Source organism: Micrasema longulum, unplaced genomic scaffold, assembly GCF_059751315.1.
Source record: "Micrasema longulum isolate JH-2025_06_02 unplaced genomic scaffold, ASM5975131v1 h1tg000055l, whole genome shotgun sequence".
Classification (NCBI taxonomy): Eukaryota; Metazoa; Arthropoda; class Insecta; order Trichoptera; family Brachycentridae; genus Micrasema; species Micrasema longulum.
In genome coordinates this window covers 219,796-333,440 of record NW_028277262.1, presented here as the reverse complement: position 1 = coordinate 333,440, position 113,645 = coordinate 219,796, and the positions used below count along the sequence as shown (strand labels likewise).

The 113,645-nt window shown below is 31.4% G+C and overlaps 1 pseudogene across 1 annotated transcript; it reads right to left on the bottom strand.

Moving 5' to 3' along the window:
• Window positions 1–16,151: 16,151 nt before the first annotated feature.
• On the bottom strand, window positions 16,152–112,715 carry LOC148285142 (protein singed pseudogene; annotated as a pseudogene). Its single transcript, XR_015822826.1, has 3 exons — window positions 112,603–112,715; window positions 27,060–27,298; window positions 16,152–16,260 (listed from the first exon to the last, which is right to left on the bottom strand). The product of XR_015822826.1 is annotated as a protein singed pseudogene (transcript).
• Between the last annotated feature and the right edge of the window lie 930 nt (window positions 112,716–113,645).

Genomic DNA, 113,645 nt, shown 5'->3' with positions numbered 1-113,645 from the left:
TATCGTCTTCCTTGGTCGTCCTCGTCCCACGTTACCGTTCATTCTCGCCATACATACCAGTTTTACAATTCATTCGTCATCCATTCGTTCTACACGACCAAAAAATTTTAGAGACCCTTTCTCAATCTCATTAAATGTTCCTGGTTCAGTACCATTCATCATTCGTAACCCTGTCATACATTGATTTTCCGCACATTTGTCTAAAAAATCGCATTTCAACCGCATATTTACTCTGCTTTACCTTTACTTTGTTTAACCATAACTATTAACTATGCTTTTATTTTACTATATCTTTTGCAGAGATTGGTTAGGCCTGTAAATAAATAAATAAATTTGTTTTTAATTAAAGTTCACTCATGTCTATTTTTAAAGATCGTACCCATCTCACATTCGGTTCCCATCTCTACAAGAAAAAGACTTGATTTATAAGCTCCATATGTAATATTTAGTAGTCATCTACAAAATAAATTAGGATATAATTAATTAGTTAATTTTACCTTGATATAGAAGCTTGTGTACCTTTGAAACCAGTCGGTAGAAAAAATAAATAATAAGTGGTTAAAAACAAAGTTGTTATTCATTATTTTTTGTTTAAAAATCTTCTCTATATCGAGGATATATATTTTGTTTTTAAAATTCATTTCAATGTACAAAAGACTGCAAATAAAGTACGGGTTATTATTTGCGAATGTTTTATCAAAGAATACAAATATACATAAAATTCTACAAAAAACATTACCGTTACGCATGGCGAACTGCTTTGGAACAATGAAAGGTATTATTCAGATATTGTATAAAATCCATTAATTTTCGGTTCGCGTTACAGTTTGGGCGTCAGGTGAAATGGAATATGCAAAACGTAATCCCACCCACAATAGAGGACAATCCTCATAAAATCTACCCCTTTTTAGGGTTTTCGAAACAACCCTAGCAATCTGCATTTATAATAAAACTCGTCAATCTGGACATAAATACATCACGGTAATCAATTAACCACAAAAAAGATAAAAGTAAAATATCTCAATAATATACTATTTTTTTATCGTGCCTCTCCACGGGCATGGCAATCATGGCAATTTTGTCTGCAGCTGCTCTAAATAAGGATTTGAAGCTACAGCTTGCCCGCCACATACCGCGAACCACATTTGAGGACATAAGTCTCCTTGGCGGTGCCCACATGCATGGAAAATTGTACGTTGCTCAACGAGAAAAGCTGCACGAAGAAGTTCTCTCTAATCTGGTAGTCTTTGCATCTTTAAACTGAAAGAAGGTAATCAAGAAGTACATAGTATGCACTTCATTGCATTATGGAAAAAAGAGGAACTTATTCTTTACTGAATCGGGTTAAATATTGATTGGACATGATCAATTCGCCGAAATGATTACAAAACTTTCTAAGAGCCTTGAATTTTTTTTGGAAGTCACCAGATCTGTATATCCGACTGGACCAATATGGGCAGAATGGTGAATGTTACACAGTGTGTAAAGTGGCCACTTAAACTTGCCAATAACAGGTCATGAGCCCTGTAGATGCCTAGACTTTTATATTACCTTCTCTAAAATGTTTTTCATCTCGGTTATAATATGTTATTGTTACATCAACAACATTTTTAATAAATATCTGGACAACAACGTTAATAATACTGTAGAAATGGACTATGGCCTCCACAGTACTACATACTCGTATATATAAATCAATGCTATGTCCCGAAGCAGTATCCTGCAATGGTCTCTTCCGTTAGACAAAATCCTAACTTGGATTTTCTCCTAAAAATGGCTTTCGTTTTGGAAAAATTAATATGTTCATCCAGGACATTGAACACTCGTGGGGCCACAAAAGACAAATGTAATACATGAAGGTATATAAAACAATAAAAAAAACAGAACCAGCAATGCCCTTGGCGATTGCTGTATCAGCTACTAGTACTTTGAGCCCATATTAAAATGGCTTTCCAGGAAGCTCAAAAGAGTTATCTTTGATTGTCTATAAAGTAAAATATATTTTTTTAATGAAAATGTAAATAATTATATAAAAAATCAATATAAAACAACTTTGTTATTGACCACTTTTTTTTCTAGCGACCGCTTTCAAAGCTACGCAAGCTTCTTTATCAAGGTATACTTAACTAATGAATTCTAATCTATTTTATTTTTTACTCTGATTTTTTACAAGGAATAACCCGCTTAACCTCTAATTAGAGGCTTGTCAGCAGGTAGGAAAGAGAGGATTTGGAAGGAGGTAATGAAATATACACTACAACACCCAGAGCAATAAGAAAAAATCTTTTTTAGATTTTTTTTTTTTTTGCAACTGGCGGGAATCGAACCCGTGACGCCTGTTTCACAGTTGGTCGTCTAACTAACTGCTCCACGCTACCTGTCTATTATATTTCTAAATATTAAATCGATACAGCTTTGAAAATGGTCGGTAGAAAAAAAAGTGTTAAAAACAAAGTTGTTTTATATTTATTTCATTATAATGAATAACCACAAAATTAGTTCGTCAAATATAAATTGTATCAAACTTTAAAGTATCTTTATCGGTAATTTGTAAGTGAACATGTTTTAAATAATAATAAAAAAAAGATAAAAATACACATTTTCGTACAGCAAATTCTATTTTCTTTTATAGACAATTGAAGAAAACCTTGTTAACTTCCCATTGTAATCGGGGACTTGATAAAAAAACAAAGTATCTTCTAGTAAATACACAATAGGATGGAACAAAAAAGGTTAAAATAAATAATTTTAACATTTTCACAAGAGGCTGGCTAATTTACGCAAATTGGTTGGCAGTAATAGCAAATTTTGGGTTAAAATTGTAATCTCTCCTTCGTCCAAGGTGTAGAAAATAATCGATGGAAAGGGTCCTTTTGATTTGCATGTTTTCAAGGGGGACATTCTGCTACAGTAGAAAACCGGAAATAGATCGAGAAACCATGTGCGTCGAAAGGGGAGAAATATGTAATTAGCCAGGAGCAAAACTTTAACAAATGAATTATAGTGAATATCTCTGGGGATGTGTAGCAGCTTAATAATTGATAAGTTCTGCTATAATGCATATTTAGAAATGTACTACTTTTTTATTATCTACATATATCTAGATAAGAGGTGTACGTAAACTAATTGGTGATCTACAAATAGGTGAATTAAACTGACGTAAGAAGTATAATACATAAAAAGACTTTTCCTAGTAGGCTAAATAATTCCGTATCGAAAAGGATTCAGCTCTTTTGCATCACAAAAATCAAGAGACGGAAGAATTGAAAAAAAAAATCAATCCAGTACTTGTCTACAAAGATTTGGATACATATACTGGAAATATTTTTTAACTTTCCGATCTTCACAAAACGATAGCACTGTAACTGACTATAGCCACATGCAGCCTAGCTATATCGCTATCACCTCAAGGAGGAGTCATGTACCTGAACACTGCACGAAATATAAGACCGGCCAACAGAGGGCGCTGTCGAAATTTTGTAAACCAAAGAATCCAAGATAGATCGCTTTCTTTTCCAAGTCAACAACCTCCCAACAAATACGTGACGTTTTAATATCTAAAGCTCTCAATTACAAATTATTACATTTTTTTTTTTTTTTTTTAAATCTTGAAATAGGGCCGGGCCACACATAAACATATTTTTATATGTGCTCTAATAATAACAATAGACATATATTTCATTTATAAGTTCATAAACATTTATTTCTTAACCTTAAGTTGAATTTAGATTCTCTTTCATTTAATAATATTTTTTTATTGCCTTATATGAAACGAAATTTTGTGATTTCGCCGTTTTTTTTTTTTTAATAGGAGTCTAATTTTGACCTTTTTTCTGGTATTGTAATATATGATTTTCTCTGATATATGTTTATGTTGGCTTTAATATTTTTTTTTCAGAATTCTGGGGTTTTTTTAGAATTCATAATATTATTCACTAATATTTTTTTTTCAATGTTTTAAATGTTTATTTATAAATCATATAACACAAAGTAATTTACAAGTAGATTACGTTGAATTACATTCCCAGGAGTTACAACAACTCAATTCAAGATATAAATAATATTAACATTTAAAAAATAACACATATTGAGAACAACAAAAAACAACATATCATCGTATTGTAAAATATTATTTTCTTATATGTGAGTAATTTTAGTTCATTAAACATCGAATCGGGCTGTGGTCCCGTGGCTAGTGTCTCTGACTCATGGCTCAAAGGTCCGTGGTTCGAATACCACTCTACCCCAACTTGATTCCCGTTTTCTAATAGTCAGTTATTTACAACTCGTTGAAAACGGCCCTCAAAATTTAATATATGGGTAAATTATTAGAACGCAAATATTTATTTCCATTAAAATAAAAATTTACACTCGTGTATCGGTTTTTTTTTCAAAATAATTCTTAAGCCTTAATTTTGTAATATGGTAAGTTTGTTTACATTTCCTCGGTTTGATAAAAAATAATATGCCGCTACAGTAGTCAATGTGAGGTTCAATAATTGTGTTGAAAATGATTTTGCATGAATCCTTATTAACAAATCTTCTAATTCTTCCCAAAACTGTTTTTTTTTTGCAATATTTTCACTATCACTTTAAACGCAGTGAACAATAAATCTCAGTCGCGTATGATTAATAATCATGACCTATGTAATTAAAAATAACTGGAATTAAATAACATCAAATCGGGATAATCTTCCAACGGATTTTATTGCTACAGCACGATATGTTATGCACTTGATTTTATTATTAAGGTTCGTTTTCGGCCCCTTACCTTTTTTCCGAATAAAAACTTTTATGTCTAACACCCAGATATTAAAAATATCATATTTTATTCTTATAATCATATAAAAAATTGAACCATTGGGTATCAAGCAACCATCTTAGCTATTTCTCAAATTTCCATTTTATATTTCTTTGAAATAGTCCATAAAATGTACCCTCGTTACGAAAATGGTGTTATATGTTATTCACAGTCTACAGTAATAATTTCTAGTAATTATTAGACAAGAATAAAACGTACCCTAGCTTTAGAAAACTTAACGCAAACATCAATAATTAATATTACAGCGCACGCGCACAGGTACTATAGTAAAAAATCCAGAATTTGAAGTGGGGGAGAGAAATTCGAAGGGTCACCCTCGAATTTCGGGATATACGGAAATAGTCGGTCCCCGGTATATTTTGTACTCTGTATAGGAGGGTAGTGCAAGGGGGTTACCATAACGCAAAGTGGTAAAACATACAAGGGAATGCACTGGACCATAGTACAGGTAAATCTTAGACAGGTGGTAGATGTACGAATAGCAAATCAATCAAAATAACAAATGAGTTATTTATATATATATTTTTATTTTATTTATTTACAATTTTAAAAAACCCGTTAGGGTTACATTAGAAATTTAATATTGTCTAGTCATTTTATGTCTCGTCTAGTCTAGTTAGTTCAGTCATCATGTGCTTTTTCAGATTGATTTTAAATTTGTCTCCATTAAAAGTTTTCAAGTAGTAAGGTAGGTCGTTGTAGTGTTTAAGTCCATTATGTAGTATTTTTGACTGTCCTGTGTTTGTCTTTGCTTTTTCAATATGATAGTGTTTTTGTTGTCTGGTGTTATATTTATGTATGTCAGCATTTTTGACTAATATTATGTCGTCGTCTTGTATGTTTCCCAGTGTTATTTTGTGCACAATAAAGTACTTTGATTTATTATTACGTTTAATTGAAAGCGGAAACTAGTAAAAAGATTGTGACGGTTAAACAGATATTCTGATGAAATTATAATGACAGCCAAAAAGGTGAATCTGAATCGGATTACTTTTGTGTGGTTTAATTGCCAAATAAGTCTGCATAAGATACAAGACTTGATATATCCCTTCTTATTTTTCATTAATAATGAAGTCGTATTTTGCTATAACAGGCATAAATTATATTTGAATTGTTATGTATCATGGAAAACAAATTTTTAAACAGTATATATATCGCTCATCTTAAAAGTACTACAGAAAAAAATCATTAAAATAATACTTTATAAACCATCCTTGTTCTCAACTACCGAACGGTTCAAAGAATTTAATGTTTTAAGAGTGGAGGATATCTACGGAAAGTGCTGTATGCTCCAGGTGCATAAGGAGAGCCTCCCATCGGACCGTATTACGGGAAGGTTAAGAACAGGATGCCTCGCTCTAGAGAATTAAATATACCACGGCCAAACATCATTATACTTACATAGGACGGAAGCTTTTCAATAATTTACCACAAAATCTACGTCAAGAAATAAATTACGGTAAATTTAAGGATAAATTAAAGAAAAGCTTTTTGACATAATTAACATTAACTGTATTTTGAAAAAGAGATGTAGGTTCAATATGTGCCTGTGTTTATAAATTTTGTGTTTTTATTTAATATTTTTTATGGTTATATTTTCTCAATTTTTAAAATTGTTTAATTTTTTATTTATTTTATTATTTTGTTTTGCATTTTATGTTTCTTATTTATGTTATTTTGTAAACTTGCCAAACACAAGAGCTACTCTTTTTTGGCAAGTTCAACCTTAAGTGTTCCATTTTTTTAATGAATATATTGTTTATTTATGTTAATAAAGGTTTTTATTTAAAAAAATATACATATGCATTGTCGCCATTCACGATAGTCACTAACCCAAAAAACATTATTGTGAGAATTCGAAATTTGAAAGTTTAGAGACTAAGAATCCATTCGGATTTATGTGTTATGGAGGTTTTCGTGTCTTTTTAATAAATTCGATTGGTAAATTTTTCTTTCTGCTACATTAAAAAAATCAAATGTGGCTAAAACTTGGTGAAGTGACTTTTGCGCGTTTATAAAATGGACCATACGGGAAGGAAGTTTTACAAATGATTTTTATAATGTGTGGTTATTTATTCATTTAAAATTACATTCGTTTAAATATTAATTAACTTATTCAGGCTTTTTAGGCTGTGTCCGTGTCAAGCCATAATAATTAACAATAAACATAGTAAGAAATTAATTTTTACTTATTATTATATAATATTTTTAAACGTCTTTTTTTTGGTTTTAATATACATTAGTATAAAGTCATACAGTAAAATACAATTAATTCGGATTAACGCAATTTTTTTCTAACCAAGTTACCTTGGTGACGTTTGCATCTTAAAGAACATAATTTTAAGCTTGTAATGACATATTTAATTAAAAACTGTCATTATTAGTGTTAGTGACTTTTGCTTGAACGGGGACAATACATGTCTTAAATTTTTGTTTTTGAATACCCTTATTAAAAAGTATCTCTCTTTTTGCTTTATGAGGATATGTAACACAACGTAACAGTACCGTTTGAGAAGGGATTTTTTAGCACAGTCTTTTAACAGTTAAATCTACAGAGTATATACATGAGATTTTTTAATTTGATTTTTAATGTTTGTTTATTCAGAAAAACAACAGCAATACAAAAAAATATACACAACATTATAAAAAAAAAACATAAAATAAAGCCAAATCAGTTTTCCACATAAATAAAATTATAAAAATTCAGTTCAGTTAGATATTAATTCATAGAAGTGCATGTGTGCGAGTTTTTTTTGTGTGAGGATGCGTGTGTAAAAAAGTGGAGTGTGGTTTTGGTAGGTATGTGAATATGTGTGTGATTGTATATGGGTGTGAGGGTAGGTTTATGGACAGGGTGAGTGTATTTGATATGAGTGAATAGAAACAACGTAAATTTATAATGTAAAAATATTATTTTTTTTATAAAGAAACATAATTTTTTTCATATAATAGTTTTTTTTTAATTTTGGTTTTAAAAGTGAGTTTACTGCAGTTAAATATGTATATGTTATTGAAAAATACATTATAATTATGCGTCAAGCGAATCAGAGGAGAGTTCTGTGCATAGTTGGTGCGAACTTTAGGTACATGGAAAAGAGATAGATTCGTGTGACGGGTGCTGTAGCCAGGTACATAAAGGGCCAACTCAGAAACCAGAACAGGACTATCAAGACGTCCATTAAGAATATTAAAATCCCAAGATGTATATACGAGTACTCTAAGGTTAAATCTCAAGATGGTTGTGACAAACCAATACGTTACAATCAGAATTTATTGTATAGTTGTGTCGGAAAACTAGAGTTTAATTAAATAAAGACAGTATAAACATGGTGGAAAGCGCAATCCAAGTGAAAAGTGGTTTCCTCACATAGCACGGTTTTAAGCTGGATATAATAAACATTGATCATAAATCGTACAGCAAAATTATAGTGGCGGTGGGCAGGACACTTGATGACAGGTGGACACCCATAATAATAAAGTGAAGACCACGGGAAAATAAAAGAGGTGTTTCAAAAAAGATAGGCCGACGCCGTTGCCTTGATAGCAGGTAAAGCTTGGTTGAAACAGGCGGGGGACAGAAACAGTGGAAACAATTCGGAAGAGGCTTATATCCAGCAGTGAGTACGAGGCTGAAGAAAAGGCAATGAAATTGTCGTGACGGGCAGTCAAAACTAGCATTCATTTTAAATGTACTCCAGTTTGAATATCGCCAAGGACAGCATTACCACCCCAAAATGAGTAAAGCAAACACGAAGGGTCGCGGTGTTAAGGTGCGTTTACACTTCCGCGGTTCCCTCGAATGGAGGCGCCTTTCTCCGCCGGCCCCGGGGGGCGCCCGGGGGAACAATTCTGCAGCGAATTCGTTAGGGGGCGGAGGCGGGTGACCTCTCAAACCTTCACCCCAAATGCCACATTAGCGGCAGGGCCAGAGTAGGAATAAGTACCTTATCGATACAAATCATAAATAGGAAAATACAATACGAAATATGACAAGCTGTTCTTTTTAGTCGCAAAGCACAAATTATGCCTTGTATCCTTCATGCAGCAATACCAATATTTTAATTGTATCGAATATGGAAATATCACATTTTTTTCTCTCATATTTTTAAAGTAATAAAGGTCTATGAAATACTGCCTAGTAAAATCATTTTTTTTTTGCTTGTTTTGTAGCATAAAAAATATTTTCAAATTTCTAATTTTGAATTCCCGCACAAACAATAATTACATTGGCCGCGCCCATAATACGTCACGATTCATGTTTATTTGTTCCTGGCCATTGAAATTTGTATAGAACATTATCACGAATTATGACGTCACGACAACCAAGGCCGCGTTTTTCTAGCGACGTATTTTTATAAAATTTCTTTTTTACATTTATGAATGAAACATTTCTCCACAATATCCATACTGATTTTGAAAATACAATTAATTATTCTTAATCCATTTCATATATTTTTATCGGTATTCGTAGTATGTGATATTTCCCTATTGTATAAAGAATACGGAGTCCAGAAGTTTGATCCGCAAAGCACTAACAACTATGCTTTATATCTTGTTCGTATTCATTTCATGATGTAGATTGTGTCGTATTGTACCTAAACAGTGACAGACAGAATCTGGACTCTTCGGTGTAAATGTATAATGTTTCGAAAATTCATTCACTGAATTATGCCAGATCTTGCCAAGAGAACATTGAATTTTGGTCGTCTTTGTCATGTTGCATGTTTTATGACCGTAAATAAATAGGTACTTAAAATTCAAGCATCACGAGAAATTACTGAATTTGACCTCGTGCAGGAGACTGCAAGCGAGAATGGAGAATCTGGAATATCATTAATCACTATTGGCTTCCAGTTTCTGAATAACATTGTTGACTGCCTATGTTATATCTCTTGCAGGGGCGAATCGTCCAAACAAGCGATTATGCACAGCTTACCGTTATATTTGATTTTCGATAATAATGTTTTATAGTAACTAGGTATGTTTATAGGAAAATAATTGTCATTTATTATAAATCACTATCATCGTTTATAAATTTCTAAAAAAAAAGTATTTATGAAGTGCGCCCAGCGACCAGCCAGTTCTCAGTTAACGATGAAACTAGCCGATTACCTCAGCTTATTTTTCCATACAAAAAAGAACACTATATTTTTACATATTTAACCGTCAGGGTTTCTAGTACTAAAACAAGCTTGCTGACTACAAATATTATATGAAGATTCTCCATTTGGAAACTAGTATTTCGAACATTATTTCCGAAGCAATATTTTTCTTTGATAGGATACCGTTGACGTATTATGTATCACATAGGACATGTGGCGCATTTATAATTATATTGCTTATTTATTATGTACTTATATGTAGGTAGAAATGAATGAACATTTTTTGTAGATTACCTATAAAATAATTCACTGCTCGCCACTGATCTCTTGGTGTGATGGGTGACACGGCTTCGCGTTCTGCTAAGAATTTCTAAAAAGTAAGGCAATTTGTTTGCCAAATCAGTGTCCCACGCGATATTAGGTACAGATAAGATTAAAAAGAAGAATAAACAGATGTAAGGAGATAGCCAAAAAGAAAACGTATTTATTATGAAGCATAAACCAGCCCTGGGTAATTTGTGAATAAACGCATAGGGGGTACACGAAAGTCGGAGCCAAACTCGTCCAGACAGAATGGAGGGGAGCTTTATATACGACTGTGGTGCACTGACTGCAAGGGGAGGGGGTAACCTTGAAACTAGCGTACGTAGTACCGTGTCAAATCCACCCGTTTGCGTCTACTGGATTTTCGGAATCCAAACCATATGTTTATTTGAATAATCCGTTCGGTTGTTAAACTGCATTAGATTCACACTAGCATTCATCCCGCACAGTTTAAAATATGGTAATTGATAATTCAAATGCTTAAATTAAAAAAACATGTGTCTTTATCATTCCCCTTTCCGTACCCAGTGGTGGATAGGGCACTGCATTTGTAAACCAATCGCGGCGTATTTAGATTATCTGACATGTAGGTAAGGTGATCAGTCTTACGCTTTACGTGCTAGTGTAAAAACACCTTTGTAAATAAATATTTCATGTCAACCATGTCGGGAATCAAACCCGAGGTCTTTTGCATGGTAAGCAAGCACGCTAACCATTTGACTCAAAATATTCAAATTTCCAAAAAAAATATTTTTAAATGATCGAAAAGTCATCAGCAATATGGAATTTTAAGGCATGTTTATTTTACCACGATTGCTGACGTACAATAAGAAATAAGAGCGTACAGACAATTATAATTAGATTTGTTTAATTTGAAATAGCGCCAAAAACACACCATTAAAAAAAATTACATGCGTTAAATATATGTAAATATAAAACCGAGGAATATTATATTTGTTTCAATAAAATAAAAAGAAACAGAGATGAAAAATATTTTATAGGAAAAAATATAGAAGTCTGTTCATTTACAGGGCTTCTGACTTGTCATTGGTTGGTTCAAGTGGCCAATGTCAATTCTTCCATTCATTTGTTTATTTTCGGAAAGTAAAAGAGCTCAAACCTTAATTATTATTGAAGCGGGTGATATTCAAACCGAAATCAATACTAGGGAACGGCTGAAAATATATTTCAATTTTTATACTTCTTACGCCAGCTGGTTTTATCAACAATATTTTCAGTCAATCCAAATTTTTGTAGACAAGAACTGTACTCAACACCCCTGGGACTAATATGAAAGTTTTCAGCTCTTTAACTTCATAAAGATCAACAGAGGCAGATGGTTTCACAGTGTGTAAGTCGCCACTTAAACCTGCCAATGACACTCATTAGCTCTGTAAATGCCTAGACTTCTATATTCCTTTTTTTTAAATAATATTCTTCATCTCTCTTATATATATATATATATAAATATTAATAACTCCCAAGTTTCAATAGTTTGGAGAAAAGAAGAAATGCATACTTGCTTAAGTATTTTTCCGATTGATCCGTGGTATTAGGATCAACATAGGTGTAACAGAGAGTATTTTTTTTATGTTCCTAATGACTACCTTAAACATAGACAGCTTAAGCTGTTTTATCTTCCTGCTTGCAGAACCAACCTGCCGATGGTAATGCCAGTAGGAAGAGCAATGTCTTTACTCAACCGAACATATCTCTTCGGATATTGACATCTTTCATATTAGTGGATGGTACTTTCATAAAGGATAGCATTCTTTCTCTATAATTATTATTGGGTATTTTTATTTTACCGTTTTTGTATATTTAAATTTTAGTATGAATTTTTTCGTGTTATGTATACATAGAAATATTTTGTAATGTACATAAACGTTTACAAAACAAAGAAATTAAAATACTGTTAATATTAGTATCAATAATAAACAAAAAAATATAAACACTTTAAAAATACCTGCTTATGTAATCATACCTTATCATGTAATACACCTTACTATAATGTAAGTATTAATAGACTAGAAAGGGTCCAACAAAAAAAAATTAAGCAGGTCGACTACCGGTTAAACATTAACTTTTCTAATCATGCTTAAAGTATGCAGTACCATGGAATATACTCTCTTAAAAATCGAAGAATAATGTTAGACCAGTTATTTTTATTCAAATTAATAAATAATAAATTTGATTCTCCAAACCTACTTGAAAGACTTTCATTCAGTGTGCCATCTAGACCGACAAGACAAAATCTTCTGTTTTAAACTGAAAACGCGTCAACAAACTATTTTAAACAATCTACAATACCTAGAATATGCGACCAATATAACAATATATTTACCGAGGCTGATATTTTTTGTGACAATGTATGTAAATTTAGGTCAAAAATTATAGAAATTTTGAGAGAAGCAGACCTTTAACTTTATTATTATTATTATATACATATTTTTTTCATTTCGTTTCTTTTACATTTATTATATTGAACATAATTTGAATAATTGTATTAAGTGTAGAAATTTTTTTTGGTGTGTGCATGAGATTCTTACACTAATATACAAAGAAATTGGCAATATATGTGTACATACTGTTTGTTTACCTAATAAAATAAATAAATAAATATGTTTTATAGTTTTGGTCGTATGACATTTGTCATAATTGTATTAAAATAAAAAGCGATATCTTAATAACGTTAAAATCACGTAATTACACGTAAATTACAATAGGATACCAATCAAAACTTAATAAGGCTAAGAACCGGTGATATTACAATTCTTGATAATGATTACCTTACTATTATCGCAATATACGCTACACATTATCTGAACATTTTGTGGCTTCTTTGTTACAAATATTATCTTCCTTACCTATAGATAACTTTTACTTATTCATAAGCCCCGATTACAATGGGAAGTTAACATTTATCTTCAATTTTATAAACAAAGTAAAATTCAGTTTTCTGTATGAAAAGCAGAATACGCATACATTTTTTTCTTCTAAACATGTTGAATTATAGGTTACCGACGAATGTACTTTAAATGTTCATGCAAATAAACTCATTTTCGTACACGAATATCGGTTTATCTTTATAGACAGTCGAAGATAACTCTGTTAACTTCCTATTGTAATACAGGCCCATACCCGTATTACAATAGGACGGTAAAAGTTATCTTTGTAATCGAGTTTTCCATGTACAAAAAACAAATATATACTTATAGAAAATATGTTTTGAAACATATTCAATTACATTTTACCGACGAAGATACTTCATGTTTTTGTACAAATGAATAATATACAGTAAAGTTTATTAAAATTTAACTTCCCATAAAACATTTAAAAATTATGTTTAAAATTAATAGTGATATTAAATTTTTTTAAATTGATATATTTTGAATATCAGTTTTGTTTTAAATTATCATTGATATTTATTGTTTTTTTCAACGTGACAATTTGTTTGTACTTTTGGTCTATTAATTGTTTATTTTTAATAACAATTCATTTAAATAACGAATTTATTTTGCATTGAAAGCAGTACTTTTTTTCTTATTGAGTAATGGTATTGATTTAAGAAATTTTTTTATAAAAACATTTTTTTCTATTTTATATACGTATCTTTAGCTTCTTTTCTGTTAAATATGTTTTGTAACTTGAATTAAAAATATATATATATTTGGTTGGTTGTAAGAAACTGCCGTTTGGCAATAAGCCTCAGGAAAGTTAAAAAAACTCCTGAGAGTATAATATCTGGTTCATGTATTATTATTAATAAAAATAAAAAAACAAAAAAATAAATTAAGAAAAAATGTAAAAACGAGAATCTGATTCCATAAATTAACCAATAATAATAAATTGACCACATTAGATTGATTGAAATGGTCTGATACAGATTAGAACTTTGTTTTCTTATATCTTTCCTAATATCTACATGCTTATATTACAGGGGAGAGGGATACATAAAATAGGGGAGTCTACCATAGTTCGTAAAGGAAAGTTCAAGGGCAAGATACGACAATAATTTCACTCTCAGGACTAATTTTAATGGGTCCTGCGGGAATAGGCATGTTCCTGAATGAATGTAATTCAAGGAATGAAAGCAGAATTCAAAAGGGGTCCTTGAAAATACACGAAGGTAGTTTTTTATGCAGTTATAAGCGCATGCCCCATTTGGATAGAATTGTAATTGGTTTGAAGAACCCTATATGTATTTTTTTTCGTAGAATTAGGGTAGTTTGATTTGCACTAATTAATTTGAGTAAGATGTTAAAATATTTCGTTCGAATACCACGGGGTAGAATTGTATGGATTTTATTATTTTGTTTTGGAATATTAGTAAAATAAACACAATGCTACCCACTTTGCCCATTTTGAAGAAACGCAGTAAAACGTATGTTTTGTATTAATTAAGTATTTGTCACGCAACACGTTACAACTGTAGCTCAATCACAAATAACTACCGACGTGCTTAAAAACATGCTAAGCATTTCAGCGATTACAATGAACAATAATGAACTGCTTAAGTTATCGCAGTTATAAGTCTTCGCGTGTGTAATCTCTAAGTCAACGCTCGTGTAGGTTTGTTTTTGTTTTCCTCGTAAATAAATTCAGTTCACTGGCGAAAGTTCGGCGTTTACTATAAAAAAATAATACAATACATTGCATTTGCAAAATAGTAAGGAGTATCTAATACAAAAAAGGGAAAATTAAATTACAATTACTATGGCGACTGCTTTTCTTGACATTTGGCTTGCCAACCGCCGGCTAAATGTAATAAATAGCATGATAAATAATAAATAAAAATACCAGTTTTGGAATATTTTCCATATTTACACCGGTGAAATTCAAATATGTTATTGCGCAGCAGGATTATGCATCGTAAATATTTTGACATTTAACATTATTGTATGTAACAACCATGGTGAGAAATTGTTATCACGTCGCTTATTAGCACGTCGACAGTTATTTGTGATTGAGCTACTAGAGCTGCTAGAGTCATTATTTACAGAAACTGAATTTACACTTTTTACTTAGTATAATAGCAAAGCATTCTAACGTACAGTTTTGATAAGAATTTTTTTAAAATTTAATTTTTTAACATAAAAAAAGAGTTTTTTTTTAAGAGCAATTGAAGATAAGTTTGTTAACTTTACAATGTAATCGAGGAACAGATACATGACTGATAAAGATAAGGAAAAACGACTTTTTCTTTAGAGCATGTCATTATTATAATACTGTTCTCTCCGGTCACGCAGACATTTTTTATCTCTCCTTTATGAAATATAGAAGATTCCTTATAGACAGTACTTATTTATTTATTATGGATAACTTATATAGCGCCATATTCGTAATAAAATACCTCAAGGGCGCTTTACATGGTGATTCTATTGTTAAGTTAATTTAATTGAAGCTTTTAAATTTGTAATTTAATTCAAATAATTTATTTTGTTGTCACGTGTCAGTACACCCGTTTAGTTATACGATCTCAGTAATTATGCATGTACTCGTATGTTCATTATTATACTTTGCACCTTTTACATTATTTATGTATAACTTTTTTCTTTTCTTATTCTTTTAATTTAAATTTATCTTGTTTCTATTTACTTTATTTTTATTACTGGCTACAAATATTTTTATTTTTATTTTATTTGCAACTTCTAAGTGCCTAACATTTCTTAATTGTTAAATTGCTTTTATTTTGATACCGACAATGTACTTAATCAATAGCTTACACCACTGTGGAAAATTTATGTTGACTGTTTTCACAATTTTCGTTTATACATATTCTTATTTTATGTATACAATATATGCAAAAAGAGTTGTTTTTTTCCCAAATAAAAATAAATAAATAACATATTTTATTATGTTAAGGAAAAACTTAATTTAAAAAAAATATATTTATGTCTTACCTGATCTGGAATTTACTGCCGGGATCCTTTTCTTCGCTTTCACATGTCACATTTCCGAAGGAATCCACTGCGAGGTACTTGTCCAGATGAGAACGGAGATAGATTATACCTGCAAAAATATACATATATCAATGAATAACATTCAATTTAATGTACATTATTAATAATATGAGAATGCGTCGGCAAGTTATGTTCTGGCGGTCGCGATTGCAGACTGTGAAAACTACAATAATTTTAGAGAGAAGTCTATCTATTAATGACCGACTGAAGTTTCGGTTGAGGTTTCGTAAAAAAATGGCCGAAACATTGGCTTAGCCGAAACCTGTGGTTAGGATGTATGGGATTAAGTTCGGCTGTACTCGGGTGAAAAATTAGCGCAATTAGAGCGTCGGATTGTTGTCCATTTAAAAAATTAGTTATTTTATTGCCATTGTCTAATAAAAATAAAAAAACCAGACTGATTTTGTGATTCGTCGACAATAGTAAGAGTTATAAATTTGTTCAAATTATTTTATATATATATTTTTTTAATGTGTTCATGAAACCCTAACACATCCGAAACCACGATGATCAGTATGAGCAAGAAGACATATTGGCACGTGAAAAGAAATTTTTAGAACAAATAAAATGTAAAAAAATATAATATCAGTAAAAGCTAATGGTTTCTGACTTCTGCAAAGGAGAAACAAGAAGGGGGGGAAGTCTGATACGCCAAAAATGCGCGGCCGCGCTTCCCTCGCTTCTCCTCTGCTGAAGTAAGCAACCATTTGTTTTAGCATTTTACAACAGAGATGAAGAACATTTAAGAGAAGGTAATATGGAAGTCTAGGCATCTACAGGGCTTATGACCTGTCAATGGCTGGTTAAAGTGGCTACTTTACACACTGTGTAACATTCACCATTCTGCCCATATTTAAACATCTATATTCCTTCAATTCTTTCATCTGTTGGAATCCAGTTCTTGTCTACAAAAAATTGGACAAACTCAAAATATTGTTGAACCATCTGTTTTGTTTAATATTTTATTTTTTTAAATTTTCTTTGTTCTAAATATTTTAATATGTCTTCTTGCCCATACTGATCATCGTGGTTTTGGATGACAGGGTTTAAAGAACACCCTGTATTTACTTAATTTAAAAATCTTACATTATTTTATAGTTTGACTCTTAAACTATTTAAAAAATACATTGAAATGTGTCAGTAGCAACATTGGTAAAAAACACTTATGAAATATATATATATGTATATTTTATAAAAAGAAATATTTAGGTTCTTATGATTAACCCAAATATTTCATTTTGAGGGCCATTTTCAGCGAGTTGTAAATAACTCACTATTAGGAAATGGAATCAAGTTGCGGTAGAGTGGGATTCGAACCACGGACCTTTGGTCTGTGAGTCCGAGACACTAGCCACGGGACAATAACCCGATTATGCCGTTGTTCTACCATATTCCATAGTGCGGCGGTTTGGGCTCTGCGCGGCAATAAACTCCCGTGTCGAGTCGGTGCGAATGGTGTGAGCAGAGAGTCAGAAATACCGATAACTCTCATGAACTCGTGCTAAATTATTGTGTGCATTATTTGCGAATCATTCATGTTTGGTAAAACAATTATTTCGAACGAAACTAATGGCGCATAAGCTGAAACCGTTTTCCGCATAATAATATTCGTAGGAGTTACGAATGTGTGAGTGTTTGGATAACGTAGGTAATATAACACGTCACCTTTCCGTGAATCTCAATGGATCAATATATTTATGTGCGTTGCACAATGTGTATCTGTATGTTTATTAAATGCAAAAATTATCTATGTCATTAACATCTACAGTTAAAATACAATCGCCATTTTGTTACTTTGATGCCGTACTGCGTTTATATAATCAATTTACAATGAGTGGTTTTAAAATATATATATATATATTCATATGTTCAGTTGTTCATATAAACAACTCCCTAGAAAGAAAGTACAGCCAGTCTGCAAGCATTTGGACATACTCAAAACATTATTGAATTAACTACCTGGTAAAAGAAGAAGTATGAAAAATTGTAAAATTGTTTTCAGGTGTTGCCTAGTAGGTGAATTGGTTCAGCCGGATGAATCTCACCCACATGATAAAGGTTTCAGCTGTTTTACTTCACAAAAGTCAACAGATGGAAGAGTTGAGGGAATGTGGATGTTCAAATATAGGCAGAATGGTGAATGTTACACAGTGTGTAAAGTGGCCACTTAAAAAAAGGAAGGTGTTGACTGCATTTTTAATCCTTATTGGTCGGAGGGAGTCAGAGAAATTGTTGTCTGATGTAGAAGGACGTAAGCTGATTTCTTATTTTTCTAGTATTTACTTAATGAGGATATAGAGATTTTGGTATTATTTATGTTTTCTCTGGATATTTATTGTTTACTTTTAAGACTGAAAAAGCACACATAATGATAAAACTGTAATTACTTTTTAATATTATTATAAAATACAATTTTTACTGCCCTGGAACGGGGAAGCTATCCCTAGTTGGGTAGTTTAGATGAACCAACAGAAAAAAAATAATATTTGAAAACAAAAAAACAAAAAAAAACGGCCAATGACAGGTCATAAGCCATATAAATGCCTAGACTACCATATTTCCTTCTCAAAAATGTTTTCCCTCTCTGTTACAACAAGTTTAAATAACTAAGGCCTTCTGTAGCACAATACGCCTCATTATTAAAAAAAATAAGAGACATATAAGTCTCATTTGACATTACCACACAGAGTTAAATTATTATTTTGATCTACATAAAGATGTTGACATTAACTACAATTTATAAAAAATATTTGCGTTTTAATGATTTATCCAAATGAGTAAATTTTGCGAGAATTTTCAGGTATTTTTTATTTTTTTTTAATTTTTATTCCAGTAAAATGGCTATAAAGTGAAGAGCCAATTCTACCATATAAACATGAACGTAATTATAAATATAAACAAAAATATAACAAAAAACATAAATATAACAATAATTATAAATATAAACATAAAATAAAATTTTATATTGCAGCACTTATGGTGGTCTTAACATATCGCGCCATCGCTCGAACAACGGTGAATGGATCCACCCTGCAGTGGCTTAGAGAATTTCGTTATTAGAGTTTTTTAGGCGTTCCCATAGGCTCCAGGCTCTTTGGCGAAGCAGGGCAGCGAAGGTGTTTATTTGTCCAGCTGTAAACATTTCAGAGGCACTGCAGTACCTAGGCAATCCGAATAATTGTCTGTATGAGTTGTTAAACGTGATCCTTAATTTATTCCACGCTCCTTGCGTATAGTTGTTCCAAAGTTCCGCTGTATACATGGACGTCAAATACGAAGTAAATATGATTTTCTTCACTTCGTTACTGCATTGAAAGAAGCGTCTCGCTAGCATAGAGGCCCTGACATTGATGGCTCTTCTCTGTCTCTCTATGTCCTGATCGTCTTTACAATTATCAGTCAGTATGTGCCCTAGATTTTAAAATAAACTATTAGAAAATGAAGTAGAATAAGGTGTTTCCGTACCTCCTTATCCTAAATTACTACAATCGTACCACAAGACCAAACTGTGTCTATACCATATCTCTGTCATATTCGTTTTTTATTTTTAAGTACAATAATTTATACTGACCCATTTATCTTTAGATAGTGATGATACCGCAAATAAAATGGCGTTCGCTAGCGGAAAAAATAGTTATAAGTATGATATTTTGTAGTATTGTCAATTACGTTTTATCTTACACAATATAATATGCAGTTCTTGCACTTTCTGTTGTGCTTCAATTCTTTTGTGGGTTTATTTTAATTATCTGTCATTATATCAATTAGTCATTATAATTATTTTACAAGGTAGCGTCATCTAAGACAGATCGCTGTGAAGATTTACGGAGCTGATAGAAAAACAAGTCATGCTCTCTTTAATGCGCAAGTAAATTACAATCATGAATTTTATTTATTTTGGTAGTTAATTTTATAATACACACATCATCTACTGACTTAACCTGCTGTGCTATTCCGAGCCGCTTTCACGAGCGTAGAAAACACTTTTATCTCGTGTGTTTACATACAAAATACGCGAGGTAAAAGTGTTATTACGGCTGCGAGAGCGTTTGGAATATCACCTCTGTAACTCAATCACAAATTACTATTGACGTGCTTAAAAACATGCTCTAATATACAGCCTTTTTTATATCTTTTGTATGCTGACTTACATATACAGGGTGTTCTTTAAACCCCGTCACGTCTGAAACCACGATGATCAGTATGAGCAAGAAGACATATTGGCACATAAAAATAAATGTTTAGAACGAATACAATTTACAAAAATAATATATTAAAAAAAACAAACGGTTGCTTACTTTTGCAGGGGAGAAACAAGGAAGGGGGAGGGGGGAGTCTAATATACCGTCGACAACCATTTGTTTTCTTAAATATTTTCTTTTAAAAAAATTTCATCGTTCTAAATATTTTTTTAATATGCTAATATGTCTTCTTGCCCATACTGATCATCGTGGTTTCGGATGTGACAGGGTTTAAAGAACACCCTGTATATATATATATTTTCATTTTTGTATATCCATGTTTTTATATTGATTGTCATTTTTGTATAACTGAACCCGTTATGTTGTATTTTATAATGTAAAAGGTACTTGTGCCGTATAGTGAATAAATAAAAAAATGCTCTAATTTTTAACGCGTGAAAAAAAACATTTTTTATATCCTGTTTCCCGTAGCACTAAACTTCCTTATTGCATTTGTTCCTGCTCCTTAGAATCACGCGAATAAGAAAGACGCTTTAGCGAAAACAGTGCTGTTTGTAAAATTGACGATTTCACACATGCCAAAAGCATTATTTTACTGAATAATTTATTGCGACCTTTCGGCGTAAACATCGCGTTGACTCCCGTCCACTTCTGACTCACATAGTCTGTCCTATGTCCCTTGTAGATTCTTACAGGGGGGTTTGACTAATCTGCCACCCAAAGATCGCGTCGCGCGTCGTCACGTGTGAGCTGCGCGCCTCCCACAAGCGCCAAGTTAAATGTCGAGTCAAAGGTCACTTTAAATAATACAATCAAATATAAAAACCGCAAACTAATATCAATTGTTTCATTTCAACCGAAGTTGTATTTCAATTAGGCCAGATAAGACATTCATTTTTTTTATAATGAAAGTTAAACACGCCGCGTATTTAAAGATTTTAAATCTCTGTAGTTTAAAATAGTTTTTTTTTACAATTGAAGACATGAGTAGATAAAGGTGTCATGTGACAATAACAAAAAGCAGAGATATCTCAGGTAAAGTTATAAATACCAGTATAATTACTGATAATATAACACCTTCGTTCGCTCTCGAAATAAAAGCCGTTTATTAAATTTTCATTTGCGACATAACGCCTTCATCCACTCATGTCTTCAATTTAGCTTTTTTTACATATTTATTGGCAATATCAACAGTAATTAATACATGTAAAAAAAATATGAAAAATAAAATATACAGAGAATAAAACCAATGACAGATATCCACAGAAATACATTAAATACACGTACAATACATACTAGTGTGTTTGTGTAAGTGTAAGTGTGTGAGAGGGTGGGTGAGTGGGTGTTATATTGGAATGAGGGTAGACATGTGTGTAAATATTATTGCAAAAGTGACGAAAATATAAATAAATAGATAATATTAAGAATTAGAGATAAAATAAAATTAAATAAGATAAAATAAGACTTTATTATTGAAACTAAGTATAAGACAAAAAAGTATGTTTTAAGACGCGCATTTTAAATGTTATTTTTTTACAAGCAAATGGATCAATAAAGGGAAAGTTCAAACTATATTCACGAGCAAAACGTATAAGTGGAGAGTTCTGGGCATAGTTCGTACGAACTGCTGGCACATGAAATAGAGAGCTCGACGTGTGACGAGTGCGGTAGCCAGGGACATTTAATAATAACTCCGACATAAGAGCCGGACTATCAAGGCGTCCACTAAGTATGTCATGAAGCACCCTCATGTCTAATAGTAGACGGCGATCTTCTAAACTAAGCAAGTGGTGCTTTTTGCAGGAAGACATATAATTGAGATCGGTATTCCTGCATCTCCAGTTAAGATGTCTAATTTTCTTTTACAGAAATGTGATAGTGGAGTAAGAAATATACAAATTAATGAAAGTTTTGGGACCTCACATTATTAAGTTATATTTTGTTAAATCACTTAAAATAAATTGTCTGATTTCTTTAAAGACAAAGTATTGCTGTTCAGGAATTGGCATGTTAATTATATTTTTAATTTTTATTTCAATTTGAACAAAACGGAATAAATTTAATACGAGTATGTCCGCTAAAATTATTATTCAATAAAATATTTAATTTATTAAACTTTAAGTACAAAAATACATTTTTATCTGATAATCTTTAATTGCACCTATCTCAGAATGAGTTTGCTAACTCATAAGAACACAATTATGTTTTGTAGATTTTAGTATTTTAAAATATAAAAAAATAAAAAAATATGCGCACTTTTAGGGGGCTTATAACTGAAATCAATATTTTCCATCGAACCAAAAATATATATTATATTACAAAAACACTTTTGTTTTATACATTATATGATGAGTAAGTGGGATTTATTTCTCCAAATCGCTCTCTATAGCTAAGTTAGTATTAATTATTATTATACAAAGTGTAATCATATGTTTTAATGTAAAGTATCTTTATCGAAAAGCCATATAAATTGGCATGGTAAGTCCTGTACTAAAAAAATAAGTATATGTATATATGTTTTTAAAAAATAAGAAAGGATATATATAACATGCGCGGTCCGTCCATATATTGAATGGAACAAATGCTTCCCTAAAAATTGGACCTCTAAAAAATCAGTATCTATTTTATTTTTATTTAATGATATCAGCTATCAACTAATCCTTTAAATAACTACAAGAACGCTTTTATTATTGGTTTGATGTTTTAATCAGAACCATCTGACAAGGGTTCGATGTTCATTCATCAATAACGTCAAAAAAATTGCATCAACCCCCCCACACACACCCTTTGACCACGCAGTTATGCCGTTAAGCGCGAACTGGTATAAAATACACCGCGCTTTGTCTGATTCTGGATTATGAAACTACGCAAGTACTTTAGTACCTTTATGGCGGGACGTCAGTATTTTCATAAGTCCGCGCATGCGCTAATAGACATCTAGAATATTTTTGGAACCAATCCTAACAAACACATCCAGGTTCATTTTCTATGTATTGTGACGGTTTTATAAAAAAATAGCACTTTAATCGGTTGACACGATGGCATTATAATATTAAACTATGATATTTAACTTTTTATGCTAAAATTATGGCGTAAAATTGTTTTTTATTTCAAAGCACTTAATTTGAATTTCTGTGTTAGTAGTAGGCACAAATTACGTATGTACTTAGTACTAAATGACTGCTTCCCTAATCGAAAACTTTACCGCACGCTTCTGATATATAACGTTTCAGGCGTTTCTTAAAAGTGGCCAATTGATACTTATAGGCAGAAAGTTTAATGTTGCAGTGCGTAAAGATTTACATAACCGTTTATAGGACACATATTTTGTGTTGATTTACGTCTCGCAAATCTAAAAAAAAAAAATTTCAAATATCTTTTGTCAAAAAAAAACAAAGATAATACACCCATTGCATTTAAAACAGCTGAGTGGAAGAATGATCTACCAGTGTATGTTATTACGATACTCTGTATTATAAGACTTTTTTAGAAATATTAGAAAATAAATGCCTGAATTCTGGTGGAATATTCGAGTACTATTTTGTTCTGTGTGTTCATAAAGAGTTAAACCAGTTTTAAGCCCTGAGAATCATAAATCTAGTTCTGTTTGCTGTGTGATGCGTTTGGATGCATTGTTTTTTAAAATTCGTATTCTGTTGATGGAAATCTGTTGTGCGGGCCTTTTTAGGCTCCAAATCTTAGGGTCGGGTACCTTGTACATACTTAATATATCGTGGGTATTCTGCGAAAAAGCACTAAGTCAACATTTTGCTGTTTTGACTTAATGGTGGGGTTATATTGTTGAAAAAATACTCTACAATCTGCAAAAACCCACTAAGTTCTATTTACACTACAAGTCGAGATATTTTCTGCAATAAGTCAATATAACATAAATCCGTTCAGGGAAAAAGTATCAAAGGACAAGGGAGGCCGTACTGGTGGGCCATCAATAACAATATTTCGGATGTATTCAGCGGAGCTTATGGAGCAGTACTGACTTTAGAAAATGTAAGATTGTTGGTCGGCGACATGATATTCTGGAGATGTCTAGTAAGTGATGTCTACGTTCTTTGCTCGGGGGCAAACGTGGCAATTATTATTTACTTTCTTTTCTCTTTTTACTAATCGATTATTATTTTACCTAATGTAATCGGTACTGTACATTTGATAAAATGATTACATAATTGTTATATGATCTAACTAACTAACTAACCATCACGCCATTTCCCCAGAGGGGTAGGCAGAGAGGATAGAACGCCACACCACTCTGTCCTGGCACACTTCCTTTGCTTCCTTCACATTCATACATCTTCTCATGCACGCACGTCGATTATTCCGACTTTTCACATGACCACTTTCAAGAATTTGTTGTACTTGATCATGCCATGTCTTTCTCGGCCTTCCTCGACTTCTACAACCAGACACATTCGCATCATAAATCTTTTAAGCCGTTCTTTCATCATTCATTCGCTCCACATGACCGAACCATCGCAAATCTATCTAAATGATCTAATTTATTTATATATTATGTAGGTGCATATAATCATAATCTTATTTATTTATTATGTAGGTGCATATAATATGCATTTGTGTGTTCGTTTTGAATCAACGTTCGCGTATTGTATAACCTTATTTTATTGTTGTCATTATTTCGTATTTACTGCATTTTGTGGTTACCTACCGTATTGTATACGACTCGTCGCACATTATTCATTCGATGTGTATCAGTTAAATTTTAAAATAAAATGCCTTTTTTTTCAGAATACGGTTTTGAAATTTAACATACTTAAAAAAAAAAAAACAAACAATTTATATCATTTCTTGATTTGAATTTTAACAAAAAGGTTTCTAACTTTTTACTAAGCTCTTTATTGTACCATTTTTAATACAATTACAAGTTTAAACATTTTTTTTTTATATACTTACGCACCCACAAACACGCACCCTCTCCCTCATTCATTCCCACACGCACATGTATCCTCTCCCTCATTCATTCACGCATACACACATTCACATACACATGAATACAAACGTCACACAAATACAATTACTAAACTTCTTTTCTTATATATTGTGTGTCATTATATTTACAGTGGATTTTTTTAATTGGCTTTAGCATTGTTAAGATTTTTCTACTTATTTTGTTTATGTAATAGCTGTAAAAATCCCAAATAAAATTTTAAAAAAATAATTTAAATTTAAAAAAAAAAAACTGTTTTAATTAAAGAAAAAAACATTTCTCCCAAAGTGACTATAGTAGGTACAATGTTACTTCATTTTGAATTCCTTACTGTGGTATTATATATCAGCGGAAACGCACTAAGTCATGTCAATCCACTATTATTTTGAAAAAAAAATGTGCCGAAAGTTCAGTTATTATTTGTTGAATAATAAATAATATGTAGTAAATATGTACATAAATTTATCATTTTTTCAAGTTGGCTTAGTAATGAATAAAAAAAGTTATTTCGTTACAAACTTTGAACTTCGATTATTTCAGAAGTAGTAATTTTGACTTAGTGCTTTTTCGCAGAAACCCCACGATATTTGAATTCCGTAGGCACCCATTAAATTTATTTAAACAAAAAATTGTTCAATTAAGTAACAGTAACAATACGCGGTATTTGTGTTGCATCTGTGCACACTTAAACTATATATTTAATCTATACATTATGTACGATGATATGATCCGAAATATTATCATGTTGGCTCTTAACACTTTTGGTACACACGGCACATATGATACTTACTATTACGATCCACAGATAACTGTAAGAGAAAGAAGCTAATATTGACATAAAATATATACAATTTCAATATCCACTGATTCCGCGTGACTTAAAATTAGTGTATAAATGAAACCAACACGTCGAAAAAGAAGCAAAGATTTCAAGTGCTTCCTAGTATAAAAAAAAATAGAACTTATTTTTTTTGCCGTGGCGTAGTTAGTTAGATGGCTAACTGCGAAACTGGCGCCGCGGGTTTGATTCCGCCAGTTGCAAGAAGGAAATAAAAAAAATCTCAATTTGTCTGGGCGTTGCGGTATATGTTTTCGCCCACAACAATAAGAGTTTGAATTCTATACTAAAAACTTCACAAAAATTTACAGTGAATGAACTTCGAACGAAGGTCTTCGTTCATACTTAAAACATATTTTTTGTCAATTTGAAAATTCTTATATTATCATACGACTTTTGCTCGGAGACATCTCTCATTTATCGCACGGAGAGAGTTCAATATTTTGGAAGAACGTTTGCTTTGAACGAAGCTTTGAAGGATAAAAATTATTTTCAAGAAAGGATTTAAGGACTGGATTTTCCTTAGTGGGAGGAATTTGAGTAGGAAACTCCTTGATGATTTTCCAAATGATTAAGTTTACTGTTTACCATATTGATGTGCCATATATATGTTTTTTAAATATTTTTTATAATTATTTTTTATGTTTCTAATCCTATATTTGTGGTGATATATACTCATGTTTCTGTGTCATATAATTGCTCGTCCCATCTCAACACAGGACTTTTAGTCCCACGGAGTTGGGACTTATTGTCTCAAATAATGTACAATAACCTTATGTATGTAAATAAATAAATAAATATACTCACGCTTATTTACTAATTTTTTTTTCCATAATGGAAGTACTTACTGTCTCCAGCGTTCGATGCTGGTTCCAAGGTCCAGATCTGTTTCTTTTTGAGGCTGGTACCGTTGGCATTAATCTTGAAGCCGAAGGTCTCCGCTGTGAGGTAGCGGTAGCGAGCATTGATCAGGCCTATGGTCCACCACCCTCTCTGTTGGTTCTGGGTGATGATGTCGCCTGCCGAGGCTGAGCCGTTCGTTCCCTCCTGATGGTGCCCGTTCATGCCGTTCGTAGCCATCGTGGAACTAGAAAAACGAAAATAAATCTGATAAGGCGGTGATTTAAAAAAAAATTAGACAATCCATCGTAATTAAATGATTCACGCCACTAAATATAAAGATAAAGCGAAATATTCCGAGAACACGAATGGCTGAAAAGGAAGTATAAATAACTCTGGTCAACGTGTTTTTGTCGCACGAGTACCACTAGCACCTAATTTGGATTTTCATCCTATTTTTAAATATGTATTCGGAATTTCTCCATCACACACAGAATTTCGTCAAAGCCATGGGCAATACTCCTGGTTTCATGTACCTCAAATAGAAGTTTCCTAAACTTATTTATCTTATTTTTTGTTTTGTACACCATCTTGTAAAAATGATTAAAATTATGTTGTGATGATATTTGCCACAATCAATTTCGTGTAAATTTTCCGCAAAACAAATTTTGTAAAATTTCCATCAAAAATAAACGTAAAAATAGCATTTTTCAATAAAAAATTATAAAAGCGCCATCTATGAATAATTAGTTTCATATTTTCGTTTAGAATCACCTTAAGGAGTACTATCTGATTCCTGACATATTTTGACCAAAATCCGGGCCTCGATTATGATGGGAAGATAAAATTTATCTACAAAGTAAAATTAAGTTTTCCGTATGAAAAATAGAATATGTTTACATTTTTTTTCTAAACATATTCAATTACCGGTAACCGACGAAGATACTTTGAAGTTGCATACTAATATACACACTTTCGTACATAAATATCGATATTCGTTTATACCGTCTCAGTATATACCGATGAAGATAGTAGTTCATAATCACGGCCCTGACGTCGGAACTTCAAGAATGAACTCCTAGATTAACATGTTCACAAGACTACAATCTAACCGTTCCGAAACGCCTACAATTTAAAAGTCATTTTATTTAATGGATTCGTTATGTACACGTGGATTATGTATATTAATTTATGTATAGCATTGGATTTCAACCTGTGGGTCGCGACCCCTAGGGGCATCGCAAGCAAGGTAAAAATAAAATAAAAAAGCAAGGATTTTAATTCATAAACTACAATAAAAATACAATCATCTCAGCCATGCCTGTTTATTTTTTAACAATTCGTAGAATGGTGGTTCTATTTTTGAGACAAAAAATACCAAGTAATTTTTTAATCAAAGTCGTCAATTTCACTTTTTTGTTTTTATGTCCACCTTTAAACAGAACTTTAGTTCCTATAGGTGGGATATGGCAAATGGCTCCAATAATTTCACAACTTCCCTTGCCAACTCTAGACATTCTAATTTTTTAATCTTCGTCTCTAGTCTTTTGATGCCATTCTTATGCGAATATTTCAGTTTAAGCATACCACCAGCAAGATCTATACGACGTATAAACCTTGTTGGTCATAGCCCGCTGCGTCCTCTCCTACTTTGCACTTAGTTTTTTAAATCCGGGTTGTGGTCCCGTGGCTAGTGATGCGGACTTACCGATCAGAGGTCTGAGGTTCGAACCCCCCTCTATCTCAACTTGATTTCCACTTTATAATAGTGAGTTATTTACAACGCGTTGAAAATAGACATATTTGAGTAAATTTTAAGAACGCTACAATTTATTTTTAAGAAAAACAAATATATGTAATATGATCTCAACAGAAATCAAACTAAATACGATGTCTTTAAAATTAAAATATAATAAAATTAAGGTCCCGGGGGTCAAGAGATTTTGTCAAGCTCGTGGGGTCGCGTATTCAAAAAGGTTGAAAATCACTGACGTATGGTGTTAATGAATTGTTGTTTTCTCCACACACGATACAAAGTTGAAAATACAAAATGGTGATTAAGACTTTTTGCCTTCCGAGAAATGTTTTCAAAAACCATATTGTTACATGTTTGAAGAGATGCTGTGTACGGGAAAATACGTCGTAGAAAAGGCCGCACACAACGGTGAGAAATTTATGCACAGACAGTACTTTTTTTGCAGCTGCATCATCTAGAAACTTCTCTAAACACAATGGAGGAGTTTGCACGAAAGCGGGTCAGCTATCCGAAGCTGGTTTAAACTGTCGATAAAATAATGCGTTTCTAAATAAATCTAAAATCGATTAATCAAAACAAATTTGGTAGTTTCAATGCCAACATAAATTCGTTTTACGATCGGAGATAACTGATTTAAACCGAATAAAGTTGGATGTAATCAATTCATATCTAGTTAGAAAAAGAAAGTTTTAAAGAAATCAATGTAACAACCTACATAATAAGAATAATTAGAATCGAGATTTTGAACAATTTTAAACTTTATTGATTTATTTAATTATTTTACAAACAAAAATTAAAGATGACACAATTAATCATTATCCGTGTAATATAAATTCGTTTTATGTCGGGGCTATAAACAAAATAATTCAAGCAATAAAGACATATGCATTTATGTAATATTTAACATTTCACTGATACACACACGCGATACAACAAATTAAAACAAAATTTCAAATAAAAATACAGATGAGCAATTCAACAAACACAATAGTTTAGCAATTTGAATTTTGTTTTAAACATATACTCGTATTGTTAAAACTGGTTGAAACGGAATAATAAGTTACCTATTATTTTGAATATTTTAAAATTTCTTTCAAATGATTTATTGCTTCATTTGAAGAAATACAATACATAATATTGCACAGGAAAACACCCTGTACAGCAAAATAAAAGAATTCCTTCTGTCACATAGTTTCAGTATGAAAAGAACAGATGCACCCCATATTTTAAGATAGCCATTTTAAAAGAAGCCCTAGAGAGATATATAATTTTGGCATATGAAAAAGCATAAGATTTTAGCATGTTTTATGCAAAAATGTACTTTGAAAAAAAGACTGGTATAGCTACCCTTTTGCCATCATACAACCGAAATAATAAAAATTTCGCATGGAAAACTCAAGCTCACTATATTGACAACTCTCTTTTACATATTATTATCTTTAAATTTAAAAATACAAGAAAAACTGCTACAAAAATACATTGTATTTACTATCCCCACTAACTATGCATAGGGCATTACATTGGTACACTAAACTAGTATTAATCAGATTTTCTTTTCAGGTGCTAGTCTAGGGACAACGAAATATTCTAGTGTAAAAACAAAGTTTTAAAGAAATATTCTATAGCAACCATATCAGGAATCGAACTAGAGACCTCTTGCGTGGTAGGCAAACGCGCTGACCATTAGACCACGAGGCGGACTGCAATAATATTAGTGGACGTAACGTAGGGGGTCATCGGTCACTAGATGACGTAAGTCTATCACCTAAATATATGTAAAATATTAATCATTTTGCAGAATCCATAATTATACAAGTGTAGATTAAACAATTGTATAAACAGTTTTTGCTACTGCTTGCGTAATTGCATTTTAGTCATGAGAAAAAATGACAATATCCGACGTAAGCTCTCCATATAATTAGTCAAACTCAGTAAACAGCGCACTGAAAGCCGCAGAAGGACACCTAGAACAAAATGGTACTAAAAAAATATACCACCAGAATTGAGGTATTTATTTTCTGAAATTTCGTATAAATAATAAGTTTTATGTCACAAGAGTATCGTAATAACGTACACTGATAGATCAGTTTTCACTCAGCTTTTTAAAATGCAATAGCTTTTTTTTATCTCAAAGACATACATCAACATAAAATATTTGTCCTAAAAAGGGTTAAAGTCGCGGTTTAAAAAATTGAAACTGAAATTAAAAGTTGTACGACAGTAAAAAAGTCGAATGATATAAAGAACCTTGGTATTATCCTAGATAATAATATGAAATGGAAATTATAAATAAATGCTGTAGTAAAAAAAATAACAAAACTTAGGTATATACATGTTTGTAAAATTAAGAAATATTCTCTCTCCAAAAATATACAAACTGTTTACTACGCAATCATACATAATATTCTGCAGTGTAGAATCATAGGCTGGGAAGGAGTTTACAATACTAATTCTCGTCTACTTTTGATTGCCCAAAAAGCCATCGCTAAAATTATATTAAAAAGGCCTAGAACTAATCCATCAAATTTATTTTTAAAGAACTAGACCCTCAATTGATGATATCTTTATTTTTTAAAGATCTACAGTACAAACATTCAAAGGGAAAAAAACCCACTAAATTACAAAATTCTCGTAACGCTAGATTTCCAAATAATTTAACTTTACACAGATGCAATACAACTGCAGCTTTAAATCATTATTTATTTGTTGGGAAAAAAAGCTTTGATAATCTTCCAGAAATCATAAAATCAATAGCAACTATTAAAATATTTAAATATAAATTGAAAAAACACTTGAAACCCACCGTACTCGATGCATAACAAAATTGTGTATCTTTTAGAATATAATATCAACATTTAAGGAATCTGTTTTAGACAGTAAAAATGAAATGTAAATAAAATACATATATGAGGGTACTACTTGCGAACTCGGCAAAATCCAAAATTTAAAAAAAGTAAGATATTAATTTAAACTTATTCCGAAAATATTTTTTAAAAATAATTTTAACATTGTAAGTTAAAAATATGGCTTAATTTGTAATACTTGACTTTTAAATTATCGGGATTGTTGCAAACATGGCAACCTCTATTTGAGTATGACAAAGTTGGTAATGTATAAAATTAAATTTATTATTTTTCTACTGTTTCTTGACCTAATCATGCTTATGTCATCACTGCCTATGTATAAAAGATTGACTGATTATAATAAAAAAATATGCATTACATAAGTGCCTCGACTCAACACGGATTTTCCAGCGAGTCGGGGCAAGTTCACAGGCATGGGTCGTTCCTGATTGTGTCGCTATAAACTGCGTCTTAGTCCCTAATAAATGTATGTACAATGTTATTGATAAATAAATTTTTTTTTAAAATAAATGCAGTGCTCATGGCAGCAAGAATTATGAGAATCCACCATCAATGTACGGTCAATAGAAACACCGGTAAGATGTTCTAGTGACACATGGCATAACAACCCAGAAAAAAATATTCAATTCATATACAATTTAATAAATCATAATCAAACAAATTAAATCATAATAAAGAACTAAATACATCCGTTAAACTGTGCAAAAACTACAAAGTGAAATTTATTGATGGAAACGCGGCCAACTGGTGTGGAAATGTATCGATGAAGCTCGAACGGGTTTGACATACAGATAAACGACCTCACAGCAGGTTCTAGTCAACGTGGGATCCTCTCGGGTCGATCAGAGAATGATCTGAATAAAGTAGGATGGCCCTTTCGGCGAGGAGCAGGGACTGGAGAAATTCCGAAAGAACTTGATGTTTACTAGAATAATTCTATGCAGATTCCATAGAAGGTTTCAAGGCTTCGTTAGATCCCATGAGTAATACGTTGCTAGTTGCTACTGGTATCCCTAGGAACTTAACTGTAATAAAGGACATTTCGTGGTCTATCGATGCAAACATGTTACAATGAGGAATATAAGCGGTTTTAAAAAATGTTAATTAACTCTCAAACTAACCCAACGTACCGTTTTCTTATCGCTATGAATTTTTTACGTTTTGTAATTTTGAAATGACTTCGCCCGTGACGTCACTAGTTTTTATCGATGAGTTGTTGAGACATTTAAAAGTAGAGCCTCGTAGCTATCAAAATATACTTAACGTTACAAAAAAAGGCTTCCCGTAAACCGGAAACCTATCATAATACTATCAATCACTATAATCGGTTGATTCGGAAGAACTCGTCGTTCAAAAATAGTTTTCTTTTTTTTTTTAAATATATTTTTTATAAAAAAGAAATATTTGCGTTCTTATGATTTACTTAAATATTTCATTTTGAGGGCCATTTTCAACGAGTTGTAAATAACTCACTATTAGAAAATGGAAATCAAGTTGGGGTAGAGTGAGATTCGAACCACAGACCTTTAGTCCGTGAGTCCGAGACACTAGCCACAGGACCGCAACCCGATTCAAATGATTTTTTTCAAACGTTTTCGAGAAACTTCGCAGGCCAATTAAATGCTCTAATTTTCACCGTGTGTAAGAAAACATTTTTATTTCCAATTTCCCATAGCACTGAACTTCCTCTTTGCACGATTAATTTTTCAATATAATTATATTTAAAGAAAAAACTACCAATGAGGAAAAAAACTCAAAATCTAGTCCTTGTCTACTAAATTTGGACAAATTAAAAATATTGTTTCAAAATTTATTGTTTATCTTATGTAATTTATTGAATGCCATAAAGTATTGCGAAACATGTTCGGTAATAAACTGCAAATCATGTTCTCAATAAATTTGACTTGTGCTGTAAATATTTTTTTTACTAATTATTAAAATCTTATTAACTAATTAACTTAATAAAGCATAATAATTGTTTGGTAAGTGTTTTTTAACCTAATAATTTTTGATAATGTCCAAATGCTTACTGACTGCAGAATGTTTTTTAACCTAGCTATTTTTCTATTTGTAAGGGGGTCGCGTATTCAAAAAGGTTGAAAAATACCGATTTTTTTCAAACGAATATTTGTTTTTTTATGTTGTTTGTATCACAAAATTCATATAATGATTAATAAATATATATTAATATAAATAAACAATAAGCCACATTCCGCTTCAGTTAAATGCACAGTAATAAAATTAACATTTGAAGTACTAACTTTCCATGTTGAAACGACGTATTGATTTTGCGTAAAACCACTACAGTAAAAATATGCCGACCGGTTTCTGAACAGGACTAACAACAGGACTGAGATCACAACATTCAGCACTGTAAATTTAAATTTATACAAGTAAAAATTGAATTGAAATACTCGTCATTCAAAGATGAATGGCGAGCGTTTAATGCGAAGAAAGTTTGACAGCTCAAGATACGATGTCTCGTTCGATTGTCAATATCGACTAAATGCTTTGGGGCACTCGAGAGAATTCGACTGGTTTTTGATCGACTTCATTCGCATTGGTGGTTTAAGAATACTGTCACTCGTCAATTTACATAAGTTGCATGCGATTCTTAAGACGAACGAGTCTAGCATAAGGCCCTTGCAAGCTTTTTATGTTACAATAAATCCGCCGTTATAAGGAAATATTAGGTTTTTTTTACATTTTTAAAGTAATAAAGGTCTATGAAGTACTGTCCAGTAAAATGGAAAAAATATGCTAATTATTAGTAGCATAAAAAATAGTTTTTAATTTGTAATTTTGAATTCTCTCAAAACGGTCATTCTATTGGCCACGCCCCTAATACGTCACAATTCATGTTAATTTGTTCCTGACCATTCAAGTTTGTTTAAAACATTTTCACGAATCTTGACGTCACAACTGTCAAGGCCAAACATGTTGCGTTTTTCTAGCGACGTTTTTTTTAAAGTTCTTTTTTAAATTCATGTAAAGAAAGTTTTCTCCACAATACCCCATATTGATTTTAAAAATACAATTAATAATTCTAAATACATTTCAAATATTTTCATCGGTATTCGTAGTATGCGATATTTCCCTATTGTGCAAACTAAGACGTCACTTCCGCCATCAACCAAGAGACGATTCCAAGTCACACACCGGTAACTTTTACTGGACTAAACAATTAGTAATTCAATTTAGATGAATTTTCATGATGATATCTGTCACGTAGTGAAGTGGTTAATACTTTACCCACAAAGCACGAGGCACTGTATTAATGTCCCATCTTTAAAATGATTTAATAGTGTTTTTACTGCACATCCCTATGTACTGGAATTTAAAGCACAAGAGTGATCATCTTGCCCTTGTGTATTCGCTCCCATACATGAGGGTGGGGACCAGGACTCCATTGTGAACTGCTAATTTTGCCTCTTGCAACAAACATTTATCTGCCAAGGTTGATTTAAGTGCACCATTCACTCTGTTCTGGGCACTCACCCTCCTTTCAATATCTTTCTCAGTCATACCATCCCTAGTAAACATTCTTCTCAGGTACACAAATTCCTTTACCTGTTTTAATATAACCCCATTCACAGTGATTTCACATTTAGTCATACTTTCATTTCTTTCAAAAACCATTGCATTCGATTTATCGACATCAGAAAATCGCTTCCACTGTAGACTTTTGTTACCAAAAATTACAGGTCCTCTTTGTTGTACAAGTAATAGAGATATACAATATAAATATTGGTTTATTGAATCGAGTTTCATTCTTCACGGGTATATTATGATAACCGTTCCTAATGCCAAATGTATGAGAGACTTGTAAGGTAAGATAAAGTGCAACGAACGGGGAAGCGGCTGAGTGTAAAAACATCTCAAAATGGCGGATAGAGAACCAAGACGCGAGACGATACTGTTCGGTGTTCATCTGATCTGCTCCCCAGACCGTGAGAGTACTGCCCCAATATAAATTATACCACCTTAATTAACTAACACAAATTGCGCTCGGATAAATAACAAAACCGATGATAAATTGCGACTGAAAAGGCAAAAAATATTAAACAACACGGTATCAATATATATTATAATAATTATAGTTTGCCGGTTTGTACCCAGTTTTGCATATATTTTTATCATATTATGGCCAATGGAAAAAAGCCTTTTGTTTTAATGACAGTTTTAAATTTTTAATAATATTATGTAATGTAATGTTTTTCAAATAAAATTATAATAAAACCGATATTTCAAGTCCACCCTGCCAGGAATCAAATCCAGGATCTCAAGCACGGTGGACGAACGCACCGACCACTACACTACGAGGCGGACTTTTCTCGACCCGATTTCCTTTTCCACGATTTTTACGCGAGAGCACCCGTAGAGTCGAAAGCATTTGTCTATAAATATAATACGAAAATATAAGTGTTTAATATAATTCTGAACTAAAAATTGAAGATAAATTTGGTGTCTGCACAAATAAATATTTTCCATGGAGGGTTGAAAATGTTTCGCAAAGATTTGTTAAAAATGACAAGAGTCCACCTGCCATTTGTGAGTTGTGCAATAATTTCAGTTTACTTTGATAAGTAAATTACATTAAATTTAGATTCAATAGTATTATTTTTATCTAATGTAGAATGCAGATTTTATTAAAGTGTCTTTTCGTAGCAGAATTTATTAAATATTTTAATCAAATAATTCCTTTCCCTATACATAATTAATGAGTGTAATGAGGGTTACAATCTTTAAGAAGTCAAATCTAAAAATTTAAAATGTGAATATTTTTTTATGTTATTTGAATAAACAGTTAACAAAAAAAAACAAATAATTAATCGAATTTAATGCTGATAAAACCATCATCTAGAGATTGCAAATAAACATAAAATCGAGTATGTAGCAATTAAGTAGGAACAAAAACATAAATACGCACAAAACCGATGGGTAGGTAGGAAGAAATTGCCTTAAGGCAATTTGACCGCCCGTATGCATATGAATGTAAACTGTATATGTAGGTATGTAAAATGTTTAAATAAAAAAAATAAAACGGAAACCCTAATCCTCACCGATCATCATTTTTTTTAAAACAGCTATTTCTCAATCAAATATTTTTTTTATTCTAAGATTTAAGGAATATTTTATTTCTACAAAAGTGTTCATAATAAAGTTACTTTGGGCAAAAGTAATTGCATAAAATAAAAAAGTCACCTGAAATGATAACAAAATAACATATTCCCCAATAAGAAAGTTCAGTGGTATAAAATAATAATATTTGCTAAATGACTATCAAACTAAGCAAAAATATAAAATTAAATAAGTTTTGTATCGTATTAGCGCTATGATTTTTTTTAAAGTTTTGTAATTTTGAAATTACTCCGCCCGTGACGTCACGAGTTGTCGTCGGTGAGTTGTGCCACCATTTAAAAGTACAACCCCGTAGCGGTCAAAATACACTAAACGTTGAAAAAATGGATGCCCGGGCACCGGAAATCTCTCACAACACGCAACGACGCTATAATTGATTGGTTATTGTTCACATGAACTTGTGACAATTCAAAGTACATAGTTCATTTTGAATATTTTTTTCATACAGTTTCGAGAAACTTCTCAGTACAATTAAATGCTCTAAATTTTACAATGCGTAAGAAAATATTTTTTATCTATAATTTCCCGTAGCACTAAACGTCCTCATTAAATTGCAGTACTTGATCTGTGGTTCAAATTAATATCTTTGAAAAAAAATGCTTTAAGATCATGTGTTTTGATATTCAAATTAATTAAAGACATGCATCAAATATGAAGTATCCACAAGCTATTAATTGTGAGGCAGTGCGCGATAAACATTTTAATTATGCATGAGAATATTCAAATAATGTAAGTCAGCACTTAAAAAATGTTTTATTAATTTGCAAACTAAAATGACAACTGGATACATAAACTTGGTGATTTAGGCCTAATAATGTTAAGGTCGGATATGCGACGCCCGACAATTTTGATGAATAGATATTTGAAAATTATTTTTCTGCCACTCTCTCGCAAATGCCTCCTCGATATTGCACGAAAGAGACAACTGCACGTTGGACCAATTTTACATGACTTAAATCGACGTTTCATTGTCCCGTTTTCAGCACCCAAAAACTGAACCGATTTGGTTGTTTTTTTAAAGAAAGAGTATCAGAATGAAATTTTCTGTGTCGGTACCTTTTCCGTTTTTCAAAATGATTTATCATATTTGTATATCGTACGTCCGAAGATGGCAGATAAAACTGGGCGCTTTTTTGGGTTTTCGGGTGGTCCTATACTTGTTTTCAGCAAATCGAGAAATGCCATTTTTGTGATCGACACCATTTTCAGAAGGTAATTATTTCAGTTTCTTTTGTATGAAAGCGGTCTGGCTGTTTTTGGCAGAACATAGAGTTGACCTTACTGCACCCGATAACACAAATATCTCGTTTTTTCGAAATTGTGGACTGGCTGCTTTCTGCATATCTACGTTCAAGTGGCGGATGTGACTTTGACTTGAAACGAACTTCTTTCCGTTAAGAAACCAATGTTTTATAAAAAAATACTGGTATATAATAAACAAATACAATATAAGCTACAGTTTTATTTCAGTTATAATAGATATAAACATTTGATTCAATATTTTCTAAATAAACTATTTTTCTTAAAAAAAGTTTATCTGACTAACTAATGTTATGTCAACTCTTTTGAAATATGGAATATATATCGTCATCCTAAATTGTAAAACTCGTAAGTCCCAAACATACTTTTCGCACTCTGAGAGTAAAATCAAAGTATATGGAATGGAATGACTTTAATTTAGAGATATGGGCGTTTGATGATTTAACTTTGATTGAAAAACTGGGTTTTTTAATTGTTTCTTTGATTTTTTTATGCCTTAATATTTTTATTTAAAATAACCTCTGATTCGCTTATTGAAGATTGTGACAAATGTGTTTGTTTTGCATTAAAACCCCAAAAATGAGAAATTATCACTTTGGTTTAACACTCAGGGTACGTTTTGTTTAGGGGAGAGTCAAAACAGATTTTATGGTAGCAGCAGCGAATGGTAGCGAATTTTTTTTTCGATATATGAGAATATTGGAAGCAAAGATAGCAACCTGCAAAAAAATTTTTTTTTTGGTTATGACGTCATTCTGTAGTTAATCAACTTAATTTTTATAAAAATCATGAATTGAGTTGCTGATGTAGTTTAAAATCATACTTCAGATGGTTTGAAAATGGTGTTTGGAAGCAAACAGCAATATCCATCAGCCATTTTATTCGGCCAATGACAGTCTTGAGATTTAAATTTGGAAATGGCCATGCCATCCAAATATTAAGAAAGTTTGTTGAATTCGTGTTTCTATTAAAGCTAATTTATTAGTATCTTAAAGTTTAAGTTCAGTGAAAATAACATTTCTAACATAAAGACTCTCTTTGGCATTAGTGTAGCAGTTTTTGTAATTTTTTTCTAAAACATTAAAACGGGAGTTTGCTATCTTTGCTTCCAATGCCCTCATATATTTTTTCAACAATGGAACGCTGTACGAATATACAGGGTGTTCATTAAACCCTGTCACATCCGAAACCACGATGATCAGTATTAGCAAGAAGGCATATTGGCATATTAAAATATTTTTTAGAACGAATAAATTTAAAAAAAAAATAAAATCAAAAAGAGGTTGCTTACTTCTGCAGGGGAGAAACGAGTAGGGGGAGGGAGGAGTCTGATACTGCGCTGCGCTCCCTTCACTTCTCCTCTGCAGAATTAAGCAACCATTTGTTTTTTTAAATATTTTATTTTTGAAAATTTTCTTTGTTCTAAATATTTTTTTTAATATGCTAATATGTCTTCTTGCCCATACTGATCATTGTGGTTTCAGATGTGACAGGGTCTAAAGAATACCCTGTATGTTCAAGTTTTACACACATATGCCCAAACTTGCATTTTACGTTATCAGAAATGTTCTTCATTCTTGTTAAAACATAAAAAAGTCTATCACATAATATAATCTCTCCTTCTTTCCTCTTTTTTCCTTTTTCCATTGAGTAATAGTATTGATTTGAGGTAATTTATAAACAAATACGTTTATTTATATTTTTATATATCTTTAGCTTTTTTATCTTTATTTTCTATTGAATATGTTCTGTAACTGAATCGGGTTGTGGTCCTGTGGCTAGTGTCTCGGACTCACGGACCAAAGGTCTGTGGTTCGAATCCCACTTTACCCCAACTTGATTCCCATTTTCTAATAGTGAGTTATTTACAACTCGTTGAAAATGGCCCTCAAAATTAAATATTTGGGTAAATCATAAGAACGCAAATATTTCTTTTTTCTTTTAAAAAAAAAAAAAAAAACTTGAATTATAAAAATAAAACTATTATTTCATTGGTTGGTTGGAAGAAATTGCCATTTGGCAATAAGCCCGCCAATGTACAAATAACATTCTGTACAAAAAGTTTAATAAATAAATAAATAAAAATTATAGATTCTTTGAAGTCCTAATAGAAAACGCCAAAATATCATTTTCGTCCATTTGTGACTTACGAATTTTACAAATAAGGGTGACATGACGATATCTATATTGTTAATATTTGAGCGAGTTCGTCCAGGTGCTATTATTCGCTGTCAAGTGGCCGCGAAATGGTCGGCGGAGTTGCGTAATATCCTTCCGCGTTACAGTTGATTGCACCGCAGATGACGCGCTAATGATACTGGGTGCGGATGCGGGTGCGGATGCGGGTGCGGGAGCGGGAACGGCCGATACAGAACGCACTCGGTCGGAACGAATATACCTAAATGGATTACATCACATGAGACGCACTCGAGTATGCAAAGGAAACTTGTAACGAACGGTAAACTAAGAAGCGAGTCGTTAAAAACGTAATATTCATTTATAAAGTAGATATTCCATACGAAATGGATTAACTTAAATCCCAAGGAAATTTCAATAATATTATATCAAAATTTAAAAAAAAAAAAGAAATACTATCAAAGTAATATACTACGTATATCATGAATCCTAGAGACCCTTTAAGATATTTCAAAAACATCAACACATTGACGGTCACGTTTCAATATACTATTTATGAAATTTGAACAAACAAACCATTATGCCGTTTCCCCGTAAGGGTAGGCAGAGAGGATAGAACGCCGCAACACTATATTTGAATACATATCTCGCTTTCTCTACATTCATACATCCTTTCATGCACGCGCGCCGATTATTCCGACTTTTGACATGTCCATCTTAGTATCTGTTGGATTTGGTCATGCCATGTCTTTCTTGGTCTTCCTCTATTTCTGCATACATCAACATTCGCATTGTAAATATTCTTATTTAATTTTTATTTGATTGACATTTGCAAGAGAATCTATGAATTCCATGAAAAATAAATAAAAATTTAAAAACATAATTTCAATTTTATAGAAAATTTGTTGGATATTAATTACTAGATAGCGAGAAGCGCCTAAATTTGATTTTTTGCAGATGCCATAAGAACATTTTTGATGCATAAATTGAACATAGTAAGGGCCAACTAACTAATTCGATTAGGAGTCTATTAAAAAAAACATAATTTGCCATTTTATTCGAATTTATCACAGTTACGATAATTGTCGTTTCATATTGAAACTAGCTTATCTTTTTCTTCGTATTACCTATGAACTATACCACCAGGGGCGAATCGTTCAAACAAGCGATTATGCACAGCTTACCGTTATATTTGACTTTCGATAATAATGTTCTATGGTAACTAGGTATGTTTATGAGAAAATAAATAAAATAATTGTAATTTTTTAAAAATCACCATCACCGTTTATATCTTTAAAAAAAGTATCTATGAAGTGCGCCCAGCCCGTTCTCAGTTAACGATGAAACTAGCCGATTACCTCAGCTTATTTCTCCATACAAAAAAGGACACTATATTTTTACATATTTAACCGTCAGGTTATTTAGTACTAAAACAAGCTTGCTGACTACAAATATTATTTGAAGATTGACGTCGGTTGAAAATCGACGGGCTGAAATTGAACTCAACATGGTTCCCGGCACTAAACACTACAAAAATGACAAGGAATGCGCCTACTGCCGACTGCAACACGGTACAAATTACTAGTAAATAAACACATATTCTTTTTTATAAAAACATACAGTTTACCCAGAGGATGGCTCCTGCAATGGTAGTCGAAACGTCAGAACGTATCTAACTTACACGGGATCGCCCAAAAAGATATATATTAATAACGTAACCCTCTATTCAATAGATCAAAAATTTTCGCCAATTTACATGTGGTTATCCAAATCGTAAAATGACAAGTTTTGACAATTACAAGTAGCCCTTTTACAATACGCAGCTGTTTGTAATGTAACGCTAGACAATATGTATTTCGGCTAATATGACAATCCGGCTGTGACATATGTATACATATATTATGTACGTAAAAGTTCCATGAACTTTGTCAATAAATTTTGTTCATTATTACAAAAATACAATAATTGAACGTAGTTATGCAGAAAGCAAGGCCAGCACAAGTGAAAAGATTAATAATCAAATCTACACAACGCAACAGTTGGATGTTTTGACTTTGACAAATGATAAACAATTAATACATTTTTTTTTATATTTCAAATTAGTATCTTATTTCGTATTTGACCAGTTTAGTAGTAGTTTTAAAGTACCATAACACCCACAGCTCTAGAAAAATCTTATGGTACTTTAAAACTACTACTAAACTGGTCAAATACGAAATAAGATACTAATTTGAAATATAAAAAAAAAAATGTATTAATTGTTTATCATTTGTCAAAGTCAAAAACATTCCAACTGTTGCGTTGTGTAGATTTGATTATTCACTCTTTTCACTTATCTATGCTTTCAGCATAACTACGTTAAATTTATTAAGCTTTAAATTGAACCTTTTTCGGTGAAAATGTCCGTAAGTTACCGCCAATAACCGTACTGGTTCAGTCATGACTTTTACGGAATAAATATTGACCATTTTGTAGCTTTATAATTTTGTATATATTTTGTATAATATTTATAGTTTTGTAATGAACTCACGCAGTGGGTTTTAGTGTCAATAATAAAATTAATTGAGGTAAATGATTCACGAAGCGATATAGAAGAAAGTGTATATTTTGAACATAATTTACATCACGAAAAAATATCAACATACTTTCAATACTCGTTTTAACTGTACACAATATTGTTTATCGAAGTCCAGTTATTTTAGTCGAATTATATCCAGAAATGCGCTTTGTAATTATTTTTATGAGTTCACGTTTTATCATTTATCATGTTTTGTCCGAGCCCGAGAGGGTGAAGAATACAGTTTAAAAAAAAATGATGATGCAATAACTTATATTTACTTATAAGTCATTAATTTTTAAATACTTGGTACACTACCACTTATTTATTTATATCACTGCATTGGTACAGCAAACGCAGCGTATATTGATCATTTTTGTTACATAAAGGTAAAATGGCCACTGTAACCAGCCAATGACAGGTCATAAGTCTTGTTAATGCCTAGACTTCCATATAACCTTCTCAAAAATGTTTTCCCCCTGTTGCAACAAATTTAGAACTTACAACAACACTTATTTGAACGCGACAATTCAACGGAGTCATATTTTAATTTATCATCATTATTAATCGAGATTTTCTTTAAAAAATGTAGTAGCATTTTGGAGACAATTCTAAATGCGTATATGTAGGTTTTTCACGTCAGAATTGCTTTGAAGGATGAAAAAAGAACAAGAAAACTGAACAAAAAACATGATTTCAAAACATGATAAAAAAAAAATCTCATAAAGTAGATGCTTACATAAATAATGAACGAATAACTAAAATTGAACATGTGAAATACTTAGGACTAACAATAGACAGACAATTGACATGGAAAATTCATATCAACAATTTAATTAGTAAAGTGGCGACATTATCGAGTCTTTTTTTTTAAATCAAAAACTTTGTTCCAAAAACGGAAAAAAAATATATGCGAAGCCTATGTAAAACTACTACTATGGGGAACAGGAAATCAAAATAATATAAACAAACTACAAAGACAGCAAAATAAAATATTAAAGTTAGTATATGACTTACCCTATCTAACAGCAACTAAAGAACTTTTGAACAAACTAAACAATTAAATGTAACTGAACTCTTTAAACTAGAATACTTCAATTTTATTCATAAATAAGCCGCTGATGTAATTGTAGACGAAGAATTAAAACTTGAAATAAACTGTAGGAAACATGAACACAATACGAGAATATCAGAAAAATATCATATACAACCTTCTAAAACGAGACAAGGACAATCGAGACTAATAAACCATGGACTGAAATTATACAATAAACTACCAGACAAAACTAAAAAAAAGACTCAGACAACCTTTACAAAAGATGTAAAAATATTATTATTAACAGTAGAATGTGAATTTTAAAAGTATGTAAAATATTTTGTTAAATGTATGTAACCCGTAAGGGTTTATCAATGAAAAATTTAAATAAAATTTTTTTTTTAAGGCTGTCCTGGAAAGTTTGCTTTATTGAGTTTTGACCAGGGCTTACAGTCTAGACACTCATTTAAATATCCAGACTGAGACGAAACTCGGAGACCACGTCTCGAAATTTCGAGTCTATTCAAAACTAACAATAATTCATGATTTTTATAAAATTATCAATGAAACTTATTGGTTTAGTTTCACTTTTATTTCATTTGAACAACAAGCATCTTAAGAAGGCATCTTCAGGACTGGTAAATTGTTTACAACATTTCGAACTTTTATAATATTTCTTAAAAGGTTTGGATGTAAAAATATCTCATGAGTATTTTATTAGGGGCCGACAACATAAATATAATTACAAGTTTCCGAAACAGTTCATTTTTAGGAAAATGGGATTAAGTCGAAGTATTTTTTTATTTCTTATTATTTAAAAGAGCGGTTTTCAACCTTTTTCATGACACGACCCCCCTAGTATCAAAAAATATTTCGCGAGCCCCCAACCCTTTTTTCCGTGTATGTTAAAAATATATAATACTTACAAAAATTTTAGGCGTTTGCGTTTTTTGCAATCTGATATAAATATATAATTAAGTATTAAGTACGTAAAACATATAATCTTAAATTGAATACGTGGCCAATTGATAACTAACAAACAAATACAAACATATTAATTGTATATAAATAAATAAAATATATCATTTTCTATTTAAACACATTTTTAATATTTATTTTCTTTGTAATAACATGTTTTGAACTAGCATTTTTCTGACTTGTATGATTGATTATAGGGAAATTTTGTTAACTATAATAATTTTAACTCTTATCGACTTTTTATTTAAGTCTCACAAATTTTATGTTGTATAAAAAAACTGAAGTTTTTTCGACCTCTCGCGACCCCCCTACAGAGGCTCCGCGACCCCCCAGGGGGTCGCGACCCACAGGTTGAAAAACAATGATTTAAAAGGTATGGAAAGAACGTATGGAAGAATGCGATAAAGTAACGCGCTCGCAGGTTAATTAAATTAAAATGAATCTAACCCAAGAAGTTATATTGATAATTTTATCTAAATCATTAACTACGGAGTTTTATCAAAAAATATCTACAAAAAACATCAATATAAAAATAATTCGTAAAAAAAAATAGTGCATACTTTTAATGAAACTTTGTATTAAAATAAGTGCAAAACATACCAACCGTGTCCCTATATCACTAAACACAGATCACAATAGCCTAACTAAAAACAAAACAGAAAAATCTTCTTAAATTAACAACAAGGGCGAAGTTAAAGTCTGTTTATTATTACAATAATTTCCAAATAAACAAACCAGCCGCGTGATATCCGACAGAGAATAGCCTTATTTACACATATCATATTGATTTGAACAACAATGTAAAATTAGGGTGGATTGACATTTATTAGATTCGTTTGTACCTATTTGAATTTGATAATATTTATATTTTTCTTTATTTTTATAAAACTCCACAGTTGATGATTTTGATAAAAATATCAATAAAAACGCCTCAGTTAACATATTAAAATGATTTGGTTAAGCTTAATCAAGGAGATTTCAATGAAAAATTGATCAAAATCATTATTTAAATTCAGCAAAAACTCTCAGGTAAAAATCCTGCAGAAGAAAATCGATTGGAGATTAGTCGGTCTCATGGTGTACTAGTTATTGCGTTTGCCTTGCATTAAATAAATAAATAATCGTAAAACAATAAATGTCGATCCACCCTATTGTATTTTATCATGCCGTGTGGATTTTCGCCGTGGTGTAAAATGGGCCAATCATGCGATATCACAAAGTAGACTCGTGGTTTGCACGTGTACATCGGTCCAGTCTCCGTGAATGTACTTTAGCTAGTAACCAGCAGCCACCACGCTCCAGACAGAGCTAAGCGAAAACGTGTGCAGCTGTAGTATACATTCAAACAGTGCCGCACTGATATAGCCTCAGTCTAAAATGGCAGTTTTGACCCGGAGAGTGTGTGTTTTGCTTTGGATTCTTAGTGATGCCTGCTAAGATTGTAAAATTATACTTTTATTATTTTCATTATAATATTATGTATGATATTACCATGATTATATTTTTAAATAAGTATGTAAATTGCGTGTTGGCAGCGCGTTCTCTGCCCCCTAGAGAGCGTACAGAGTCGCACTGCTTGTCTCGAAATTTCGATACTAGCATCTTGAGAGCCTAGCTATTGAAAATATCTCGAGACTCTCGAAATTTCGAGTTTCAAGTCAAGTTATGACTTTATTTTATTGGACGTGCGATGTAAAGACTTCCTGCGCGAGTATAAAAAGTTAAGAGATAAAAACAATGAGCAATATTGACAATGACAAGGTTCATAACCTTTGGTGATTAGAAAATAATAATGGTCTTTTGTTTCGAAAAGTTAATGACTTATTTATTATAAAACCGACATAATTTCCAGCTTATTAAGCTGGAATAAGAAATCAAATTACAGATGTTGTTACTAAGTAAGTAGATAAAAAAAGACGACAGTAGGACTCAAACATAAAATAATTATATATTTTATTTATTTATTCATTTTTTAATTATGTAAAATACGAAACATAACGGGTTTCCAATTTAATAAACTCTTCTATGTTAATGTATCTACAACAAACTTCAGTGCACACTCGCCAATAAGGATGCAAATGATATAGATACAGGGTGTTCTTTAAACCCTGTCACATCCGAAACCACGATGATCAGTTCATACTTGCTCATGCAAGAAGACATATTGACACATTAAAAAATATTTTTAGAGCAAATCAAATTTTAAAAAATAAAATATTTAAAAAAACAAATGTTTGCTAACTTCTGCAGGAGAGAAACGAGGAGAGGGGAGAGTCTGACACACCGTTAACCACGCGGCCGGGCCCCCCTCGCTTCTCCCCTGCAGAAGTAAGCAACCATTTGTTCTTTTTAATATTTTATTTTTACAAATTTTCTTCGTTCTAAATATTTTTTTAAATATGCCAATATGTCTTCTTGCCTATACTGATCATCGTAGTTTCGGATGTGACAGGGTTTAAAGAACACCCTGCATGTATGTTAAACATGTAAAAGCCTACAATGCGTTAAATAAATACCGTCTCTATGTATATATATTAGCATATTTAAAACAATATTTAGAACTTAGAATTAAAAATAAAAAAAACATTAAAAAAAACAAATGGTTGCTTACTTCTGCAGGGGAGAAGTGAGGTGAGCGCGGCGCAGTATCAGGCTCCCCCCACCCCCCTTCTGCTTTTTTTGATTTTTTTTGTTCTAAAAAAATCCCATTGAAATCGGGCCCTGTCAGATTATAATAAGTATAACTTTAATAATCTACAATCTAAGACCACTAAACGTAAATAATTTAATAACGAAGCATCCACAACTTGGTTACTTAAATGTTTTCCCAAGAAAATCAATTAAATCCGATGTTATTTCCACTTGAGGGGGGCGTGGTTGGCGTAGGTGATTAAAGCGTCTACTTCGCAACGTAGCATCATCACTTTGGATAATTATTCAAAATTCTCCCCCGAGACAGTCGAGCTTCAGATAAAAGCGAGTGACAATTAAGGGTTGAAAAGTAGACAAAACATTTTTACGAACTAAGGTTTTGGAATACATAAAACCCATTAAAGCTTGTACTTCTATGTTACAATGTTTGTAGTAGAGATCCCACAAATGGTGACAAAAGATGTGAGCATTTCACGCGTGACAGTTTACGACCTGTCTCATTGCGGTGCGTGCGGGGGTAACGGGGCGGGCGTATTTGTTTAATTTGCGAGTAGATCATGTCGCGACACGCGTTATTTGTTAATTATTACATCACATTGTGTTACTAATAGTCCTTATTAATAATAATTATCAATTATTTGTTTATTGTTCATAATTTTACTATTTTATAAAAAATAGCCTATTTAGGATTATTGTGAGATTTGTAGTGAAGATGAAGGCTGAGTGTTTTCTGTTCAACAACAAGACTTCGCGAGGCGCGATGATTCATTATGAGGAAAAGCGCAATCGATTGCTACCAACAAATTTATTTATTTAACAAATTTACGGACAATGTTCAAATTAAACTAATTATACAACGAAAAACAATAATTATAATAATATAGAAAAGCAAAGACATGTCAATACATTAGACAGGCATTATGCAATCCAGGTTAATTCTATAAATATACAGTCAATTTATTGGGAATATTTCTTCAGCATATTTGTAAAAAAACTCAATTTACAACCAAAATAATTTAGATCTTGATTTTTATTTACAAATCTAATCATTTTGAGTAGAGGCGCATGGAAACCATAATTAGTCTTATGATGACCGAGGAACCGAATTAGATTATTTCTGAGTCTAAACAAATACTGAAAATAATGTTTTTATTCAACACAACTTACCACTGATAGATTTTAAGTATTGAACTAATAATTTGTGATTATAATGGATACATTTTTGAGTAAAATGTGAGTTTTTTTTTATGCTTTGGTATTCCGTATTCGGCTGAAAGCAGTATTAGTACGAATACCGAATATTAAAATAAGTAATTGAAGAGGCCGAATATCGAATAGTAGGCGAATATTCGTGGCATCTCTAGTTTGTAGAATTGGATTTTACCCCGTACAGAGTTTTTCAAATAAACATTAAAAATTATTGTTGTATTACAATTACGGAGGCTAAGCGACGTTCAGTCCGTCCGTTAGCCATTCGATTGAACGCCGGCATTTAATGAACAGCCTAGCCGCCCAATTGAGTGGCTGAATGAAATATTCCGCGGCGACATGTATATTATGTATGCCTATTGATTACGATTCGCATTTGATCACAAGAAATAAAATGTATTTTTTAATTTAAAACACAATGACACGAATCACACGTTTAGTATTAGGTACTAATGTTGATTGGAGTTCTGTTCATCTAACCGTGACTGTATAACAATCCTCGATCCTCTTGGCGATCACAATAGGGTTAAGCATAATGTATTATCCCATGACCTTCATTGAAATCGGGAAGTTCAAATAACAATAATTAATACTGACAACAAAATTGAAAAATTTAAAATCACATGTAACAAATTTTACCAGAAATAATGGATAAATTGGAAAAAGATACTTTAAAAACTATTTTTTATACAGTTAAAACAATTCAAAGATCGCAATGAACATTTCCGATATTTTGACCCCAATAATTCGAAATTTTGTCGAGAAATTGCTCGATATTTGGTAAAATTTACGTGAATTAATAAGTTTAAGTGTTTTTTTTTATAAGCCAATCAATAGGCTTAGCCCTGATAGATGAGCATTTATGAGTAATACTTAATTAAAACATTCTTAAAATATACTTAAATTAACAATGTGTTTAATTAACAAAAGGTATAAATATGGCATAATCTAGGCTACGTTAACAACATAATCTATCTTAAATTTTTGAAAATACAAATGCACATAAGGTCAAAAAAACTTCCACATGAATGTGAAAATATGCTCGTTTTAGAGAGCCTTTTTTACAATTAACATAATATTCTTTTGACAGTATATATAAAGAAAAAATGACTTACTGTGTAGTTATTTATTTTTATATCATAAAAAGAAAATGTTCTAAGGGGGCAACGGAGAAGACATTGAAATGTATATGTAAGGAGAATGGAACCAGCCAGACTCCTTCCTATTGCACTGTATTTATTTTAGATAGTTGTACAAATAAAGTTTGAACGTCTAGTTATACCTTAACAAATAAATAATATATCGTGGGTATACTGGCAAAAAACGTTAACTCGAAAATATGAGGATTTCTTTTTTTTTAAGCCAATCAACAGGCTTAAGTAAGCCTTAATAGATTGGCATTAATGAGTAATACTTAATCTTTGTTTATTCTCAAATGTCATTTTAAAAAACTAAATTGTTAAGTGTCCTCGGCACGGGAAACCCCAGTGAGGTCACATTATTTTTATTATTAATTATAGCTTGTAAGCGAAAAATATGAATAAATAAATAAAAAAAAAATAAAAAAAAAAAAAAAAAAAAAAAACAGTCTTAAAATCTACTTAAATTTACAAATTGTATAATTAACAAAAGTTATAAATATGGCATAATCTAGGCGGAAATGGCATCGCGAGTCAGGAGAGACAACAACGCTTGCTTCTTAAATGCCCGCCCTCGCTGTAGGAACACATAGAATGTACCGTTTAGTGAGATTTCGTTCACTGTTCTGAGGATCCTTGGTAGAGGAGAAAAGAAAAGGATGTTAGTTTTATAATTTCCCACAGCAAAGACAGGATTGGTACGCAAGTTACGGCGAGGTACATTAAGGTTTATCTGAGCAAGGATATCACGGGCATCTCTACAGTTGGATATTAATTTGTGCAAGAATATCAAACCAGCCAAAATCCTTCTGAATTCTAAACTAAAGATTTAAAATTACTCTAGACGATGTTTAAAATAAATGAACTAGTAAATTAACGTTTTTGTTAATAACGTTTAGAGATTTTATTTGAACTAATACTTTTTTCTCGATCTACTATTTGAAAAACTGCAATGAAATCAAAATGCTAAAAAAAATAGTTTCAACAAATGGAAAAACGAAGTGAAAAAGTTTTTTTTTTAATATGGTTATTAAATAATTTATTTAAAACATCGTATGTGTATTCTGTATTCTTCATCCCAATTGGATGAAGAATACAGTTCTGTGAAAAAGAACCCTGGACGAGTGTTTTCGATTTGATGGCTGCTCTCAGGAAAAAATCCTGAAGAAGAAATTCAAGTGGAAGTAGTGCGCCTTGTTGCGTAGGTCAACTTCCATTTTTGAGGTTCTGGGTTCAATTCCTCGGATGTAAAACATTGATTTTAAAAGTTTTTTGAACTGCAATAATTCAATGTTCCTGGACGGGACCTGAAGCGTAAGACAGATTATCTTACCTTCGCGAAACAGCTGCATTTGGTTTACCAATGCGATGGGTTGCGTATAAGGAAATGATGACGATAAGCCTTGTACATAATAAGCTAAGCAAAAAATGAGCAATTCTTTTAGGTATACGTGTGTTATGTTCGATAAAAAAACTTGAGTGTAGATATTTTACAGTTCGTATCAAAATCATAATTTATGTCATCAGAGTTTCGAAATGAAAAATTATCAGAAAGATACAATGTTTCCAGAGCAATGCTCCTTACTCCATGATGATAGCAATATCATTGTACAGTTGTAAACTTGACCCTGGAAGGTTCAAGTCTTCTCTAATTGACTTCTCATGTGAGCAGAAGACGGTAATAATAGATAACCATTATTATTGTTGAAAAGTTAAGTATAATGTATGATGCCAGATCAAAGGGTTAATGTTTCGAAATGATAGCTCGGAGTCACGAAGAAGAAAAAAAAGAAATTGAATCATCTGAATAATCTATTTATTTCGTTTCCAAATTGTTTGTTTTTTTCCATCACAAAAAGCCATAAATCCTGATTATGGTGCCGAATTGAAGCACAAACTATACTTTTAAAAAACATATAAAATGTATTAATACAGTGGTGAATTCACTAGGATTCAAACAGGAGCTTGAAATGTCTTAAACATACACAACGGAAGCCGCATTAATTTGTTACTAGAATTGTTTGTTTTCATCTTTAAAAATATACTATAACGGCTAAAATCAAATTATATTGAGGTAATACCCATGCGTAAACATAAAATAAGGAATTTCTTAGTAAACAAATGTGAGCGAAGTATGGACTTGGAAAAACAGGGATGAAAGTAGGCGGACTGCAGTCGAAATGCGATCTCTCAGGCGAATGTGTGGTAAAACTGTGTACGATAGATGCACTAATGTTGAAATTCGTACATTATGTAAGGCTGAGATAAGGATTATCGACAAAATCAAGAAAGGAGCTCTGCGTTGGTTTGGACAGCGAAAAATATTTACAGTGCGAATGTTGATTGAACAAAAAAGATAGAAGAAAGAAGCAGAGGCAGACCAAAATTAAGATGGCTGGATAATGTGGAAAGTGACATTAGAGTAATTGGCCTGACGAACTGAAGAAGAGCCGCAGGGTGCCGGGAGGAATGGAGACAGATTCTGGAGGAGGCCGGGGCCCACAACGGTCTGTATCGCCACTGATGATGAATGTTGATGGGTGCTGAAATAGAGGAAGACCGAGAAAGACATGGCATGACCAAATCCAACAAATACTTGAAGATGGACATCGTCGCTTCAGTTCGTTTTTGTCCAACAGACCAAAACATAAATCTGCAGAAATAGAGCTCTGAAGTTTTTTCGAAATAGGCGTAAATAACGACCACAACTTAAGACAAAATTCGTTAAAAAACTTCTTAGACATAAAAAAAATATATATAAATTAAGACTTTCTCACAGCTTCTGTACACTTAACTCGATTTTGTCAAAAATGTTCTGTTGGACAACGAACTAAAGCGACTACATGTCAAAAAATTGAATTGAATTGAAAATTGTCGGAATAATCGGCGGGCGTGCATGAATGTAGAGGAAGCAAGATCTGTATGCAAATATAGGCGTTCTATCCGCTTTGACTACCCTTATGGGGAAACGGCGTGATGGTTTGTTTGTTTGTTTTGTTTGAAATATTTTCTTACAGATATCATTTTGTATATTACGAGGGCAATTCTAGTATTAAAAAAACCAGGCAATTAATACCCGTATTCAGAGACAATACTTAAGGTGAGGAAAGTACATTATTATATCATATGCAGAGAATAACCCGAAGGTGAAGACAATAGAATGTACTTTCCTCACTTTAAGTATTGTCTCTGAATACGGGTATAAGTCAAACTAAATTAATGGATGTTTAGATTTAAGTAGAAAAATAGATGGTACGAGAAGATAGTAAATGCGAAATTAATTTCACGTACGTGAATAAAATTTAAACAAAATTTGTCATCAATTATATGAAATGGAGTCCCTAGAACGGGCAGTCCCACTAAATATTTAATGTTAATTAAAATACGCAAACAAAGAATATTTTCATGAATTATTTTGCGATTTTAACAAGTACCTAAAAAAAACTTAGAAATGTCTTACAAAAGGCACAGGGTTTTTTAAAATTTTATTTGTAAATTAAATAAAATAAAATAAATGTGTAATTGGGGGCTAGATTTCTTACCGTCCATGCGCTCTGTAGCTGCAAGACGTGCTGTAAGCAAGCTCCTATCTGTTATATTTGAAATAGATCTTAATTTGAAACGAAGAACTCAGGAAGGAATCCCAACCGTTTATGCGCTGCAGCTGCAAGGCGTGCTGGGATATTTATTTATGGTACAGCACCCTTGAAGTGATTTTCACAAAAATGGCGGTATATAAATTATCCAACTATATGAGAAAATAAAACCCATATAATACTAATGTTTAAATTGATGAGGACTAAATACTACACGGAAATTCGTTGTAGATAAAAAGTGTTTTAAGGTTAGTTAAATGGGAGATTTCATGATGCGTTTGTACGAAATTGGGTCACACCGACTTAAAGGGTGGAGATATTACTCACTTCCCTTATCTACTCAGTGGCCATGCGGCCCATGCGTCACCTCTTACTAACAACGATCGAATCATTGGATTTTCAGGAGCAAAATATAACATTAAATGTCCATGTTGTTGCGACAAACTATTATTTAATAAGATGCATAAATATCAGGTGAAACAGCAAGTAAAGCTTTTTCTTAAACAGTCCTCTCTTTCATACGAAATATTTGGATGGAGAGGAGCTTTTAATTATTTATTATACGAAACGACAAGTTTAAAAAAATGTATTGTCTACAGTCTCCAGTGTTCCAAAATAGTTTTTAGATGACGGAGAGTTCTTTTTGCATAAAAAAATGCATACAATGAAAACATACAGTGGTATGAGGGTCTGAATAAGCCACTCACTCATGGTGGAGAGAGTAAGGAAAAAGTTTTTTAGTTACCTGTAAATGAGGATGTATAGATACTACCCATTGCAGTACCCATCATTGTTCCTTTTAGGCATAACTTGCTTATAATGGCGTTTAAATTTCTGAACGGGTTAATTAATAATCCCAACATTTTGGAGCGCATAAAGTTCTTCCTGAATGTAGAACCAATGCGAGGATGATGGGTCTGTTATACAGCCTACCGAGAGAGGTGGATCTTTTCCACGCTAGAATTACCAGTTTTAGACTCTTTCTCTCGAACTTTGTATCGTATGTGCATTGGTGATTTAGTTGTCTATGTTTTTTAAAGTTTTTATGTACTGCAAGTTGTACCTTAATATGTTATATTGTGAACTTTTTTAACATGTTTTTTAAAAATACATATTCATGTAACAAAATTGATCGAGATATGCTGCGATTGGTGTACCAATACAGTGCCCTATTCACCATTAGGTGCGGAAAGGGAATGATGATGATGGAGATGATTGTTTTTACGCAAGCTCTCCAAATTTATGGGATTTTTTTATATTTTTTATTTATTTCTTAAGTTAGCTTATATTTAAACTAATATAAACTATTATGTACATTTACATCATCTATATATATTTACATTTCCTTACAGTAACTTATACATTTATTTTTAAATTCTTTCAGACATTTTTCATTCTTCATACATTCAGGCATCTCATCATACATTTTTAAACCCTTATACATCAAACAATTTTGCGACTCAGCTCTTTTCAATAATGGTAGTCTTATTTTTTCCTTTTGTCTAGTAGCATATTCATGACAATTTTTGTTTAAGACAACTTTATCCTTAAAATATTTTGGTAATTTATCGTGAAAAAATTTATGTATAAATATCAACATATTAAATTTAAGTCTCCTTCTTACAGATAACCATTTTAGTTCATCTCTCATTTTTTTTACATTGCTATATTTATTTTTCTTAAGAACTATTCTCATCGCTTTATTTTGTAAAATTTCCAGTTTATTTAAATTTCCTTCGTTTGCTAAAAATAATATTGTTGAGCAGTAATCTATATGTGGAAGAATGATTGTTTTGTAAATTAGTTCTGCAGTATCTTTATTTAATTTATTTCTCAATCTACTAAGGAAAAATATTTTTTTTGATATTTTTTTATTAACGTGTTCAAAATTTGTATTTAATGTCAATTTTGAATCAAGTATTATCCCCAAATATTTCATTTCATTAACCTTTTCTATGGTTTCATTATCAATAAGTACATTCATCCTTGGGTTTGGCTTTTTCCTTCCTAACTCCATGTATTTATGAGCGAATCAGTCGACTCTGTTTATCAACACAGTGGTTATCTTCATCAGGGTATTACAATTTGAAGTTAAAAGAGCTATCTTCAAATGGCAGTAGAGAAAAATTGAATTTTCCGTATTCAAAATGGAATATTTATATGAAGATATTTTTAGACACGTTTAATCATAAATTCTCATACAAATATGCACATTATCGCATAGCAAATTCGATTTTACTTAACAGATAATTGAAGATAATTCTGTTAACTTCACATCGCAATTGGCGCCTGGAATGTCTAGTTTTGTCTATAATGGATTATAATTTGTCAGTTGTCAGAACAATGTAAATTGAACTGTACAGTTGGATACCGTAAATACACGGTACAGAGACGGGATAAGTGACGCGTGAAACATTCGTAATAGGTTGGATCTACTATCCACCGATAATAAGGGGTGTCCAGTGATTTTTTTGTAACAATTTCGTATTAACACTAAAAAATACTGCACTATATAATTAGGCTTACGTGAACTATTTTCTTCTAGGACCTACACCGAAAAGCTTCATGCAAAAATAAATTAATACAATTTAAATGTTGCGGCGCATTATAATATGCCATACGTAAACTATAATTTAATTCGATTTAATATATGTATAACCGAATCAAAATATTAGCGGAGTTCCTCAAGGATTGTAATACTAGTACCATTGCTGTTTCCGATAGAAATAACACAACTAATTGAGGATATATGCCTAAATAATGTAATGAGGAAGTTCAGTGTCTTTTTTTTTTACATATTGTAATATCAGTACTATGATTTTTAAAAGTTTTTTATTTCTGAAATAACTCCGCGTGTGACGTCAGAGGTGATTCACTGTTAGTTCTTCCCATTGGTCCGTTTACGGTAAGCTAGTCGGATATCCTTCACAGCTGTCATAGCATTGGTTGGTTCATATGATCCAGTGACGTCAATCAAAGTAGTGCGTTTTTATTATTTTTTTCGTACATTTTCAAGAAACTTTGCCGTACAATTTAATGCTCTAATTTTTACCGCGCGCAAGATAACAATTTTTGTATCTAATTTCCCGTAGGGCTGAAGTTCCTCATTAGTTCTGAGTTGATTTTCAATATAAAACATATTTAGGAAGAACGATTGGACGACCATCCTTAAGCGGAAAAACGACGTTAATAAAAGAGTCCATCCGTTTCCTGAAACTGTTTATAAAGAATACCGTCTTTCGCATATTCACTATCAATATTTTAAAACTAATTAAGCGAAAATTAATATTTATTTAAAATCAAACCGCAAAAATAACAAATCGTAGAAACTTTGAAAGCTTTCATTGTACCCCTCACTGCGGGTTTCTCAATTTGTGATCAATCAAATACACATGGTCAGTATGTTCCCTGAATAACAGTGGCGAAATAGTGATAGTTTCAAATTGGGACCGCGGCTATACTTCCCCGATCCGGCTTTGAAAGGAAGACGAACGTAGTAATACTAACAAAATTAACCGCTTAAGGGATACACCCGAGATAACTCGGGCAAACATTACTTGCAGAAAAGACTAATCCCGAACACACTGCGTGAAAATAACTCATGCTACGAGCCACGAGGTCTTTTTCTAGTTCTTTGCCTTTATAAGGCATTATTAATGAATTAGAATGAATTTTTTTTTATGAATTTCTTTTGATTTTAATTTATTTTTTGCACCACAACAGGCCGGGAGGCCCAATTACAGTGGAATACCCAGGCTTGAGAAAAATTACATTGTAATTTTTGTGTTCTCACCGGGAATCGAACCCGGAACCTTCCATGCGTGAGTCAAGCGTCTTGACCACTACACTACGGAGGCCGCCGTATTTTATTTCTTTACCAACGCTATGCACCATAGTATATCAACTTTTAGTCCCATTTTGTGCACAAAATGGCTTTTACGAAGGATATATATGTTTAGTTGATAAAATTAATTTTTTTTTTCGATTTTTTAATGATTACTGAAGCGGTTAACAATGACACAAAACCCCCATACTTGTACATATAGGAGACATTCAAAGAATTCGCCCAATATAACACGCACTCAAACGAAAGAAAAACAATTCGCATTCCAAAACAGATAAATAAGCCAAATTATAAAGACAATGCTTGCCAAAAATTTAGGAATAAGTTCTTGAATTTAAAATAGTCCGCTATACATTTAATTACATTGTAGTTAAATAAAGCGCGTCCCTGCATTTGACCAGTCAGCGAGGAACGTTTAAGTGTAATCATTCCGTGTTGTAAGACTAAACGGTTGTGTTCCTCTGCATAGGGCATTCTGTACATGTGAGAAGATAATTTGTCATTTTACGACAGTTTACTGTCTGTGTGAAACGTCAGCCCTGAGAGCTGGTTGATGAAAAGCAAAAATAAAGTCTTACTTTCAAAAAATAATGTAAACTTGCAACGGATAAATTAATACTAAATTAAATTACGTAAATAAATTTTGTACTAGTTCAGTATGTATATATACATCCATGTAATTTTTAAACTTTTTCAATTTTCTTTCCCAGATTGCATAATGTAAACATTATTTTGAATTTATTTCCATGCCTAGTATTCTGTTTATTCTGTTATTTTCAAGTATTTTTCGTACCGTTTTTAATTTGTAGTATATCATAATTTTAATTTTTCTGCTTTTGTTAAATAATATTATAGTTTAAAATTTAAAAACGTCTCTAAAAAAATTATTATCTGTATGTCCCTAAATGAGTTTTTTTTTTAAAAACTCCTTGGGAATATTGTATATAATTATGTATAATATGTTTTCAATATAATAAAAAAAAAAAATAAAAAAATATTAAGTTAATTTATTCTTTATTTTCAAAAATTTAGTTCAAGGACATTCCATGTAAAGTGAGCAAATGACGTGAATTTAGAATTTTTATTTATCACCTCTAATTTAATAACAACAAAGCTCAACGTCTTTTTTTATACACCTGATGAGAAAAAATTTCTTAATACTTTATAATTACTTTTTTGTCTATGGAACATTTACTTCACACATATTTACTATTTAAAAATCCCACCAGTCACAATGAAATGCCTCTTCAGATACGTTACGTACAGAAGTGAATTCATAAATGCATAAAAAAACATCTTATTTTTCTTCTTCAGCCTTATTTTCTCCACTGCCGGATAAAGGCCTCTTTCAAACGTCTCCATTCCTTCCTATCGCCCGCTTTCATTAGCCATGTTTTACCGGCAATGGAGGCGATGTCATCGACCCATCTTTTCTGCGGCCTTCCAACACTTCTTATGTTTGCCCATGGTCTCCACTTTATTATTCAGGGTGTCCACCTGCCATCATTTTGCCTCGCCAAGTGTCCTGCCCACTGCCATTTCAATTTCGCTGCACGATCCATGATATCCACGACTCCGGTTCGGCACCTTATTTCTTCATTTCTTATTCTGCCTCTTAGACAAACAGAGCATCTGTCTTTCAATTAATAAAAAACTTATTTTTATTAGTTCCAATCTCTAAAACTGGATATGTTCTTGTTACATTGCAAATTATTTATGTGTGCGTAAATGACCTCATGTCAAAAAATATTGTACTTTGTAAAAAATCATCAAAACAAGTAAACATACATGCACAGTTTTTCATTTCTATTAGTTTAATTGAAAATATTAGACATAATATTATTACCTTCATAAGTACAAACTGTCCGTTTTCACACAACGAATATTTTTCAAAATGCTAATGCCAGCATTTTCCAAGGGGGTTAGACAGGTAGGTATGGAGCGCTCCAGGGAAAGGTCTGACGCAACTTACCTGCAATAAAAAATAATAACAATTAAACTTTGGGGAAAAGAAAATTAAAGCTATCGCGAAGAATGATCCTTAACACGTTCGTTTAACGGTTTGAAAAATATCATGGGATAGGCAAAAGAGACACTAACAAAAATGAAATCATTACATATCCGATAAATTTGGCTTATGTACCTACAAAAAAGAAAGGTTTCCCCCGATACAGCTCTCGTGATAAAACAGGATGCAAGATAAGATAATGAGAATTAACTAAATCCAAAAAAGATAAATGCGTAACATCTCGTATTAATAAATTTGCTAAGCAGAAGTGATTATGACCACCATAAATATATCCGCTAATCTACAGTTTTTGATATCCACAATTCATTGCGTCAGAATTTAAACGAAATTCGTTGCAACATAGATAAGGAGCATGAAAATTCTTTGATTCAATGAAGACACACATTTTTCAGCATTCACATGGTTGAATTTGTTTTTAATTATTAAAAATTGATACTTATAAAATCTCAAGATATGCTGGAATTGGAGTATTAATGCAGTACCTAATGCACTATGCACTTATTCATTACTAGGTGCAAATAGGGAAATGATGGAAAATGATACGGCAAAAACGAGCACATGGCATTTTTTCGATTTTCTAAGCCATAAGGAATGAGTTCAATAGAATGTAATATTAAAAACTTGTAAAATGTGGCTCTTTGTCTTTTCAACTGTACAAAAAAAAATGAGGTCAGGGCTGCCAAAAAAAATATTAGGTCAGGGCTGCCAAAAAAATATGAGGTCAGGGTTGCCAAAAAAAACAGCAATAAATGCAACGATTGCTGTAATGAACCCGTTTTTTGTCTGTTAAAGAAAGACATTTTTTTAAGTTTGTAAGTGAAAATTCTTGATGCAAGTTCATTGTAATTTATTATAGAAATAAAAGACGAGTGATACTTTAATCCACAAATCTAGAATATCCAGTGACCGGTTTCATCGCTTTCGTGACATCTCCTAGTCTCGAAGACGTCGCGAAAGCGATGAAACCGGTCACTGGATACTCGTATTCCAAATTTGTGGATTAAAGAATCACTTGTCTTTTATTTCTATTATAGAAGACATTTTTGTTCAGTTTAAAGTGGATGTTATCGTTAATTTTTCAGTAATGTTGTCTAAAAATAATGTTTCGCATTAAAGATCAAAACGCACTAAGGTGGCGCGGAGCAGCACTGCTTGGCGCATCGCGGCAAAACGAAATATTATTTTCACTGTTTTGTATGAAACAAATTGTACAATAGCTGCGCTACAGTACGCGGCATTCCGTACAAAATTTGTACGGAATTACGCGATGCCAGACAATTTTGATGAAAAGGTATTTGAACATTGTTTGTTTGTGTCATCCTCTCACAAATGCCACCCCGATACTCGAAAAAGACAACTGCGCATCGGACTGATTATGCTTAACCAAAATTGACGTTCCGTTGTCCGGCACCCTAAAACTGAAACGATTAGTTTTTTTTTTATTTTTAAGTATCAGAATGAAATTTCCTGTCAGTATATTTTTCGTTTTTCAAAATTATTTTTCATATTTGCATACTGAACGTCCGAAGACGGCAAAACTAAACTACGCGCTTTTTTGGGTTTTAGGATGGTCCAAGCTCCCATAAAAAAACAATTTATCAAAAAAGAAAAACTGTAGAGACACGCCAGTGGTAAATATCTATAGTGTGTAAAAAAATCATCACTCTAGTGTTATAATCCAGGGAGAATATACGTTTGTATTAAGAAAAGTGGGACTCCGTTTGTTGTAAATGAGCTCGCTTTCGCCGTGTAATCTTCAAATATTAATGACTTCTTAAATGCAGTTTCGAAAAAAATAAAACACTGAATTTTTAAATAAATAAATTTAATAGTGATAAAGTACTATCGGCAAGGGGTCAAATAAATACCTAAGGCTTTGCAAGGCATAAAATCAATAAAACGAAGGATACAATCCTCGTAATCTCCTAAACCTGTTTACCGCGAGTTGTTGAGAGTCCAAAGCTGACTGCAGACTGTGTGCACTAAACTTCAAACCCCTTTCGTATTTTCTAAGCAACCAACGTCAGAAGTATTTGCGATAATTTCTCGGTGGGAACGGGAAATGCTTCCACTTTAGTAGTGCATGTTTGCCGAAGTAAGCTTGCGCATACAAATCCATCCACTTGCATGCAGCACTTGTGGAGAAAATGTTATCATACATCATAATATATTAGGTACGCGAGCAGCTTGCTAATTGCTGTGGTTTAGCGGTTCAAATAATATTACGGTTTCCTGTGGCTTAATGTTTACAGAATTAATAAAAATATATTAATTTAATAAACGTAACTTCTGCTTATTATTTAATGGATATGATTCAAAGCCATTTGCTAACCCAGAATGAACGAGATAATTTTCGTTACATACAAACAAACGCCGTTTCTCCGTAGGAGAGGGCAGAGAGGATCAAACGACAATTTAATCAATATTCGCATACACGCGTCGCTTCCTCTATATTCATATATGTTCTCATGCACGCATCACGATTATTCTGACATTTGACTTGTACATCTTCAAGTATCTAGAAAACGACGATATTGAATATTCGCTTGATTGTTCTGGATGATGAAATAAATAAAATAATGAATAGGATATAAATAATACCCTTTAAAAACAGGTAACTATTTACGTAGATTCTTATATATTTGAAAATCTAATCAAAATCATAATAATTATATCACAAAATTTTAAGTAGATTGTATTAACAATAAATATCAACAATGTTTTGAGTTTGTCCGAAATTTTGTAGACAAGGATAACCAACCAACCAACAATTCAACTCCCTAAAGAGCTGTTTTTTTTTAAATTTATTTTTTTAAATAAATATTTTCGTTCTTATAATTTACGAAAATATTTAATTTTGAGGGCCATTTTCAACGAGTTGTAAATAACTCACTATTAGAAAATGGGAATCAAGTTGGGGTAGAGTGGGATTCGAACCACGGACCTTCGATCCGTGAGCGGAGACACTAGCCACGGGACAACAACCCGATTCATAATACAATATTAACATAAAACAACAGAATGTTAATATTAACATAATACAACAGAGATGAAGAGAATTTTAGAGAAGGGAATATAGAAGCCTAGGCATCCGCAGGGCTTATGACCTGTCATTGGCTGGCTAAATTTGGACAAACTCAAAACATTGTTGATAAATCCACCTAGTCCAAGAAGAAGTGTATAAATTAAAAAATATTTTCAGGCGTTGCCTAGTATGTCGGTGAAATCATATGAATCTCACCCGCAACAATAAAGGTTTCAGCTCTTTAACTTCACAAACGTCAACAGATGGAAGAATCGAAGGAATACAGACGTTCAAATATAGGCAGAATGGTGAATGTTACACAGTGTGCAAAGTGGCCACTTAAACCAGCCAACGACGGGTCATAAGCCCTGTGGATGCCTAGACTTCTATATTCTCTTCTCTAAAATACTCTTCATCTCTGTTGTATTATGTTGGAGATAAATATTGTAACATTTTGAATTTACTGATTCAAATGAGTATTTTTAAAGAGAAAATTATGCAATCTATTGCCTCAATTAGACGTACAAATCTTTGAGTCCATTGTAGGTGAAGTGAACCAATTGACAAAATGGTCAAACTTTTGTATTCAACTATGAGCTTTTGCCATTTTATTTTTACTGAACTGTTTTGATATTTTCAATTAACATGGATGTTTTGTACTTAAAGACTAAGGAAAAAAAGGTTTTTGGTTTATACCGATAACAGAAATGTATTTTGGGTTATACCTTTAATAATATGTATTTTGGGTTATACCGATAACAGGAATGTATTTTGGGTTATACCGATAACAGAAATGTATTTTGGGTTATACCGATAACATAAATGTATTTTGGGTTATACCGATAACAGAAATATATTTTGGGTTATACCGATAACAGAAATGTATTTTGGGTTATACCGATAACAAGATGTATTTTGGGTTATAATGATAACAGAAATGTACTTTGGGTTATACCGATTACGGAAATATAATATGAGCAATGAGTTTACTTCACCTTTAAAATGTCAGTTAGTTCACTTTACTTGCAGTGGGCTCATAATATTTACTATGTAGGTGTATAGATGCTTTTTAATATGTAGGTGTATAGGCGCATTTTTAGGTTATAACTCCTTGGCACGGGAAACCCCTTGAAGTCACATTATTTTAATTATTGTTTATAAGTAGCAGTTCACAATGGAGTCCTAGTGCCAACTCTAATGTATGGGAGCGAGGTATGGAATTGGAAAAATGATGATGAAAGTAGGTTAAATGCTGTCGAAATGCGATCCCTCAGGCGAATCAATGGTAAAACGATGTATAATTGGTGCGCAAATGTCGAGATCCGTGAACTGTGTAAGGCTGAGACATGCATTATCGACAGAATCAAGAAAGGGGTGCTGCGTTGGTTTGGGAATGTAGAGCGAATGGACAGCGAATGAACGGCTAAAAGGATCTACAATGCGAATGTCGATGGATGTAGAAAACGAGGAAGACCGAGAAAGACATGGCACGATCAAGTCCATCAAATACTTGAAGATGGACATGTCAAAAGTAGGAATAATCGGCGTGCGTGCATGAGAAGATGTATGAATGTAGAGGAAGCGAGGTCTGTATGCAAAAAATATAGTGTTATGGTATTATTTCCTATCTGCTTACCCCTACGGAAAAAACGTCGTGATGGTTTGTTGTTGTTGTTTATAATGTGAAAAAAATTAAAAAATAAATAAGGAGAAAAAACATAATACTGGAATGACTATTGTTTTAATTTTTCACTCTTGTGTTTTATAATTATTTAAAAAATTTCGTATTGTTTAGTATTAATATTTATACATACCATGATGTAAAAATTTTGAATTTCCTTTTAAAGCACTTTTTTTAAACTGCTATTTTATTTAATTAACCTTTCATTTATATAGGTAAATATTTTATGTTTGTTAGAGATGTAATATTTCTTTTTTTAATATTTTTTAAATGTTTTTGTTATTTTTAATATTGTGCTATTTTTGTTTTCTTTTGTTAACTGATTTATTTTAATTATGTAAAAGGTTCTTGGAAACGTTAATAAATAAATACAAACCATTATCAAAATTACTCAAGAGTATGAACAGTAAAATATACAAACACATACATATTTTAATTATAATTACAAAACAAAAAAAGCAATTAGAAAACGGTTAAAAATTGTAATTGGCTCATGAACTTACTGCTATTTGGCAGGGTACAAGATATGTATTTTAATGAGAAAAATAGACTCCGTAGGTCAATTATCACTGCGTATATAATGAATAAAGCAAAGCTCTCGATTTTCGATTACTTCGAGTGTAATATTTCTTTTTATCGACGTTTTTTATCCCAGTACTTCATGCAAGTGATCCGTCATCCATCATATTCTGAAGTGCCGTTACACCTCGCTCTTTCGGGGTATCATCATAATCAGCTGTTACAATATAAAATGCTACACCGACAGCATACTCAATACAGCGAATAATTTACTGGTTCGAATTTCGAATAACCGCTATCTCAGTGCGAGGTAAAACATTATGGGCCTTACTTATAAACCTGGTTTAAAGTTACGCCTATGCATCGTTGTGAAATAAGGATGGAAATACCAGCCTTATTCTAACACAATAAAAAGGATGATATTCCCATCCGTATTCTGCCAGGCGTAACTTTAAGCCAAGTTTACGAGTAAGGCCCTTTGTATATTATGTATGTATGTACCGGGACGTGTAACAGTACGTTTTAATGGAATTATTACATTAAAGTGATCGAAACCTACGCAATTTCAATTTTATTTACTGATTTGATGTACGAGTATCTGAGAGAGAACGCTAGAAATACTTAGGTCAAAAAGTATATTTTTGAGATGACACATTTTCGTTAAAAAAACTTTCGCAGTTTGAAGACGATTGAAGATAACTCTGGTAACTTCCCATTTACGGGCCCAGCAGGTCAATTGAAGAGTGATTTTTCGATGTGGCCAAAGTCAAAAAATAAAGTTTAGAGTAAAACAGACAAACAGACGGCAAACGGCCGGGATTTCGTGGGCAATGGTATAGGGGATTTTGGAGCTGTCCATTAATGGAATTATTGACGTAACCTCTCCATAATCCATTTACTATGCACTGGGTATCGCAATCCCGTCTAACTTCTTGACTCTGGATTCTGCCTCTTTGGGGTTTCCCTGCGATTGCCTTTAGTACTTTCATATCTGACGTTCTGAGCAGTTATTTGGTTTTTCTATTTAGTTTTTCTACTTGATTTATTGTATTGTTTATTTTTTCTCTCTATTTATCCTCGCCTCTATTGTATACACCATGATCGGTCTGACACACGTTTTGTATATCCGAATTATGTTTCCAATAATCATGTGTGCATTATACTATACGACATTTCTTAGGCATCCAGATGTTTACTAACTGAGATGGATATGTTCTTATCATCACTATGACTGCATCATCGGCATGGTATGTGATATTAATGACCTTATCTCCCTTAGTAGATTCACTACTTTTTTATTCTGCTTGTGTAAGAAAAGGTTTTTGGCGTATATATTGTTGTGCTATATTTAGTTATAAAGGTTCTAAACTTGCTTTGTTTCTTTGTTGTTCTCAATATGTGTTATTTTTTTTATGTTATATTATTTATGTCCCGAATTGAGTTGTTGTAACTCCTGGGAATGTAATTCAACGTATTATAAATTAAAAATAATTTGTGTTATTGTATGTGTCAGTATTGATGTAGACATTTTTAACTGCATGTTGCATTTGTACAGAAATTATTTCTTCATGGGGTCGATTATTTGGGATAGTTGCTGAATGTGCATTTTGAGTGGTTTATGCTATGTATATGTGCCGCATGAAATGTATATGTTTGTGTATGTTTTATATGTGCGTTCATGTGTGTGCGTGGATGGCTCGGAGTGTACATTCGGTATTTTCATTTATTTTAATTTATTATCTCCATGGAAAACGCAAATGTCAACAGTTATTCTTTTCTCACTAGAAATTCTTATTTATTTTTTATTTTTTTGTCACTTTTAATGTTAATTTCTTTTGCATAATTTATGAAAACTTAATTGGTCTTTTTATGTAAAAAATTATTGTTTTTAATACTTATTATGTATGACTGTATGTTTTCTGAATAAAATAAAATTAAAAAAAAAAATGATTCATAAATAAATAAAAATTAACAAATAAAAAAACAGTTGTTTCTGTTTTATCCGTTTTTATCAGATCAAGTTTTTTTATGTGACTTTTCCAAGTGATTTTAGACTCGAGTCAAACAATCGGATGAATTCAATATAGTTTAGTAATTTACCAACAGCAAAATACTTAACATAATGATTTTAACTTACCCCACCTTAAACACAATTACCCCCTCCCCTATCATTATCGACACCCACTAATATGTTCACTGTTTCTTATATATATTACAAATGTTTAGCTATTAATTAACCCCGAAGAGGGCAACGTATTGTTGCCGAAACTAATCGGCTGTGTCAATAAATAAAGTGGTTCATAAAAAAGCATTTTTTTTTATCTCTCAAAAATAAGAATAAGAACGTTCAAACAGTTTTCAAAATTGATAAAAAATGCTCTGCATGTAAGTTGATTAAATATTTTTTTAAATATGATACTTTACGGTACTACTGCATTATTACTATCATTTTTAAGCCGGAAACATCGAAATGAGTTTTATCATAACACACAAAAAGCATTACACATTCAAGTTTGGTCAGTTGCGAACCATTCACACGAATTAAACTTGGAGCCGAGTACTTAAGTACTTTTTATCCTCAGTTGGTACAGAATTCAATAAAGGAAAAACATTTGTACTCACCGTAAAACTGTTACGATTATCTGCTAAGATAATCGCGTCGTTACAAGTTAAATGTTGCATAAAACAATTCAATATTCTCATGGAATAATAATAATCAGATGGTTTATTTATTTCAACTTGTTAGTTGAATCGAATAAAAAAAGAACAAAAAAATGCTATACGTAAAAATGTAAACGACTTAATAGACAAGAAATAAGTTTAGTGTTATTGTAATCATTATTATGTATTCATCGAATTTCACACGGGAACGTTAAATTCAAAGTAGGACAGATGTGACATGATTTGTTTTATTCAAACAATGGTTTCAGGCACAAAAAGCTAGATATATTAAAATAATCATTAAAAAAAACAACATTTTCACATCTGAGTTTTTACGATTTACCGTTTACACAATAATTTATATAAATTATCATAAAAATACAAACGTAAATAATGACCAACGAACACATCGAGCCATAATCGGCAGAACAACGTAAGCGACAAATAGTGAATTGTGCAGGAGAAGGTTTTTTTAATCTTTATTCCATACATATTTTTCTTCATAGTTCGGTGAATGGGATTTATAATGGTTGGTTGCGGCCAATACTGAAATGACAGCCAAATTGTTTAAGGTGATTATAAACGAAGATGTGAAACGAATTATTCATCGATGGCGGAATAATTCAATTTAATAACTTATCTTATTTTTTATTTTGTACACCGTTTTGTAAAAAGGACCTTAATTATATTGTTATGATATTTTTACAATTTTTTGATTTTCAATTCAGTTTTTCAAATACCATTTACTGAAATAAATCTCCGTCAAAGGCTTATGCGTTTTTTTTTTGAAAAAAAACAGTAGTTTTGAGCTTCAAAAATACACAAAATATCACAACTAAAATTACATTAAAATTTAAGTGAGAGATATATGTCAACACTACGTAAATAAATTGTAAAAGAATGCGTATTCCGTATCTTCATATTTTTTTAAACTCATATTAACGGCATTATGTGCTATTTACGTGTAAGGAGAAAAAGATGTACATTTTATAAAACATACATACCAGTTAATATATTTAATTTATTTATAAATGATATGTAAAAATAAATTTATGAATTAGAACTAACAATAAACCAACAATTTATGAATACTAAAAAAGCATTAAAAAATTAAATAATAACACAAATATTAATGAAATGCAAAGGAAAACGGTTAAATCAACTTGGAAAAACTCAAAATGTGTAAACACATTAAACAAAAACATGTATGTGTCTTATCACTAGTGGTCCCGTGGCTAGTGTTGCGGACTCACTGATCAGAGGTCCGAGGTTCGAACCCCGCTTTACCCCAACTTGATTTCCATTTTCTAATAGTGAGTTATTTACAATTCGTTGAAAATGGCCATCCAAAGTTGAAATATTTGGGTAAATTATAAGAACGCTAATGTTTATTTTTAAAAAATAAAAAAATCTAAAAGAAAAATATTAATAAGCGTCTTATTTATTTAAATATTATTATTTATTAAATATTAATAAACAAATAAGAATAATATAAAATAAAAAAATATTGTTATTTAAAAAGTTCTACGCTCTAAATTATCCCACTCATAAAAATAAATAAGAAGGGTCGGATCGCCTTGTAAGTACGGTAATTCATATGGATTATTTTTACACACTTATTAAAAAAAAAATCAAAATCTTAATTTTGTAATGCAACCCATTTTGACGAAACCGCAACAATTATTCAACCTTATTTTTTAACGTAACTTTTTTGGAGCGACTGGCCAGAAGGGGGGTATAAAACATGTTTTGTTTATCTGCGCGGAAAAAGTATACAACAGAGCAGTTACCCGGATCAAAAAGTAGGTACAACTAAACGTTCTTTGGTACCTAATTCGCATATAAACTATACAAAAAAACGATTAGAAATTAAGACAGTATAATATTGTTTAGACACCGCTATTTCAAAAAAACTCGTTGGTAAAATTCGCCTAAAGCTCCGAATGGGTAAACTCCAAAATTATTTTGTACTGTACATTTAACGAATTACCCGTTCATCCGAAACGGTAAATCTTTGTAACATCGTGATAGAAAATTATTCATATCGAAATAATAAGAAAATCGGTCACAAAATATGGAACATAAACATAAAAATTAATTAAGAACTGCACATATAATGATTAGTTATTTATGATCATGTTCCCAAATTGGCATATCTATTTAGATTTATTTACAAGATAAGGAAATTCGCTCTCTTTTACAATGGAGAAAAAAATATAGTGAAAATGTTTTTTCAACGAAATATTTTGAGTGTGTTCAATGAATAATTTCATCATCATTCTCCTTCCGCACATAATGGTGCATAGAGCACTGCATTGGTACACCAATCGCGGCGTATCTTGATCAGTTTTGTAACATGAAGGTAAGATGATCTGTCTTACGCTTCAGGTAACAGTCCAGGGCCGCGGTTATGAACGGCTATCTTCATCGGGCGTAAGTATAGCCTGTGAGCTCGCCAATACATGACAGATGACATTAACATAGCCATAGAAAAACATAGCAGTTGAGCTCTCAGAAGTAAAGCAACGTGAATGCAGCAATGCTTGAACTACATGTCAATAATATTCTAATAATAAATAATATTATTTGGCCATACGGAACTTTAAAGCACACCTTGGTTTAATTACTAATAGTATTTTATCGGTTAGGTAGGTGTATTTAAAAAAAATGTTGCGTACCTGAAAAAAGCACAAATAATTATGTTTTTGTAAATAATGTCAGTAGCGACACTCAGAGAGTGGCTTTGTGACGTTTTGACATTTTTTATAAGAAATTCATGGCGTAGCCGAAATACTGTTATAAAAACGAGGATGTTTTTGTTGATTGACGTTAGCAGGCGCTACCCAGGGGCGACTTTGTGACGTGAGAAATTATTTAAAAAAAAAAATTTATGGCGTAGCCGAAATATTGTAATTAAAACGAGGATGTTTTTGTTGATTGACGTTAGCAGGCGCTACCCAGGGGCGACTTCATGGCGTGATGAAATTATTAATTTAAATATTTTTTTTAATTTTACATAGCGTAGCCGAGATAAGAAATTGCGTGGTGTTTCGAAATTTAACCGCGTAGGTAGCCACCTAGTTACAATATTATTTTTTGTATTTGTATAACTCCTGTTTTATAATGTTTATGTATTTATCGCTATAAGAATTAAACTAAAGATAGTTTTTACTTTTAATCGCTATCCGTTTTTTAAATTATGTTTGTAACACTCAGTAATATTTATTTTTCAAGTATTCAATGTTATTTTTGCATTTTAATTAATATTGTTCATGTAAAGCGTATTTTTATTTATTCGAATTTACTAGACTGTTTTTATTACAAAAAATAAAAATGCATATATCTCTATGTATTTTTCTGTTATAAACAATCTATTAAAATAATACACATCAAATTTCCATTGTCTGTTGATTTTATTTGCAATCTTCTTTTTTTTCGATGGTTAAAACTCTAGGAAATTCAAAGACAATAAATTTTTTACTGTCATATATTGGCGAGCTCACACGCTATACATAGCCCCTTCATCGTTATAGACTGAGACAGTTTAAAGTAATATCTATATTTATGTACGAAAGTGTGTATATTTGTATGAAAATTCAAAGTATCTTCGTCGGTAACCTGTAATTGAACATGTTTAGAAAAAGAAATGTGAACATATTCTATCTATTATACAGAAAACTTAATTTTACTTTGTTGATAAAATTTAAGATAAATTTTAACTTTCCATCAGAATAGGTACCCTGGGACTAAGAAATGTTCTGGTGTGAAAACACCCTTTTAAATAAATATTTTCATTCATAACAACCGTGTCGGGAATCGAACCCGAGATCTCTTGCATGGTAGGCAAACGCGCTGACTATTACACCATGAGGCCGACAATAAATCAATTTAGATCGTAATAACTCCCTAGGGGAAAAAAAAAAACAACCTGTCTTCAAACATTTGTACATACTCAAAATATTGTTGGTTAACTAACTGGTAGTCAATAAAGCATAAAAATTGAAAAGTATTTTTAGGCGTTGCATAGTAGGTGAAATAAGTCAGATGAATCTCAGCCACTTTAATAAAGGTAAAAGTTCTTTATATTCACAAAAGTTAACAGATGGAAGAGTTTAAATGTAGATGTTCAAACAGATAGAATAGTGAATGTTAGTATGCAGACTGGCCATTTTAACAAGCCAATAACAGGTGATAAGCCCTGTAAATACCTAGACTTCCATGTTCCCTTTTCAAAAATGTTTTCTCTCTCTGTTGTAATAAAATTAATAGTTTTATCCAGTTTTTACAGGAAATTCTGTTGAAATATAATTATTTATGCTTGCTTACTTGATATTAAAAATATAGAAATATATTGTGGACAAAAGAGCGCTATTGAGCTCTAACTATAATGTTTTTTTTTCATCTATAGATATATTTTACATGGCCCTTAATTTATTTAAAAATAAATATGGACTCCTTATTTCTGGCTGCGATACGATCCCACTTACTATTTAATGATGCTCACACTTACACACACCTGAACACTTACTCCTACACTAATACACATAAACACACATCTACACTTACTCCCATACAAATACACATAAACACACCCTTTTGTTGTAACACAATTTTATAATATGTATGATTCTTATTTAGAAACTTTGCTGGTATGTCTTTAAACTGTATTTTTTTAAATGTTAACATTTTATTGTTAACTGTTTGTTTCTTTAAAATAAATTAATAAATAACTACATACAAGCTAGGTACATTTCTAGATGGAATTGAAAAAAACAAAAGTTATCAATAAGTAATATTCCGATTATATGTATAAGTATTGAGTGTTTGACCGTACTAATTTATCGTCAAAACATCGAAAGTAACCCAGGAGTTTATTTACCGATTAAAATTTTCATAATTAAACGATTATTGATTTAATCATCCGACACCTTACCGTCTGTAAAAAAACTCAGGTGGTTCAAAACACCGAAGACAAAAGCCTAAATTGGTACAAATTATGTAAATAGGTTTCCACTTTGTAACTGTTAGTTTCCTGGTTTTATGACTAAAGATTTTTTTATAAGAGACGTGGAATACGGCAAATTAAAAATAGTATGCGAGAGAATTGATAGATAAATACCTGAAGTATAGTGCAGAAATGTATCAAATATGGCAACAAATATATCCCTACGCATCGGCTGGGAATGTCCATTAAAAATATATCAAATGTCTTTGTGCATCTCAACGATCTCAATGCTCCGAATATTTATTTTTGTATTGAAGCAAATACCGAAATACAATTAGAATACATATAATATTGTACTGAATATACCTTATTTGAACAAATCAAAAGTCAGTCGATTAAATAAAATATTCAATAAAAACTGTAAAAATGAAATAGTATAAGATTCGTTGGTAAATTATCCCTTGATAATGAAACTTGTGTAGCTTTGAAACTGATCGGTAGAAAAAAAAGTGGTTAAGGACAAATTTGTTTAAATTTATTTCAACGGAGAGGGAAAACATTTTTGAGAAGGGAATATGGAAGTCTAGGTATTAACAGGGCTTATGACCTGTCATTGGCTGGTTTAAGTGGCCACTTTACACACTGTGTAACATTCACCATTCTGACCATGTTTGAACATCTTAATTCCTTCAATTCTTTCATTTGTTGATGTTTGTGAAGTTAAAGAGCTGAAACCTTCTTTTATGCGGGTGAGATTCATCGAATTTAACTATTTCACTTACATACTAAGTAACGCCTGAAAATGTTATTTTTATCTTTTTTATTTATTTTTTATTTGAAACCTTTATCACGTGGGTGAGATTCATCCGGCTGAACCAAATCACATACTAGGCAACGCTTGAAAACAATTTTCCAATTTTTATACTTCCTCTTTTACCAGGTAGTTAATTCAACAATGTTTGAGTATGTCCAAACGCTTGCAGACTGGCTGGATTCTCTCCCTAGGGAGTATATTCATATTTAAATTTATTTAAACAGAGAGGGCAAACATTTTTGAGAAGGGAATATGGAAGTCTAAGCATTAACAGGACTTAAGACCTGTCATTTGCTGGTTTAAGTTGCCAATGTAAATGCCTAGACTTCCATATTCCCTTCTCAAAAATGTTTTCTCTCTCTGTTGAAAAAATAAAAAATGGATAAAACACACTAGTATGTATTGTACGTGTATTTAATGTATTTCTGTGGATATATGTCATTGGTTTTATTCTCTGTATATTTTATTTGTCATATTTTTTTCACATGTATTACTGATGATGTATTACTGTTGATATAAATAAATTTAAAAAAAAAGTTTAAGTTCCTAGGGAGTAAATCCAGCCAGTCTGCAAGCATTTGAACATACTCAAACATTGTTGAACAAATTCGTTTCATATTTATTTTATTATAATGAATAACCACAAAGTTAGAGCGGCAAATATACATTTTAAATAATAGTAATGTTTATGCGTCAATAGCTCGCAGCTATTTGCTCGTTGAACAGATAATATTAAAAATAATGAAGAGGAAATTGGTAAGAAATATAGTAAGAGCACGTAGAACTGAAAAACCACAATGAATCACCAACAAAACCACAACTTCCAGTCCAGTAGTCCAGTGCACTTAGCACTTAGTTGAAATAACCATCTTGTTATTTCTAATACAAAATGGAGGCAAGTCCGTGTCGCTTGCAAAGCTGCGAATAATGTTTATGTCTGTTTATTCCACGTTTTCGTAGGTCATAGACATCAGGAAATATATGACGGTATGAAATATAAACTAAGACATCTCCGCCAAAAATGGAATATTAGTTACTAATGCCAAAATAAACTATACATAAAAACCCACCTACCTAAGTAATAGCGAATTTAAAACCGTCTCTAAATCTTTCAAAAACAGATTTCAATCATACTACTTGACACCGCAAACTTGGCATTCTGCGTTGAGTTAGTGAAGCATAATTAAACGTAGTTATGCAGATATCAGCCAGTCCACAATTTTGAAAGACTGCGTTATTGATGTTATCGGGTGCAGTAAGGTCAATTCTATGTTCTGATAAAAACAGCCAGACCGTTTTCATACAAAAAGTTGTTTCAATCACCTTCTGAAAATGGTATCAATAACAAAAACGGTATTTCTCAATTTGCAGAAAACACCCACAGCGCTATAAAATCTTAACGAATTTAAAAATCATTAAAACTGGTCAAATACATAATCAAATTCTTGTTTGTAATGTAAAAAAAAACTAATATTTTCCTTGTTTATCATTTGTTAGAGTCAAAAACATTCCAACTGTTGTGGAGATTTGTTTATTCACTCTTTTCACAAAGGTGCTATTATCTCAGGTTCACTTTTCTATGGCTGACCGCTTTCTGCATAACTACGTTCAATTAGAAATCTCACAATTTTTCTTTCAAAGTTTTTCGCAAATATCTCAGTAACTCCATCAATGGAGGTTTTTAAGTTATATTCTAAGACCCTCATTTGTAAAAACCATTTTGAACCGATTACTTTAATTAAGTAGTTACACAAACAAAACATAATATATATCTTGTTATCGCACTGAGAGGGTTTTTGTTAAGTATTAATTTGAAAGAGCTTATTAAGCTCTCAGGGAAGAAGCCAATTTTTAAGAAAAAGGTTTAGGACTGGATTTTCCATAAAAAGAGGGATTTTCATGCTCTTGCATTTTTTTTATAATTGTAATACAAGGTTGAGACCGCTTTTGTTTTAAATTAAAAAATGAGCATTAAAAGTCAAATAAAATAGCAAAGGCTATACGTCATTTGAAAGAAATTTTTCTTCCCTACAATATTTTGTTTGCTTTTACGTTACATGTATTATTTTATTTGACTACTCTAGACTGTTCAATCGAAGGAATAACGGAAAAAAATAAGTAGAATACATTTATTACATAATTCATTATTGAATTAAATAAGAACGCCTTTTTCGAAAATCGCCATGACAGTTTCATTATAATTTTTTTTAACCTTAAGTATGGGTGTTAACATAAGTTGTGTCTGTATTTTCCCAAATAAAAATAAAAATCAACTTATTTAAAAAATTTGTCAAGAATTTATTCTCCTTCATTATTTGACAACAAATTAGTAAATAATGTCAACAATGCTTTGAGTAAATCCAATTGTTTACAGACAGGCTGAATTTCCTCCTTAAGTTATTTAGATCTAAATTTGTTGCAACAGAGGGAAAACATTTTTGAAAAGGGAATACGGAAGTCTAGGCATTTACAGGGCTTATAACATGTCATTGGCTGGTTTAACTGGCTACTTTACAAACTTTATTCACCATTCTGCCTATGTTCAAAGATTCACATTTCCTCGACTCTTCCATCATACACAGTGTGTAAAGCGACTACTTAAACCAACCAATGACATGTTTAGATCTAGTCAATAATGTATTCTCCTTATTTGTTTTTTCCGTTATTCTCTCGATTTAATGCGAATAGATGGAGGTGTCAAAAATGCTCACATACGTCTTCTTGACATTTCATTTTGAAATCTTGTAATCAAATAAAATAGTACACGTTACGTAAAAGCAAACAATAAAATATCTTGAAAAGCAGAAAATTTTATTTCGAATGACGTATAATCTTTACAATTTTGTTTTATTTTTGGTGCGCATATCAAATTTTCAAAGAAAATGGACACAATTTATGTTGACAACTAATATAATTTTTACATATCCTTATGTATAGGACATTTCATTGGTACACAAAACGCATCACATTATTTTTATTTGCTTTTTAAAACGGTTCTTCACCTTTGTTGAAATGTCTACGAATAATTATTTATTAAATTAGTTTATTTTTACAAAAACTGAAAATTGACGCAAGTACGCACATCAAACATTTTACTGTGGATAATAAGACTGTTCGGTGAAGGTTGGGTCTATGTGGCGCAGCCGTTAGAAGGGGAAGATTATGGCAGAGGGTCCACCGATCGATACCTGTTCACTCTTTCACAATTCACAATGGCTACCCAAACACACGTGCATTTCAATGAGATATTAAAGGACTAACTATAAGCAATGCTCCTGGAATCCTAGAACTCTGTATAAATCACTATAGATAGCGTGGTCAACAAATTATTGACAGAATTCAACATGAACAATTTACATAATTATTATAAAAACAAGTTTAACCAAAACAAAAGAATATGGTTCAGTACCACAGATACATTAAATTCTTTTCAGTGTTCAGTACCAACTAAGTGAAGGAAATTTTTGATAGTTTATTTAATTAACAAATAATGTAAAATGCGATTGTTATTTAAAAGGCTGTAGTCTGGTAAAACAAACGCAAAATGAGGAAATCATACGATTTTGCCATTTTAAAACGATTTTTTTTTTAAATCGCGCAATTATAAAAAAACATAAATTAGATAAAAACAATAATTTTTAAATGTATTTCTGTTGAAAAATATACTTAAAAGTTTTATGAAACTAAAACATAATTACTTTTAGACCGGCAGATTACGCCATTTCAAATTTAGACTAAACTTAGGTATCTGGGATCTCAATAAAGACTAAGTATTGAACTAAAATTTATTGTAATAATTTAAAGATAATAAATTTAACATAAAAGTGGCCGCGGCCAAATTTTATTTTTTTGTTTTTGAAAAGAAATAAAAGCATTTTAAATCACATATTTAAATCTTAAAATAGGGCACACATATCATACATATTGTTATGTGAGTTCTAATAATAACATTGCAAATATATTTAATTTATAAATAGTTTATCACATATGTCTTGACCATTATTTTAAATTTTGATATGTTTTTTTCTTCATAAATATTTTTTTCCATTTCGTAATACTTTTTAATTGCTTATTTATTTCTGTGTTTATTCATGATATACAAATGGTAGTCCCGATAATACGATTTATTTATATTTTCAATGACTGAGCTGACAGGAAAAAAATATACCAACAATCTGCAGGATGTTGTGAATATAGAACTTAAGATAAATGAAGTGAAACGCAGATACATGAGCGTCATAAACTGATTGGAATATGAATAATAAATACACACTTTAAAAACTACAAAGAAAAAACGGAAAGCTGAATGTTTTATGAAAGAAAAATGTTTTATAGATATAAATATGTAAATGCAACAAATGTGTTTGGGCGGTAAATTATTTAGGTTGAAATTTTAGTATGGTACAAAAAATGTAAAAAGGAGGCTTTTAACATGTGCGAATTTATGCATAAATTTCGGTACAAAGATAAACATTTATATCCAGTTCGACTAGGGAATAAACGGTATCATGTGCGAAATATTCAAATGGGTTAAAAAATATTTTCAGCTGTTCATTTTATTGAAGCTGTAGGTCTGGTAAAACGAACGCAAAATTAGGAAATCATACGATTTTGCCATTTTAAGACGAATGTTTTTTTTCAATCGCGCAATAATAAAAAAATTAAAACAAATAAATTAGATAAAAGCAATAATATTTAATAAAGGTATTTTTATTAAAAAATACAAATAAAAGTTTTATGTTACTAAAATATAATTACTTTTAGACCGGCAGATTACGCCATTTCAAATTTAGACTAAACTTAGGTATCCGGGATCTCAATAAAGACTAAGTATTGAACTAAAATTTGTAGTTATAATTTGAAGATAATACGAGTAAATTAAACATGAAACTGGCCGCGGCAAATTTTAATTTTCCGTTTTTGAAAAGAAATACAAGCATTTTAAATCACAACCATTTTTGTGACATTTTCCTTTATTTCTACTTAAAATTATGCTTTCGGTAATACTTAAAAAAAATTGATTGAAATACTTTAGTTGAAACCTTTTTTTATAGAATTGTATTCTCTTTTTTTTTAAAAAAGAAGATAATTATGGTTGTAATATTCAATTTAAAACAATATATTATTGACTTTTAAATGACCTTTAGACCAGCTCTAATCGTTTTCGATAATCCTTAAATTACATGAACAATTATTATTTGTAGTTTCATACAAATCAGAGGACAGTGAAAATATTGGCGGTTTGGGTGATTTAAAGATTTTAACGTGCTTTATTTATATTCATTATTAAATTCCGAGAAAGATGGTTCACTGCTTAAATCGTATACCACAGAAAAGGGTAGAATTGATTCCCGGTGAGAACACAAAAATTAAAATGTGATTTTTCTCAAGCCTGGGTGCTCTGTGATGCAATTCACCACTGTAATAAGGCCTCCTGGCCTGTTGTGGTGCAAAAAAAAAAGTGATATTTTGAAACAAGGAAGGACCAAGGACTAAAGGTGACTTTTTTGTATATCAGAATATTATTATATGGTGGGTAATGTAGTAAAAGATTTTGGAAGAATGTATTTATTTATTTACGGACTCGTTTAGTCCATTTAACAATGGATAATACATTCTTTATAATATATACAGGTAAAATTGAAATAAAATACAATTACTAAAGAAAATAAAAGCTAGTACAAAAAAACTTAATAATAATTTCTAACTCAAGACAAGATCTGGTCTATCTTAGTGATTGTTTAAATCTAGAAAGATTAACATCAAAAAGTCTAGATCTGAGCTTTCAAGCTCTTATTAAGCTCTTAAGGACAAAATCAATTTTCAATATAAGTTTCAGGACTAGTTTCAAGAGGGGGGATTTGAGCTGGAATTTTTTTTAGGATTTGGTTTTTCTAAAATGAGTTTTATGGGTTGCGTTTTGCCGAAATTAGGTTGTTTTTTCTTACGTTTCTTACGCATCAATTTTTTAACTTACCTTTTTTGGTACAACTGGCCCTTAACATAGCTTTCAATCTAATTTAAATGTTATTAGACTTAATTCTGAACATTAGGATATCAAATTTACCGACAGACGAAAATACTTTCTTTCATTAATATATTTTAAACATTATGAATTTTTCAGCACACACACATTTAAAATACATATTAAATCGTGATATTCACAATAACAATATATGCCACTAAAAAAATCTCCATGAGTCTAAATTTCGCTTAACAAAGTTTGGCAAAGTCTCTGGAAAATATTGGCCGCTCCCAATTTAATAAACGGCCCGATGTCTTAAAAACGAAAAGAAATAAATAAATCGCAAAGTGTAGCATTTAAAAAATATTACACGAATCTTTTTGATAGCGATAGTTTTTAATTGGGGAAGTGCGGTGTTTTTTTTGTGTTTTTTTTATATGTACTTTTAATGTTTTATGTATAGTATAATCAGCGCTATGATTTTTTAAAGTTTTGTATTTCTGCATTACTCCGCGTGCGATGTCTCTGGTTCTCTTCCGCATCTTCTCAGTCAGTTCTGCCGGTTAGTCCGTTGACTTTCCGGTAAACTGGTAATATTTCACATCTCTCTTATCATTGGTTGATTCACATGAACTAGTGACGTCTTTCAAAGTAGTACGTTTTCATTTAAATATTTTTTTATTACATTTGTAACTTTGCCGTACAATTTAATGCTATGATTTTTACCGCGTGTAAGAAAACATTTTTTATATACAATTTCCCGTAGGACTGAACTTCCTCATTCTATGCATAGTGTTGAATGTTTTGATGTTTTTAATAAGCTTTATTACTTTATTGGATTGTATTCATTGATATTATGCATTGTTACAAAAATGATTATTTTTATGTACCGTCCCAAATGAGTTTTATGATAAAATTAAATGATAAATATACTCATTCATAAAAGACGTTATTTGTCCAATACAAAGTCGATACAATTTAGGTTTTTGAAAAGGAAAATAAAACAATAAATCATAAGTGTTGATTGATCACAAGTGCATGGCTATAAAAATTCCCGACCATTCACATAAAGTTCGCAAACGTCAGACGTCAGCGGTCAACAAGAGATTCTTAATGCGCTTCTGCAGTAAATCAGCCAAACATTACTTTATCCCAAAATAGTCGTCCGGTGAATGAGACATGGGAATCGCATCGTACCAGAAACATGCGAAGAAAAACAAAGGTTCAAGACCTCAAAAGGCGTCAAGTGTAATTGAACTTCCGATACTTCTTTTTTTTGTTTTATTTTTTATTTGTGAAACACACAATTTATTACATTATTAAATATAATTAACACATTATTAATACATTCTGTCCAATTCTTTGCTATCTTATAAGTCCACAATATCAAGTTTATTTGTAGCTGCTCGTCAAACTATTATTGACAATTCAATTCCATAAATTAAAAAAATACTTACTTGTTTATTTTTGTTACCATATACTTGTTTTTTATTTTTTATCAAATTGCATTGTAATATTGGCAAATACGCATTTCATAGATTTATATATTTATTTCTTATTTTTTCATGACAATATATGCTTGCTTGTTTATTAATTTAACTTAAAAATGTCTTTCTTGCTTACCGTAACACTTTATTTATTGTTTGCTTTACAGAATTTATTTCATAAACTTATATCTTTGCATTTTTTGTTTATATGCTTACTGTTTTTTCTTGCATACCTTTGTTATTGTTGTTTTTTTTTCTTTGTAAAACTTTTTATTATATCCTCTTTAACTAATTTCACATATTTTTTCTGTATATTCTGTGTTTATTATTTAGTATGTTAGCATGTATTTAATTTTAATTTTTTGTAAATGCCTTTTGAGCGTTAATGAACAAAATAAATAAATAATATCAAAACTTAATTTGGGACCGAAATAGTAAACTTTATTAGCTAATAATTGTTTGCGGTTAAGTTTAGTACAGAAAATTATCAGTCGCTACTTCAAATTAATTCTCATCAGCCTTTTTTTCATTGTACCTAGTTGCTTATTTTTCGAATCGCTTATTACGTACAAGGTTTATATGAACTGAAATAGGTAGGTTTGTTATTTCTAACTTCTTTAGCTATTGTGTGAGGATCTGGCGGGATAGTCGACTTTTGTTCAATAAATAGGAAACCATAGAAAACTCATTTAGCCGGACTATTGTCAGACATCAACAAACTTTTTGTTCTACTTTGACAGTGTTCAGAATTTGAGTCAAATTTTTATTTACTATTAAAAATAAACAAAAAATGCCCAATGTTCCAATGACAGCATTAAAATAATTTAAAAAAATATGCGTGTCCTTCGCAATAGGGAAATACAATTTTTTTTAAAACGCTTTTAAAGTAATGAAGGTCTATGAAATACTGTCCAGAAAAAAAATTTTTTTTTGCTAATTAATAGTAGCATAAAAAATACTTTTTTTTGCTAATTCATAGTAGCATAAAAAATACTTTTTTTTGCTAATTAATAGTAGCATAAAAAATACTTTTTTTTTTCTAATTAATAGTAGCATAAATTTGTAATTTTCAATTCCCGCAAAAACGGCGATTCCGTTGGCCACGCCCCTAATACGCCACAATTCATGTTTATTTGTTCCTGCCATTGAAATTTGTGTAGAACAATATCATGAATCTTGACACACAACAGCCAAGGCCAAACACGTCGCGATTTTTTACGAACGTAATTTAATTGAATTTCTTTTTTACATTTATGTATGAAAACATTTCTCCACGATATCCATATTGATTTTGAAAATACAATAAATTATTCTGAATACATTTCATATATTTTTATCTGTATTTGTAGTATGTGATATGTCCTTATTGCATCAACATTTGTAAAACGAGACGCCATATTTATTTTCAAGGATATTTTTTGTAGATATTTCTTCATGAAACTAGAAAGTTAATGATTTTGATAAAAATATGAATAAAGTTACTTGGTTAAGTTTTTTTTTTTGTTTTATTTGACCAACCTGATGTTGTTATCTCCCAAAAACTTGCAAAAAATTACATACTCAAGTTGAAAATGTTGTAAACCAAATTACCAGCCCCGAAGATGTCTACTTAGGCGAAAGCGCTCGTCGGTCAAATGAAACAAAATAAAAATTTAATCGAGGAGTTTTATTGATATTTTTATCAAAATAATTATGTTTTAGCTTCAATTGTCGAATCTACAGAAAACGGAATTTCAGTTTACTGGCCATGTTTTGCATGTACATTTTTAAATGCGTTAAACATTTTTGTAAAACCTGCACCATAGATACCTCACTCGCCGGCTACTCCCAAAACGAAAAAAAACGCGTAATGAGGAAGTTCAGTGGTGTATTTGTTAATAGACTATTAAACTAAGCCAAAAAAAATTTTCTCCAATTTTTAGATTTGTATTCTCAGCGCTATGATTTTTTAAAGTTTTGTGTTTCTGAAATAATTCCGCGTGTGACGTCAGAGGTTTTCTTCCGCTTATTCTCGATCAGTTCTGCCATTGGTCCATTGAAGGCAAGCAAACCAAAAATCTTCCATAACTCTTTTATCATTGGTTGATTCGTATGAACCAGTGACGTCGTTCAAAATAGTTCATTTAAAAATAAAAAATAAATAAAAAACGTATATTTTTAGGAAACTTTCCCGTACAATTTAATGCTCCAATTTTTACCGCGCGTCAGAAAATATTTATTTTATCCAATTTCCCGTAGGGCTGAAGTTCCTCATTCAAAAGAGTATGAAGAGATAGCTAGTTCTTGGTCGTCGAGACATACTGGAGGAGTCAGTGTGGCAATTAGGTATTAAAGTTTGAAGACCCCTGTTTTAAACGTTTCTATACGATATATTTATAAAAAGGATTTATCTTTTAAGGGGCAAGATATTAAGGTAGATAGATTATTCCAGAGACAATTTGAATTAAGGTGTGCCCAAGAAGTACAAAGGTGGTGAAGACACGTAGATGCATAATATGTATATAATATTATGTTCAGTCACGGTCACGCTGACATGCGAGGGATAGTTTTATTCAAATTCCCAAATCCCATTAGGCAGTTAGGCATACAATACCGACGGAACTATCTTTGACTTGACAACTGTATGAAAAATGACGCTTTACCTGGACAGTCACGCTACTTCAACATTACAAATAACTGAGGATTTGTACTGAAAATTCATAAATTATCAATCAACTGTACTATTATAATCTATTATGTGCGAGTACATAGGTCAAAAAAGTGATAATTTAATCAATATTATTCATAGTATTAATATTTAAAGCATTAACTTTGCGTTCTTAATTGAATATTAGTAAATAATAATTGTATATAGCCACATATCGACTTTTCTGTCTACTGGTTTCGAGACGTACCCGATCTTCGTCGGGACACTAATTACACCAGCATTCTTCCTTTTTAAAAATACTTATAATATTAATTCCTATCAATTGATCAACTTATAAAATACTTGTATTGCTCTGTAAAAACAAAGATTTATTTTATCAGTTTTATATCACAAAACGAACTTAATTAACATATAACAACTAGATAAAATACAGAATAGATTCCTTAAACTTCTGGATCGTAAATCTCTTACATATTTTGACTCGTATGAAGACTCTTCTTCTTTTCATAGTTTAACTCCCCTTACTAAACGTAGAAGCATTTTTGATCTGTCTTTCCTCTTCAAAATTTTATCGATAGTCCATATCTCTTGGAGCGTATTTCGATCAATTGTCCCGTAAAGTCAACACAAGTTCTTTTTTTAAATAATTTATTGCCCAAAAAAAAATATGTTTAAAACTCGTTTATTTATCGTAGCTGCTCTAAATTTAATTTACTTTGTCCCCATTTAGATATTTTTAATACAAAATTTTGTGACTTCAAAAAAAAACTTGTGAAAAATGAAACACTGTAAAATGAAACATTTGTCAGTGTGTAATAAGTTTATGTTCCTTTAATTATGTTTATTTTATTATATCAAAATTTTGAATTGGTCAACTATATTATGAAAATTCCTCTCCTCAACTCATCCACTCTATTTCATCATCCCTTAACCTTCTTACGAGCTCTTTTTTTCTCATGCCTTTTATAATATAATATTTTTCTCTTTACTGTGTAACATGTTCTCTCATTATATTTGTGAAAAACTTTAACTGGATGTATGTACTATTTTTTATATTTTGTATTCTTATATAACAACTGTTGGTTTTCCTTTATAAATAAAAATAAATAAATAAATATTTTTATCAACACTCTTACCGATAAAAAAAAGAAACGACATTTAAGTTTATAAAGTAAATCTCTTTCCAATTTGCTTTTACGATTTACCTAAACCATCTTTATTGTTTATTTACTTCGGCCATGTGAAAATCTGACGAAATGTCGCCATCTTGGATTAATCTGTTTTACCGTCTAACTGTGAAACACTGTTTTATCGACAACGCGGAACGCTGTAACATGCAAAATTATAGGGAATACATATCCTTTGCATACTTTTCCTGTACTATTTCTCCCATAATATCAAACATTTGAAAGAGAAAAAAATCAGTGCACATTGGTGTTGGCGACTAACGACATGTGTCCTGTCAGCACGTTCGTTATATATTTTTGTGCTACTGCTACTAAGAGACTTTCACGTTGGTGTCATTAGTGTCGGCCTCGCGGTGTAGTGGGCAGTGCGTTAGCCTACCTTGCGAGAGGCCTTGGGTTCGATTCCAATATTTATTTGAAAAGGTGTTTTTACACTTGAATATTTCATAGTCCCTGGACTAGCACCCGAAACGTAAGACTGATTATTACCTTCATGTTACAAAAATGATCAAGATACGCTGCGATTTGTGTACCAATGCCCTATGCATCATTTGGGGCGGAAAGGGAATGATGATAATGTAATTAGTGTCCTGACGAAGAGACTGGAACGATTTTAAAGCGGTAGACATAGAAACGAAAGCAAACCAATACTAGTTAATTTTTAAAAACATTCAAGTTTGCGAGTGAAAAATCTTCGGGGATGTTCCTTGTAATTTATTATAGAAATAAAAGACAAGTTATACTTACATCAGTCTAGAAGATGTCGAAAAAGCGTTAAAACCGGTCACCAGTTATCCCAAATGTGTGGATGTAAGTATCACTCGTTTTTTATTTCTATAATTAAGTTAACATTCAGTTTAAATGTTCCTCAGCGCTTTTATTTCGACTCTTCTTTGGATTAGTTTGCGGTTTTAGCGCGAAATATTTTTTTTAAATAAGTAAAAGTACTTCTTTTTCATTCAATTACCAATAGTATAAAAATCAACAAGTTGACAGACCTCAATTGGCCAACCCGAACGATAAAGTTGTCCCAAAGCACACTTTTACGACCCACAAGAAGCCGGGAAAAGGGCTTTATGCATAATACATAATATATTATCGTCGAGATCGTAGAACGATGCATGTGATTTTTTTTAACTTTACGTGAGAGCGGTTTAATTTTTTTTTTTGACACTTTGTATCACAACTTGGTAAATACAAAAGTACCAGTAGCCACTTAAACCAGCCAATGACATGTCATAAGTCATAAGTCATGTAAATGCCTATACTCCCATATTCCCTTCTCAAAAATGTTTTCCCTCTCTGTTGCAACAAATTTAAATATGAACAACTCCCTAGGGAGAAAATCCAGCCAGTCTGCAAGCATTTGGACATACTCAAAACATTGTTGAATTAACTACCTGGTAAAAGAAGAAGTATACAAAATTGGAAAATTGTTTTCAGGCGTTGCCTAGTAGGTGAATTGGTTCAGCCGGATGAATTTCACCCACAAGATAAAGGTTTTAGCTCTTTTACTTTACAAAAGGCAACAGGTGGAAGAGTTGAGGAAAAATGGATGTTAAAACATGGGCAGAATGGTGAATGTTACACAGTGTGTAAAGTTAAATTATGAATAAATGATTTTTTTTTTGTGAATTTTCGAATCAATCTGTAAAATCGTTTTAACAGAATCATCCGGTCATCATCATCAAATTACCAAAAAGTTACGGTGCTGAGTCATCTCCACGGAATACTTAACACCATTTTGTATGTGAATACCATCGACAGTTATTTCTTATCTCCGATCTATGGGGAACTCCGATGGGTAGACTGTACATGTGCACTGTACAGCGTACAAGCTGATCCTATCGTGGGTCTTCCTTAACTTGAACAAAAAGAAAGTAAAACTTTATCTCAATCAATGGCCGACATTACCGCTGGATGAACGCCGTGAAAGGTTTTAATGAGACACTATGAAACTCTGAACGACGAGAGATATTTTAGACCGTAATGCATCAAATGTATTGTATTTTTCTCTATGTATATGATATCTAGATGCATAAAAAAAATTGACGATACCAGCTTCTTATGACAAAAGATCTAAATTTGAAGCATCGGTAAGAATGTTTAAATAGTTTAAAACTTAAAAAAGTTTATCGCTCAATGTGCTTGTGTGTACAGAAATGATGGAATGATTAGCATTCCTTAGTCCTTAAAATGTAAGATGATAAGAATGACATCTGTCAAACTCAAATCAGTAATGATGGGAAATTACTGATCATTGATCATGTACTGATCAAATCGATTTTATCAGTTTTTTCATGCAAACATGAAACTCTGTTTCCAAAAATTGATTTAAAAAAAACGCAAAAACAAGCCTAATTTTATTCAACACACTAGTGTTGAATAAAATTATTCACCAAAAATAAGGCATTTATACTTTTTTCGTGAACATTATCAAACGAATTATTTTTTTATTCGATCAATTTGTCCCATCTCTAACGTTATGGCAAAATGATGTAACCTTGTAAGAACGTCGTTAATAATTAGGCTTATTTTAGTTTTTTTTTAGTTTTAAAGCTGATTTGATATATTTATGATGATTTATATGTCAAGAATTGTATTAAAAAAAAAAAAAAACCTACCAAATACGAATGATTTTTCGTGTATCAATATAAATCACTCCTTAGACGTTACTACAAAGTTATGTCGTCAGTTTTTCTGACAACTGTCATTCTAATCATCTTACATTTTAAGAACTATAGTTTCGCGAATTCATGTTGAATTTAAATGTAAATTAACACTAGATAAAATTCCATTATTTCAATAACTGCCAATTTAGCATATCGACAGAATTAAATCGCAAGGCTAAAATAAGGTTTAAATACTCTAAAAGTACCTATGTTGTATACCATTATTAGCATGTAAAATTAACAACGTTTGAAAATATCATTATATTAATAAAAATATCAAAACATCCGATATATTGCGATAATTATTTTGCGTGAATATTACTAAAGGGAAAAAAAACATTTAATTGTGTAGTTCTTCTTCTTCTTTCTTTTCCACATTCGCGCCTAAGTGGATCATGCGGACATCACCAATTGCCTCCGGAAGACCCATCGCCAGCTAGCATTTTCGTCTCCTGCCACACCAATCTAGCGCCCCTAAAGCTAGGGTTTCCTAGGACAGCGGTGTCCGTATCTTAACGGCCGTAGTGAACGATGATGCGGTGGACAGCCGTCGTAACGGTGACTAGAGAGTGGTTTCCTAGGAAAATAAATGTTATCAACACCGTTTTCCTAGGAAACCACTCTCTAGTCACCGTTACGACGGCTGTCCACCGCATCACCGTTCACCACGGCCGTTAAGATACGGGCACCGCTGTCCTAGGAAACCCTAGCTTTATTTACACCAAATAAAGCTGAAAGATCGTCGTCGGCGGCCTTCCAGGACGACGTGAGCTCGCAGGTTTAAAGAAGAGGCAACTTGGATTTAGGTTTTTCTGATGCATGCGTAGCACGTGTCGCCAGGTCCACCACCGCCGTATCCTCAAGACGCTAGTTATAGGAGGCTGTTTTAATCAAGATTTACCTAACCAATTGAGAAAAGTATTTGTTAAACATTTAAGCGTAATTATGATATTTTTTTAATTTAATTTTTAATAAAAAAATAACTGTTATAAACTTTTTTTTGAAACATAACCCCTCTTTTTGTATTGGCTCTGAGTCTCGTGTAACACGGTTTCACATAACACGGCATTTTATAGGAACCAATCTATCGTGTTGTAGGAGGGTTACCTGTAATGTGAACAGTTAAAAACAAATTGTAACAAATAAAAAAGGTGAATGATTTATTTGTAAAGATTGTAAAGAATAATAAAAACACACAATGCCCAGAGAGAGTTAATTAACATATAATAATAAATTACAACAACATATTACCGTCTACACTTATATGAATAATTCTAAATACAATGTAGTTAATAAATTTTTAGATCAAGATGGTTTTCTCTCTTATGACTCGATCATAAATAATATGTAAACTTAGATATTCTTTTTCAATGTATGTTTTCTAACGACCGACGGAAATATTTAAACCGTTACAATTGAGCATTTTTCGCTATGTTTACGCGTTTGGAAAGTACAAATTAATGCAGGTACACAATATATGTATATAAGATACTTGAAGGCAATTTCCTAACTATACAATTTGTGCATTCTCATTACCTTTGGATACTTCGAATAATTACAATTAAAATGAGAATGATAATAAAATTACAGAATGTTACAAATGCCGAGTGCTACTAACAAAACTGTAGTAAAAGTAGAATAAATAATAATATTTTTGATTTAAATATTAATATATCAAACGAAATACGGTCATTATTGGTTAATCTAGGCAATTACAGGACTTATCAGTCACTGTTTTGTGTGTTGAATTTACACACTGACTATATCTTCGTTTACTTTAGTCCACTGCGAGAGTACACTTAATTTTTTTTCTATTTATTAAACTTCTGGTTTTCACCACTTATTATTAACAGTAAATAACTTTATTTTCTTTGTCTTTGTTAAGATTTTAGTCTTTTTAAATGAAATTATTCTAAAAGGGTTGAAATTCTTATATTTGCATACAAAGAATTGGACATACTCTGAATATTACGTGATCATAAAAAACTGTGTAATTTAACGAAATATAAGTAAAAGGCACCCCGTAATATTGATTTAAATAAGTTAATAAATCATTTTGCTGACGGAGATATAAGCCTAAAATTGATTGTAATTTTTTACTTTATTGTTGGTTGGTTTTTTGTTTTTCTTTACTTTTCTCGGTGGTTGTTACATAATTTTTGTTCACTGAAATATCCTGAATCCCTCCTCTCTACGGTTGATACTCAGTAATATTAAAATGTCTTAATTGTATTTCTTTTATTTAACTGTATACTTTAAATCACTGCTTTTACGAGCCATGGGTTTTTTGAACGGATGTGGTCCTAAGCCTTTGTAATATTCCACTAAACTTCCGTTTTTTTTTATACCTACACAAAATGGTCGGTTGATCTAGAAGGCAAGTCCTAGGGGTATTTGAGGGGTTTATAATAGTATAAGTACCTACAACCTGGCAACCTACCTGGCGGCCTCCGTGGTGTAGTGGTCAAGACGCTTGACTCACACACGGGAGGTTCCGGGTTTGATTCCCGGTGAGAACACAAAAATTAAAATTTGATTATTCTCAAGCCTGGTTGTTCTGTAATGTAATTCACCACTGTCATTGGGCCTCCTGGCCTGTTGTGGTGCAAAAAAAATGAAATGAAATGAAAGTATATATATTTCTTAAAATACTTTGCTTAAAAATTCCTCTGCAAACAGTGCTGTAACGTCGTGTTACATTCAGCAAAAGACGAGATAATATGAAATACAGGTAGGTAATTAAAAACAAAAATTAAACATGTAAAATTAATAGTTTTAAATCAAGTCTCGTATTCTATATAGACTCATGTTATATTATAGTCACACAAAAGACAAAGATGTTCATGGTTGACCGTTGATTCCTTTTTCACTTACATCACTTCACATTACATACATTAATATTGTTAATTTTAATCAAATTTTTCTATTGAAATTTGTATTACTGCGAAAATCGCTTTACTGAAATTTTATCAACTACCTTTGGTTTAAAATCTTCTCCTTATATTGCTTTTGAAAATTTTAAATATTACTTGCTATACATGTTATTCTTTCTTTTTTCTCTGCTGCATTGACATGTTTTTATACTTTTAAACTTCTTTTAATTACTTATATTGTATATGTATATAAAAACAATATATTGCTGCTCTTACTATGTGTCAATAATTTTGAAGATGTTTTTAAATTGACTTAAATTTATTTTCTTATTTATAGATTCTTTAAAGATTCGTCTCATCGTTTCTTTGAATCCCTTAAAATATGTATGTGTATATTTATGTTTTTCCTTTTTAAAAAAATGTTATTATTATTTTATTTTTACATCTGAGCATGTTTTTCATTCTTTATTTTAATTATTTTTACAAATTTTCTTATTTTTTTTACTTTAATTTTAATTTTTAAACAACTTCTATTTATGTTTTTTTTCCTTCTCTTTTTTGAACTTTAATTAATAACCTTATATATAATTACTTTATAATATGGAAATATCACTGGTCCATTAGAGTTAAGTCTAACCGTGTAAAATATAAAACTGTGTAACTGTATTGTATGTTTCCTAAATAAAAGAAAATAAATAAATAGTTTATACATAATAAAAGTTGTTCTGTAATTTCTTATAATCACAACACTTGGCGACAATGTAACGAAAAGAAGAAAAATGCTACAACCTTGTTATTATGTTACAGCTTATATGCCCGGTCAATCAAAAGTTACGAGTTCCATGGATAGTTTTTACTGTAGGTAATATCAATAAAATTAACGCACAAGTAAGAATGTTTAAAGTAATGTTGCAGCAGGATTACAGGAATAAGTACATAGAATTCCTTAATAGACATTTAATTTGTAGTAAAAATTAATGCGTCCGCAAAGCAGAGATTTGCAAGAAGAGATACACAAGTATCATGCCAATATTTATAAACAAAAGCTTATTTCAGCAATGGATAGTGTGTAAACGAAATATTCGTACAAATTTATTGGGAATAGAACACTGAGAAAAATGCGATTAATTATCTGCTTTCGCTGTAGTGATCGCCAACGTCGGCGAAACCCGGCAAGGCACTAGAAGAATGATATGTTACTTGCCTAACTTTGCAGAACCTATCGACAATATTTTGGCCACGCCCCTAATACGTCACGATTCATGTTCATTTATTCCTGCCATTGAAATTTGTATAGAACAATTTCATGAATCTTGACGTCACAACAACCAAGGCCAAACACGTCGCGTTTTTCTACTGACTTTTTTTTTGTTGAAAATCATTTTTACATTTATGCATGAAAACATTTCTCTACAATATCCATATTGATTTTGAAAATACAATTAATTATGCTAAATTCATTTCATATATTTTTATCGGTAATCGTAGTATGTGATATTTCCCTATTCCGGATGTTAATGCAGATACGCCAAATTCCAAGATAAAATATTTTAAAAACTGGGAAAAAGCCTAAAAAATTAGGTTAAAAGGTCAGTGTTTGCTTTTTTCGGTAAATGAAACGGAAATAGAACTTAGTTGAAATGATGCCTTAGCTTAATAAGAAAGGCAAAAAATATTTACAGGTTTCCAACACACGGCATAACATTAAATATAATTCACACTGCAAAAAAAATATATGTTTTTTGTCAAGCAACTGTTTCAAGATTATCTCTATTGAAGATACCATAAATAATTCTTGAGAAAGGTGGATCTATAGTTGGCTAGATTGCATTTTCAACTCAGTATTTATCAAATAAAGCGTACATTATTTAAAAACAATAAAATACTATGCTGTAATCTAACTATCGCTACCACGAGTTCCTCTCTCGAGATGACTTTAATACAAAACCTGTATAGACACACGGCTTTCGTTCTCCTCAAAAAAAAAAGATTGAAAAGTAATTCCAGATTTGTATCGTAGATAAAATATAGACATGGCTATTTAACGTGAATATGGTTCAGATTGCAGACCGACATTCCTTCAGCACAATGTATCCGATACTGCCTTGTATCGTATCATCCACCGGTTCTTATCCCAGCTTATAAAATACGCGAGTCAGTACTTGGTTCGGGTACAAAAAGAGTTAAATCGATACTTGATTATTAAAATACTTAGTATTGATGATTTCATCATTTTTAATGAGGATACTTTAATAAAAGGTCGTTAATCGAACTGCAAACAGAAAACACATGATCTAATACAATGATTATTTATATCGAGTAAATAAAAAAAAAAGATTTTTTTTAAGGGCTGTGGCGTCTGAGATTATTACAATACGTAATTATTTTTATGATTTTATCATTTTTTGTAAAATAAAAGTATTAATACTTCCTTTCAAGGTGATGCCACTGCATGACATCACCAAGGCTTTTTCAAATATCATAAACTTTTCTGCTCACACAAATTTAAAATACACATTTAAACATGACATTCACAATCATAACACGCGTAACTCAAAAAATCTTCATGTTACTAAATTTCGCTCAACGAAGTTTGGAAAAAAGACGGGAAAATATTGGATATTCCGAATTTAGAAACGAGAGAGCTTAAAAACGAAAAGTCGAATAGCAGAACCAAAAGTGACGCAATTAAAAAATATTACTTAAATCTTTTTGATAGTGATAGCTATTAATGTAATTTATATAGATAGTGTACAGTACAGTGTTTTGTGTTTTTTATAATATTTTTTCTTACTACTTTGAAGTGTATTAACTATGTATGATATTATGTATTGTCTCAAAAATGTTTTCTTTTTATGTACGGTCCCAAATGAGTTTTTTTTTCATAACTTCTGGGAGTATAATATCTACTAAATGTATTTTATGTTTTATTAATAAAAAAATTATATTATAAAGTATTGACGAATCGCAATTAAGCGGTTTGTCATCTTGGCTTTTCTTACTTCGCATCAAGCTTTTATCTATGCAGTATACCTACCGGAACCTCTTTTTACACGGGAGATGCGTTTCACATATAACCGTTAAAAAAGGTATACTAAATAAAAAAACGATGCTGGCTAGGTATTCTTGTTGAAAAATCTATTCATGATATTTAAAAAAAAAGTTTTTTTTTCTTAAATATAACATGTCATCGGAATCCTTTCAAAAATCAAAGATTTTTTCAATATCATATTATATTATACGCCAAGTAAGTAAAAGTGCGATGTAGGGCATTCCAATAGTGAATGGCATAATTAATTTATTTATTTATATTTTTACAATTTTTGTAATATTTTTTTATACATAATAATTTTCTTATACTTATACAGTCTTTTTCATAGTGGTAAACACATTTTCTCATACTAAATACTTGTACAAATGAAATAAAATACAACGAAATAAAATTTAAGCTAGGACAAAAATTACTACCTTAAGACAATATCTGGTCTATCTTAGTTCTTTCTTTTCTTTTGGTTTTGAATTAAATGTCAAGGTCACGTCGAAACACAGCTGACGATTAAAGAATGACTAAATTCGCGTTGAGCATGGGATGATTGCCATAATTTGAGAGGACTCAGGGTAAATCGCGCTCTGTATTTTCTTAATTAACACATATTCCTGTATTTTCTCCATGGATTATTAGTACTAGAGTAGTGATTTTTGTATGATTTTGATTCGAGCACGATGAGGCCTTTTAGCCAATCACACGTGGAGATAAAACAAAAAACAAACCCTTATTACGAATATATAAATAGCTTTTAAAAGTGCAAAATAAATAACGTGTGTAATTAATTAAGAAAAAAAAATTTGTTCAACCAGCTAATAGCAGGCAAGCTAACGTTCGGGCAGAACAACGTCTGTCGGGTCCGCTTGTCTTATAATAAATTAGAAGAATATAGGTATATATTTTTTAAATAGGAGAACGCCCGCTTTACAGTGAGATTCCAGTGTATACAATAAATACAGGAATATATAATTACTTTTTAAAAGTCGCTAGATATGTTTACATGCATTTATAGTAAACAGGTTCACAAAATGTTTATGTAGTAAGTAAATACACATAACTGTACAAACGTGATAAATGGTTTTAAAATCTTCGAAGCTTAAAACAACTTCTTTTTTATTTAAAAAAAACTAACAGATAAGCCTTTGACGGAGATTTCTTTCAGTAATTGGTATTTAAAACAGGATTGTAAATCAGAAACGCAATCTACGTATTAAAATAGCACCTGATTCGCGGGATACCGGCCATGACATGAAGGAGTTATCTTTTAAATTAGTTGCAACACAGGGGAAAAATATTAGAGAAGGGAATATAGAGGTCTAGGCATTTACAGGGCCTATAACCTGACACTGTGAAACATTCACCATTCTGCCTATGTTTAAACATCCACCACATGATAAAGGTTTCAGCACTTTTACTTCATAAAAGTCAATTGATGGAAGAGTAAGGAGATGCGGATGTTTTAACATAGGTATAATGGTGAATGTTAAACAGTATGTAAAGTGGCCAATTAAACCAGCCAACGACAGGTCTTAAACCCTATAAATGCTTAGACTTCCATATTCCCTTCTTAAAAATGTTTTCCCTCTGTTGCAAAAAAATTAGAGCTGAATAACTCCCTAGGGAGGAAATCCAACCAGTCTGCAATCATTTGGACATACTCAAAACACTCTTGAGTTATCTTTTATTCAGGCTCATTTATGAATTAAAATTATTCACAGATCTGCGATACCTTTTTTATAAAAAGATTACTAATTTATTTACATATTCAATGAGGATTCAACCCTACGGATAATTTAATTCAATACATGTTTTCTTGCGCGAGGTAAAAATTGGAGCATTAAATTGTACGGCAAAGTTTCATGAAAATGTACGAAAAAAATAATAAAATACCTTTCAATAAAAGCGAACGAATGACATCACTGGTTCTTATAAATCAACCAATGATAAGAGAGTTGTGGAAGATTTCCGGTTTACTTCCCCTCAACGGACCAATCGGCCAAACTGACCGAGAGGAAGCCGAAGAGAACTTGAGACGTCACACGCGGAGTTATTTCAGGATTACAATTTTTTTTAAATCGCAGGGCTGATAATACGATATATATATAAATATATATATATATATATTTATATATATAAAAAAAAGTTTTAGTTTAATAGACGATTAACAAATATATTTTTTTTAAAAACCACAACATCCTCATTACAATTTTCGTACATAGCCTGTTTCTTTGATTATTTTTCCAAATTTCATACGTGTCGATGATATACAACGCTACGCCCAGTTTTATTAAGTATTTGGCAATTTATTTACTAGATACCTGAAGCCAAAAATCGCAATCGATTATGTACAGTAAAATCGTATAATTTAACAGTGAATTTATGAAATAAACGGTATAACTTGAGATTCCATTGAATGATACGCCAAAAGAATGAGCAAACAATTTATTAAAATTTAAAACATTACTACATACTCATATGAGATGTAACCGAACATTTCAACTTGAGGAAAAATTCACCAATATTAAATTATAATTAATTTTATTAGTTATTTATTTTTTCATGTACTTCAAACGTTTAAATTTTTTTATTGCATGTTCTTTTATATGTGGACAAGCCATGTGTTTTTTAGTGATGTTTTTTGTCCTGTGCAAAAGAAGGTGATATTGATTGTTGAAGTGTTATACATATATTCGTCCTAATCAACACAAGACTTTAGTTCCATGGAGTTGGGATTTGTGTCTCAATTAAATGTAATTTAAATATATTGTAAATAAAATAAAATAAACCCTTTTAGATCGAAGACTTTGAAAAGTGGTGCTACAGGGGGATATTAAAAATCTCCTGGGTGGATAGAGTCCGAAACGATGATGTTCTCCGACGGATGGAAAAAGATAAAGAGGTACTGAAGACCATAAAGAAAATATAACTTAAGTACTTTGGGCATGTGATGAGAGGCGAAAAATATAAAATTTTACAAGTCATTCTACAGGGAAGGATTGAAGGAAGACGCAGTGCAGGTAGAAGGCGCATCTCTTGGCTTAAGAACTTGCGCGACTGGTTCCATTGCAGCACTCAGTCCTTGTTCAGGGCAGCTGCCAATAAAGTAAGAATCGCAATGATGATTTCCAACATCCATCGGGGAGAGGAACCATAAGAAGAAGAAGAAACCCTTTTAATTTTGATTTACTTGTAAAAATATGGTAATTTTTTGTAATGGCTATTGTTTATTCAAAATAAATAAATAATTATTTATGGATTTTTTCTTAATTTTACATTTAAGTGGATGTATAATGTATAACTCAAATGGTCTGATCCACTCTCCATTCTATGGCCCAGTGTTTTTCAACCTGTGGGTCGTGATCCTCAGGGGGACGCCGAGCCTTGCTCGGGGGGTCGCGGTCACAAGCAAGGCAAAAGTAAAAAACAAGGGATTTAGATTCTACACACAAGTAAAAATACATTCATTTCAGTGTGAATGCTGTGCTTGTTTATTTTTTAACGATATTTTGAATAGTCGATAAGGACGCAAATAACCATATTATTTTCAACGATGAAGTTCACTGATTTTCACTATTTTTATTATTTGTTAACTGACTGTTAAACTAAGCAAAAAAAAATTTTTTTTAAATTGTGTCGTATTATCAGCGTTGTGATTTTTTAAAAGTTTTGTATCATTAAAATTACTTCGCGTGTGACGTCTCAAGTTCTCTTACCCTTCTTCTCGATGATTTCTGCCGATTCGTCAGTTGCCTTATCGTAAACCAGAAATATATCACAACTCTCTTATCATTGGTTGAAGAACTAGAGATGTCATACTAAGTAGTCCGTTTTTATGATTTTTGTCATACAGTTTCAAGAAACTTTTCAGTACAATTAAATGCTCTCTCTACCGCGCGTTAGAATACTTTTTTATATCCAAATTCCCGTAGGGCTGAACTTCCTCATTATTCGTAAATGACGCTAATAATTTGATAGTTTTCCTTGCCAACTCAGAATATTATTTTCTCAGTCTCCAGAAGACGTCAATCTTATGCGAATAAAATTCTACTTAAAGTATGCTATAATATGAATCTTATAGATCTGATGCTGACGCTCCGCTGTACTCTCTTTTAACTTGCATTTGATTTCTCGATTAAGAACAATACGGTCTTGATAGAAAGAAAATTGAATACGTCGTCGTTAAAATCACTGGCATTCGAGAAGTATGTAAAAAATAAGGTCTGGGGAGATTTTTTTACTCGTAAAGGGGTCGGTATTCAAAAATGTTGAAAAACACTGCTATAGCCTGACCTAAGGATTTGTGGATGGTGTTCGAACACCCACATACAACTTTCGTGGAAGGAACAATAGACAAAAAGATTAGGGCTTTAAATCTCAAAGGGTTCAAAGACGACATAATCATAATATATTTTATACATAATGTTAACATATTACGGTGAGTGGTATTTCCACCACTTGTACATACAAGTTGAAATCAAATGATTGAATTTTAAAAAAGAGTTTTGAAAATGAGATCGCTTGGTCCCGTCACTCTTTTGTATAAAAAAATAATTAAGTAAACATTAAAGTAAAGTGCTTATTTTTAACCACTATTTATTTGTTTGATTTCCGACTGGTTTCTGGGCTACTACGTGCTCTTTTATCAAGGAATAATTTGTAAATTGTACCTTGAAAGATTTTTTAATTTTCTTAATTTTTGAAATTATATCCAACAATTTTTTTTCTTCTTTTTTTTTCAAATAACTCCGCGTGTGGCGTCAGAGGTTCTTTTCCGCTTATTCTCGATCAGTTCTGCCATTGGTTCATTGACAGCAAGCAAACCGGAAATATTCCATAACTCTCTTATTATTGGTTGATTCAAATAAACCAGTGACGTCGCTTAAAGTAGTTCATTAAAAAAAATAAAAAAAATTTTTCGTACATTTTCAGAAAACTTTGTCGTACAATTTAATGCTCTAATGTTTCCAGCACGCAAGAAATTATTGTATTCAATTTCCCGTAGGGCTGAAGTTCTTCATTGTCTTCACGAGGCAGTAAAAAATAAGAAATGGGAAAAATCATTTATGAACAAAAAAAAATTAAAGAAAATGTTAAAATATACGCTTTAAGCAACTTATAAATTAAATATATGTTTGGCGGGAATTTGAGTGTATGTGTATGAAATTGTGAATGTGAATATTATTCAATAAATTCAAAAATTCACAACGAAACAAAGGCGAACTTCTTTGTCCGTTTGAATGATCATTTGCCTTAATACTAATGTTTTCAAACTTATTTTTGTGTACTTTATAGACAAGCAATTCCCGTATGATTGCAGTGACTTATGCATAGTTCAATTCTGGTAAAGAAATAAAGGTTCTGTATCCCGGCGCGTGAAGGATACAGTTTTGTGTGTGAAATAGAACCAGAACTCGAGAAGAGTGTTTTTGACTCGATGGCTGCTATCGGGTAAAAATCCTGAATAAGGAAATCGATAGGTCCGCCGCGTTGTGAAACGGTTGCCTACCATTCTTGAGGTACTGAGTTCGATTCCTGGTAGGATGATTGTGAAATATTAAACAATGTTTGAGTATGTCCAAATGCTTGCAGACTGGCTGGATTTCCTCCCTAGGAAAATTGTTTTCAGGCGTTGCCTAGTAGGTAATTTGGTTCAGCCGGATGAATCTCACCCACGTGATAAAGCTTTCAGCTCTTTTACTTCACAAAAGTCAACAGATGAAAGAGTTGAGGAAATGTGGACGTTCAAACATGGGCAGAATAGTGAATGTTACAGTGTGTAAAGTGGCCACTTAAGTCAGTCAATGACAGGTCATAAGCCCTGTAAATGCCTAGACTTTCATATTCCCTTCTCAAAAATGTTTTCCCTCTCTGTTGAAATAAATTTAAATGTGAAATATTTATTTTAAAGGTTGTTTAAACTGTAACACTTCATTATTCCTGGACTGGCAGTCAAAGCATAAAACTGATCTCTTTACCTTCGTGTAACAAATGATCGAAATACGCTGCACTTTGTTTGCAAATATAGTGCCCTATGCACTACTGGGTGCGGTAAGGGGAGTTGTGAAATGAATGATGAAGAAAGAAATAATGTAAAAATAAATAAAGGTAAATGGAAACGATGTTTCATTTTATCAGAATATAAAACTTGAAATGAAAAAAATACAGTGTGTTCGAACAAAGGGCGGATACGTCGCATCTACATATACATAATAAAATTTAAGGTTGTATGTGTATGCACAAGGCACATATTACATACACACATACAATACAACATACAGAAGAAACAGACAGACTTACTTCAAGGTTGACAAACTCAAAAGCAGTGGCATATTTTAGTTGTTTTATTTTATAAGGTAATTCGACAAAGATACATACTAGAAAACATACAATTTGAAGTTATTCGTCAATACAATTTCACATGCATATATATCTTTGATTATAGAATTACACAAAAAATACAGAATTACATTTGTTGATTTTTTAATCTCTTATACAGTATTCAATGCTATGAAAAATAGGTTGTACGTGTGTACTAGTTAACTTAGATTTATTCCTAAGATATTATTCGCAAAAATTGGGAGAGTATCATGAAAAATGACAATTTTATTATTTTAAACCTTTAACTGCATTTCTTTAGCTAATTGAAAAAAAAAAATTTTTAAAACCAACTAAACTTCTTTAACTCAGTTCTATATTTTATTACTTAATTATATATTTTTTTAAATTTATGTTGTTTATCCACTAATATTTTTATTTTTATACCAACTATACTTCTTAACACTGTTTCTATATTTGTGGTATTAATATTGTATAAAAAAAAAATATTTTGTTTTTATACTCATCTTTTTTTTATATACCAACTTTACTTCTAAACAGTGTTCTATCTTTTGTTGCTTTATATTGTATTTTTTAAATTTTATGTTGTTTATATACTCATAGTTTACATAACTTTCATGTATGTAAAAGCCTTGCGGGCGTGAAAAATGAATAAAATAAATTAAATTTTGGCAGTATATATTATATTCCCTACACATGCGGGCCATAGGTGTGTGGTGTGCACCATTACTTTAAAAAAAGGAAGTAAAATATGTCCCGATGTCTGAGTGTTCTCAATCCAGCATTTATTTGTATTTTACTGAGGAGGTTAGTATCTACTTTATTGTTTGATATTGTATGGAGATTTTTTTATTACAACAATAGGTACGGAATTTATTTCGCGTCAACCCTATCAGAAATCGAATCTAGAACTCAAGTATGGTAAGTGAATGCGCCAACCACTACACTACAAGGCGGACTTTTCTCCTTTCAAGATTCTTCCCCGAAAACACTCATCTAGGGGTCTGGTTCTATTTCACACACATGACTGTATTCTTTATCCACCCAGACACAGACAAACTTTCATATTCTTTAAGGTGGTCTACATCTCTGTTGAAATATCCATCAATCTTATAGTCTTTTCTTATATTTTCTAATCGTTTAGAAAGCGAACGAGTAAAATATTATTTAGTTTAAAAATGTGTAATTAGTGGGCGTGGTCGTATTACATTTACATTATATTCGCGATACGAATAAATTGTAGTCTATAAATTATTCTGCAATATTTTCACCACGATTTCAAATTTTAACAAAATGTTGGCCAAAGCGATTAATAGTCAACTTTAGGTGAAAACAGTTAAATAGTGAAAATAAACATTACGATTTAAAAGTATATAATTATTATTATTGATCCAAAATAAAATGGCGAATAAGATACAATATTTAAGGCGTAAAATTGGGTAAACAAATCAGCCCAGGGCCCCGATTGCAATGACAAATTAACATTTATCTACAAAGTCACATTAAGTTTTCTGTATGAAATGCAGAATATGCATACATTTTTTTCTTCTAAACATGTTTTATTATTGGTTACCGACGAAGATACTTCAAATGTTCATGCAAATATACTCATTTTCGTACACAAATATCGGTTTTTCTTTATAGACAGTCGAAGATAACTCTGTTAACTTCCCATTGTAATCGGGGCCGAGAAACCTTCGAGCAATGGCCCGATATTAGAACACACCCCACTAGAGAGTGGTTAATTTGGGGATATTTATTTTTTCTATGCGACTATTTTTTCTTCATATATGACACTTAAATATACATTTATAATTAAACGTCAAAAAATGTGAACACGTGAAATCAAACGTGATTACTTTCATTTAGAACATTATTGCGACCTTAAGCATTACCCAAAACACTTAACTAGGTTGAATTGACTAAACTGGATTCGTTTTATTTCCGTTTTTGAAGCAGTTTCATACACCATTTGATATTTAATCATCAGTGTGGCCATTATATGAAGCAAAGTGACGTCGCATTAAAACATACAAATCTTTAAATGCACCACTCTCTAAGGAGTAGAGAAGATTCAGAATAACACCACGGGAGTATTTCTCTCCTTAACATAGTTTCACTGATGTGAAAGATGTGGATCTCCAAAGCGATCAAGTTCAGCTGGCTGATTGCTCTTCCTATCGGCATGACCGGAGGCAGGTTGGTTCTGGAAGCCAGGAAGTAAAGCAGTCTGTGCTGACGCTGTCGGCGATATCGGCGAGAAACATAAAAATTTATGCCCTCAAAAATGGAAGAGTTCTCGATATATCTTCTTATCAGCCTAAAAAAATAAGTCAGTCTTCTAAGTGTCCCATGTCTTCTCAGTTGCAAACTGTTAATCCCATTTATATCTAGGTCCCAGGGCGCGAATCGTGTAGATAAGCGATTATGCGCAGCTTACCATGATATTTGACTATTCATAATAATGTTTTACGGTAACTTTATTTACAAAAAACAAATAAATAATAACTATTTCTTTTGTATTTTTCTCCAAATATAAATAAAAATATTAATAAAGCGGGTCCAGCGCCAGCAATGAGCCAAGAAACTAGCCGATTACTCCAGCTTATTTCTTCATACAAATAAGTGTACTATATTTTGAACATCGTAAATCCAGTGCTGGGATTTTTCTCTTAGAGTAAACTCTCAGAAATACCTTATGAATCACGAGGTATGAAAAGGAGAAGGACGAAAAAAGATAATAATATATGATAAACAACATACATACATATCTACCCACTCTTTCTTCCCATTTTCCTAGCGCAGCTCCATGTAACAATAATCAAGCGTGAGTGCCGGTCAAACACACTATAACATAAACAACATTCTACGAGTGAAGAGCTTTCAATATACAAGCTCAGCAACGGAGCTGTGCTAGCGTCGGGAGACGCCAGCTTCGCCAGGTTCCAACATCACATCACGCCTCAACCTCAGGGGTAAGTGGAGGGAAAGTGCTCTCATATATGTTGCTAAATATCCATCTACAAGCCTAAGTCATTAAAGTAACAGGCTATTAGGTAGATAGGTAAAGAGCGAGTGCTCTGACATCCGCAGGTTTAACCGATGATCCATCGAGGATGCTGCTTCTTTGGTGATATATAGCATCATATTCACATATGTGTAAAGGTGTTTCATCATCTACACTGCAGAACCTATATCTAGAAGTTTCAGAGAGATTCATTCTAGCTGACAGCGGCGGCTTTCCCTTGTGTCCATTGGGTCAATGACTCCCCAAATTTTGCTACTAATTTTAAAATGATGTACCTAAAATACATTTTAAAGAAAGTATATCGGGTTGTGGTCCTGTGGCTAGTGTCTCGGACTCACGGACCAAAGTTCTGTGGTTCGAATCCCACTCTACCCCAACTTGATTCCATTTTCTAATAGTGAGTTATTTACAACTCGTTGAAAATGGCCCTCAAAATTAAATATTTGGGTAAAAAAAATAAATATATAAGTACCTACTAATATTCAAATTTTTTATATGTTTTCTAGAATCTCATAAAGAAAAATCACCGAACGCGCGGGTCATTTATGTAACTGTCCCAAAGCTAATGTTTTCTCCCTACATTTTCGCATCAGAAAGAAGCAGACGAAACGCATCGTACGTACATGATTATCGAAACATTTCGCCCAAAATCGGTGAGAACGCGGGCATTGTCCCGGTAGAGATAACAATATGAATCAAGGAAGATTAGAATAGGAATGATAGTAATAATAATAATAATGGCATCGGTCTAGACTGTAAGAGATATGATGATAAATGAATTCCTATGTATTTTACATACCTACTCTAAAAAAGGACGAATTTGTTATTAGTTATTAAGTGAGTATTAAGACAAAAAGAAAGTGAAATCGTTAAATGGTATTTTGTGAATTTGTAGAAAAAAAATAGTATGAATATTATTGTAAAATGCATATGTACCTATTTAGTGATAAAAATGACCCCCCCCCATTTAAATCCTTTTGGCCGCCACCACTGCTAGCAAGTTTATTTGTATATTCAACCTGCAGTGCCTTGATATGCTTCTAGTGATATAATTTCGGCTTAGTTTCATTAGACCGAAAGCAAACTTTTGCGAGTACTCATTTAGTCGTTCTTTCGCATATGTACTTTGTAATTAATTAATAAATAAATTAAAAGAGATAAAGATAATACAGCATTAAGAAGTTCCATAAAAAACATAAAATAAGAAGGGGACACAATGAGAGGTCCTTTTATCTATTTATGTTTATAAATAGATAAAAGGACGTGTTTACTGTTGGTTCAAGGGCAGACATGTGCATGATGTTTTTAGTGAGTTTTTTTTTGTTACTGCTTTTATGGATCGGCATTGACAGACATTCACTCTTAAAACAGTAGTAAGTATGTATTATATACGAACAGATAATTTATAAAGCGCTTTTTTTTTTAAAACACTTCAAGGGCTAAAGTAGTCTTGTATTAATTTGTCAAATGTACAGACATCATTAATTTTAATTGCGTTTTTAAAACATACAAAGTATTAGGTACTTAGAAATAATAAAAGTTTTACAATATTTTTTTCTATGGAGATTTGTGTTTATGATCCACATTGTTAGCTTGTCGATTAAAATGAACGATTCTAAAATATTCTTGTGGGCAAGTAAACAGCGTTACCTAGTACCTACCAACTTATTTAAATAACAAAAAACTGTTTTTTTATGGATGTCATTGGATGCCATCGGAAAACCATTAGAAAATTAAGGTTTAAAGTATAATTTTATAATATAATACCCGCATATAGGGATGTCATATTAATACAGTAATAATTTCTATTCTATTCTACATATTTTTATTCTGTAGAACGGTGGCGGAGAGGAGGGGGGGGGGGGGGTTTGCGCTATTATTTTTAAAATGTAAGTATTAAATTAAATAAAATGAAGCATTAGGACAAATAGCTCAGAGTAAAAGGTGGCATATTATTACTCTGAAAAGATTAGCTAAATAAGTGGTTTCAACTAGAAGTTTTTATAGCATAAATGTTAAGAGCAAAATGTTTATCTCGGCACGGGACATTCAGTGAGGGGACTTTTTTTTTCAATAAACAAAATGTAAAATAATAAATTTATCTGCCTTACTTCAAAATTATTATATTTTTAAATAAATACTATTTTTATTTTTTTATTCGGTAATTTAACTAAGACAAACGTTTTTTTTAAATCTTGAAAATGTACGAAAAAAAAAATAAAAAAAATTTGAATAAAACAAACTACTTTGAACGACGTAACTTGTTCATGTGAATCAACTAGTGATAAGAGAGTTGTGAAAGATTTATGGTTTACGGTAAGACAACGGACCAATCGGCAAAAATGTCAAAAATCGTCAAAAATGAAATGAAAAATGATGGAATGAATGAGAAGAAGCGGAAGAAAACTTGAGACATCGCACGTGGAGTAATTTCAGAAATACAAATTAAAAAAAAAAAACATAGCGCCGATGACGATACAAAAACATTTTAAAAAACCACTTAACTTCTTGACAAAAGTTTTATTTACTAAATAAATTGTACACACGTATTATGAAAGGAATATCATATTATGTTGAATGGTATTTTTAGAATATAAAATATAATTTTAAGATGAATAAAAAAATACATAAGTGTATTCCGAGTATATTTCTTAACCGTACAAAGAAAACATACCAATTATATAGAATAAGACAGAATACGCTTTCAAATCAGATTTTAATTGAAAATAAACCATGAATCAAATAATTTTTGTTCATCATGAAAATCGAGTTTATTGCTAATCTGAGAAAATATCATATACCTTGTAAAACTCAATAATAGATAATGATGTTTTTTTTGTAGAAAAGGGGGAGTGAATTGTTTTGCAATGACATATTCTCAAATAAGGACGTTTATACATATTGAGATTTACGATTATAAATTATAGGGATCTGTCATGTTTTTAAATATATTAAATGCATCGCCACATTGCACACGAGGTGAACGGACGAGAAGTCGCAAATAATATTTTATTCTCGCGCAGACACAAAACTAGCATGGTGTAGGGTTGTACGCTAAGTACTTATATGTAGGTAGTAGGTACTCAGTACTTATATACATATATATATATACAACCCTAGCCCATCTTGTCATCGATTAGCGAGTGTACCACACAATCTAAAATAAATCAGTCAGAATCTCTCTGCAAAATCAGATACAGAGCCATCCACAAGAAAGGCAGAAATTTCACACCGTTCCGTATTATTTCGCAAGGGTGTGTACGTTTAATGTGCGCAAACACAATTAACACCTACCTTTAAGCTTTCAGCGAGTCAAAAATCAGCAAGCTCAACCACTTGTAAACACAATATCCTCGGCAGTAATCACACAATCGAGTAACAATCGCGAACGACTTTACCTGACGTACAAAACACAGCAAAAAACTACGCTTGAAACACAAACGAATTTAGTATTAACCTCTCGATATTTTCCCACCGGTAGTGATTTGGGTTCACAGAGCGCCGTGATGAGATTTTTGCTCGTCGGAATGGCACGGTTCTTTTATAATAAGGATTATTTTTGCGATTCAATTGTCATAAAATACTCAACAAGGGGTGGCACAGCGCTACGCTACACACACGAACCACGAAGACTGACTGACAGATGAACGCGCGGGACGATATGGAGTGAAGTTAGCAGTGGATAACAGTAGATGCGGGTGGCCAATAGGCGTCGGCGCACCTACGAACCAATAGCAGCTTGGTAAATTTGGGGTGACCACAAATGTGAATATGTCAAATACGAAGCATTATTGTCCCCATATTTACTTATTTTATATTTAATCTCTAGAATGTCTCTGATTTCATTTAATGAATAAACCATTATTGTCATGAAATGTTTTTAATACGCAATATTTTTTTGTTAATTTACACGTAAAAATACTCATGTGTACATATAACAGATACATACTAGAATGACAACAATTTTGTCATTGAAGAAAACAGTAAATTTTTACCAATATTTAAAAAAAAAAAAATGTTTTATTTATTACCTTTTTCGTATGTTCTTTTTTTTTCATCTTTTATAATCTAAAAATGACAACAATCTTTTTCGTTATTCAGTTCTTAAGTACAAACTAATTTTAATTTTTAACATTTTAACAATATGATTGAAATCTGTTTTTTAATTTTGAAATAAAATAATTTTACCACCATAAAATCATGAGCCTGTCTTTGAATCGGTTTGTAAGGTAGAAATGAGTCGTATATAAAAAAAATAACACATATCAAAAATAATTCGAACATGCAATTATTTTGCGCAATGATTTCAAATTTTTTTGACGTGGAGATGCACAATTGAACAAAGTGAGAATTTTAAATGTATGCATATATGTATGTATGCATGTTACTCACAAATGAAAATAATTTACTAAATTTACTAATTTTCACTGTAATTGTTTATGTAAAGATTTTTAAGTAAGATTAATTTTTATGTAGATAAATTTCACCAACAAGCCAGAAAAAATGGCTTGGTTATATTTGGTGTTTAGTTGGCGTAATTGAAATTCGTTTGCTTTGCTCTATTACAAATTCATTCGTTTAGTACAATTACCAATGTATTCGAATGAATTACTGCATTTGGACTTACATTATAAAGAATTCAGTAATTTAATGCATTCGATTATTTTCATTCGAATGAATCATAGTTAATTTAGTCAATAATAAAAAATGTCCCGAACGTCTCGATGAATGGTTGCCCTATGTCTCAAACAATTCGTTCCTCTTCTTCTTTTGACGTGGTCCGCGGGTTATGTAGGCTATGGCGCGGCGGCAATCTCAACATGCCTCTTATGTCGTGCTCACATTTTTAAATATATGCACATAAATATTGTATTTTCCCAAGTTTTAGAATAGCTAAAATTCATCGTGGAATACTAATCAGTAAATCGCAGTAAATAAAGTATGCCGATACGTTATTGTTGAATATCAACATGTCACATTTAAGATATAAATGAATAATGAACTGCAACAATAAATTAACTTTTTTATCAACAAGGTTACAGTCATCTATTACACAATTATTTAAATTGCGGTGATATGCATGATTTATTGTGTTGAAAAAATGACTAATGTCTATTCAAAGTTATTGATAATCTACCTAAGAGTATTGTTTGAAAATGAATGTTCGCCATGTTCATTTCAAACCGAAAAGTGTTTTTTTACACAAAAAAAAGTTTTCCTGGTTCACGGGTGTTAGAAAAAAATTTGTAAGTATGCAAGAATAACAAATACGTATTTATTTTGTCTGACTTTTTTCTGTATATCAAACATAGTGTTTTAAAAATAATTCCAATTATATTGATAGGTACATACCTACTTATAGATAGGTACAAACATATCTTGTTTTTTTAACATTATATTTATCAGTTTCTCCAAAACACCATTTTTTCCGGAGAGACAAATTAGTGGGTTTCTATACTTAATTTTTTTTTTCCTTTAAGAGGCTTTAAAGTAAATTTGTTTTCTAAAATATATTGATACACATTACAAAAATACACATTTTAAAAATCTTTCCGAGTAATTTATGTTTTCCTACCGTCCTTAACCTCTAATTTGGTGTGGAGTTACAATAATACATAAATAAATTATCTTGGTTATTAAATAAATTAGGGGTTTATGCTTTTTGCCATGTAATAAAGGATGAAGAATTTGACACAGAAATAACTTAATTTCATCATGTTTGGAGTTACTGTAGTTTTCCTCACGCATCCAGAATTGTGATTCTGAAAACATGCAGAGCTCAAAAATATGAAATACAATCGGTAATACACGAAAGCAGAAAAACATTATTACAGAAAAAAATAAAAATAAAAACAAATACATATTTTAAAAATATTTTTTTTTTGTTTTCTATAAATGCTTACGAATATATTAATTATATTTTACTGCAAAACAGTGGTAATATTTACAGTTAATTGATAAACGATAATTTATTTGACAGAGTGTTCGCCTCATGGTCTAATGGTTAGTGCGTTTGCCTACCGCGCAAGGTCTCAGTTTTAATTTCTGACTGTGGACATGAAATATATATTAAAAAACCTCTTAGCTTCGTTTACCGAAAGTAATCAAGATATGGTATAGTCGGTTTACATAATCTGAGTACAACGTCAAAAAATAATACTAATAAAAATAAAAGTAAAAAAAATGAAAATAATTTATCGCCAACGGATTCACAGGGAACATTCCCAGATTATGTTTTTAACAAGTAAAAATATAATGTTATCAATGTATTTTTAGACCGGTCTGATGAAACCTAGACACTGGTGAAAATTATAAATAAAAGCGGAAAAAACTAATTGAGGCCCCCAGTATCAAAGATGGCCAAACGACCCCATACCTATTTTCGAGAAATTAAAAAATTAAAAAATTCTGAAATATCACTTTTTGATTTAAATATTAACAAAAAAGTAAATTAATTTCATAATATTTGGTGCCATCAACACTTTGAACAATTAACCTAAAGGTTAGCATAATAGATAAACCAAAATCTTAAGTCTGGTCATGTCAAAAGCAGACAGAACCGAAGGGCATGTATGACAAGATGTATGAATGTGGAAGAAGGTAAGAATGTATGCCAGGATAGACGTGTGTGGCGGTTCATTATCTCTGCCTACCCCTACGGGGAAATGGCGTGATGGTAGTAGTAGTAGTAGTAGTAGTTAACATAACCAGAAACGCTATTTTTATTCAGTATTAAATATGCAGTTGGCCGATTTTGAGCGTCTGTTGGCCATCTTTGATATTGAGGGCCTCTATTATAGTATTTTGACTATTATGATTATTAATTATTGTTATAAAATTTGTTGAATAAAATTAAAAAACTTTTGATATGTAGATAGTAGATACGTATTAGGTATTACATATCTTACAAGGGGCATTGACTGGAGGATTTTTTGCGTAACTAAAAACAATTGTTACGCCAATATTCATCTTGTATTCATACGAATGGCTTATCCACCATTAACTCTGATTCGAGGAACATGACAATAGATTTCCTAATGATTCTGTAAAGCGCATTCCGCATTAATCAACATCACTGTATTCGATTCCGACGAACAGAAAGTTTGTTTTTCCTCGCATGGTAACTGCGACGGAACGATAATATGGCTGGCTAACATCATAACATGTAACACGTTGATACTCGTACGCATTTAGAAAATCTAGGAAATACCAAATTCATTCAGCTTTTCTATAGATGCCATTTTCCTTTCGATACCAATGGCGTCTGCGCCTTCGTCTATTCCGCCTTGTGGCGGGAATCTCACAATTCCTACACGACATTTTAATTTTCTACGAACAGAAAGCATAGGTGTTAATAAATCAACTCGATGAATTTACATCTTCGATTTCTACGCACTTCGAGACAGAGCTTTGCCACAAAAACTCGCCAGAGAAATCTGGAATACTTACGCCTGAAAATTCTCTGTGTTTGCAAATTGTATTACGCTGTAATTTGATAAAAAGTACGGAAATCACACGATTTTGCCATTTTAAAACGCCGTTCGTGAAAAATCGCGTAGTTAAAAAAATAAAAAGAAATAATCAAATAAAATTCCACACAAGTCATGGTCAAAACAGTTTTGTTTTCAAAGGAATAAAATTTCAGTAATCTCCTGAATGAACTAAAAACGATGAAAACCTTAGAGTATAAAATTAAAACGAATATATTAGTTACCAATGTCAAAGTAAATTTAAAGAAATTTTTGGAACCCGAGTAAAAACAGCTTTCTATTACTGTATTATTATTATTTTCTGTTTTTCTTTTTATTTCAAATAATTTTAATTTTTTTTCTATATATTCAAAATTATGTAACTTCAAATTACTAAAAAAATAATATAATGTAAGTCACTCTCCAGGCACAAGAGCTAGTCTCTTTTTTGGAAAGTAACAGCTTTAACATCACAAAAAATATAAAAGTAGATTGTTTTTTAAAAAAACACTTTTGAAAATGTTATTATAAATAAAAATAAAAAAAACTTTGCATAAGACCAGTAATTTCATAAGACACCTATTTCCGATAAAAAATATACAATCTTTATACAACAAAATTAAATTTTATTGTCGTCGAATGTGTTTATTTTCATTTATGCACGGATATCAATATTAAACTTTTGCTAACTGTAGAAATAAAATATTTAAAATCTTAATATTCTTCATAAAGAAAAATCAACATAATTCCACTATAAAAAAGATTCTGATCAAAATATTGTAACTATTAAAAAAAATGGTTATTAAAGGTATATTAATCCAGAAAATACTACAAGTTTTTATTTCTTTTTAAAAACTAAAATTTAACCGTTCATTTTTGTACCTCAGAGGCAGACGGATGCAAATCCAGAATTTGATGAAATGGCAATTCGATTTTCGTATCCAGTTTATGATCATGTCCAATGTATCGGGATACTGAAAACACAAATTGATGCTATAAATAATTAAAAACAACTTAGAGAAAGTAGATTTTTTAGGTATGTTTTCAATATTTTACGTTTGGATTTGCATCTGTCTGCCTCTGAGGTACAACTTTATTACTTTTAAATCACGAGAACATAAAAAAAACCTTTTCTTTATATGAGAACCAGTGTACCTAAGTTTAGTCTAAATTTCAAGAGGCGTAATCTGCCGGTCGAAAAGTATTTTAATTTTAGTTATGTTAAACGTTTAAGAATATTTTTATTATTTTATTAGAAGCACCTTATTTTTTCTTTCTAATGTTTATTGACTTATTTCAATAAATTTCAATGTAATAAAATTTTGAAAGAACGTTGTCTTAAAATGGCAAAATCGCATGATTTCCATACTTTTTACCTCAATATTATCATGATACTAAACTTGCTGAAAAGAATGTCTTGCCATGGTAGATTACATGCATTCGGAACTCAGAAAATCTTTGAAGATCATAAATGGTCATTATTATTGCTCCTAGTATGAATTTCAGGATAATCAAAAAAATCTCGTGAAGACTGGTTTCAAACTGTAATATTTTGGAAAATGGTTGTCCAATATCTAAGAATTTTTTTCAGTCAATAATATTTTGAATATGCCCAAATATTTGAAGATTATGACTGCATTTTACCCCCCAGGAAGTTATCAAGATTGATGTACATAACATCAAAAATGGTGTAAATTTAAAGAAAGGAATATGGTTGGCATAAAAAAGAAGTAGGTAACCTGCTAGCTATTTTAGAGGCCGGTCAGCATGTTGGAAAGAAAGGAAATAAACGGAAGTAATTTATCAATCTTTTTTTTTTTTAATCAATCGACGGGCTATTTAAAAAACCCTTATGGATTGATATATAAACAGTTCATTAAATAAATATTCAAAAAGTATTAAAGGAAGTTATTAAAAATACACCGTAACTCCAGATAACACAAGAAATTATCATTTGTTTTTTTTCTTACTTGCGGGTTTCGAACTTAAGACTCCAGTTTTACAGTTGGCCATTTAACCAACTGCGCCACGAGGCGGCGACTGTTTTTTTCTTAAAAAGTAATTTCGGACAAATGAAACTCATCCTCATAAATAAAGGTTTAAGCTCTTTCATCCGAAACTTGTTGTGTTCTTAGATTATAGTAATTATACATTGATTTTTTTTTTATCAATAAATTTCATAAAAGACACATTTAAAAAAAAAAATCTACTTTTATAATTCTTGTAAATGTTATCACTGTAACACTCCAAAAAAAGATACAAACTCTTGTGCTTGAAGAGTGACTTACACTGTTGTAGTTGTTTATTGTTTATTATAATAGTTTATATAATTTTAAATACGAGTACATGAGAAAAAACTCAAGACAAGATCTGGACTTTTTTGGTTTGAGTTTACAACGATTTAAACGTGCACTAAATAAATAGTCCAGATCTTGTCTCGATGTCCCTTATGTTTGTCAATGCTTCTTTCTTTTTTTAAAAATGTTTTAAACTATTCTTTTATTGTAATATTTGAACGTTATAAATTGTATGCAATGTCCGTCAATAAATAAATGAATAAATAAAAAAATAAAAACATAGGATTTATAAAGAAAAAACATAAAACAATAATACATTCATCCTAATTAAAATTTAATGTAGTTTTTACACGAGTTAAAAAAATTACTTATGATATTACTTAGTTTAAAATTTTGCATGTGACCCTATTCTGTAAATAATTTGTTTAGTAAATTAATTCGTATCGTATCAGAGGAAATGAGAGCAAAATACGATTTTGATTGCGTTAGAGTGAGATGGATATATGAAGAACGAACAAACTTACGAAACGAAATTGTGACAGAATAAGCTTGCTGTTTAAATATCTGAACGACAAATCTCAGCCTCTGTTATTTTGATAGAGCTTACTTCTATCAATAAAAAGCTTGTCAGAAGGCTTCAGGTGTCAATCCAGGGTTTGTAAAATATTGCAACGCACAAACATATTTCATTTCGTGTCTACCTTGTCGGGAAAAGAGCCTGAGACATTGCATGATAAGCCAACGCACTAACCACTAAGCCACGATGCGGACAACATAGCACATAGTTGTTTCTTTTAACGAGCGGTGTTATGCGTTGTTTAATCAATAAAACTGTAAACGATATTGTACAAATCCAATAAAATATTTTTAAAATATCTTTAGACAGAGAGGTATTAGACGCCTCGTCTGACGCAGTACATTTTTTCCAACAGCGCTATTTAAAAAATCTAAATTGTCCGGGCGAAATTGAGAATACAGTTCCGTGTGTTAAATAGAACTAGAATCGTAGATGACTGTTTTCGACTTAATGGTTACATACTCTCCGAAACAAACATGGGAATTTCCGTAATTTTTATATATTTTTAAAAATAAATATTTACCCGAATATTTAGTTTTGAGGGCCATTTTCAACGAGTTGTAAATAACTCACTATTGGAAAATGGGAATCAAGTTGGGGTACAGTGGGATCCGAACCACGGACCTTTGGTCCGTGAGTCCGAGACACTAGCCACAGGACCACAACCCGATCTTAATATACATACACCTTTACAAAAATGGATTTACATTCCTTTTTTTAAATCCGGAAACATGAATGTTCCAACATTGGTAGAATGGTAAATGTTACATCGATGCATAGTTTTTGTATTAAGATTAAATAAACCGAAAATTTAATTTTGACCATGCACTTATTATTTTATTTACAAGAAATTAAAAAAAATAAATTAAATACTTTTTTGCTACAGGTAAGGAAAACATCTTCGGAATATGTAAGACAAGGCATTCACCATTCTGCTTATGTTTAAACACCCACATTTCCTCAACTCTTCAATCAGATTATCTTTGTAAAGTAAAAGAGATGAAACCTTTATTGTTTTTTTTATCGTTTACTTCACAAAAGTCAGCAGATAGAGAGTTGAGAAAATGTGGATGATTAAACATAGGCAGAATGGTGAATGCCACCAAAACCAGCCAATAACAGTTCATAAGCTTTGTAAATGTCTATACTTCCATATTCTTTTCTCAA